Genomic DNA, 121,896 nt, shown 5'->3' with positions numbered 1-121,896 from the left:
GTAAGTTTTTGACTATAATCTCTTCAAATATTTTCTCTGGTCCTTTCTCTCTCTCTTCTCCTTCTGGGACCCCTATAATGCGAATGTTGTTGCGTTTAATGTTGTCCCAGAGGTCTCTTAGGCTGCTTGCATTTCTTTTCATTCTTTTTTCTTTAGTCTGTTCTGCAGCAGTGAGTTCCACCATTCTGTCTTCCAGGTCACTTATCCATTCTTCTGCCTCAGTTATTCTGCTATTGATTCCTTCTAGTGTAGTCTTCATTTCAGTTACTGTATTGTTCATCTCTGTTTGTTTGTTCTTTATTTATTTATTTTTTTAATTAGTTAATTTATTTATTTTTGGCTGTGTTGGGTCTTCGTTTCTGTGCGAGGGTTTTCTCTAGCTGTGGCAAGCGGGGGCCACTCTTCATCGCGGTGCGTGGGCCTCTCATTATCGCGGCCTCTCTTTTTGCGGAGCACAGGCTCCAGACGCACAGGCTCAGTAGTTGTGGCTCACGGGCCCAGTTGCTCCGCGGCATGTGGGATCTTCCCAGACCAGGGCTCGAACCCATGTCCCCTGCATTGGCAGGCAGATTCTCAACCACTGCACCACCAGGGAAGCCCCCTTGTTTGTTCTTTAATTCTTCTAGGTCTTTGTGAAACATTTCTTGCATCTTCTCAATCTTTGCCTCCATTCTTATTCCGAGGTCCTGGATCATCTTCACTATCATTATTCTGAATTCTTTTTCTGGAAGGTTGCCTATCGCCACTTCGTTTAGTTGTTTTTCTGGGGTTTTATCTTGTTCCTTCATCTGGTGTATAGCCCTCTGCCTTTTCATCTTGTCTATCTTTCTGTGAATGTGGTTTTTGTTCCACAGGCTGCAGGATTATCTCAAAGGTCAACTTTAAACATTTTGCATCTAAAGTGGCTTTGGATACATTTGGATAGAAAGTACAGTCTGAGCACTGTCCAGACACTTAGATACCTTTAAAAACTGTCAACACGTGAACAAATTCTTTTTGTTTTGCTATGTGTTAATGAATTTAAAAAAAGTGACCACATACCAACAAGTGGATTTTTTCTTATATCCAGAATGAGCAGAGTTCTGTTGGTTTCAAGGGCCTTTAGTAAAGCCTTTGCTCCTTCACTGGTGAGGCCGCACTGCTGCAGGTCAAGTGCTTTTGATGAAAGACAAAAGGTCACTTGCTAACTCTACAGATTTAATGTATAGACAACTCTCATTTTCTCACGTGTGGAAGAGTCCTGCACAAGACAAGTCGTGGCAGGTTTGTAATTTTGGGTATGGAAAAAAACAGAAACATATGCGCACACACATAATGCATATTCCAATTGAAAAACCTCTTCTTGGATGTGCAATGATAACCCTGGCTTTAGTACCAATAAATCATCCAACATATTTTACAATTACAGAACTGAAGAATAACTGTATATAACCTATGAGCAAAAAACATCAGAAAATGAATCTCAGTTCATTATTAGCAAGGGTGGCAGTGGCAGTGTAAACCTCACAAGCAAAAACTGGTGGAGCTCAGAAATGCACTGCATTCTTTTGATCACGATCTTGAGCTCCAAATCCCACTTGAAACTAGTTAAAAGGGGAAAACAAAATAGAAGAAATGTAATAACTGTTAGTTTTAGAGCAAAAAAGACAAGTCTAAGAGGATACAAATAATAACAAATTCAAACAATGTGTGAATAGAGAATACATACTAAAAACCTATCATGAAAGTATGATGGTTAAGAACTCTCTCCATGGGGCTTCCCTGGTGGCTCAGTGGTTGAGAGTCTGCCTGCCAATGCAGGGGACGTGGGTTCGCGCCTTGGTCTGGGAGGATCCCATATGCCGCGGAGCAACTGGGCCCGTGAGCCACAACTACTCAGCCTGCGCGTCTGGAGCCGGTGCCCCGCAGCAACAGAGGCCGCGACGGCGAAAGGCCCGCACACTGCGATGAAGAGTGGCCCCGCTTGCCGCAACTAGAGAAAGCCCTCACACAGAAATGAAGACCCCACACAGCCAAAAATAAATAAATAAATAAAATGCTGGCTTAACTCCTAGAGAGTTTCATTATTTAAAAAAAAAAAAAAAAGAACTCTCTCCATAAAAAGTCAGACAAAAACCAGAAAAACTGATCATGAATTCTAGGAGTTCTGGGGCTGAACAACCTACTCATTTAAACCAAAGGGATCATCACCAAAGCACAGGTATTAAAAAATATTACATGAAAGGAAACTATCATGAGTCGTTTTTTTAAGTGTTGTGTGGACCATCACATTGAAATAACTGGAGTCTTTCAACACCCCCATGACACACAGAAATAGCAAGTCAGACATACGGATCTGACAGGATATGATACAACCATTACAACCTCTCACTACAGAAGAATGGACACAGGGTATAATTAACCAAATAGCCAAATTAATACAAACAGCCAGTAAACCTCACCAGTAACTCAAATGAATACAAAATAAAACAAAATGCGGTTATTCTATCAGATTAAGCCAAGATTCTGTAAGAAAAGCCTTTAAAATGTGTATACCCTTTTGATCCAACAACTCTCTTTCTAAGAATTTAACCAAAAGAAATAGTCAGAGATATAGGTAAGGATATATATCAGAGTACTATTTGTAACTGAAAAACTGGACAAAGCTTACATACAAGAATGGATAAGCTATGTGCACTGTGGCATATTCATATAATGGAATACTGAACAATCACAAAAAATGATGCAGGAGATGCAAATTGACTGACTTGCTAAAATGCTCATACTAAATTAACTGAAAAAAGTTATAAAATTTGGAGTAATCCTACTTGCATAGAAAATGGAGAGGTACTCAGTTTTGTAGTTTTACAGTTTTTTACAAGTGCTACAAGCCAGTGTTTGTGAGAGGCAGGATTCACATCCACTGTTGGCGTGGACTACAAATTGGCATAGCATTTCTGGATGGTAATTTGGCAATGTGTATCAACAGTCTTAAAAATATGTCACACTCAGGTCATTCCACTTCTTAGTTCCTTATTCTACAGAAGTAATCCCGATGGACACAGAGATGTATACACAACGTATTCACAATGTTTCTGACAGGGAAAAGCAAACTGTGTAAATCTAATTGCAAAGAATTGATTAAACTATGGGACATCAATATGATGGAATACTACAGGATACATCATTAAGTGAAAAAAGCAGGAATATGAAATAGCAAGTATACTACAATTCTATTTTTGTAATCACTAAGTGTACAGATATATTTATAGAAAAATAGAAGACTGAAAGTGTATACACCAAAATGAACAGTGATTACGTCTGGGTATTAAGATTACAGGTAATTGTTCTCTTGTAACTCTGCATTTTCTATAAAGAATATATGCAACTCGTAGAGAAAGTTTACAAGCAAAATAAAACCTATCAGAAAAATGAGGCTTTAAAAAAAATCCTATCACAACAGTATCATGCCAAAAGCTAAGCATATATCATATTAAAAATTCAATATTTTCAATTTTAGAATTTACCTCTAAGCCATAAATCCTCACTAAGAGATTCTGCCAAAGCACTTGCACCCAGGTCACCAATGAGCGTGTTGCAGTTCAGAGAGATGCGCCTCAAACCAGCCATACAGTCAAGCTCAGGTCTCCTGGAACGAAGACTCTCAGCCCAGGTTTCTTCATGCCTTCTGGTAGTCTGATACTTCAAAGATTTAATGGGATGAAATTAAGATGCTTGAAGAAGGAAACAGGGTGTGCCCACTGAGTATGGCTTACTATGTCAGAGATTTACACACACACATATCAAGCATGTATGCCAGGAGAATCAACCTGAGAAATTAAACAGTCACTGCTGCTTTACGAGTCCAGTGACCCAGATTCTAGTTGGTCAGTGATTAGATTCCAGCCACTGGACGACCTGCTCTTGAACAGTTATGTCAAGTTGGACAACTCAATTACAGTCTATGAATTCTTTTCCTTATCTTCTAAGTCAGGGAATTGGTTCTAAATTCTATCATTGCTGAGGCTCTAAATGTCATCATTCTGTCCTCCAATGGTCTCCAAACACCTGACTGGGCAACCCATAAGAAAACTTTTTAATATGCATCTTGTTTTTTAACAAATTATATACACGAAGTTCTATACATATAATGTATGTACATTATACACTACACAGATAGTGTTTAAATGATACAAAGCTAAATAGGTTCTAATATGTTCTCTTCCTAACTCCTAAGGCATTATTTTATTTATTTTTAAAAAATATTTATTTATTTGTTTGTTTGTTTGTTTGGCTGTGCCGGGTCTTTAGTTGCAACAGGCCGGATATTTTAGTTGTGGCATGTGGGCTCTTAGTTACGACAGGCACGTGGGATCTAGTTCCTTGAGCAGGGATCGAACCCAGGCCCCCTGCATTGGGAGCACAGAGTCTCAACTGCTGGACCGCCAGGGAAGTCCCAGGCATTATTTTTAAAACTATATTTACAAAATGGATCTCACATGCTCCCTAGGGTATGCACACCAACTTTAGAGGCCTGGACTATGCACAGCCAGTCGGATGCGCCTTGGGAAAATAGTGGTTTGACATTTAACCACAAGTATTGTCTTAAAGACATTCAATTCTTTATATTCATAAAATAAAGTTTGGTAATAGGGAACACTGACTTTAAATGAAAAAAGTCTTATTACATTCGTGAAAAAATAAAAGACTCAAAGTGCCTTTGACACTCTAAAACGAAAATCATTAGGGTCATTTTTCTATTAACAATACCTTATAAAAGCTCCAAGCAGAAATAACAGCAATCGCTTACACAGTGCTTAGTATGCGCCAGGCACTATTTATACAAATGAGTTCATTTAAACCTCATAATGAGGCACAGAGGTTAAGTGATTTGTCCATGGTCACTTGCTATGAAATGGGAGAAAGGGAATTTGAACCTAGGCCATTTGGCTTAGGCACCCAAGTTCTTGACTGTTTTCAGCCCCAGGGGTCAATGGACTTGCCCTGTAGAGGCTCAAAGAATTTTTCAATTTTTAAAATCTAAACTTAAACATTTCCAGCTTTGTGGGCTATACAGTTTCTGTTGCAACGACTCAACCCCACTGGCGTAGGGTGAAAGTAGCCATAGCTATCATGTAAACAATGGGTGCGACTATGTTCCAAAGTAACTTTCTTTACCAGGCGACGGGCTGGATCTGGCCCACCAGCCATAGTTTACTACCCTTGATGTGCACCATCAAACTATTCAGAAGGCTTCATGTCGAATTAGTAAATAACTTTAGGCCTAAATACAGTAATTAGAACCACTGTAAAGTTAAGGCATTATTTTAAAAACTGTATTTACAAATTGCTGATGTAGTGATTTTTATTAGTTTATAAACTACAGCAGCTAGTAAACACTTGATTCAGTTAAGTCTTCAAGACTATAATGGCATAGTTTTTTCACAGTATCACAATCAATGTTTTCAGTAACTAAAAATACATTAAAATATTATTATATATTAAATCTCTTATTTCTAAAATTAAGTGGACTATCTTTACTACATGGCAGAATCCCAAACTGAAAACTGGTCATATTCTTTCAACAAAACGAAAGCTGCACTCACACGTATCAAAAGACAAAAATTAACTGCCATCTGTATCAATATATTAATGTGCTTCAATCACATATGTTTTCATGAAAGTTCAAACATAAAAAAATCACCTTTAAGATCTTGGCCATGTGATCTATCTGCTCCCTGCCATGTCAGATTACACCCCGTGAAGTTTACTGTCTTAAGAGTGGTAGAGTTCTTTACACCTTGACAAACAACTAAAAGAAAGAAAAAAACCCACACACACAATAAGATGAAGAGCCTATACATTTGTCAGTCTTGACTTATTTGCTTTTCTTGAGTCAATTGGAGGTTTATAGCCACATTCTTACAATCATTAACTACAATCTTCCCAAACAGGTAATTGACAAACAGATGCATTCGAAAACTGGTAACAAAGTGTTATTCCAGTTTACAGCAGCAGTTTAATTCTATTTAGATACTAAAACTGAATACACTGAATACTGCAAACTTTATTCCCAACCACTCAGTAAAATACTACATACGTTTTGAGACACAGGAAAAAAAAGAAAAACCTAAAAATCTTAAGACTCCTCCTATTTTCATTTCCAATGATACTTCCCAATCTTGATCAATCAGCGATTTAAATGTCAACTATAACCCAGTATTTTATTAGGTGCTACGCAGTATACTAGAGCAATAGAAGAGAGAGGACCTCAAACCCTCTGCTCCCTCAAATTGAAAGGCAGGCTTCCTTACCCCTCCAGACCACTACTGGACACAGGGAAGAAGTCGGCTGCGCTGTCGCAGCGCAGCTTCACCGGTCATCACGGCCCGAGCGCGGCCTCGGGGACGCTGCTTGTGGACACGATGCCCACACCCGCCTGGGGGCCCCGGCTCGCCTCCCGGCCCCTCAGGCGCCCACCGCCCGGCGGCTGCGGCCCCGCAGCGTGCGCAGGACCCGCGTCGCTGCCAGAAGACGCAGGGCCACGGGTCCCAGTTAGGCAGGCCCCTCCATGCCGCGCTCACTGCGGCGCCAGCCTGATCGTCCTCCGCGCCGTGGGGCTGCCGTTCCAACCGGAAGGCGGCCTCGTGGGGGCGGGGCTCGAGGACGTCAGTGCACCCGCCGTGCGTCAGCACGCAGCCCCGCCTCCCATGGGGACCCGGCCTGAGGAGCAGGGCGGCCGGAAAGGTAGGAGGTGTGGAGAATTAAGGGTTTCCAAAAAGCGTTTGCTGACTGATCCAAGCGAAAGTGAGACATGGTTGTATCAACGCATTTTTTTAAAATATTTAATTGCAGTGGTTGATATTTTTATTATTAATTAATTAATTTATTTTAAAATTGTATTTAATGTTATATACAAATTTATTTATATTTATATATTTTTATATATGAATATATATTTTTATATATTTATATTTAATTAATTTTATATAATTTAATTTTTATTAATTAATTAATTAATTAATTAATTTATGGCTGTGTTGGGTCTTCGTCTCTGTGTGAGGGCTTTCTCTTGTTGTGGCAAGTGGGGGGGGCCCCTCTTCATCGCGGTGCGCGGACCTCTCACCGTCGCGGCCTCTCTTGTTGCGGAGCACAGGCTCCAGACTCAACGCATTTTAAAAGTAGTTAAACTCCCGACAGATGTCTGTGCTCGCCCCGCCCAGGAGAGAGCGTGCCCTCCGTGAGAGACACGTGAAAGGCTGAGTGGACATCTGCCTGTGGTCTGTTACCTGGTGCACGGGTGTGTGAATTTCTGCGGAGAGCTCTCCATTTCTGTAGTTTCTGCTGACTTGACACGGTGGTTGGCAAATGGTGACGTGTTCCATGCATTCAGGACATGATCGTGGTTACTAATAATCACTTTGTTCTCTCTGTGCATGTCTGTGTCCTAATTTTTTCTTTTTATAAGGACCCCAGTCATATTGGACTAGAGCCCACCCATTTGACCTCATTTGACCTCAGTTACCTATTTAAGGGCCTTATCTCCAAATACAGTCATATTACGAGGTATTGGGGGTTAAGACTTCCACATATTAACTTGAGCAGGACACAATTCAGCTGATAATAGAAGGTAAGAGTAATTTAAGCAAGTAAGTAACTATTTTTTAAAGTGAGTTGCTTAAAGATATGAATTGACTCAAGAAGAACAAGAAGAAATTACATAACACTGTACGTTATACAAAGGTATTAAATTAATCATCATAACATCCTGTGAGATCCACATGAAATCAGACTAAGCAAGATTAAGCAACTTATCCAGAGTTGTATAGTTAGTACTTTCCAGAATTTAAACCAGGTTATTTTCCCAGTTCCATTCTACATTATATTTTCATTTCATTATTTGAAATGAATTTTGAGTCTTCATTTTGCTTAGTTTCTGAAGTTCTATGGGGATAGAATGGAGTTGGATATTTTCAGTGACATTCACACATGGGGAAGGAAATTGAATCCAGAAGCTTCCGTGATCTTTCCGTGGAGAACGCTAACAACAGAACCAGAAACACCATTATCCTTTTGGTTCAGTCATCTTTCGTAACACACTACAAGAATTAATTTTAAGAAGCCCGCTGTTTTCCAAACTTTCACCAATGGGCTCTGTAGGGTCCTCTAATAATATCTAAGAGACTCATTAGTTTCACATTCCAAGCCACTTAAGACCAGGAGTTCTGACTGTTCTTTGTGAGAAAATCAAGTGACAATCATAGCTCGTAATTTAGGATGGTTTCTTCAGGGCCCAGGCAAAACCTAATACACAGTAATAATCATTGTTAATTGCATCTTTGACAATGATTGATCGGGTATCAAAGAGGTGTATAAGTTGGGAGAAATTATGATCAAAGAGAAATATAGGCCACAGATGTTTAATTAATGCTCAATTATTTATGAGTTTAACTTTAGTTAAGCTAATTTTCCTTCTTCTAGACAATTTCCAATTCACCTCTACAAAGAGACCAGAATAATCACCTTTCAATACAAGATTTATTGTGTTCCTTTAATTAAGAGCCTACAGTGACTTCTACATTCACTCCACGAAGTTTTGCTATGAGAGAAAAGGAGCCGTTATATTTTGTCTTGAATTAGATATGCCACCATACTTGACTTAGCTCATCTTACTGGAAGCACTTTGAGGGCAGATCCTACAGTCTTGTCTTACATCCTCTACAGAATCAAGCCAAGGGAATCACACATAGTTACAGCTGGAAGAACACTTGTTCTGGGTTGATATTTTTAGCCTTTACCACCAAGACTTTATCACCAAGACCTATCTTTACAGTCTCTATACAGAAGACCTTCTTGCCTTCCGTTTTCATATTGACTAGGAATGTAAAGGGAAGAACTGAGAAGTAGCCATAGTCGGCTAGCAGCCAGCCCAGATAAACCATCTGTGGAGATATTGTTTCTTTCAAAAGATATAAACATAAGAGGAAGTCCTAGAGTTTGTAACAATTGTGCATAATAAAATTCCATGAAAACCTAGAAATCCAGATCAGATCAGTAACATATTGGTTAAATAAGCTGTTATATTCATGCAATGGACAAGTGTACAGACATTAAGAAGAACGAGATACTCTTTTCTATGAGATTCTCTTTTCACTGAACTCATCAGTGCTGCAAAGACAATGTTACATAATAGCTTTTCTTTAACATTATATCAGGCATCTTCATCTTGTCCTGTATTTATTGCCAGTGTTACTAAAGGTTATCATTTACCTCTTTCTCTTTTAGATATATAATTTCTTCTTACTGTGGAAGCATTCATCAATCCCTATTTTACTATTTCTTTTAAATTAGAAATGAATATTGAATTTTATAAAATATCTTTGGGGACTATTTCAACTGATTGTATAGTTTTGTTCTCTTTTGACCTTGTTATATGGTAAATTATATTTTGTTATTTTATATTATGCTATTTATTATATATGGTATTATGTTTACTAATTACATTTATTATATTAGAATTACATTATAATTAAGGTAGCATTTTGTTTCAGATAGACAAAACAACCAGTGGAATAGGAAGCATCTTAAAATTAGATGCAAGAGCGTAAGGGATTTGAGATTAAAATAAAATTGACATTTTGGATCAGTAGCCAAACATATTCAACAAAATTGGGAAACTATGGCTATCATTAATAAATTCTAGATATAGCCACTAGTTAAAAGTAAAAAAATCATGAAAGTGTAAAAGTATCAGAAACCTGGGAGACTTGAAATAAATTATTCATGAGGAACACCTTTCTAAGATACAAAGAAAAAAGGATACATTTAATTATATAAGAATTAAAATTTTCCTCATGGCAAAATGCACTCCAAAGGTCAGAAAACAAGCAAAAGGAATTGGGAAATGTATTTAGAAATAGATATGCTCTCTTTACAGCTTTTGAGAGAAGCACATGTTTCTTTTTCCTTTAACCTGTTATGTGGGTATTAACCTATAGTGTAAGTGCACGGTTCCTTTCCTTTCATCTGTAATGTGAGTGTCAACATGGGGCACTGTTTCCAAGCACAGACTTCGGATGTTCCTGTGCTGGTCCCATCACTGACCATCCACAAAAACTTGCAAATGTTGCTTTACTTTCCTGGGGGTTAGAGTCTTAGCTAAGAAATGGAAGCAAAATAGAACCTTCCCCCAGGGATAATAGAAGGTTTAAAGGAGTAAATATGTAAATGACTTAGGACAGTGCCTAGTACAAGAGAGATCAATAGAAGTACTTATCAATTTTTTAAAGAGACAGACGAAAGAAATAAAATGTGGTGATTTCAATCTATTGATATATATTCTTGACATTAAACTACCTTTTCATTCACTGGATGACCTAACTTGCTCATGCTTTTTCTTACTCTAGTGAACCTGAGTAGCTAATATCATAGCTTAAAATTTTTGCTTTTATATTTACAAGTAAATTTGACCTGTAAATTTCTTTTTCTTACAGTCCTAATATATTTTCAGTATTAGGGTTATATAGACTTCCTAAGATGAATAAAGGAGCATTCTTCCTTTGCTACTCTCTAGAAGTTTTTCTTTATTAATACTGACGTTACCTGTTTAATAGAAGTTTGATAGGATTCCCCACCCAAACGTTCTGGGTGGGTCTGGTATTTTCTTGGTGAAAGATTGTAAACTATTGACTTAATTCCTTTACTGGTGAAAGAACTCCAGCTATATATTTCCTCTTGTGTCAGTTTTGGTAAACTTTAGGAGCTAGGAAATTGTCCACTTTACATAAATGTTCAAATTTACTGGCATTTCATATATTCTCTTTGTCCTCTCTGCTATAACATTGTCCTGATTCTTTCTGTGTATTATTTACTTATGTTTTTGTTTTGCTTACTCAAAGTGTGTTTTTAAAATCTTTTCAAAGAATATTCTTTTGACTTACTAAATCACCTCAATTTTATACCTTTTTCTGTTTTATTAAGTTCTGCTCATATCTTTATTATCTATTTTTTCTATGTTCTCAGGGTTTATTGTTTTGCTCTTCTGATGTCAATTAAAACACTTGGTTATTAATTTTAATAAATCTTTTTAGTTATAAATAGTTGAACTTTTTGAAGATGCCAGCTTAGTTGTAAGTATCTAAGGGTCAGCACCTCCACATTGTTGCTGGCCTAAGCCTTAGTGCACCCTATAGCAATGTATATATATTGACATTTTTTCCCCTCGACTTTCTGTGTTTTGCTACTTCTAACTTTTCTTTGGAGAGAAGCCCTCTGAAATATCCTTGAGTTACTTTACAGCCAATAAGTCTTTAAAATATGTGTATTTTTTTAAGATAAATCTACTTATATAATTAGGCAGAAAATCTGATTTGCCATATTTTTGAAAACAGCATAATTTCACTCTTCTCCATGATTAATCTGCTGTTTTACACAACCTTTGAGTTTTTAGCTTTATCAATGACATGTACTTTAGAAATTTTTTAAAGAGCCTACCCACTCTTTTAAAACATCCTGTTCCTTGTTTCAGTTCTAGTTTTATGTCTATTTTCTGCCTTGCACCTGATAATTCCAACATTCAATGGATGGCCTTGGGAATCTAATTCTGGTATTGATTGTTTTTGCTGATTCTCTCCCATTGTAGCTGATTTCTTCATTATTGTGTACATTTAGATCATGAGCTCATGTTTAGCTAAACTTTATCTGTGGGAACGCTATAGGCCTGGGTTGAAGGTCTACCTCTCCAGAGAGTGTTTAGTTCTGTGTTTGGAATACCACCCATCTGGGAGCATTTTAAGGTAACTTCTTACCTTCTGTTTGCAAGACCGCAAATAAATTTGCAACCCAAACACTGTGAACACAGATCTGGGGTTCAGAATTCTCAAGATTTCCTACCTGTTTCCTACCCAGAGCAGAGGCCAAGAGAATTTGGTCTTAATCTCCCTTTGCCAGCAGATATTTTTTTTTACTAGCACACCCTTTCATTAAAGGTGAACCTAGGGATAGATAGGTTTAGTTCTAACTTCCCATCTAGGAGGGATGGAGTCTTATCTCCTGCCTCCCATGTGGTAATGGCCATTTTAACAACAAGTCTCTGTGTCAGGTCAGGTGTGTCATTAAACTATGGCCTGTATTCCAAATCCAGACAGCTGCCTATTTTTTATGGCCTATGGGCTATGAATAATGTTCACATTTTAACTGGTAATATTTTAAATGGTTGCTTAAGTACCTAAATAATAGCCGCAATTTTGCCTCTTTGGTCCACAAAGCCTAAAATATTTGCTATTTCGCTCCATAAAAACAGGATTACCAGCTTCTGTTCTAAGCGATCAAGGTCTTCAATCCACTCTTAATATAGCTATAACTCTCACACATGTACCCCCCTTCTTTCAGGGGTCCTGGAAATTTCTACTGCACACTTCAAAAATCAGACACGCACTTAAAAATAAGGTGTTTACATTTAACCTAGCATACCGAACTCCTTTCTTTTAGGAGAGTTTTTCAAGGAATCTTGCCCACCAGATTCTTCAGAGCTTCATTAATAATGGCAAAAAATTAAAACAACTTAACATTCAACAAATGGGAATTGTTCATAACAATTATAGAAGCACATACAGTAGAAAACTATAAACTGTTATTGAAACGGTGAGACATAACTCGTTTTATTCTTCGAGAACTATGTTTATTTAGGTCTCTTTTGTTTAAGTAAGTATATTTCTGTGTATGTATGTATATAATCGTGTATTTATATACACATACATTATATGATATATTTATACAAATATGTGAAATACATACCTATACACATACCTTTGATTTATATTTGTCTACATACACAGGAATATAATTATGTATATCGTATATTTATATACACTGAACTGAAAAGTGGTAGTATACATATATATTGTGTATAAATGTGTGTATATGTGCATGTGTAGAAAAACAGGTTGAGCGATATGTAAGCATGATTTAGACAGGGTTCAAGCTTTTAAAAGTAGTTATGTGTAGGCAGTGAGATTATGGCCCATTTGATTTTAAATATTGCATATTTTTACATCAATTGTTATGAACAGATTCTTATGTAAATAAAATTATAAATAGTTATACATACTTGTATGTGTAGTGTATAATTAAAATATATCTACTTTATATAAGTATTATATTTATATTATATAATATACTTGTCTTATAATAATACATTATGTATTGTGTTATATAGAATACATTAACTATAATGTATTATATCAGATAATAATAATGATACATTTCTATATTATGATATCATTGTTTTATAATCAATATTACATGATATATCATATTAATACTGTGAACATATTAAACGTATAAATACATTGCATTAGTCATATAGTTTGTGTACAATATATGCTATGCAAAAATACATGTTAATATAATACATAATTGTTATACATTCATATAAACAGTAATATATTACATTTATACACCAATATAATCTTTAATATTGGTATATGTATATTCTATTTAATATATACATAGCTAATGCTCTTTAAAGCCATCTGCTACAAGAAGTAGAATGAGACCAGGAGTATGGCCAAAGCAAATTCTAAAAATATTAGATTATTTATATTCACTTATATGTCATTTTCCTGGAATCTGCATCTGGCTGTTAGAGAGCACACACAGCACAATCCCGATAAAGTGCCCAGGAGGACATGGGATCCTTTATTTACTGGGACCTCAAAGGAAACATAGTGCTATTCAGTCCCCCATCAAAGAGCTAAGAGCAAATCTTGAAGCACCCAGTAAAAGCCAATTCAAACAAAAAAGCTTTTCCACTTCAACTTGAAAAAGTTAAGTTCCCAAGAGACCCCCTACATCAACCACCGAAGCTCATTTGGCAGTAAAAATAACATTCAGCGGACAACAAGAAATCGAAAACAATAGTTGTTTTAACAAAATAAAATCCAGCAGCTAATCAGTGTCTTTCCTGTTTGAAAGAAGGCAGTGGGAAGTGGACAGAAGACCTGATAGGAAAGATTAAAAGAAGAGGAAAAGGAAAATAAAAGTTTCCAGTCTGACAATCAAGCTGTCTTCTGCATCCATTTCATCCCAAGACCACCAAGCCAGTGTGGAGGCTTTTTCCTCCTTTCCTTTTCGTGAGACTGATCACAACCAGCACTGCAGAGTCCATTAAATGAAGAAATGCTGTTGCATACATGTGTGAATGAGCTGTGAGTGAAGTACTGGAGTAGAGGACACCTAACTTGAAACGTCCTCATGAATGTCCATGTGGCTGAGCAGGAAGTTAACCTGTCATAGATGTGCTAAATCAGAATAGTTGGGTTTTATTTTATTTACTTTTCCCGGGACTCTGTTGAATGACTGTCAGCTACAAGTTCAGGCTACTTTTTGCTGACGATTAATGCACTGGGAGAGCTGAGAGAAAACTGAATAGTAGAGCTGTCTTTTTCTTGACCAGTTCACCTTACTTTCCCAAACTCAAAGTCTTTCCCTATTTCTTTCTCCTTTTTATTGTAGTAAAATGAACATAACATAAAATGCACCGTTTTGATCATTTTACAATTCACTGTACAATTCAGTGGAATTTAGTACTGTCACAATGCTGTGCAACTGTCACCACTGCCTAGTTGCAAAACATTTTCATCACCCCAAAAGGAAACCTACACCCATTTTAAGCAGTCATTCCCTATTTCCCTCTCTTCCAAACCCCTGGCAACCACTACTGTATAATGTTTTCCGTGTGTATGGATTTGCCACTGCTGGACATTTCGTATAAATGGAACCATACAATCTGTGGCCTTTCGTGCCTGATTTCTTTCACTTAGTTGCATCCATGATGTAGCATGTATCAGTAATCCACTCACTTTTATGGCTGAATTCCCTGATCCTGTTTTCTTCATACTGTTTGAATACAAACTTTAAAATATGTTGAGGGTGAAGCTCTGTTTTAATGGCACATCTATTAGGCCAATTCATTTAAAGAAGGTGAAAATGGAGATATTGTTGTGAAATGATAATCGTTGAGCAGCCTCAGCTAATTTGATAATGAAAAGTTTGGGAAATATTGCAAAAAATTATTTGCTTTATATTAAAAGCCTTTTAAACAAGGATTCAGGAGATTGTCTTTTTCTTGCAGGTAACTTAAATGAGGCAGAAGAAACTAACTGCCCTTTAAAACAGATTTTGAAAGGATTTTATTTATTCTGAATAGACGAATGAGAGTACAGGTTGTTCATATCCAATATGGACTCCCTGTCCAAACACTGTTTATCATTCTAGCCACCACTATCGAATTATATTTCTTGAGACTAATGCAGCTTAACTCCTGCATATTACTTTTGAAAATTCATCTATCAAATCCATTAATACAGTATAAACAAGAGATGTTCATGTTTCAGTGCAGTTCAAATATCAGGTATAAAGAGCCCTCAGTAAGAAAAGGAATCCTATATCTCTTGCCAGAATGTGGTCAGCTCTGGGGTGCTTTGCTAGCTGAAAGACACTTTTATTGTTAAGAGGATAGAGGTTGCTTAAGAGAGATGAGAGGCAAAAAATTTTAAGTACTTGTTTGTGTTAAAAACAGCGCTAGGCTATCTCATACTCTATTATCAGTCAAGGCTCACCATTTTACATATGTGAAAAGCGAAGTTAAAAGTGTTTCAGTAACTTACAAAAAGGCACGCAACCACTAAATTCAAGCAAGAATTGAATCCCAAATCTGTCACACTGAAGTTTGAGCTAATATTGAGATTAATAAAAATAGCACTAAATTAAAAGTTCAGAGATATTTTTTATTTCGTACTCTTTCACTAACCCTCTTTGGAGATAAATCATTTCATTTATATGGGCCTTAGTTTTCACAACTATAATAGTTGGAAGTTTGACTAGGTGACCTCTATGTAGTCTTCCAATTCTAAAATGTTCCATTAATTTGGCTCCCTACAATAATTGCCATTGCAATATATGCGTGCTGCCACCAAGTAGCAGTAGAGAGTACTAGTTCCTTTTTTTAACCCTAGTGGGGAATGCATTTTGACATCAGACTTATCCGTCAATAGTACAGCCTGTTAATATAACTATAAAATAACAAAATAATCTGGTATTATTTCCTGTAAAGCAGAAGCTTTACATTGTGTCTATGAATCGTATCAGAATCACCTGTAGGTTTTTAAACATAGAGGAAATCCAGAACCCATTGGATGAGGACTTTCAGAGATGGGACTTGGGCATCTGGATTTTTGGGCTCCCATCATTTGTATATTTTATTTTATTTTATTTTTTGCCTATGTACAACATTTGTCACATCCTCTTGAATCTTTTGTAATTTCTGTTTGTTTTAAAAGTTTAGAATATTCCATAATCTTCACCTACTTTTCATAAGGCGTTATCTGTTATGTTTATTCACTCTTGTGCTTCTCCTGGTTAAAACTTCATTTTTTCTTTCTTTTGCGGGGGGGGGGGGCCTGCCTCATGGCTTGCAGGATCTTAGTTCCCTGACCAGGGATTGAACCCCAGGCCCCCAGCAGTGAAAGCGCCAAGTCCTAACCACTGGACCACCAGGGAATTCCCAAGACTTCTATTTTTTTTTTTTTTTTTAAGACTTCTTTTTTAAAAGACTTTTTTTCCCACTCTGATTCATTCCTGGGATCAGTTTCATGTGGGAACATTAAACCAACCTTGCATTACTAGAATAAAGCCACTTTGATTGTGATATATTACTGTTTTACATACCATGGATACAGTTTGTGCTTTTATTTACAAATTTTGCATGCATGTTCAAAAGAGAAACTGGCCTATGATTCTATTCTTGTAATATTCTTTTTACTTTTGAGCTGAAGCTTTCGTTGGCCTTATAAACATTTTGAGCAATATATTATTTTCTGTTTCCTGGAAGGGTTTTATGTAAGATTACCAATATTTCTTCCCTAAATATTCGGAGGAATTTACTTGGAAAGCCATTTATCCCTGGAAATCATTTTCTGTAAAGGTACTTAATTATACAAACAACTTTTTGAGTAGATATAGATTTTTTAGATATTTCTTTTCTTGGGTTAGTCTTGTTAGGTTGCATGTTTTAAGAATTTGTAATTTTGGATGAATTTTCAAATTTATAAATATAAAATTATAATTTTAACAGCTTTATCGGGATGTAATTTACATACCATAATTTAACCCTTTAATGTATACAATTCAGTGGTTCTTAGTGTAACCACTAAAAGACGTGTGTAACCATCACAACCATCCAATTTTAGATTTCTGTCCCCCCACAAAGAAACCCATTACACGTTAACAATGTTTTTTCATTCTCTCAACCCTCTCAGCTCTAGGCAACCCCTAATCTCCTTTCTGTCTCTACAGATTTGCTATTCCGGGCATTTCATATAAATGGGACCATACAATATGTGACCTTTTGAGAGTGGCTGCTTTTCTTTACAGAATGCTTTCATGGTTCATCCATGTTGTAACATGGATCAATATTTCATTCCTTTTTATAGCTGAATGCTATTCTATCGTACGGATATGCCACATTTTGTTTATTCATTTGTCAGATTGACATTTGAATTTTTTCCACCTTTTGTTTTTAGAAATATGCTTGTATGAACATCCACGTACAAGCTTTTGTGCAGACATAAGTTTCTATTTCTCTTAGGTATATATTTAGTAGTGGAACTGCTGGGTCATAGGGTAACTCTATGTTTAACACTTGCAGGAACTGTCAAGCTGTTTCGTAAAATGGCCGCACATTTTGTAAAATGGCTCAGACTGTACTTTCTATCCAAAGGTATCCAAAGTCACTTTAGATGCAAAATGTTTAAAGTTGACCTTTGCTGCTGCCCAAATCGTAGCCACTGTGGGCAGTCTGCCAGATGGCATCTTAGGTTTCTCAGGAAGAAATTAGAATACACGAAGGGGGAAATAAGTGTACAATTACATAACGTAGATTTCATATTTAATTTTTGGGAAAAGCAATAATTAGGTGGCTTTTGGTTTTAACTGTAAATAGCCACTCATTGGGAAATAATTACTCGCTAATGGCCTTAGCGAGTCACTCTGGAGCTTCTCCTAGAACTAGAAAACCTAAGCTCTGCTCCCAGCAGAACCTGGAGACGGTGCCCAGTGCTGGCGAGGCAGCACAGAACAGGGGAGTCGTCGCTGGAGGGAGCGGAAGACAGTGCAGCCACTCTGGAAAGGAGTTGGCCAGCTCCCTAGAAAGCGAAACTCCATTGCCCACTTTTCCCCAGTGTCACCTCTTGTGCAAGTCAAGTCAGCGTCCCAGCAGGATCCTGACGTTGACACGACTGCCCCTGTCACCCGTTGCCCTGGGAAGGCCCCCGGCGGCTTTCGGTCTGGGGCTCTTCCCAGTCAGGCGAGCGTTTGTGTACAGCTTCTGTGTGGACTTCAGTCTCCATTTCCCCGTGGTAAGTGCCCATGACTGCGGTTGCCGAGTTCTGCGATGACTGCTTTTGTAGGAAGTTTCGCAGTAGGGGAGCGCCTGGCCTGAGCCCCGCGTGCCGGCCTCTGCCCATCTCTCTGACGCCTCAACCCCAGGAGGGAAGGTCCACGTGGACCAGCGCTCCCTCTGCACCTGCTGTGCCCTCGGTCCTCAGGGTCACAGGGCTTCCCCAGAGCACGGGCGGCGTGGGCCCCTCCCTGCGTCCCGCCCCACCCCCGCCTCATCCGGGCCCCCCGCCGCCCGTGGCTTTGGTGGGAGGGTCTCAAGGAAGGACCCCCTCCTCCGAGCCTACTCCACCCTCAGCCCCCTTCCCCACAGAGCTTCCGTCCCAACGCCAGGCCCGTGGGGCTCCCGCAGCAGCAGCGCTGGGACTGCCGGGTTTCTGCAGCTCTTCAGTTCGGACTCCATCTACCCGGAGTCAGAGCCCGCAGGTCAGGGCTCGGCCCACGCCAGCCACAGGTCCACGTCGTCCTCTGCGCTTGTGGCCGACAGGCTGTGTCAGGAGTTCCCACGCCCCCAGCCTGAGTTCCGTTCGTTGGCTAGCGCGGGCCCCCAGAACACAAGCCCCCAGTCCACGGACTAGAGCACCGGGCTATTCGAAAGGAACAGCCAGGTGGAAGGAGGAGGTGGGGAGGCGTGGGGCGGGGCGCGGGGCTTCCAGGCCGCCTGCAGGCACCCACCCCACAGCTCTCTGAACCCCATGTTTACCGAGATTTTGTTCCACGAGCACAATTACAGCGGGGGCCATGGGCAACGGATTCACGTTGCAACCCCTGGCCCTCTCCCCTCGCAGGAGGTGGGCAGGCAGGGGGACTGTAACATGCAACCCGGCCTGTGGCTTTAGGTTTAGGAGCTGTGTGCCAGGACTGGGGGCCAAGACCCGACCCCTTTCTCCCGTAATTCACAGCGCGGCTCATTCTGGGCACGGAGGCTGGGGGACGACGGAAGGCTGAAGAGCATGGCGTCCGCCTTCACCCCCTCCCTCCTCTCTTGGCTGAGCCCTGCGGCCGCGCGGGTTCCCAGTGGCGGGGGGACCTGTCCCTTCAGGTCCTCCCAGCTGCCTGACACCCCTCTGCCCCCAGCGTGGACCCCCAGAGCCCCCAGCTCTTCCCACTCCTGGTCGAGCAGGACGGGGTCCCTGCGGCACCCTGGACAGGCGGGCGATGGGCAGCCCGGCCCCTCCCGGGAGGCAGCCCCGTGGGGTGGGGAGGGGGGCGGGCACTGCGAGCCACCCATGGTCGAGCGCGTCACCTCGGTGCGTGGCGTGGGGCACCGTGGCTACACGCATCTTGATGGCCGGGATCAGACCTAGCTCTGCCACCAACTGGCTGGGTCCCCGGAGGCCGGTCACTGGACCCCATTGTCCCTGTTCACCATCTGCAACGTGCGTGACCCGAGGACCCCCTCACAGGTGGTCGTGAGGGCTGACCGACTCGGTTTGTGTGGAGGACAGAGAACAGTGAGGCCAGCAGATGAGGAAAGAGCTTGTCACTCATGGTTCTGGGCAGGGGCACGCCTTGTCACCTAGGGCCTCCCAGGAGCACGAGAGTTCGGCAGGAATGAGGGGAGGGGTGGCTGGGGACTGGAGCCTGAGGTGTGGGTCCCCGGGAAGGAGCAGGCTCAGGATCGGCTAGAATGAGCCTGGGGCTCCGGGCCTCTCCGGGGTGATGAGGGCAGGGGGACGGTGGCCCCGAGTGTGGGAGCCCCGTACAGAAGGGCTGGGGTGCAGCCCTGCGCTGGCTGGTTTGCGTCAGAAAGTGACAGACGCGGTGAACGCGGGTACCAGGCCCGACCCAGGGCTCAGCGACAGCTCTTGTTCCTCAACACAAAAGCTGTCCCGCTTCAGCCGGTGCTGTGCCTTGCGGTGGAGGAAAGCGGGACTCAGAGGACTGTGGGACTCCGGCATCCAGGGTGGGGCCCGGGCACGTGGGCCCCGAAGTCCACCGGAGCGGCGGGCACATGGAGCTTCGAGGCTGGGGGAGGTGAGGGTGTGGACAGTGGGGCTGCGCAGACCGTCTTGACACTTGAGAACCACTGGCCCGAGGGACCACGGGGACGCCCGTGGAGGGGGGCGCCCAGGAGAGGCGGCCTGCTGGCGCGGGGCGGGGTCCTGAGTGCCGCCCCGCCCTGCCAGGGCGCCCTGTGCTCCTGCCCAGTCGTGGCCGGTGGGGCCGTGAGGCTGCAGGGAGGCCAGAGCCCGGCACAGCGCCTGCTGCCCGCAGAGGCCCGGCGTCCCTCGGGCTGCTTCTGAGCCAGGCGTGCCCGACGAGCCCGTGCGCCTGGCAGAGCCAGCGGGCACGCTCCCCCAGCGCCCCTCCTGTCCTCGGACAGGCACGTCTGCTCAGCCGGGGAGCGGGGCCGGGCGCGCTGAGTCCTGGGCCGGGCAGGGGGCGCAGCCTGGGCAGGTCCTTGAGGCGCCCTGCCTGCTGCTGGCCCGGCAGGGGCCCGTGGAACCGGCACCTTCCTCTGCGCCCCACGTCGCTCCCTCCCCCAGGGTGGTCCATTTCTACCTGTTTCTGCAAACCAGATAGACCCTGAAGGGACAGAAACTTAGCTCCGTTGAAACGGCTGAAGCTTAGGCTGTCACCTTGGGGTAACTCCTGAGGAGGGTCCTAACAGTTAGGACCCGAGGCCCTTTCTTTCCCATCTCCCTCCTCTGGTCCGCCTCATCCGCCTCGTCTCCTTGAACCCACCTCTGTGCCCCCACCCCCTGTTTTTACGGCCATCTTCTTCCTTCAGAAAATCAAGAGCATCAAGAAGAAGCTGAGGACTTCCCTGTTAGCACAGTGGTTAAGAATCCGCCAGCCAATGCAGGAGACATGGGTTCGAGGCCTGGTCCGGGAAGATCCCACATGCCACGGAGCAGCTAAGCTCGTGCACCACAACTATTGATCCAGCGCTCTAGAGCCCGTGAGCCGCAATTACTGAGCCTGTTTGCCACAACTGCTGAAGCCCATGCGCCTAGAGCCCATGCTCCGCAACAAGAGAAGCCACTACAATGAGAAACCTGCTCACCACAACTGGAGAAAACCCGTGTGCAGCAACGAAGACCCAATGCAGCCACAAATAAATTAATTAATTTTTTAATTTTTAAAAGATAATAGTAAACATCACACTTTAGCTGGGCAGGAGTCAGAGTTTTATTATCAGTCTAGGCAAGACCAAAAATTCAAAGCAAATTCAATTTTGCATAAGGGAACGTTGTAAGGTAACAATTCTTCATATCACATGCCTCATAGGACCCATTTCAAACCAGAGAGAATGACACCTTTATGTATCACTGTCCCAGGAGACAAACAAATGTGAACAGCTAAAACATTTAAAAAGTGCACCAAGCTTCGCAAGTCTCAAACAAAACTTGAATTTTCTGTACATACTCCTGTCAAATGAAGTTATTTCCTGTACACCACTCCTCTTGCAAAGTGGTCTTCTATTTCCTTTCATTTGGCCTAGATCGGCTAGGAGACGTAGAGAAAGATCGGGACGGCTTGTGATTTCTCTCCTGGGACGGTGATCTCTCTCTTCTCCTATATCTAGAAAGGGACCTGCTCTGGCTGAGGGAGAAGCTTCTCCGTCTTGGAGATGTGTGGCGAGGTGGAAGACTCCTCCTCCGGTAATCATCTCGAGGGCGACGACCCCAAGAAGGAGGCGGTCACGATTTCGACTTCTCTTTTCCCCATTCGACAGGTCCACTCTTACTCGGCAGCCACATAGCGTCCTCCCATCTAGTTCTCGGACAGCATCGGCTGCATCTCGGGGATCTTCACGTTCAACAAGAGCGAAGCCGGGAGGGTTTTTAGCAACCCACACACTTCAGAGTGGTCCATAATAGCCTAAAGCTCGTTCCAATTCAGTCTTGTTACCACTGTTTCCAAGATTCCCTACATAAACTTGACAGTCCGACGGACAGGAATCACGATGCAAGACCCTCGTGGCTCCTGGGTTTCACGGGCCACAGGGTGATCCCGGACCTCTAGAATCTGGCAGCTGAATCTGCTCGCACAAGCTGTCCTGTGGGGATGCTTTTCCTCCTATGTGTCCAGCCCCGGGCCCTACTGGCTTGGCCCGGCCTCCCGGGTGAGAGGGTGAACCCCAGCTCCCTGGAGCAGACACTCAGAGCCCTGTTGACCGGACTCATGGGACTGCAGCAGCGGCTGGACATGTGTGGCCAGCCTGGTGGTGTTTGGCCCCGTCTGCAGTTCCAGTTCCAGCTGAGAAAGAGCCTCGCTCTGTAATTTTCTCCTGGTTATGTAAGGATCCCCGGTGTCATTTGACAGAAATGTAGATGGTGTGTTCTTTCTCTGTTTTCTCCCTGCTTCCTCTCCTCTCTGTCTGTCTGTCTCTCTCTGTCCCTCTCCCTCTCTGCCTCTCCTTCCCTGCTGCTCCCACTCCTTCCTGAGAGAGGATAGACAGAGTGTGAGAGAGGGAGACTCAGAGGGAGAGGGAGGGAGGGAGAGGGAGAGAGGGAGAGGGAAGAGGGAGAGGAAAGAGGGAGAGGGAAGAGGGAGAAGGAAGAGGGAGAGGAAAGAGGAAGAGGAAAGAGGGAGAGGGAAGAGGGAGAGGGAAGAGGGAGAGGAAAGAGGGAGAAGAAAGAGGGAGAGGAAAGAGGGAGAGGGAAGAGGGAGAGGGAAGAGGGAGAGGGAAGAGGGAGAGGAAAGAGGGAGAAGAAAGAGGGAGAGGGGGAGAGGGAGAGGGAAGAGGGAGAGGGAGAGGGAAGAGGGAGAGGGAGAGAGGGAGAGGGAGAGAGGGAGAGGGAGGGAGGGAGGGGAGAGGGAGGGAGGGAGAGGAGAGGGAGAGAGGGAGATGGAGGGAGGTCTCTTCCTCCCTCCCTCTCCCTCTCTCCTCCTTCTCTCCCTCCCTCCCTCACCCTCTCTCCCTCTCCCTCCCTCCATCACCCTCCCTCCCTCTCCCCCTCTCCCTCTTTCCTCTCCCTCTTTCCTCTGCCTCTTTCCTCTCCCTCTAGAGACGGAGGGAGAGGGAGAGGGGGGAGAGGGAGAGAGGGAGGGAAACAGGGAGAGAGAGGGAAGGAGACTTTTCTCCTTCCCTCTCTCTCCCTGTTTCCCTCCCTCTCTCCCTCTCCCCTCTCTCCCCCCTCCCTCTCCCTCTCTGCCCCCTCCCTCTCCCTGTCTCCCTCTCCCTCGTCTGTGCCTCTCCCTCTGTGTCTCCCTCTCTGGGAGGGAGTGAGGAGATGGAGAGACGGAGGGAGAGGGAGAGTTGGAGGGCGAGGGAGAGGGAGGAGAGGGAGAGAGGGATAGAGGGAGGGAGAGACGTCTCTCTCTCCCTCCCTCTATCCCTCTTCCTATCCTTCTCCCACCTCCCTCTCCCTCTCCCACCTCCCCTCTCCCTCCCTCTCTCTCCCTCTCCCTCCACCTCCTTCCCTCTCCAGAGAGGGAAGGAGGTGGAGGGAGAGGGAGAGAGAGGGAGGGAGAGGGAAGGAGAGGGAGGGAGAGGGAGAGAGGGAGGGAGAGAGGGAGAGGGAAAGAGGTAGAGGGAGAGAGGGACAGGGAAAGTGGGACAGGAAAGTGGGAGGGAGAGAGGGAGAGAAGGAGAGGGAAAGGGGGAGAGGGGTAGGGGGAGAGGGAGAGAGGGACAGGGAAAGAGGGAGAGGGAGAGAGGGAGGGAGAGAGGGACAGGGAGAGAGGGAGGGAGAGGGGGAGAGGAAGGGACAGAGAGAGGCAGAGGAAGAGATGGAGGGAGAGGGAGAGTGAGAGGCAGGGAGGGAGAGGGACGGAGGAAGAGAGGGAGAAGGGCTGAGGAGGGGGGCTCCCTCCCCCTCCCATGCTCTCCCCACTGCTTTCTCTTTCTTCTGCTTCAACAGACATCAGGCGCCTTTTAGATCAGCTCTGAAGTCAACGTTGATGCTTGGACGGCCTGACCTCCCTGCTGACTTCCAGCCCTGGACCACAGCCAGGAGATGAAGTCTACGGGGCCCTGGGCGGCGGGCTGCACAGGCCCCTTCTCTGATGCCCAATCTCTCCTCGTTTTCGAGGCAGCCGCCAGCTCCCCTCACTGACTCCCCAAGATTTTGGGCCTTTTTAACATGTGTCCATAATGCCATGAGCTACTATTTAACTTTTCTACGAGGACCCATTTCCCAAAATGCAGTGGTTTTCGGCCTTGGCTACACTAGAGAACCCCCAGGGAAGGGAGAGAAGTCTCTCCCTCCCTCTCTCTCCCTCTCCCTCCGTATCTCCTTCTGCCTCTCTCCCTCTCCCTCTGGGGTGATGCCCGATGAGCTCAGATTCGCAGATGTTCCCCCCATCCCCTCTCTGTGCCTTGCGTGGGGTCTGGGCCTTCTCACTGTGGCCCGGGTACAGCCTTGACATTCAGACATCGGTTCCTGCAAGGACACTTGCGTTTGGTCCATACCGCGTGTGGCTGCAGCCTGTGCTTCTCCCGTTTAGCATCTTCAGTAGATGGGGTCTGTGCACGAGCCCTTCATCTTCCCCGCAGACACCATTGGTGCTTGCTCGGCCTCGCGGGTGATGCGGGGGGCACGGGGGACAGTCCTGTGTCCCCACTTTCTTGGGCTGCAGACAGGCCACGTTGGTCCTGTGGTGACTGGGGGCTCCCAGGAGAACCCCACCGCAGAACCGGAGAGGTGGCCCCAGAGAAGGTGGCGTACGCCTGGGGCCGGGCCTCACCAGCCAGCCACGGGCCACCTGCAGCAACAGGCGTCTCGCCGTCCAGGGGCTGGGTGTTCGGGCGCCGTGGGCATGAGCTGCTGTCTGCTCGGCAGCCGAGTTTGTAATGTTGAGCGCGGGGAGGCCCCTGGGTGGCTCCTGGAGAGCCTGGCCGCATTTCTTCCTGCCCTTGGCCTTAGAGCCCATCACGGTTCACACCGTTTCTGGTTCCAAAAGGACCTGTGTTAAGAAAGACCACGTGTTAGGACAGCACCAAAGTGTCTAGAAATCCGGGCCAGGAGGAGGAGGGAGGGGGATTGGCTGTGCCCGCCAGTGGCCTGAGAGCCCTGCCCGCCTGCAGAGACCTGGCCCGGGGCCCCACGGGGAGGGCATGGCCCACGGTCCCCAGCGCCAGCCGGCTCTGGGTTCCAGGAGAACTGCGCGATCCTCGGGGAGCTGGTGAGGCTGCAGGCCCAGAAGTCCTGCCTGCTGGGGTTCAGCACGCGTGCCGACTCCGTGCTGGAGATGAACATGGCCAAGACCAGCCAGGTGGTGGCCACTTTCCTAGGTAACCCCGCCTCCACCTGAGTCCCATTGGGGAGGGCGTCAGGCGGACCTTAACTGGACGTGGTGCTGCCTGAGACCCCACTGTGTCAGCCCTTGGGGGTCACCTTCCCGGACCCTTCATTCTGCCTCGAGGGGCGCAGGGTGGGGCGGCTGGGGGGCCGCCACAGGGACATAGCCGAGCCTCTCCCCTCCGCCCGCAGATGAGCTGGCCCAGAAGCTGAAGCCCCTCGGGGAGCAGGAGCGGCCGTGATCCTGCAGCTAAAGAAGGCCGAGTGCCAGAGGCAGGGCCTGCACTTTGCCGGGCCCATTAATGCCTGGGACCCGCGCTACTACATGAACCACGGGGAGGAGATGCGCTACCACGTGGACCAGCACCTGCTCAATGAGTCCTTCCCCATGCAGGTGGTCACGCGCGGGCTGCTGGGCATCTCCCAGGAGCTGTTGGGGCTGACCTTCGACCTGGAGGAGGGCGCCAACGTGTGTCACCAAGACGTGAGGCTCTACACGGTCCGGGACGTGGCCTCGGGCAAGGTCATCCATCGGCAAGTTCTACCTGGACCTCTACCCTCGGTGCGTGCGTGCGTGCGTGCGTGCGTGAACCTGTCGGCCGTGGGCCGGGGCTCCTCTGCGGAAGCTGGGCCTCACCCTGCGTCCCTCCCCAGGGAAGGGAAGTCCGGGCACGCGGTCTGCTTCGGCCTGCAGCTGGGCTGCCTGCAGCAGGATGGGAGCCGCCAGATCGCCATCGTGGCCATGGTGGCCAACTTCACCAAGCCTACGCCCGACCCGCCCTCCCTGCTGCAGCACCATGAGCTGGAGACCTACTTCCACGAGTTCTGGCAAGCGATGCACCAGCTCCGCTCCCAGGTGGGTGCGGGCGCGGGGCTGCGGGCAGGGGCCGGGGACGGCCCGGGCGCGCGTGGTCCTCAGGCAGACCCTCGCCACGGGATTCTTCCGCTGATGTCACCCCGCACGTGGCGACGCCCTCGGTGTCAGCTTCCATCATCAAAGCCCACGCACTGGGCGCGTAAACAACAGAAATGGATGTCCTCGAGACTCTGGAGGCTGGAAGCCCCAGATCAAGGAGTCAGGACTGGTTCCCTGCATGTTAAGTACATGTACTCAAGAGCTGCCTTTAAAAAAGACAAGAGAAAAGAAAGGCACGTTGCATACAAGTCTGGTGACAGGCGGCGCTGAGAACCACAGGGAAGGCTCTGGGGGCGGGAGCGCCGCGCCCTGTGAGGCCCTGGGGCTGCTGCCAGTCTCAGTGGAGGCTCAGCAAGTCCCAGTGGCTTCCCCACGGCGGGGGGGCGGGGGGGGCGGGGGGGGGCGAGCTGAGCGTCTGGGCTCAGGACCCACTGCTCGTTGTTCAGTCTTCCTGCGGTCAGCCCTTCGTCCTGAGAGCGATGCTCTCAGAGGCTGCACCGGAGCGCGTGGGGACACTTTACTGAGCTGTGCAGCCATCACTACTGCCCTGTTCTGGAACATTTCCATCACCCCAAAAATGTCCCTCACGTCCTTAGTTATCACTCCCTCCCCTCCCCAGCCCCTGACAACCAGGAACCCACTCTCTGACTCTGTGGATCTACCTGTTCTGGACGTTTCCCCTCAGTAGGGTCACACCCTGTGTGTCCTTCTGTGTCTGACTTCTCTCGCTGAGCACCGTGTTCTCAGCGTCCATGCACGTGGCAGCGAGTGTCAGGGCTTCACCCCTTTGCGTGGCTAAGGGCCAGAAAAAAGAAAAAAGAAAAGAAAGGCACGTTGCCTGCGAGTCTGGTGACAGCCGGTGATAAGAACCAGAGGGAAGGCTCTGGGGCCGGGGGCACCACACCCTGTGAGGCCCTGGCACTGCTGCCAGTCTCGGTGGGGCACGGGCAGCGCCGTCCCCCAGGGGCTGCGGGACAAGCTCATCAAGTCCCGGCAGGCCAACTCAGGTGCGGCCGGGCCGAGGGAAGGGGGCGCCCGGACCGCCTGGCTGGAAAGCGCGGCCTGGACACAGTGCCATCCCCCTGTCTCCTTCCTCCCGCCCCCCAGGCCTCTTCAACCTGGGCCAGATCGTCCTGGCCGAGGTGGACCAGGCCCTGCACATGCAGACGCCCGCGGACCCGGCCCAGGAGAATGCCCGCCTCTGCCAGGAGATCCTCGGGGGCCCAGCCATGCCAGGTAGCCAAGCGCACGCCGGTCCCACCTTAGCGGTCGGTTGGCGGCTACTGCCCAGGTCAAGAGGATCGTCTGGTGGTGTGTGAAAGGGGACCGACTGACAGGCTCTGGCCGAGGCCCGGTGACCTCTGGCCTCTTCCTGCCTCGGTTCCTTGGCTGGTCCCTCCAGCTGTGGCCCGTGGAGTCCGAGGGTGGGGTGGGCGTATCTGCACGTGCTTTCTGGAGAGCCTGGAAGAGGCAGGAGAGGGCTTCATAGCCCGGACGGAATGCGTCGACGAGGTTTGCCCATGCGTGTCGGTGCGGACACGCGGTTCACTCCCTCGTGAGTGCTTTAACCCGCGCTCTCCCCATGCTGGAGGGCGAGCCCTGACTCATCCCTCGGAGCCTCGGTGGCTGACTTTGTAAGAGGCTTAGGGGTGAACCCTCGTGAGCTTCAGCAGAAAGTCGGCAAAGATTGATTTGTGTCCCTCCACTGAGTTGCCCACAAGGTCCCCGTTTTCTACAAGTGTTGGGCCAATACTCCCTCTAGTGGCGGGGGACTCAGACAGGGCTGCTTGAGGCCCCAAGCTCTGGACTCTGGGGAAGGGGCACGGAGCGGCCAGGCGGCCGGGCAGGAGCTTCTCCGCGTGTGTCCCAGGGACCCACCTGCCTGTGACCTTCGGCCGCCTGGCAGGAAGCTACGACGCCCAGTCCTACGGCTACCTGTGCAGCGAGGTGTACTCCGCGGACACGTTCCACACACGCTTCAAGCAGGAGGGCGTCCTGAGTGGCAAGGTGAGAGGCCGTCCTGCCGCGCAGACCAACACGGAGGTCCTTGGCCTGGGCCTCGATGCTTGTGCCGCCCGCCTGGGCCAGCCAGGCTCTGAGAGCCCTGCCCTGGACCTCCTGCTCCCCTGCCCTTTGTTGAGTCACAGCAGAGGTGGCCACACCCATACCCTCAGTGAAGGCGGAGCTCCACCCTCCTGCAGCCCCGCCCCCTCTCGGCAGGTTGCCATGGACTACAGAAGCTGCATTCTGAGGCCAGGGGGCTCCAAGGATGCCAAGGGCATGGTGAAGCTCTTCCTGGCTTGCGACCCCACGCAGGATGCCTTCCTCCTGAGCAAAGGGCTGAAGGTTGAGGGCTGCAAGCCGCCGGCCTGCTGACGGCACGGGGTTCTGCCCACCCAGGCGGGCCCGGTGCCTTAGCGCCCCGCTGGGGCGGGGGAGGGGCCGCGTGTCCTCCCAGCCCCTGAGTCCCTGGCGGCCGGCCTCGGCCAAAAGTCTCCACCTGGACGTGTCTGGAGAGCCTGGCGTCAAGGCTCCCCCTTGTTGCACTAATGCAATCCCTTCCTGGGGAGCTTTCCTGCTTACAAAACGGTTCTTTGAAAACGCAGCCATTTATAAAAAGACTCCACTCCTGGTCTCTGCCTGCGGTCCCTTCCACCACAGGAGCGGCATGGGGGCCATCACACTGGGGGGAGTTCTGACCTTGGTCGGGGATCAGCCCTGCGGCCGTTGCAGGCTGCCCTCTGCTGGTGTAGCGTCTGGGTCACTGGGAGATGGCTGAGCTGTGGGGTGAGTTCAGACGGGGATGGCTCCCCCAACCCTGGCCGGCCCCGCTCTCCAGTGAGGGGGTGTCAGGTTCCTGCCGGCCTCTCGCCTGCCCGGCACTGTTTGGCATGGCGGGGGCTGTGATTGGCTGCAGCTGCTTCTGGCGGTGGGCACAGCTGCGGGAAGCCCGGCTGTGGCTGTCCCTGTGCCCGTGCCCTGTCCTCCTGCTCACGGCCGGCCGGCTGGCTCCCTCCGCTCATCGGCAGCTGGTGAAGTCCGGACCATAGCAAGGGGCCGCCTTCCTGGGTCCTAGCAATTCTGCCCAAAGGCCTTAGGGATGTGGTTTGGCGGCAGTAGGAATTCAGAGAGGGTGCTGCCCCACTGGAGCGCTAGGGTGGGTCTGGACAGTCCCGTGTGTCCTTCCCTGGCCTTTGAGCTCCTCGGGAGCCCTGCCTCCGGCCCTTCGCCCCCACAAAGGACGCCAGGCAGCGGAGCGAGGGCGCGGGCAGCGCCCCGACCTTCTCCCCGGGGCCCAGGCGGGCAGGCCGTGCCACGTTCTGTCCTCCCCTCAGCCTGCCCGCCCGTTCTCACCCACCCTGGGCCAGTCGGCTGTGGACCAGGCTGTGGTGTCTGCCCTTCTGCAGACCCGGCTCAGCTCCCTGCACCCACTTCTGTGCCTTCTGTGTTCAGGGCTGGTCGCAGGCCCAGAGCCGGTGGGCAGGCACCCCGTGGCCGGGAGGGCTGTTCCTGCGAATTCCCTGGGGCTTGAAAAGGAGCACAGCCGGCCTTCCATCCGGTGCTTCTCAATGGACGTGGAAGGGGCGTGTCGGGGCCTGGGGGCTGCTCCTCTTCCTGTGCACCGAGCCCCCCGATGGTCCCCGTGCAAAAACCAGGTGTGGCGTTGGCATCCCAGCCGTGTGCCGGGCAGTCTGTGGCGGGCGCCACAGGCCTCGGGCTGGTGGGCCACAGGGTTCCCAAGCGGCAGGTCAGGACTGAGAGGGTGAGGCCTTTCCCCGGGTCCAGGGCCCAGACTGACGCCGGCTGGAGGCCCCTCTGCTCACCGCCCGCACCCCCCAGCCCCTGCCCTCACGTGAGCCCCCAGGGCTGAGCTCAGGTGTTGCATGCCCAGGCTCTCCGGCAGCCCAGCCCGTTCCCACTCCTCCATGGTCACTGAAGGACTTGGAAGCAGGTTGCCCCACAGAGACTGCTGTTCCCCGAGCCCTGGGCAGGGGGCAGGGAGGACGGGCACAGGGCCCTGCAGGGGTGTGGGCGCCAGGGCAGCCGGAGCAGCTCCACACAGTAAGTAAGAGCATCTCACCAAAAACAGTGCGTTTCTCCAGCCGCCCCGGGACCTGGGCTCAGGTCCTGGGGCAGGAAGGGGCAGCAGTGCAGCTGTTAGCTGTCACTGGGGGTCGACTGTGGCCCGGTGCCACCTCTTAGATCCTCCCCCGTCCCCTTCCGGGGTTGCGACCGGACCCCTGCCAATCGGGTTCTCATTCCTCCCCATCCCATACGCCGGCTCCATGAAGGTGGAAGGAACACATTTTTTAAAAGGTTAGAGCTCGGGCTTCCCTGGTGGCGCAGTGGTTAAGAATCAGCCTCCCAATGCAGGGGACAAGGGTTCAAGCCCTGGTCTGGGAAGTTCTCACACGCTGCGGAGTAACGAAGCCCGTGCGCCACAACTACTGAGCCTGCACTCTAGAGCCCGCGAGCCACAACTACGGATGCTCGCGTGCCTAGAGCCCGTGCTCCGCAACAAGAGAAGCCACCGCAATGAGAAGCCTACGTACCGCAAGCAATGAGAAGCCCACGCACCGCAACCAAGAGTAGCCCCCGCTCTCCGCAACTGGAGAAAGCACGCACGCAGCAAGGAAGAGCCAACGCAGCCAAAAATAAATAAAATAAATAAAATAAATTTTAAAAAATCATATTAAAAACCTATTAATGAGATTTTAAAAAATAGTTAGTCAGTTAGCTACTTAGTTAATTGTGCCGGGTCTTAGTTGCCACAGGCCGGCTCCTTAGTTGTGGCAATCAGATATTTTATATTCTTTTTTGTTCCTGAACAAAGGCCTCAGAATCCAGTACCTATTTGATAACGCCCACAGCATAGCTCAGCACGGAATAGCCACATTGTTTTTCTTTGGCTGCTATGTACCAAACAGCCTTTTGTACTGTTTTACCAAATGCATGTATTTAATACCTGTTTTAAAAAACATAGTGAGATCTCAAAACTTTAAATTGACTAAAGTAAGATTCTCTCTGTAGTACTACTTATCTGACTAACAAACACCACCTGATGACACCGGTGTGGTGCACTGAGCCTTACTCTAGCATATCGGGATTAACCCTGTTGCGACAAGTGTTCATCCTCCAAGTCCCCAAGGCCTCTCACACACTGCCAGCGAAACTGCCTCCTGCTTGGGAAAGAGTGCCCCAGTTCGTTTCTTCAGAAGCTTGAAGGCTATGGAAGCCCTCCAAAAGGTTAGAGGGCAAAGAACAACTCTAAAACTGGCACATTTGTTTAAAAAAAAACACTTGTCAATATTACAAGAGCCAGCTTGCTTTCCCTTGTGACACGGTTTCTTAGGAGGCAAGGGGTGTGGCCATGGGACTTGGACAAGCTGTTTCCCTCTGTCTCAGTGTCCCACCTGTGAGTGGGTAGTCTGACTCAACTTAATTACAGACATCTGAATAAGGATCATGAACAGTGGCATCTAATTTCCAAAATAAAAACAGGAGAATGAGTATGTCTTTTACAACAGGACGTCAAGTCTACCTCAATGATATTGCTAGCCTTGAGTCCAGTGCTTCTCGCTCAGTGCAATTGTGTCCCCCAGGGGACACCTGGGAAAGTCTGAAGGTGATTTTGGTGGTCACAACTGGGAGGACAGAGAGGGAATGTTACGGGCCTCTAGTGAGTAGAGGTCGGGACCTTGCTAAAACACTCCACGATGCACAGGACTCACACCCACAGCAAAGGTTTATCTGGCCCCAAAAGTCAATGCCTTGCTTGAGAAACCCTGCCTTAGAGCAAAACACGGATACTCATCTTTAGCAGGTAACAGGGCATTTACTACCCACCTGTAAACCTACAGACTTCCCGACTTCCACAGCTAATCCTGTGGCAGGAATGAACTAGATAGCGTGTGACCATCTGGTAGTATCTAGGTTTGCCCCTCAAGTCACACGGGACAGTGCTAGAGACTGACATTTTCTATATTGGAGGCCTTTGGCAAGCCACCAGTTTTCTAACCTAAAAAGTCTAAGCAGCATTATTACAATACACATAATAACACGACAACTCTGCTTTTATAGAGAGATTAGATGTGGGAAAGGAGCTTATCTGACATCAGAAGGAAATGCTCTAAACGCATCACATCTGCTGGTTTGACTGGAAAATCTTGACAGCTGGAGAGGTAGGAAGGTAGACAGGAGAGAACACACCAAAGTTACGGGCCTGCTGAGTCCTCGGGTCTAACCATAATACACTACGTACTGCCCTGGGTCCAGGGATATGTTCTAACACCCTCTCAGTCACTTACGGTCCATAGACAGACCAAGTGTAAACTCACAATTACCAGCAAGTGTTCCAAAATAAGGCAGAGTTAAGAAACTGAAACGCGAGCCCTACCTGGTCTTTTTCTTCTTCATCGACAGAATCACCTGATTTTGCTTTTTCAGGGTCTTCCTCAGGTTTCTGTTTGGCAGGGCTGTCACACACAGTAAGGCCAACTGGTAGCTCAGCCAGACCCTACACTTGCAGTGGACACAAAACAACTTATATTCCTCCCTACCAAGAGTACCCTCTGTTTGGAAAGATTCAGGCCATGGACACCCTCTTCCCTCCAAGGAGAAGCCCTTTTTGCCAGGACACTAAAACAAGCTTCGAGCTTAATGTTTCTTTGGATGACAGGTTTAGAATACCACCGTTTTGCAAACCCTAAGAAATAATGGATCTAGACTTTGATCAACGGCTGCTAGAATCACCGAAGAGACATTACATGTCTCTGATGGACAGCCCCATACCGTCAATGAAGTCGCACAAAACAAAGCTGGAATCTGATCAGGACTCTAGACCTAACTACCAGTTGACAGAAAACTGGAGACAAGGGAACACATTCACCACCGAAACGATGCAGTCAGCCAGACCTAGAAGCTATTAGACAAAAGACCTCTTTTCTTTAAATAAATGGCAAGAAAATAAGGAATCTATCACTTGAAAGGATAAGGAACAAATCAACCAAATTCTGTTACACAAGGGGAGGTATGAACACTGCTATATATTTGTTAGTAAGGAACTGTTACACTTTGTAAGGCATGCTTTGTCTTCTTCAAAAGACTGTTTGCTAGATGTTAGCAATTATAGCAAAATATGAATAAAAAACTTGTCAGAGAAAGAGACCTTGTCATCTAGAAAGATCGTACTTGTGGATAAGATGACATGTCCGATTTGTCTCAAAGTAATCCAACTGGGGGGACATGGGTGTGTATGGAGTTGTAATTCATTTGGAATAGTTTTCACTTGGAGCATATGGGGGTATAGACGAAACAACAGCCAGGAGCTGTTAACTGTTGATACTGGGTGATAGGTACACAGGGGTTCATTTTACTATCCTTGGTATTTTGTGTATGTACATTTGAAGTTTCCTATGCTAAGAGTAAAAATGGATGAGGTCTTCAGAAATGCTGTTCATGAATGTCTAAAAACAGAATATCAAAAGGAAAACCTAAGCAATGTGGAAGTCAGAATTACTAAGTTACATCCTACTAATTCTATATGTGTTTTACCAAAAACAGTTGGCCCCTAAAATGGGGGCTGTCCATTCATTATATACTGACCCCCTTGTGAAATGAGATGTGATGGTGGTCTGCCTGGTAGTTTGCCTTGTAATCCTGGGGCTACATGAGACTTCAGCTGCTTACAGAAAAGAAACAAAAAAGCCACTATGAATAAAGAGTTCACAGCCAAGGTACAGTTCTTCAGCATTAGCAAGCTGGTGCACAGACCAGGTTCTGAGGATTAAGTACCCTTCTCTTCTTATTCTAAGCAACCACCGTCTTCATAAAGTCATCAAATTAGCACCTGCCAGTTTGCTAGGCCATTTTAACACAAGCTCTTGTATGAAGGGCCCAACCCTGAGGCGGACAAGGAAACAGAGCCTCTGCTTATTTCGTCAAACGATGAAGTGGCCAAGCACCTGACCTGAGCTCAAGTCCCAGGCTCTTATTTTTTTAAATTCCAGAAGAGTTACTCTGACTACAAGGGAGGAAGGAGTCTAAGAATAAATGTTTAGCTTCAACAGGCATGTCACTTACAAGTCATAAATATCAGCAGCTCCTGTTTTCTTATACCTCATCAATTCAACCACATTTGGGGATCTAATGCTCTATAACTTGGTCGAAGACAAAAATTTAAAGTATATATCTAAGCTAGTTAGACGTATACACAAGAGGGAATTCCACGGCGGTCCAGTGGTTAAGACTCGGCACTCTCACTGCCGAGGGCCCGGGTTCGATCCCCGGTTGGAGAACTAAGATCGTACAAGCCGAGCAACACAGCCACCCCCCACCCCCCACCCCCCACAAAATGAAAATAAAAAAAGATACACAAAAAACGAGTACTGCCGGTGGAGGGGTTGTGTGTGGGGGGAACAGACAGACCCTATGGCACCGAGTCTGTCCTCCCCTTAGGCGGTACCAGACTCCAACGAGGTCAAACGAGTCAAGTGCTCTTACATTTTGTTTCTCCATCGGACTTGCTTCTCCTGGGCATGCAAAGTTTGCAAACAGGTTTGGGGGACTTCTTTTTCTCTGCTATTTCCACTCTGTGCTCCTCACCACTTGTCTGGCTCCCGTTTTCTAGACATCCATTCACTTCCCGACTGAAAGCATGAGCTCCGTTCTCCAAGGACAAATCTGTATTTAAAAGGGATTTGACTTTAGCCAGGTAGCCCTCCTACAGCAGGAAAGGATAATTTAAGTAGCAGTGAATGTCAACAAGTGGCCATGAGAGAATAAGGAAACACATGCGCTTCCTTTATAACTATCAGGTAACAGGGAGAGGTGGGATGATCCTGCCTCCCTGGTCACAGACAAGTTACATGGGAGGAAACGTTTTCTAGCCGCCGGGATGCTGACGACTGAACCTCTGATAATTCTTCTTCATGTCATTTGGTTTCCAAGTCACATAACTGATTCTTTATTTCTGTCTGCAGAAATTCAAGCAAGAGATTCCATTTCTCCTTCACGCATTCCTAAGGGAAGGATATAGGTTTACAAGTCTCCACATTCCCAAGCTATGAACCAATGGACTAATACACAAATAGTTACACTGCCTGGTCACATAACAATGACTGAATGGCAGGCAATGCTGAGTCGGCCAAAAAGGAAACTAAATATTCACAAGACATGTTCCTGTTGTTTTCGTTAAGATCATATCACACCATCTCCAGAGTGGTGAAAAATGGAAAGATTAAAGGTGAAACAGACACATAATAGCATACTAGAACAAACCTGATTTGGAAAAACAGTGTGACCAGGACAAATTATAATCCAGACTCGATGGTACGGAACCCAGACTGGGCAACTCGATGAGTTACCAAAAGCTAACCAATAATAGCCTATTAGTCCAGCACGTTAGACAAAAACATCCACGTTATCCTCAACTTCAGGGAAAAGAGAGCCAATTCCACTTCAATTTGTTTTTAGGAACTACATAGTGTCTGTCAAATGGTCACATTTGATCATACATTTTGTTAAGGTGGAGATTACCTTACCTTTTCTGTTAAACTCTCTCTTTCCAAATCTTTGAGCCTGGGGGAAGAAAAAGGGAAGAAACAAACACTTGTTCAGCAACATTGTCTATCTGTAAGAATACCACAGTTTAAAGAACTTTGGAAAGAAGTTTAACATGAATGTTAGAAAAAAAAGCAAGGGCTTTTCCCTCCCCCAGTGTCTAGAATGCCCTAAGGTAATGCCTACACGGTAAGAAGTTATTTTCAATATGAATGAGGTCCCCCTTTTGGGGGGTGGTTTTCTAATGGTGGTAAGAGATGGTATAGGAGCTCTAGAACAACATTTTTTCTTTTTTTGTTTTTAACGTTATTTTAAAGACACTGGGAAAGGGGAAGCAGGTCACACAGTTGGGTTCCTTCCCAAGCTAACTGACCTATAGGTGGTCTTCCTCCAGTTGGACCTGACAAGATTTCATAGAAGGGCATACAGAGGTTAGAAAGAGTGGACCAGGGTGACAGGATGCTGTGGGGAACAGCCAGCTAACATTCCCAAAGGCCAGGATGGGGTGGTAGCAGCATTCGGAGAAGGAATATACGAAAATGGAGGAGTCAAGGCATCTGGGGCAGCAGGGGGTGCCCACACCCAAGCAAGAGAGATGAAGCTAGAAAAGTTGGCTGGCGCCTCACCCAAGAGCTCATCCTTGCAAACGTTTGTACCCAGTCATTCAGAAGTGCAGAACTGTCATGAGTTTAGCTGGAAAATCATGGCCTGATTTGGTTCTTGAAGATTAGTATCTTGCCTCTTTGGGGAGGAAGGCAGCGAAAAGAAGAAAGGAACAAAACCAGAAGACACCGAGGAAATGGGGAGGCTGCTGTTCCCGGCCTGGGCGCTGACTGTGGGCAGTTGGGTGCGAACAGGGCTAACCAGCTGGGCGAGCGTCCCTCAGCAGAGGGGCAGCACCCTGGGCAGGCGCTGGGCCTCCACCATCGATGGATCCTCCCCTCCAGCACCCAGGCTAGGTACTCAGTTACCAGCAGCCCAAAGGGCAGGAACAGAGCTCTGCCAGGCTGGCCTTCCCAGAGGGCACGTGTAAGCAGCACAGCCAGGAAGGTGAGCGACAGGCTTTGCTGGCTTGTCGGGAAGGAGGGCGATGTCTGGCTCGGCACGGCTGGAGTCAGCGCTAGCCTCCCCTCGGACACGGGCACTGGGCCCCCGGTCTCAGGCGCACACAGGCCTCCAAAGCCCTTCCCTCAGGATGGCGCTCAGACCCTCCACCCAGCCCACCCTCCCGCCCCAAACACCAGCAGGTCAAGCACCACTCAGAGAAGGGGGCCTTTAAAGGGCTTTAGAAAATCTTAGAATCCGGATATGGAAGCTACTATGTTTCACTTGTAGCTGAGAGCTCTGCTCCCAGAGCACAGGATGGCCGAGGGGGGCGAGATGGGAGGGTCTCGCTGTGACCCCCAGGCACCGCTGACCTTTTCAGCCACATGCCTGCCTTCCTTGGAAATACATTTCATTAACAGCCAAACGGAACACCCTGAGAAACAGGAGGAATTCTTGGTTCGTTTCAACCCTTAGCAACAGTGAATTTTCACCACCGGGTATTTCGTCTGCTCTCTGCAATGCGCTGGAACTTGCCTTTGGGCTAAACGTGCCTCAGCTGTCCACGGCACCCGACACACTTGGCGACTCCTAATATAGGCCTCCTAATGTGCATGTGGTTAATACTGGCTGTTTTAATTTTAGCACATCGGAAAACATAAGGGGTATAAGTTCTAGTAGCATTAAAAACAAGAAAGAGTTAACCAATTCTAATAGTAGCTTTTCCTTTTCGACCACTTCCCAAAATTATAGTTCCCTTTTTCTGTCTAGCAGTTGTGGATGGTTCCTTCACCAATGGAGAAGTTATCCACTGGTACTGAGACAGAAATGATAAATATGCCATTTAAGTTACAGGTAATTTAGGAGGGTTTGATCTTCATTGGAAATTAAGATACTTTAAGTTAATCAAAGGTTTTCAATCTGCATTTCTGGGAACCTAAATTAAGGCATCACACAACATTTTCAAAAACAGAAAAGCCATTTCATTGGACTAAAAACTTAGTTTTAAGGTGGCAGAAAGTACCTTGATAATTTTCTTTTAAGAAAGAAAGAAAAACAAGCCATTAAAGAGAAATTCTTCCGAGAGAACTAAAACATGTTATATACCTCTGACTTGGCACTCCTTCCATCTGGAGAACATTTTGGATAACTGCTTTCATCACAGAATGATCTAAAGTAAAATAAATTGAAATTAGAGTAATTATTTCCCAGTGAGTGGCTATTTCCATTTAAAACCAAAAGCCAACTAATTATTGCTTTTCCCATAAAATTAAATATGAAATCTACATTATGGAATTATACACTTATTTCCCCCTTTGTGTATTCTAATTTCTTCCTCAAAAACCTACGATGCCACCTTGCAGACTGCCCCCAATGGCTACTATTTTGGCAGCAGCAAAGGTCAACTTTAAACATTTTGCATCTAAAGTGGCTTTGGATACCTTTGGATAGAAAGTACAGTCTGAGCACTGTCCAGACACTTAGATACCTAAAGCGCATCTAAGATAACAAACCAAAGTCCTGATATTCCCTCAAAAGCTGCTCCTCCCATCAGCCCCCTCTAAGTGATACCACCCAGTTGCACACATAATCATAAACGACTTGTCTCTTTGTTACTATTTCCTTCATACCCCACATCTAATCTATCGGCAAGCCCTGTTAGCTACACCCTCAAAACACAACCTGAATTCAACCACTTTTCACTTGCTCCAAACTTCCAACCTAAGCTAAGCCATAAACATCTCTTATTTGGACCACTGTGATAGTCTCCTAACTGGTCTCCCTGTTTCTCTTCTTTATCCCCCCAAGTCTATTCTCTATACCAGGTCATCTTATTGAGATACTATTTGGATCATGCCTTTTTCCAGTTCAAAACCCTCTACTCATTTAGAATAATCCACACCTTTACTCTGGCCTTCAAGACTTTACAAGATCAGACCCCTGGCTAGCTCCTTGACCTCACGTCATACCACACTCTTCTTCACTCACTACTCTGACCATGTTGGCCTCCTTGCTTTTCCTTAAATACTCCACCCACCTACATGCCTGCATACTCATTGCCTCCTTGTCCTGGAATGTGCTTACCCCAGATCTTCCATGGCTTGCTCCTCTCTTCATTCAGGTCTCCGTTCAAATGCCACTTCTCCAGTGAAGCTGTTCCCTAACAAACCTATCCAATGGAGTCCTACCTGCTCCCCCCCACTTTCCTTACATTAAGATATTTTTGCACTTCCTACTGTCTAAAATTATATTACTTATCTGTTTACTCATTTCTGTCTGAACCCCTTCACTAGAATGTAAGCTCCACAAGGGTAAGACTTTTGTCTGTCTGGTTCACTGCTTTATCCCTAGTGCCTGACCTGTATCTGGCACACAGAAGCTATTAAATAAATTACTTGTGAAACTGACAAATGAATAAAGTACTCCTTGCAAGAATTCAGAGGTTGCACAACAAGGAAATAATGCTCTTGGTGGAAGCAGGCTTAGTATCTAGGGTCACCTCTATTCAGAGTAGAGATAAGAACAATTTAAAGGTATAACTCACTTTAATTAGTACATTATCTGCTAAAAACATAAGGGAAGTGCAACATTACAAAAGTACAGTTGACACTTGAACAACATGGTTTGAACCTCACGGGTCCACTGACACACGGATATTTTTCAATAAATATGTACTATCGTCCTACACGAGCCAAGGTTGGTTGAATCCACAGATGCGGAACCACTGACTATAAACTTATACCCAGATTTTCAACTGCGTGGGGGGCGGCACCCCTAACCCCCAACCTGTTCAAGGGACAACTGTATACGATGAGGAAAGTGAAACACATTAAGTTTTAAAAACTGTCAATACGTGAACAAACTCTTTTTGTTTTGCTATGTGTTAATCAATTAAAAAAAAAAAGTGACCACATACCAACAAGTGGATTTTTTTCTTATATCCAAAACGACCAGAGTTCTGTTGCTTTCAAGGGCCTTTAGTAAAGCCTTTGCTCCTTCACTGGTGAGGCCACACTGCTGCAGGTCAAGTGCTTTCGATGAAAGACAAAAGGTCACTTGTGAAGTCTATACAGATTTAACATATAGACAACTCTCATTTTCTCACGTGTGGAAGAGTCCTGCATAAGACCAGCCATGGCAGCTTTGTAATTTTGGGTATGGAAAAAAACAGAAACGTATACACACACACATACTGCATAATCCAATTTAAAAACCTCTTCTTGGAATGTTCATTGCAGCTCTATTTACGATAGCCAGGACATGGAAGCAAGCTAAGTGTCCATCGACAGATGAATGGATAAAGAAGATGTGGCACATATATACAATGGAATATTACTCAGCTATAAAAAGAAACGAAATTGAGTTATTTGTAGTCAGGTGGATGGACCTAGAGTCTGTCATACAGAGTGAAGTAAGTCAGAAAGAGAAATACCATATGCTAACAGATATATACGGAATTAAAAAAAAAATGGTTATGAAGAACCTAGGGGCAGGACAGGAAGAAAGAAGCAGGTGTAGAGAATGGACTTGAGGACACGGGGAGGGGGAAGGGTAAGCTGGGACGAAGTGAGAGACTGGCATGGACATATATACACTACCAAATGTAAAACAGCTAGTGAGAAGCAGCAGCACAGCACAGGGAGATCAGCTTGGTGCTTTGTGACCACCTAGAGGGGTGGGATAGGGAGGCTGGGAGGGAAACGCAAGAGGGAGGAGATATGGGGATATATGAAAATGTATAGCTGATTCACTATGTTACAAAGCAGAAACTAACACACCATTGTAAAGCAATTATACTCCAATAAAGCAAAAAACAAAAACAAAAAAGAGCACTTTTTGGATGTGCAATGATAACCCTGCCTTTAGTACCAATAAATCGTCCAACATATTCTACAATTACAGAACTGAAGAATAACTGTATATAACCTATGAGAAAAAAAATCACAAAATGAATCTCCGTTCATAATTAGCAAGGGCAGCAGTGGCATGTAAAACCTCAGAAGCAAAAACTGGTGGAGCTGAGAAAGGCACTGCATTCTTTTGATCATGAACTTGAGCTTCAAATCACACTTCAAACTAGTTACAAGGGGAAAATGAAAGAGAAGAAATGTACTAACTGTTAGTTTTAGAGCAAAAAAGACAAGTCTAGGAGGATACAAATAATAACAAATTCAAAGAAGGTGTGAAGATACAGTACATACTAAAAACCTATCATGAAAGTATGATGGTCAAGAACTCTCTCAGTAAAAGGTCAGACAAAAACTAGAACAAATGATCATGAATTCTAGTAGTTCTGGGGCTGAACAACCTACTCACTTAAACAAAAGGGATCATCACAAAAGCACAGGTATTAAAAAATACTACATGAAAGGCAACTATCATGAGTCATTTTTTTAAGTCTTGTGTGGAGCATCACATTTAAACAACTGGAGTCTTTCAACACCCCATGGCACACAGAAACAGAAAGTCAGACATAAGGATCTGACAGGATAGGATACAACCGTTACAACCTCTCACTACAGAAGAATGGACACAGGGTATAATTAACCAACTAGCCAAATTAATACAAACAGCCAGTAAACCCATCAGTAAATCAAAGGAATACAAAATAAAACAACATGTGGTTATTCTCCTATCAGATTGAGCCAAGCCTTTAAAATGTGTATACCCTTTTGATCCAACAACTCTCTTTCTAAGTATTTAACCAAAAGAAATAGTCAGAGATATAGGCAAGGATACATATCAGAGTACTATTTGGAACTGAAAAACTGGACATAGCTTATATACAAGAACGGAGAAGCTATGTGTACAGAGGCATAGTCATATAATGGAACACTGAACAGTCACAAAAAATGATGCAGTAGATGCAAATTTACTGACTTGCTAAATTAACTGAAAAAAGTTATGAAATTTGGAGTAATCCCACTTGCATGAAAAAGGGAGAGGTACTCATTTTTGTAGTTTTACACTTTTTAAAAAGTGCTACAAGCCACTGTTTGTGTGAGGCAGGCTTCACATCCACTGTTGGCGTGGACTACAAATTGGCATAGCGTTTCTGGATGGTAATTTGGCAATGTGTATCAACAGTCTTAAAAAGGCGGAAGCAAGAAGAACTACAATCCTGCAGCCTGTGGAACAAAAACCACATTCACAGAAAGACAGACAAGATGAAAAGGCAGAGGGCTATGTACCAGATGAAGGAACAAGCTAAAACCCCAGAAAAACAACTCAATGAAGTGGAGATAGGCAACCTTCCAGAAAAAGAATTCAGAATAATGACAGTGAAGATGATCCAGGACCTCGGAAAACCAATGGAGGCAAAGATCAAGAAGATGCAAGAAATGTTTAACAAAGACCTAGAAGAATTAAAGAACAAACAAACAGAGATGAACAATACAATAACTGAAATGAAAACTACACTAGAAGGAATCAATAGCAGAATAACTAAGGCAGAAGAACGGATAAGTGACCTGGAAGACAGAATGGTGGAATTCACTGCTGCAGAACAGGATAAAGAAAAAAGAATGAAAAGAAATGAAGACAGCCTAAGAGACCTCTGGCACAACATTACATGCAACAACATTCGCATTATAGGGGTCCCAGAAGGAGAAGAGGGAGAGAAAGGACCAGAGAAAATATTTGAAGAGATTACAGTCGAAAACTTCCCTAACGTGGGAAAGGAAATAGCCACCCAAGTCCAGCAAGCGCAGTGAGTCCCATACAGGATAAACCCAAGGAGAAACACGCCGAGACACATAGTAATCAAACTGGCAAAAATTAAAGACAAGGAAAAATTACGGAAAGCAGCCAGGGAAAAACAACAAAAAACATACAAGGGAACTCCCATAAGGTTAACAGCTGATTTCTCAGCAGAAACTCTACAAGCCAGAAGGGAGTGGCATGATATACTTAAAGTGATGAAAGGGAGGAACCTACAACCAAGATTATTCTACCCGGCAAGGATCTGATTCAGATTCGATGGAGAAATCAAAAGCTTTATAGACAAGCAAAAGCTAAGAGAATTCAGCAACCCCAAACCAGCTCTACAACAAATGCTAAAGGAACTTCTCTAAGTGGGAAACACAGGAGAAGAAAAGGATCTACAAAAATAAACCCAAAACAATTAAGAAAACGGTCATAGGAACATACATATCGATAATTACCTTAAACGTGAATGGATTAAATGCTACAACCAAAAGATACAGGCTGGCTGAATGGATACAAAAACAAGACACACAAATATGCTGTCTAGAAGAGACCCACTTCAGACCTAGGGACACATACAGACTGAGAGTGAGGGGACGGAAAAAGATATTCCATGCAAATGGAAATCAAAAGAAAGCTGGAGTAGCTATATCCATATCACATAAAATAGACTTTAAAATAAAGAATGGGGCTTCCCTGGTGGCGCAGTGGTTGAGAATCTGCCTGCTAATGCAGGGGACACGGGTTCGAGCCCTGGTCTGGGAAGATTCCACATGCCGCGGAGCAACTAGGCCCGTGAGCCACAACTACTGAGCCTGGGCGCCTGGAGCCTGTGCTCCGCAACAAGAGAGGCCACAATAGTGAGAGGTCCGCGCACCGCAATGAAGAGTTGCCCCCGCTTGCCGCAACTAGAGGAAGCCCTCGCACAGAAACGAAGACCCAACACAGCCAAATAAATAAATAAATAAATAAATAATAACTAAAGGTGCTAATAATTAAAAAAATTAAAAAATAAAAAAATTTAAAAAATAAAGAATGTTACAAGAGACAAGGAAGGACACTACATAATGATCAAGGGATCAATCCAAGGAGAAGATATAACAATTATAAATATATATGCACCCAACATAGGAGCACCTCAATACATAAGGCAACTGCTAACAGCTATAACATAGGAAATCGACAGTAACACAATAATAGCGGGGGACTTGAACACCTCACTTACACCAATGGACACATCATCCAAAATGAAAATAAATAAGGAAACAGAAGCTCTAAATGAAGCAATAGACCAGATAGATGTAATTGATATTTATAGGAGATTCCATCCAAAAACTGCAGACTACACTTTCTTCTCAAGTGCGCATGGAACACTCTCCAGGATAGATCACATCTTGGGTCACAAATCAAGCCTCAGTAAAGTTAAGAAAATTGAAATCATATCAAGCATCTTTTCTGACCACAACGCTATGAGATTAGAAATCAATTACCGGGAAAAAAACGTAAAAAACACAAATACATGGAGGCTAAACAATACGTTACTAAATAACCAAGAGATCACTGAAGAAATCAAAGAGGAAATCAAAAAATACCTAGAGACAAATGACAATGAAAACACGACGATCCAAAACCTACGGGATGCAGCAAAAGCAGTTCTAAGAGGGAAGTTTATACCTATACAAGCCTACCTCAAGAAACAAGAAACATCTCAAGTAAACAATCTAACCTTACACCTAAAGGAACTAGAGAAAGAAGAACAAACAAAACCCAAAGTTAGCAGAAGGAAAGAAATCATAAAGATCAGAGCAGACATTAGTGAAATAGAAACAAAGAAAACAATAGCAAAGATCAATAAAACTAAAAGCTGGTTCTTTGAGAAGATAAACAAAATTGATAAACCATTAGCCAGACTCATCAAGAAAAAGAGGGAGAGGACTCAAATCAATAAAATTAGAAATGAAAAAGGAGAAGTTACTACAGACACTGCAGAAATACAAAGCATCGTAAGAGACTACTACAAGCAACTCTATGCCAAGAAAATGGACAACCTGGAAGAAATGGACAAATTCTTAGAAAGGTATAACTTTCCAAGACTGAACCAGGAAGAAACAGAAAATATGAAGAGACCAATCACAAGGAATGAAATTGAAACTGTGATGAAAAATCTTCCAACAAACAAAAGTCCAGGACCAGATGGCTTCACAGGTGAATTCTATCAAACATTTAGAGAAGAGCTAACACCCATCCTTCTCAAACTCTTCCAAAAAACGGCAGAGGAAGGAACACTCCCAAACTCATTCTATGAGGCCACCATCACCCTGATCCCCAAGCCAGACAAAGATACTACAAAAAAAGAAAATTACAGACCAATATCACTGATGAATATAGATGCAAAAATCCTCAACAAAATACTAGCAAACAGAATCCAACAACACATTAAAAGGACCATACACCACGATCAAGTGGGATGTATCCCAGGGATGCAAGGATTCTTCAATATACGCAAATCAATCAATGGGATACACCATATTAACAAATTGAAGAATAAAAACCATATGATCATCTCAATAGAGGCAGAAAAAGACTTCACGAAATTCAACACCCATTCATGATAAAAACTCTCCAGAAAGTGGGCACAGAGGGAACCTACCTCAACATAATAAAGGCCATATACGACAAACCCACAGCAAACATTATTCTCCATGGTGAAAAACTGAAAGCATTTCCTCTAAGATCAGGAACGGGATGTCCACTCTCACCACTATTATTCAACATAGTTTTAGAAGTCCTAGCCATGGCAATCAGAGAAGAAAAAGAAATAAAAGGAATAAAAGTTGGAAAAAAAGAAGTAAAACTGTCACTGTTTGCAGACGACATGATACTATACATAGAGAATCCTAAAAATGCCACCAGAAAACTCCTAGAGCTAATCAATGAATTTGGTAAAGTTGCAGGATACAAAATTAATGCACAGAAATCTCTTGCATTCCTATACACTAATGATGAAAAATCTGAAAGAGAAATTATGGAAACACTCCCATTTACCACTGCAACAAAATGAATAAAATACCTAGGAATAAACCTACCTAGGGAGACAAAAGACCTGTATGCAGAAAACTATAAGACACTGATGAAAGAAATTAAAGATGATACCAACAGATGGAGAGACATACCATGTTCTTGGATTGGAAGAATCAATATTGTGAAAATGACTATACTACCCAAAGCAATCTACAGATTCAATGCAATCCCCATCAAATTACCAATGGCATTTTTTACGGAACTAGAACAAATCATCTTAAAATGTGTATGGAGACACAAAAGACCCCGAAGAGCCAAAGCAGTCTTGACGGAAAAAAACGGAGCTGGAGGAATCAGACTCCCTGACTTCAGACTATACTACAAAGCTACAGTAATCAAGACAATATGGTACTGGCAAAAAAACAGAAACATCGATCAATGGAACAAGATAGAAAGCCCAGAGATAAACCCACACACCTACGGTCAACTAATCTATGACAAAGGAGGCAAAGATAGACAATGGAGAAAAGACAGACTCTTCAATAAGTGGTGCTGGGAAAACTGGACAGCTACATGTAAAAGAATGAAATTAGAACACTCCCTAACACCAGACACAAAAATAAACTCAAAATGGATTTGAGACCTAAATGTAAGACCGGACACTATAAAACTCTTAGAGGAAAACGTAGGAAGAACACTTTTTGACATAAATCACAGCAAGACCTTTTTGGATCCACCTCCTAGAGTAACGGAAATAAAAACAAAAATACACAAATGGGACCTAATGAAACGTCAAAGCTTTTGCACGGCAAAGGAAACCATAAACAAGACGAAAAGACAACCCTCAGAATGGGAGAAAATATTCACAAATGAATCAACGGACAAAGGATTAATCTCCAAAATATATAAAGAGCTCATGCAGCTCAATATTAAAGAAACAAACAACCCAATCCAAAAATGGGCAGAAGACCTAAACAAACATTTCTCCAAAGAAGACATACAGATGGCCAAGAAGCACATGAAAAGCTGCTCAACATCACTAATTATTAGAGAACTGCAAATCAAAACTACAATGAGCTATCACCTCACACCAGTTAGAATGGGCATCATCAGAAAATCTACAAACAACAAATGCTGGAAAGGGTGTGGAGAAAAGGGAACGCTCTTGCACTGTTGGTGGGAATGCAAATTGATACAGCCAATACGGAGAACAGTATGGAGGTTCCTTAAAAAACTAAAAATAGAATTACCATATGACCCAGCAATCCCACTACTGGGCATATACCCAGAGAAAACCATAATTCAAAAAGACACATGCACCCCAATGTTCACTGCAGCTCTATTTACAAGAGCCAGGGCATGGAAGCAACCTAAATGCCCATCGACAGACGAATGGATAAAGAAGTTGTGGTACATATATACAATGGAGTATTATTCAGCCATAAAAAGGAACGAAATTCAGTCATTTGTTGAGACGTGGATGGATCTAGAGACTGTCATACAGAGTGAAGTAAGTCAGAAAGAGAAAAACAAATATCGTATATTCACGCATGTATGTGGAACCTAGAAAAATGGTACAGATGAACCGGTTTGCAGGGCAGAAGTTGAGACACAGATGTAGAGAACAAACGTATGGACACCAAGGGGGGAAAACCACGGTGGCGTGGGGATGGTGGTGTGCTGAATTGGGCGATTGGGATTGACATGTATACACTCATGTGTATAAAACTGATGACTAATAAGAACCTGCAGTATAAAAAAAAAAAAAAGTCTTAAAAATATGTCACACTTAGTCATTCCACTTCTAGGACCTTATTCTACAGAAGTAATCCCAGTGAACACAGAGACGTACATACAACGTATTCACATTGTTTCTGACAGGGTAAAGCAAACTGTGTAAATCTAATTGCAAAGAATTGATTAAACTATAGGACATCAATACGATGGAATACTACATGATACATCATTAAGTGAAAAAAGCAGGAATATGAAATAGCAAGTATACTACAATTCTATTTTTGTAATCACTAAGTGTACAAATGTATTTATAGAAAAATAAAAAACTGAAAGTGTATGCACCAAAATGAACAGTGATTAAGTCTGGGTATTAAGATTATAGGTAACTGTTCTCTTGTTACTCTGTATTTGCTATAAAGAATATATGCAACTCTTAGAGACAGATTAAAAGCAAAATAAAAGTTATCAGTAAAATGAGGGTTTAAAAAAAATCCTATCACAACAGTGTCATGCCAAAAGCTAAGCATATATCATATTAAAAATTCAATATTTTCAATTTTAGAATTTACCTCTAAGCCACAAATCCTCACTAAGAGATTCTGCCAAAGCACTTGCACCCAGGTCACCAATGAGCGTGTTGCAGTTCAGAGAGATGCGCCTCAAACCAGCCATACAGTCAAGCTCAGGTCTCCTGGAACGAAGACTCTCAGCCCAGGTTTCTTCATGCCTTCCGGTAGTCTGATACTTCAAAGATTTAAAGGGATGAAATTAAGATGCTTGAAGAAGGAAACAGGGTGTGCCTACTGAGTATGGCTTACTATGTCAGAGATTTACACACACACATATCAAGCATATATGCCAGGAGAATCAACCTGAGAAATTAAACAGTCACTGCTGCTTTACGAGTCCAGTGACCCAGATTCTAGTTGGTCAGTGATTAGATTCCAGCCACTGGATGACCTGCTCTTGAACAGTTATGTAAAGTTGGACAACTCAATTACAGTCTATGAATTATTTTCCTTATCTTCTAAGTCAGGGAATTGGTTCTAAATTCTATCATTGCTGAGGCTCTAAATGTCATCATTCTGTCCTCCAATGGTCTCCAAACACCTGACTGGGCAACCCATAAGAAAACTTTTTAATATGCATCTTATTTTTTAACAAATTATATACATGAAGTTCTATACATATAATGTATGTACATTATAAACTACACAGATAGTGTTTAAATGATACAAAGCTAAACAGGTTCTAATATGTTCTTTTCCTAACTCCTATGGCATTATTTTATTTATTTTTAAAAAATATTTATTTATTTGTTTGTTTGTTTGGCTGTGCCGGGTCTTTAGTTGCAGCATGCCGGATATTTTACTTGTGGCATGTGGGCTCTTAGTTACGACAGGCACGTGGGATCTAGTTCCTTGAGCAGGGATCGAACCCAGGCCCCCTGCATTGGGAGCACAGAGTCTCAACTGCTGGACCGCCAGGGAAGTCCCAGGCATTATTTTTAAAACTATATTTACAAAATGGATCTCACATGCTCCCTAGGGTATGCACACCAACTTTAGAGGCCTGGACTATGCACAGCCAGTCGGATGCGCCTTGGGAAAATAGTGGTTTGACATTTAACCACAAGTATTGTCTTAAAGACATTCAATTCTTTATATTCATAAAATAAAGTTTGGTAATAGGGAACACGGACTTTAAATGAAAAAAGTCTTATTACATTCGTGAAAAAATAAAAGACTCTAAGTGCCTTTGACACTCTAAAACGAAAATCATTAGGGTCATTTTTCTATTAACAATACCTTACAAAAGCTCCAAGCAGAAATAACAGCAATCGCTTACACAGTGCTTAGTATGTGCCAGGCACTATTTATACAAATTAGTTCATTTAAACCTCATCATGAGGCACAGAGGTTAAGTGATTTGTCCATGGTCACTTGCTATGAAATGGGAGAAAGGGAATTTGAACCTAGGCCATTTGGCTTAGGCACCCAAGTTCTTGACTGTTTTCAACCCCAGGGGTCAATGGACTTGCCCTGTAGAGGCTCAAAAAAATTTTCAATTTTTAAAATCTAAACTTAAACATTTCCAGCTTTGTGGGCTATACAGTTTCTGTTGCAACGACTCAACCCCACTGGCGTAGGGTGAAAGTAGCCATAGCTATCATGTAAACAATGGGTGCGACTATGTTCCAAAGTAACTTTCTTTACCAGGCGACGGGCTGGATCTGGCCCACCAGCCATAGTTTACCTACCCTTGATGTGCACCATCAAACTATTCAGAAGGCTTCATGTCGAATTAGTAAATAACTTTAGGCCTAAATACAGTAATTATAACCACTGTAAAGTTGTTAAGGCATTATTTTAAAAACTGTATTTACAAATTGCTGATGTAGTGATTTTTATTAGTTTATAAACTACAGCAGCTAGTAAACACTTGATTCAGTTAAGTCTTGAAGACCGTAATGGCATAGTTGTTTCACAGTATCACAATCAATGTTTTCAGTAACTAAAAATACATTAAAATATTATTATATATTAAATCTCTTATTTCTAAAATTAAGTGGACTATCTTTACTACATGGCAGAATCCCAAACTGAAAACTGGTCATATTCTTTCAACAAAACGAAAGCTGCACTCACACGTATCAAAAGACAAAAATTAACTGCCATCTGTATCAATATATTAATGTGCTTCAATCACATATGTTTTCATGAAAGTTCAAACATAAAAAAATCACCTTTAAGATCTTGGCCATGTGATCTGCTCCCTGCCATGTCAGATTACACCCCGTGAAGTTTACTGTCTTAAGAGTGGTAGAGTTCCTAACACCTTGACAAACAACTAAAAGAAAGAAAAAAAACCACACACACAATAAGATGAAGACCCTATACATTTGTCAATCTTGACTTATTTGCTTTTCTTGAGTCAATTGGAGGTTTATAGCCACATTCTTACAATCATTAACTACAATCTTCCCAAACAGGTAATTGACGAACAGATGCATTCGAAAACTTGTCAGTAACAAAGCGTTATTCAAGTTTACAGCAGCAGTTTAATTCTATTTAGATACTAAAACTGAATACACTGAATACTGCAAACTTTATTCCCAACCACTCAGTAAAATACTACATACCTTTTGAGACATAGGAAAAAACTAAAAATCTTAAGACTCTTCCTATTTTCATTTCCAATGATACTTCCCAATCTTGATGATCAATCAGCGATTTAAATGTCAACTATAACCCAGTATTTTATTAGGTGCCACGCAGTATACTAGAGCAATAGAAGAGAGAGGACCTCAAACCCTCTGCTCCCTCAAATTGAAAGGCAGGCTTCCTTACCCCTCCAGACCACTACTGGACACAGGGAAGAAGTCGGCCGCGCTGTCGCAGCGCAGCTTCACCGGTCATCATGGCTCGAGCGCGGCCTCGGGGACGCTGGCTGTGGACACGGTGCCCACACCCGCCTGGGGGCCCCGGCTCGCCTCCCGGCCCCTCGGGCGCCCACCGCCCGGCGGCTGCGGCCCCGCAGCGTGCGCAGGACCCGCGTCGCAGCCAGAAGACGCAGGGCCACGGGTCCCAGTTAGGCAGGCCCCTCCATGCCGCGCTCACCTTGGCGCCGGCCTCATCGCCCTGCGCGCCGGGGGGCTGCCGTTCCAACCGGCGGGCGGCCCCGTGGGGGCGGGGCTCGAGGACGTCCGTGCACTCGCCGTGCGTCCGCACGCAGCCCCGCCTCCCATGGGGACCCGGCCTGAGGAGCAGGGCGGCCGGAAAGGTAGGAGGTGTGGAGAATTAAGGGTTTCCAAAAAGCGTTTGCTGACTGATCCAAGCAAAAGTGAGACATGGTTGTATCAACGCATTTTTTAAAAAAATATTTAATTGCAGTGGTTGATTTTTTTTATTATTAATTAATTAATTTTTAAAATTTAATTTAATGTTATATATTTATATATAAATTTATTTATATTTATATATATTTATATTTATATATAAATATATTTTTATATATTTATATTTAATTAATTTTATATAATTTAATTTTTTATTAATTAATTAATTATTTAATTAATTTTTGGCTGTGTTGGGTCTTCGTTTCTGTGTGAGGGCTTTCTCTTGTTGTGGCAAGTGGGGGGGTCACTCTTCATCGCGGTGCGCGGACCTCTCACCGTCGCGGCCTCTCTTGTTGTGGAGCACAGGCTCCAGACTCAACGCATTTTAAAAGTAGTAAAACTCCAGGTAAGTGTCTGTGCTCGCCCTGCCTAGGAGAGATCGTGCCCTCCGTGAGGGACACGTGAAAGGCTGAGTGAACGTCTGCCTGTGGTCCATTACCTGGTGCATTTCTGTAGTTGCTGCTGACTTGACACGGTGGTTGGCAAATGGTGACGTGTTCCATGCATTCAGGACATGATCGTGGTGACAGCACCACAGTTGCAGCCCTTCCTCCAGGGAACTTGTCACAGCCCTGCAAAGCCACTGACTGGCAGAAGTGACAGCGCAGCAGATAGGAGGACCTTAAACCAGAGGGGGCCAGGTCAGCTGGCACATATTTTCAAGTGATTCCAAAACCTTCCATCTGCATCAAACCATTAGACAACTAGACTCGTTTTAGGCTTCGAGTTATTTAAATGTATCGACTCAGGGAGAGTAAAGCTTCTTGTTTTCCCTCTGGGCTAGTCTGCTCATTTCAAAGAGCAAGTCCGATCAATAAAGATATTATTCAAGAAGGTGCCGGGGAAGCTGACCCCAGAAAAGTCTGCCAAAGAGTGTGGCACTTTGCATCACTTCTGCTCTCAATACGTTCTGAAAAGTGTGGTGAAATTCTTCATTCGAGGTCTTGTCATGTGTTTCCTGGCCTTTGGAGAAAGGTACCACTGTGTTTTGGGAAAGGGGCCAAAAAGCAGATTAAAATCTAGTATTATGACTGGAACTTTTTTAACAATGTAAAATTTCATAGAAAAAAATGTTTATAAAAATATGCCTCTTTATGAATATAGAAGGTTACATTTTCTGTTTTTGGTGAGTTCAAGTCGGCACTCCCTGTAAAATGAATTCTCTGTTTTCTGCCTCAAATCCTTTTGAGAATGAGTGTAGAATACATAAATTACATGTTTCTCTTTGCAAATTGGCCTTCAATATTTCATGTGCCAAGAAAATGTTACAAAATTAGGGCAGCATTAATATCTTTATGCTAATAATGCTCTCGAAACACAGTTTTGTGTATTTCACTTCATCTGCATAAACTGTTTGGTGGCTGGCAAAACTGGGAGTAGACTAATATGCTACAGACAAAACCCAAGATGCATTTAGTGCTCAGATGTAAATTATTCCCATTTTGGCATCCTTGCCACTATGAGGGATCTTCACACCATGTTATAGGAAACCTGAATTACAAACATGATGTCCTGCCTTCGGGTCAGTTACACTGTTTTCGATGAACAGAGCCTTCCTCTACCCATGGCATTCTGCTCAGGGACACAAAGCGCCTGTACGTTCCACCTCTTCCCCACCCCGCCTCCCTCAGTCCCCCAACCCAGACCATCTACTTGTCATGGCAAAGGTCTTATTGGCTGTTTTGCTTTGAAACCAACCACAAAAGGATTGCAAACGTTTTGGTGACCATCCAGAAATTGCTCTCCATGGATTATAGACTTCAGGGATAATGAAAAGTACTGATTTCCTCAGAAACTTTGTCCGGCTATACTGAGGGAAAACCAATTTTAAATGGGCAAAAAACACCTAAATCCTGGTAAATTTCATGCCAGTTATAAATGTATGAGATTTCTCAGCTTTTAGTTTATAGTCAGAACAGAAATGGATACAGTGACCTATGAAGGTCAAGTAATCGTACATCTTTTATCATCACAAGGAACTACTTGACGTCTAAAATTTGGAGGGGGTAGGAAAAAGAATGACAGATTTTTTAGTACACAAAATACTGTAAATAGGCATCTCAAGCAGTCATTTGCTCCACATCTGCAATATCATCGGGACTACTTAGGCTAAGAGTGATTAATAGCAGTGATTGTAAGAAGGTTTTTTTTTTTTTTTAATTTCTATTTATTTATTTATTTATGGCTGTGTTGGGTCTTCGTTTCTGTGCGAGGGCTTTCTCCAGTTGTGGCAAGCGGGGGCCACTCTTCATCGCGGTGCGCGGGCCTCTCACTATCGCGGCCTCTCTTGTTGCAGAGCACAGGCTCCAGACGCGCAGGCTCAGTAATTGTGGCTCACGGGCCCAGTTGCTCCGCGGCATGCGGGATCTTCCCAGACCAGGGCTCGAAACCGTGTGCCCTGCATTGGCAGGCAGACTCTCAACCACTGCGCCACCAGGGAAGCCCAAGAAGGTATTTTTTAAAGTGCATTATCATCTGTTATTTTCAATTTTGGTTTCATGAGGTTCCACTGCCAATACGACTTTGTCAGAGTTTTCCAGCTGAGTCTTCCTTTTTCTGAGGTTTCTTTGTATCCTAGTGTCTAGGTACTTGAAACTAAAAATAACTTGTTAAATCTTTGTACTCTCAGAGGACATTAATCTTATTTCTTAAGCATTTGTTCTTCAGCTGTGTCTGTGTTGGAGAGGAGTCCTGCTTTTTGTTCAGCTGTTTTTCTAGCCCTGATGGGTAGATGAAAAACCTAAATGAGCCCAAAGGAGTCTCATGTAATTAACAATTATACCTATTAAATGTCTCAGAAAAGACCACTGCCTTTGCTGGGGAAGCTTTTCTCAGGCTTAGGGAGAAGTTGTCACTGGGCCAGATCCATTCTGTATCTTATCAGCGCCTCATTTACAGCCCTTATGGCTTTCAAAAGTGAGGAGTAGGCCTTCCAAGGGGAAGCTGAGCTCTGAGTCAAGGGTGATGGCAAGGACTGGGCTTGAAAGAGAAGACTGACAGACAGGCAGAGGTGGAGCCATAGCATAAAGAAACAGTGACAGAAAAAGTGGAGGAAGACAGCTGTGTCAGGGGTGGGTGGAGTGAATCACAGCACACACCAATAGTAAGTTCACAATAAATGTGTGATTGACTGGATCAGATAAAAGGCAGGGAAGGGGGGATTATGTTACTGATTGTTTCTAAAGAAGATTAACTTTTTCTTTCATTTCCTTTCTGCTTATCACCTAAAATTCCATAGCTACACTGACTTAGATATGTGGCTATTAGTTCCTATTTACATCTTGTATTCTTTTCATTCTTCTTATAATGTGTTCCTTGGTTTTTTTTTTTTAAATAACTGCTTTATCATTTCAATAAAATATTTGGGGAAACTATTGTACACATTTCATTATGTTACAATACTTGTTAGTGATTTCTAAGGAGATGATGAATTAAAAATAAAACAAAACCAAGTATGTACAGGCAGGAAGCTGTAGATCCTAATTTTTAGAAACTAGATGGATCTGTCATTTTACAGTTGAGTCGATTATACGCCTTCAGAAATGTTTGAGTTCATAAAGGTACATATTGTCCTATTTTCTTCTAAGTGGCGTTCATTTGGGGGTAGATTCAGGATGTTGGTGTGTTTTGTGGATGTAATTAGTAATTTGGTCTTGAGAATGTGTTAGAAAGTACTCTGGACTGCAGTCAGAGACAGGAGTTGAGATTCTCCTAGAGTGATGCGTAAAGAGAAACACCACAAAAATTACGTCATGCCATCCCCCTGCTTAAAGCCTTTCAGTGACTTTCTTAATAAAATCCAGCTTCTTCAGAAGCCTCCTGTGAGCTCTGGTCCCGCTCTCTGAGTCTTTTCCTATGTCACTTTCTCCCCTTTGGCTGGGCCCCAGTCGCTCACACATTCTTTCCAAGTTCCTAGAAAACGCAAGCTCCTTCCTGCCTCAGGGCTTCTGTGCCTGATGTTCCTTCCCCTGAAATTCTCTGCCCCCCCTCCTTGCCCAGCTGGCTCCCTTAAAAACCAGCTCCTTGGAGAGGTCTTCTCTGACCACCCATCTCAATCAGGCCTCCTGCCTGTTCTCCCAAAGCATGCGAGTGATTTTCTTTGTAACACATGGCAACACCTCTGAATATTTTATATATTTAGACTTTACTGTCTCCCCTTCTGGAATATAAGCCAGTTACCTTATCTTGTTGAACGATGAACCCCCCCGGTGCCTGGCCCTATTCCTGGCTTATGTAGGTGCTCAGTAAAAAGGTTTGGATAAAGGGAAGCTTGAGTTCTGAACTAAAGCATTAAACTTGCGAATCTGTACAAGTGAAAGGAATCTGCAAATAAGAAAACCCGGAGACTTGACAACTGAAGTTTAGTGCTCATTTGAAGCATATAGAATGAGAAGGAGCCATTGAAAAACAGAAAGGCAAAAAAAAAAAAAAAAAGAAAAGGCAAAAAAAAAAACTTTCATATTTAAAGCAAGTCAAGAATAGCAAAAGTTTAAACTATCAAAATCTTACGATGACAGAGCACAAACAAAAATCAATGTATTTTAGTGCCTTTAAAAAATATATATTTAGAAAGAAATATAAAATGTTCAAATCACCTTCAAATTATGAGAAGAACATGAAAACATTGGACAAATGCTAAGATATCACTTCATGGGCAGTTTTAAGAGAAGGAAAATGGGAAGAAGAGTAAGAAGGTAAATAGGAAAAGGGGGATGGGAAGAAGAAAAACAAAGGAAGGAGAGAAATACTCTGAAGACTCTGGTCACTTGGGGGTTGGAGAGCACTTTGCTTTCCCTGCCCTGTGAAGTACTAATCAGTTGAGTAACCAGGGCTGAGGGCTCTGGACCTGCCCCGCTGGAGGGAATCTGCCTTCAGAGCTGCAGAGCTTCTATCCAGAGCGATAGCCAATGATAGCCGTGGACCAGGTGAAATCAAGCCAGCCGTCAGACTCGGCCAAGAGGACAGAAGTTCCAACAGTGTTTCGTGAAATGGAAAATGGCATGACCCACAGGGAACTGTCTTGCTTTTGTTAGAATGGTTGGTAGCAGTGCCCGAGACCCTGGGGTTGATCTGGCAACCATGACGATGGAGTTTGGGAATGGGTGAAAATTGCTTTGTTAAGCCTAATGCAGGTTCTAACCTTGGTGGAGGAAGTGGTATTTAATGTCACATAAAACCAAAATGAATTTCCTCTAGAGAGTCATCTGGTTGGCATTTCTTTCCTATTTTTCTTCCTTCCTAGGCCAGCTCAAGTCCATTAGAATTCTGTTAGCTAAATGTGAATGGGTTCAGCATGCCTCCTCTCTGTGGCACATGTTGAAATTTTCCTATAAAATACTATTTTAATGTATTAAACAGAATTTTATTAATGTCAGCCCCATAGATTTCCATACAACCCAGTACCCTGTCTGGAGTAACATTTACCGGCGTCGGTTTATTTTTATTATTCTCAATTCATGATGACAAAATACTTAGTGGGAACAAGAAAAGGGAAAGTAGCTTTGCTGCTTGAGCTAAATTACTGGAGGACTAAGATTTGCATTTAGCATTCTGGCTGTTGGGCTTAATTAGGCCAATAGTTTCCTAAAAGAATTGAAGCTAGAGTTTTCTCTTGGTTGTCTAAAAAGAATTAGCCAGGCTTGGCTGTGCCAGGCTGGAAAATTTACCGGTTTATTAAGAAGGGGCATTTTGCAGGCACGACATTAAAAGATTTTGAGCTGCGCTGGCACTTTGGTTTCCCCAATGAGGAATTTTTGACATTAATCCTGTGTTTGCTCTGAGGAGCTTCCGGGGCCATTAGCACCCTGTGGGCTGACATTATCCAGGGGCAGTGTTAAGATCAGCTCCGTGCTTTGTGACCACCTAGAGGGGTGGGATAGGGAGGGGGGCAGGGAGATGCAAGAGGGAGGGGATATGGGGATATATGTATATGTATAGCTGATTCACTTTGTTATAAAGCAGAAACTAACACACCGTTGTAAAGCAATTATACTCCAATAAAGATGTTTATAAAAAAAGAAGTGAACTCATTTTGGAAAGCTGGAAGGTTTCAGAGTAAAGTGTCCTTATCTTTTTTAGTACCCATGTTACCGAACAAATTTCGAGTACCTGACACACAGTGAGGCCAAACAAACCAAAACATCAGAGTTTGGAGCAGAGAAAGGTTATTGCAGGGCCATGCCAGGAGACAGATGGCTTCTGCCCAAAAAACTCCGAACTTCTCAAAGGGTTTCAGCAAAACACTTTTATTAAAGGCAAGGTGAGGGAGAGCGTGGTTAGTTGTGCAAACTTCTTAGTGGTGGAATCCTTTGTTCTTGCAGATATCTACATAGGTCAGGGCAGGATGTTCCTGTAAACCTCCAATAAAACAAATGTTATTTTCTGTTCTGCAACTTTTTATCTCTATATGAATGGACTCTTAAAGGTCAGAGTCCTGAGAACAGGCTATCCTGTATATTTCAGGCTATAGGCAACATTCTTTTATAAAAGGTTCAGAGCACAGGCAACAGAACAGATCTAGTTTGTCACATACAAGCTTATCTTTCTTCTCGACCTTGGATTCAGAGTTATACTGCAAGGAAAAGAGAAACATTGACTTTTTTCTGTTGAGAAATGCTAAAGACATATTTCCCTCTCTCTTCTCACAAATAAAAAGACTTTAATGATCGTTCCATTAATACAAGGTACCAAGGATTATCACTCAGGCTGTTGAGCCGCAAATGCAGGATACTTACAAGAAACTTGCCTACAGCAACTCGTGCTTTACTTAATCACAACTGGAAACTCGTTATTTTTTTTAATGAATCTAAGTAATAAAATTTAATTCATACAAAGATGGTCACAAGAATGCAGCATCATTCCACCCCAGTTAGGGATTAGACTGCTGGGATGAATCATACATCCAGGGGAAAAAAACTGGGCTGCTTTGAAAAATTATTTGATGGGTGTAAGTTTTCTCCTTAAATGCTTACATTTTCCCATATTTCAGGCTGTTCCTCAAAATGTACCAGGTTCATAAAAGTTAAATCTGCAGTTGTAAGAGCAGCTAAAAGAAAATACAAGCACATGACAGAAAAAAAAACACTTCTCTCTAAAATGGTGAAAGGACTATGCTAGTAGGGAGGGCAGTTTCCCAGAACATTCCCAAAAGGCATTCTCAGTTTGGGCTAAGTCTGAGGCATCCAACTGGAATTCAAAGTTTTATATGCATTGCTTTTTTTTTTTTTTTTTTTAAAGTTTGCTATTGGGGGTGCACGTGTGAGAGCTATAGTTTTTTTTTTTTTTTTTAATTTATGGCTGTGTTGGGTCTTCGTTTCTGTGCAAGGGCCTTCTCTAGTTGCGGCAAGCAGGGGCCACTCTTCATCGCGGTGCGCGGGCCTCTCACTATCGCGGCCTCTCTTGTTGAGGAGCACAGGCTCCAGTCGCGCAGGCTCAGCAATTGTGGCTCACGGGCCCAGTTGCTCTGCGGCATGTGGGATCCTCCCAGACCAGGGCCCGAACCCGTGTCCCCTGCATTAGCAGGCAGATTCTCAACCACTGCGCCACCAGGGAAGCCCTATGCATTGCTTTTTAACCATTGGAATTGCTGAGAAAGCAAGAGGCCAGCCCCACCCCATCACTACATCCCATTCTGATGGATTGGATTTTCATTTTGTGGATGAAAATGTCATGCGAATTATGTGGCTGTTTCAGGGGAACCCAGTGCACCTAAGCTCGAAGGGCAGATGGGAGAGGATGGAAACTCTATTAAGGTGAACCTGATCAAGCAGGATGACGGCGGCTCCCCGATCCGACACTACCTGGTCAAGTACCGAGCGGTGAGTGGCCTCCTTCCCGGGCTTCACACCACCCCGCAACCCTGACACCTGCCTTCTTGGAGCAGCAGCGTGCAAAGCCCAGGGGGGCAGGGGCGGCCTCTGTGCCTGGCAGGTGGCTCCTGGGTCCAGGTTAGGGTTTTACATTCCAGGATTGACTTGCAGCCTTTAGGTCATGTCTACACTGAGACCACTTTTTTTTCAGTCCCCTATTTTATATTTTTTAATTGAAATACAGTTGATTTACAGTGTTGTGTTAATTACTTCTGTACAGCAAAGTGACTCCATTATACATATATATATACACACATTCTTTTTCTAATACTCTTTTCCATTATGGTTTATCATAGGATATTGAATATGGTCCTCTGTGCTACATATAGCATGGATAAACACACTGAGACCATTTTAAAACCTCTAAAATGATTTTGGTGACGACAAATCCATACCATGATTGATTTTTCTGCTTCCTAAATTATTCTACGAAGTTATCTTGCCATCACCCAGTACTTTTTGCAAATAACATACTGATATCTGATAATCACACTTGGATAAAGTGTGTATCATAGGCCAGGCATGCAGGCCCATGATCACATGCATTTTCTTCTCCCCAGGAACCCTACGAAGTTGGTCTTAATGATTATCCCCACTTTACAGAGGAAGTAAGTGAGGCTTATGCAGTCAGTGACTGTGTGACTCATACAGCCAGGCAGCCAGGGTTTGAATCCAGGTCTGTGTGCCTGAAGAGACGGGGTCCTTAGCCCCCGGCCTGGACTGCCTCAGGTCCTAAATCAGCTCCTTCCCTCGCCCCACCCCCAGTGCTTGTGCAGCCCACCTGAGCTGTTGTCACCCTGCTGTCCGGCTACCAGTGAGCCTGGCCTTAAGCCTTTTCTTCTGGGTTTGCCCACCACCCATCTAAGATTTCTGACATTCCACCTGTCATCCCCGACCCCCAAACTGAAAATCATCCCATTGTGGTTTTTTGGTTTTTTTTTTTTTTTTTTGGTTTTTGAATGACCCTTGGCCATTGCCTTCCACAACCAATTGCTGAGAGGTTTAGAGGCAGCCTCTGAGCATTGGAAATAGCCTCTTGCTAGGATTTCTTGCCCGTAGAAAATAAAGAACTTGAGAGGAGTTTTCTTTCTTCAGATAGCCCCCAAAATTGGCTTTTCCCAGGAAGTTTGACTTACTCCCTCTCTGCCTTTTGATCAGCCCTGCTTGAAGTGCCGTGGGAGCCCTAACCCGGTTAGGTTTACGGAGAGTCCGTACAGCACAGAGCACTCCCGGGTACACGTCTCAGCCGCTGGGCAGCCTGTCAGTTCACTCAGCCCTCTCCTACTTAACTGTGAAGTCCAGTGTGAGCCTGATGTTGGAGGAGGAGCCTCAGTTGACTTTCCTAAGGCCCAGCCCAGAGGCACCACCATCTGAGAGGTCCCTGTGGTTTCCTTGCCGTGGAGTAGGATGCAGGGACTGGGCAGGTGGTCCCATGGAGCCCACTGGAAGTGGGCAGTGCGGGGGGAGGATGTTATTATGTGTTGTTATGCTGATGTGGCCCAACAGACATGGGACCCAATTCCAGCTTTGGGACCTGAATAGGTCACCCAGTCTTCCATAATCTCCATTTCTCCATCAATAAAATGGGGAGAGCTTATCGAGCTGTTGTAAAGATTAGTTATAACATAAGCAAAGAACCTGAAATGTGCTTGACACTTGGAAAGCTCTGTACATGGTAACTGTGATAATCACTGCTATGATGCAGGCTGGGGCTGGAAATATCTCCCTTATGAGGCCACATCAGGTGTCGGTGTTCCAGAAGAGCCGTCCCAGCTGTGCCAGGCAGGCCTGCCTCAAAAGGACAATTGGGGCAAAACACTGGGATATGTTAGACTTCGACAACCTTAGCTGTCCTCTCTCTTCCACCTCAAAATCCTAATATTTGCTGAACATTACTATTATTATATATTATTAATATGTATTACGTAACGTAATGTTTGCCTTATATTCTGGCTCTCTCTTTTGTAATGATGTTTGCCAAGGAAAGAAGCCTTTCAGAGAACGAGAACAAAAACAGCTGAATTTCTTCATTTTAACTTAAAATGGGGCACATGCTGACACTCTCAGGAGCCAACTTAGAGCCGTAGCCCGGCTTCCTGTTAGACTCTGAGGACACGAGCGCCCCCTTCCAGCATTTCCCCACACTGGTCATGGCCATGACACGAGTGCTATCCCATTCCTAAAGGCATCTCTTTGGCTGGTACAAAGCATTTTTCTGGGAAGACAGCTGGCTCTCCTGGAATGTAACTCTTCCTCCAGCCTCAGCCACGGGCTAGACCACCTTCCAGGTGACACTGCTAGCATGTTCTGCTCTTCCGGGGAGCAGCCCAATATCCAGTAGACATGGGTCAACGGCTCCCACCCAGAACAAACTCACTGGCAAACGTGTAGGATAGAACTGGAAAGAACATTCGAGAAAAGAAGGGCACCTATAACTCCAGTTTCGTGCCTGAAATCATGCCCTGGGCAGTGCTCTGCTGAGCTGAGTGTACCTTGTAGGCACTCTGGGCACCTCAGCCTTGGACGTGACAGAAGAATTCACACCTGTGACACCTCCAGCTCCAGTCTCAGAGACCAGGTCACACTGCATGGAATAGGACCATCCAGTTCAGTGCAGCAGATGTGTGTTGAGCTCCCTTCTACGAAAGGCTTTGGGCCCAGAGGCTCTTGGCCACAGCTCGACTGCCCATGTGGCTTGGGGAAGTCACCTGACCTCTCCCTCCCTTCCCAGTCATCAGCTTTAGTAAGGGCCTGGCAAAAGCGCTGGCAGGCTTGTTGTAGGGATGCAGTGAGAAGATGTGCAGAAAGCCTTTAATCCAATGCCTGGCACGTAGTGGGTGCTCCATAAATGATAGTTTTTATTTTTAATAAAAGTGGAATCTGTGCAGTGTTCCCATGTCAGGGAGGTGAGTCACACACCTGAGTGTGACCAACATTCTGAAACAGGACAAGGAACACAGTTGTTGGATTACTCTTCTAGGTCATCCTTAGGCCATGGGCCAGCATTCCAGAGTGTAGCTTGGGTCCCTGCATGCTCTCAAAGTGATGCACAGGACATTGAAGAGTTGGCCCCATGCCACACTGGCAGTCTGCCGCTGTTTGTATTTGCAGGCACGCACGGTTGACCTCCTGACCTGCGTGATCATTTACCTTTGGGTTTTTCAGGCTGGTTATGAATAAAGACCATGTCCTATCTTTGGTTTTTATTTCTGCTTTGCACCAATTATTACTGACTCCCTTATGTTCCTCCTGTTAGCTGGTCTTAGCAGCTATTTCATCTAAAGCTTTCTGGCGTCTTGTATCTTTCTTGCCGGTTTCTCCCAGAAGCTCTCCTCTGAATGGAAACCAGAGATCAGGCTCCCATCTGGCAGTGACCACGTCATGCTCAAGTCCCTGGACTGGAATGCCGAGTACGAGGTCTATGTAGTGGCTGAGAGCCAGCAGGGAAAGTCCAAAGCAGCTCACTTTGTGTTCAGGACCTCGGCCCAGCCCACAGCCATCCCAGGTATGACGGCTTTGCTTTCTGTGAGTTTCCCGCTTTGAATTAATGCACAAGTGCCGCACCTCCTAATGTGCCTGAACAGCCCCTGACAACTCGCTTGCTTACAGCCATCCTCACGATCGGTTGCCCATGCAAAGCTTAGTTTTGCTTTGTACCTAGCTGTGCAGTAGGTTGAGATGGACTGGACCCCCAGGAAGGCTTGGCCAAGCCTCCTGAGTGAAGGTCCTGTGTCATTCAGCCTTGGAGGACTGATGATAAGCCAGTCCGTGGGACCCCTCAGATGGGAAAGACCCCAGCTCCAGCCAAGCTTTGGATGCTGGTTGAGGAAGGATCCTTTTTCGAGACCTTATCTGCTATCTACCATTTCATACAAGGACCACGTAACTATTTTTTTTTTTTTTAATTTATTTATTTGTGGCTGTGTTGGGTCTTCGTTTCTGTGCGAGGGCTTTCTCTAGCTGCGGTGAGCGGGGGCCACTCTTCATCGCGGTGCGCGGGCCTCTTATTATCGTGGCCTCTCTTGTTGCGGAGCACAGGCTCCAGACGCGCAGGCTCAGTAATTGTGGCTCACGGGCCTAGTTGCTCCGCGGCATGTGGGATCTTCCCAGACCAGGGCTCGAACCCGTGTCCCCTGCATTAGCAGGCAGAGTGTCAACCACTGTGCCACCAGGGAAGCCCCACGTAACTATTTTTAAGCGCTTTCTATCTGATGCTTGCTTACCTGCACAACTGTGGTCCAAATCTCTTCTCTGTGGGAACCCCGAGAGAAGGAACATATGGTGCCCAGTTAGTTAGTTAAAAATCCTCTCTGCCAAGGGCCTCTCAATTGAAACAAAGATTAAATTGAGCCACTTGAAACAGAACAAGTGGAGAAAGTAGACGCTGGAAACCCCCATCCATGAAAGGCAGTCCAGTCTGCTAGAGGCCGGGATGGGAGCAGCTCTCCCAGGAGATGCAGATCTGTCTCTAGGGATCCAGGACCAACTCAAGTGTAGGAATAAAGTGAGAGTTCTGCTTTCCGGCTCAGCTGGCTTGCTGCTGATGGCCAGTCTCCTCAATGACCTAATTCCTCGGAGCAGAAGGAGATCTTCATCGTCCCTCTCTGCTTTTCCAGAGCAGCCAGATGCCAACCACAGGCAGGAGAGGTGGGCATAGAACATACAGCTGCAGCCTAGTGGAGGGGTCCCCAGAAACGCTCTGCAGTGTCCAAGTGTGGTAGGAAGATGCTCCAACCTCCCGGTGGCCTTCGTCTGGCCTCCATTACGCCTGTCCCGTCTAGAGTGCTTGCCCCCAGCTCTCAGCTCAGTGATCACGATTGCTCTTTCCAGAGGGAGAGAGGCCAGAAAGGACATGGGCTACTATGACACAGGGCTGTGTGTGTGGAAGTGGGTTAGCCGAGCAGCAACAAAGTAAGATCAGTGTGTGCTTCCCGATGGTTGGTTGTGCATGAGTGTGTGTGTCTGATAGATGTATGCGGGCCCCCAGGGAGTTGGCGGCCATAGCTGAGAAGTGTCCGTGGTCCTCCCCACTGCAGTGACAGGGAGGCCCCTTAGCATAGGCTAGGGTGGGTGTCTCTCTGCAGGCACCAGTCACGTGGTCAGTGATGAAGCCAAGGCATCTGGTTGTGACTGTAAACAATGTTCTCCTGACTGCTTCATAGGCTGTCCAAATAGAGGTGGCCCTCTCTATTCTCTGCCCCTTCTTTCTCTGCATTCCTGGGTCAGTTTTTCCCTGAAATTGACAGTCTGTTGGGAGTGTCCAGATCTGCTCGGCTTTTATGGGGCACTTAGGAGATGGGGGAGTGAGAAGCCTTGAGTGATTCCTTTGCAGTGAGACAGATTTCTCCTGGCATCTATTTCCTCGGGTAAGACTTTGTAGGTGGTGATTCCGACATGCTGCGTTCCCAGGCTGGGTACTGCCAGCGGCATCAGCTTTTGGGGTTGGAGAAGTTGGGGCCACTGTGTGTCAGATACAGAAATTCTGGGAAGACCAGTCCCCCGGGTCCTGCCCACCGGAGCTGTCAGAGTCCTTCTGGCTAATCTCCCAGGCTCCCAGTTAAAGGGGAGGGTTGGAGGGGCTACTCACCTCCCCAAGAGGGCTTCGGGCTCTACTGCATAGGTTTTAGAAGGAGGTTGCTTGGTTGGACTTCTCTGGGACCTGCTAATAAAACCTCTGAATTACGAGATGTACGTTCACGGTGGAATTCTGTGGTCAGTGGGTGGTGGAGGTGAGAGGTGCAGAACTAGATTCTCTTTAAGAGCGCTATGGGTGGGGGGATTGTACAATAGGAAGAAGAGTCCGATTTATTGCTGAAAAGGTGGCCCCCGTCCTTGCATACAGTTTGCTGCACATACTACAGTGATCAGATGCATCTCTACCCCAATGTGTAAAAAGCTCTAGAGACTAGAAGGCCGTGGGGAGACTCCTGACTGCATCTTAGAGACCTCCCCTTATCAAAGGTAACACTTTCTTAATCAGACTCCTGTATTTGCCTGTGGAGGCTTCTGTTCTCTCACTTTAATTTCATTTGCTCCCTGACCCCTAACCCCTGAATTCACCCTGCTGTGCTGCTTCTGGCCTTGCTGAGCTTCGGAACTGGCCTTATGGTGATAATACCACACTGAACTCTTCTCTAACCTTTGTCAGTTTAATTTACAAAGTTGAATTAACCTTTGATTCGTGCATTTTCTATATTTGACCTTTTTTTTTTCTTTTTATCTATTTTTTTTCCTCTGTTTCTATCTCTTCCTTCTCTTTCCTCCTCCCCCCTCCCCTTCCTGTGTCTGTCGTCACACATATCACCTTGGGCGTCACTGGGACATCCCCACTGCCACATTTGTTTTTAAACAACCACATTCTCTCTGGGGACCCATTGCTTGGCACCTGCAGCAACCTTGGGAGGCTCCTCCGCGTCCTACACCTTTGTCTCATTGCTTTTCTCTGCAGTGACTCTTCTCTTGCTCTGTTAGGGACTTGAATGCCAAAAAACTAAATTTGCCTAAAAGCCCAGTTCCTATGACAATGATCAGTGCCCCCTTTGGAAGAATCTGTCAGGACTGCCATGGCCACACCACCAAGCTCTCTGTGGAAGAGGAAGGTTTGGCAATTCGAAAAAGCTGGACCTCCAGACTTACTACCCTTCACAGATACGCTTGTGCCACTTCATAAGGAGTTTGCCCCCTTTTTCATAGCAGTATAAAAATGTTTGGGAGCTCTTCTCTTTAAACTCTCTCTCTCTATATATATATATTTAAAAAACAACAAAAAACCATTACACTAGGTTTACAGAAAAGTTTCTGCACATCTGCTACTGGTTGCATTTTTGGTTCTTACCTGAAAATGATGTAGCAGAGAAGGATTTCTAAGTACTCTCTAAAGCTTGCATCAGATTGTTAAAGTCACCCCATGTCCCCATTGTAACCCTGTGCTCCTCTGCTGCCTTTCAATAAGTAGTTGGCTTCGCTTGCATTTAAGTGCCCCTGGTAAGCCCGCTGCGATTCACCGGAGCATTTTGCTGGCATGATGGGCAAAGTAAGTCGCCCTGTTGCCCATGCAGCGGAAGAACTCGGATTTGTTGAGTATTTTCTGGGGCTGATCCAACATCCTGGGAGGCGCTTTGGTCCTGGTAGTATAACCAGCACCCGACGCTGGCTCTGTGAACAGGGCCACCCTAGGACGTGCCCAGCACCTGTGGGCTCTGGAAGGTGCATGTCTCCCAGTCAGGGTGATACCTGCTGCATGGCTACAGATCAGCCACAGACCTCGTGTCTTGGCGGATGTGGCCCAACTGTGACCCACATTATCGCGTAAGCATCAGTCCCCCAGGTTGGAAGCATCCACTGTGAGCCTGGCGCGAGTCGCGCCCCCCTTCCCACACGTGCTCAGTAGAGCGCAAGGCAGGGCCAGCCCGGAGTGCCCATAAATTGGAACCCAGCCAGCCTGTCATACTGCCCGAGTGCCCCGACCCCCTGTCAGTCAGTGGCTTCAGTGACATTTTAAAAATTCTGGTGGAAGCCAGCTGCCCTTCTGCTGTTGGGGGTACCCCCCGACATGCCCAGGAGAGGAGGTGAGGTGCGTTTGTTGAAGTTCCCCGTAGAGACTCGGGTGAATCCTGCTCAGGGGCGTCAGTGTCTGAGCTCGGGGGTACCTTCTCCTGAATAAAAACTGCCCCCTCCGTTGTGGTCACATATCATTCCACATATCTCATCTCTGAGCATCTCCACAGAAGTTTGATCTTTGTTCTTTTTGGTTTCTTTACTTTTTGGTTCTGTTGTTATTTTTTAATGTTCAAAGACGAGCCTTTCTCTTTGGGAATCCAAATGATCCTATGGTCTGCAGGGCAGAGCTGCCCGTGTCAGTGGGCACAGGCCCGTGTCCCCAGTGCTGGCAGTTTAGAGGGTCAGGTACACACACCGGAGGCCAAGGGCTACCCAACAGCTCAGCCAGGCAGCGCCTGTCGCCCCAGCCCCATTGGCCTCCAGCCCCGCCATGAACCTCTCCCCCGGGATCCCCGATCTCCCGTCCCACCACGGCAGCAGGAGCAGACACGGTTCTTAGGCACAAGGCAGAGTATCAAGAAGAGGCCCATGGTGCCTCCGGGCCCGGCGTAGAATCCCAGGGCCATTAGGAGGGCAAAGGAGGGAGAGGTGGTCCTCACGCAGGTCACCCGTCACCGTCGCCTGACTCTCGGTAGGCTCTTGGTATCATCTTCGGCAGAAGTTGCATATTCACCCAGGAGGGCCCATCTCAGAGGTCTGCCCCACCCTGGTCCCAGTCCCATAGGCAAGGGCCTATGTCTGTGTTTCTGAAGATCTGGCCCAAAGTGTGGGGAGGCCTGACATCCATGACCCTGTCCCCTCAGCTCATTCTGGGCCAAGCAGGCCTCAGCTGAAGCAACTTTGGGGTCATTGCATTGGCCCCATTCAGACAGGCCCATGGTTTGTAAGGGATGCCCTTCGGGAGACAGCATTCAGGCACGCCCGCTCCCACCGGACACTGAGTTCTCTCATGGCGGCTGCAGCCCTCAGCCCTGCCGGGAACCCCTAAGACAGGCCCTGAAGGAGGGAACGCTCGCTGCCCCGCTCAGCCGCCCTGCCCCTGCGCCCTGTCTCAGTGCTGCCCACTCTCGACACGCCACAGGGCTTCTCTGCTCGTTTTTTGGAATATTTATACGGCAGGTGCGGATCACGTTTTTCTACTAATAAGAATGCTAACATTGTTGTGTAGATAATCAGCGAGGCCTTGATGAAGTTTACACCTTCGCATTATTAAAGGAAATAACAGTTCATGTGAACTCACCAGCGTGTTTGGATTTTATTTGATAGTTGTGTATCCTACAAAGTGCCAAAATCCCTTTGCCTCCACCTCACAGGTACCTGGATTACTTTGATTGCCCCAGAGAGCCCTTTAAATTGGACCCCAAACTCGTAGCTTGCTGAGTGGAGTTCTAGCCAAAGGAATCGCTTTCCCTTCCTCATGAGGAGTGATGCAGTTTTCTCAGCTCTCCTAAGAGCTGCTGTGGGTCACCGCCTCCTTGGACTTTCCCCAGCAGACAGGGCGAGGGGAAAGTGCCTTTGCAGAGGCAGAAGGTGGTCACCTTGGGATCAGGGGCACACTCTGGGCCACCAGAACCACAACTCTGTTGCAAGTTCTCCCGATTGCACGGCTCCCTTCATGACTTCATATCAGAGGCTTCACAGAGTGACGTGGTAACAGAGAGAATCTAAGAGAAGGGTCTCATTGGCAAGCCCTATTCTGTTTATAATCACACTTAGTTGGATGCCTCCTGAAAGCCCCAAGACCAGCCGTCTATTCAGCAGATTCCAGGAAGGAACAAGCAGACAAGTGAACCAGAACCTCAGCTTAATGGTTCCGAGAGTCGGAGGCAGGAGGGGGCACTTCTGCACCGGTGTCCCGTGACACAGTGACTCGGGCCTCCTCAACTGCAATGTGGGACATGTCTTCCCATTTTGAGGCATTTATGAGCATAGGCACTTGTAGGTCTCAGTCGGGCAAGCCAGGTGTTCAGTGCCAACACCTCCCAGACCAGGAACCACAGAGGATGGGCAGCCCCAGCTTCATAACCCCACTGTTCAGCGCAGCTCTAAGCCCAGAGGTTGTGGAGGAGCTGCTCCCAAGAAGCACTCTAGGTATGCAGGTGTGCAGATGGGGTAGCCAGGAAAGGTCAGGGGAAGGTCATGCAAAGATAGACCCCAAAGTTGTTTTCTTTACCTTTTGTAAAATGTTAAGCAGGATGCAGGAGATAACCTTTGTCCTTCTAGTTTCCTGCACTAAACAATTCTGTAACAGCCACCAAGAGGTAATGAATGCTGGCTTGACTTGGATACCCTTTCATTTGCATCCGGTGTTTCCTTTATTTACAGATTTTTGTAAAAGCTCCGCACATCCTTTCTCCAGCTTGAGGGGTACCTCACTTCCTGTGGAAGTCTAGACTCTTAATGGTGAACTGGGTGGTCCCTTGGGGATAAGTCTTTGCTCTCTCTCCATCCATCCAGTACATCAGTTAGGTCAGGGCCACCAGGTAAGACTGCACAACTCATCCTTGGGTGGGGAGTCATAGGAACAGCTGTTATTCATTGTAATGCAGGCAGAAAACTTAGAAACAGTGGTCCTCAAAGTCTGGGGTGCTCCATCAAATCCTGAGCCTGAGCCTCACCCCCAGAGATTCTGACTTGGTGGAATGGGGGAACCCCAGAATCTGAATTCTTAACAGAGCACCCCAGGAATTCTGCTGCAGGTGGAGAAACATTATGCTGAAAGGTATTTATTTTTCAACTAAAGATAAAATCGTAAGAATCAATGAATAAAGATGGGACCTACCGATTGTCTTGCAGGAAAAAGTCCTGCTCAGTACACACTGTGGAGGACATGGACATTAGGGAATCTGTACCCTGCGCTGGGGACTGTAGGACATCTCACATGCAATGACAGGCTCTTAGAGTTGAAGAGGATCTGAAGACATCCTCTATCCTAGGCTCTTCCCAGTGCAGGAAACTCATCCAGAGCATTACGGTATCCCGGCCAAGGGATTTTCCAGCCTCTGCTTGAATGCCTCTGGCAACAGGGAGCTCTTCCAAGGCAGCTCACACCACACTTAAATAGCTCTTGTGTGTTAGTTCTGTCTCATGTGAGTTCAAGTTTGCCTCCTACCCCCATAGTTGCCATCCATTAGGGACACTGAATAAGACTACTTCCTTCTCGTGACACACCTTTAAATATTTGGAGACAGTGTTCTTATCTCCAAGGCTAAACACTGTCCCTTTGTTCAACAAATATTCTTTGAACGTTTTGTATAAGTTGGGTTGTCCTAGATGCTGGGGAGACAAGAGACAGACAGGGTACCTGCCAGGATATTCTAGAGGGCGGGGCAGCCAGATAAAAAGCATGTCAATGAACAGAAAATGGCAGATAGTGGTAAGAAGAGAATAAAACAGAGTAATGTGGTAGGTACTGGCTAGAGGTGCCTGAGTAGATAAGAGATCGGGGCAGGGGAGGGGGGAACCTCTGCCAGAAGGTGACATTTGAGCTGAACCTGCAGGATAACAAAGAGCCACCACAAGGTGACGGGGCTGGAGGGTTCCAGGCAAGGCGTCAGCCAGGCACTCTGACAGGAACGGGCTGGGCGTGGTGAGCAGAGAGAATGGAGGCGCTCCCGGCTGGAGCACAGGGATGGGAGGCAGGGCTCAGTGCCCTGAGTTACGATGCTCAGAGGAGTGGGAGAGTCCACAGCACGTGTAGCACCTTTTAGACTAAGGGAAAGAATTTGAATTTTCTATCAAATGAGAGAGAAGACCATTGCCCTACCTTCTGTTTTCTATCAGTCTTGTTGCCCTCCTGGCCCTTGGAGGCGTTGGCCTTGGCCTTCAGAGCAGTGCGGCCCTCTGATGGGTCTGCTGCGCCCAGAGCACAGGTGGATAATGGCTGCTTCTCCCACACGGAGCAGCTTTGCAGTGGTTTATTTTTCTTCCTTAGAGACATGACTAGTTCCCTAAAACCATATTTATGTATAAACCTCAGAACATGGTGTTAGTGCCTTTGAGTCCAAAAATACAGACATTCTTTCCCCACAGAAATACCTTAGGCTCCTTCTGCAGGAAGTAGACACTTAACACCTATGGGGTACGGGTGTCAGGTGGCCTCCAGCTCTGAGTCATGGGATGGGGAGGAAGCCCAAGGCCGTATTTCTTCCCTGTTCAGGGAAGCAGCTTTGGTATTCTGAAGACCAGGAAGGCCTGTATGTCTTTCTTTGCTTTTGTGTGTGGGTGTGTGAGCACCATGGGGAAGCAGAGTGGACGGTGTGCTACTGGGGAGAAGACCAGCTCTAGCTGACCGCAGGGACCCGTGGCCGGTTTCCTGCCGCCAAAGGCCAGAGACAGAGTGGCCAGAGCTGTGTCCTCTGAGCATGGAGCCCGTTGCCAGACTGGGGCCTTCCTGGGGAACAGGCTGTGTCTTCAGTGTGGGGTTGAAAGGGACCAGTGGGGGAGCCTGAGGAGGGGCTGGGAAGCAAGAACAAGGTCCCAAGGAGCCAAAAATATTCAAGATCCTAGGAGGCTCCTGTGGCGCAGGCCCAGCTGAGCCCTGGGTGCCAGGAATTAGGTTGTGAGTGGTCGTCTCTTATGTGCTGGCCGGTGGCCTATACCATGAATTGAAGTTAGAAATAAGGGCCATCAGAATAGGACAGCAGTTGAAGGAGCCCCGCCATGCCTGAGCAGGGCCCCTGGGACACACAGAGGGCCTCCCAGGAGCACAAACCACAGGGAGACAGAGTGTGTGGCCCATCTCTGTCACCTTGGGTTACCTGTTCTTTCCATTATTTGGCACGTGATGTGGCCAGAGGCCCCTGGGCCTGGCCCAGATTCAGCAAAGGCCCAGTGAGACCCAGGTTGTGTTGGCCACAGTTCCTGCCTCCAGTCAACAGGCCTGGGTGACCCCAGTGGGTCCGGAGGACACAGGAAGCTTCAGACAAGGTCTGGTGGTACGATGGGGCTGCCCCTTCTGGAACCCTGTCCTTCCAGAAGAAGAAAAATGAAGCAGCGTACCCACTTTTCAGCCTGGGGTCATGGTTTCCACACTGGCTTCCACAGAGCTCCGCATGGGTCCTTGCTTCCCCCAGCACAGCCTTCCGCCTCCCAGATGCTGGTGGGAATCACCAAGTGGTCAGGGGTCCACCACAGGTACCTAGCACCCATCACAAGGGGACCCGATGGAGCCGAGCCTGGGGTCCTTCTGTGATACCATCAATAGCCCAGGGCCCCCAGGGGATTCTAGATGGACACCAGAGAGTAAGACACAGAGGTTGAGTCATTCAAGTGAGTCCAGCTAGAGCGGGGATGCTGGGTGCTGCTCAGAGGTGAGAATGTGTGTCCGTCTGTGGTAGGCACGTGTCCTGTGTGAGTGAGCCTGTCGTGCGTGCGTGCGTGCATCTCTGGGTGAGTCGGCTGGGTTTCCTGAAATCGGATCCAAGCGTGCCTGGCTCCCAGATGGTGAGTATTCCCAGACCTTCCACCTTGCCCTCTGGGCCTGGCGAGGCCCCCATATCTCCAGAGTAAGTGAGCTTCATTCGTCTTCCTGGTGCAATGAAGAAGGATGTGGTCCAAAGTCGGGATCCTCTGGAGCGGCTCCTAAAGAGGGGGAAGGAAGCGCGGAGGTGCGCGGGGCATCTTGTTGTGCCTGACGTCACCACAAGCCCAAAGGAAGCCCTGGGAACCCTCTGTCGCCCCATCTGGGACCCTGTCCCTGGCAGCTCCCAGGGATCACGGGGAGACCAGCTGAGTGTGGGTTGAGAGCAGGGATGGAGACACAGTGCCCAGTCTCCTCCTGACTTGTGGGTGCCTTGTGCCCTTGTCCCCTGGTCTATGAAAGGAGGCTGCCATCCCTCCCTCTTGAAGATAGAAAGAGACCCTGTTGTCTCAACACCTGGGGGTAGAAAGGCCCCAGGGAAAGTGTCACTCTGAACACAGATGCCACAGCCGTCCTGTGGGCCCTACCCCACCCCCAGGGCTGTTGCTCGGCAGGTCCAGGTCTGCATCTCAGTGTACTAACCAACACCATCCCTCTCTCCCTCCCCACCAAGACAACGGCAGCCCCACCTCAGGCCTGAGCACGGGCGCCATCGTGGGCATCCTCGTCGTCACCTTCGTCCTACTCCTGGTGGCCGTGGACGTCACCTGCTACTTCCTGAACAAGTGTGGCCTGCTCATGTGCATCGCCGTCAACCTGTGCGGAAAAGCCGGGCCTGGAGCCAAGGGCAAGGACATGGAGGAGGGCAAAGCCGCCTTCTCGTGAGTGCAGACCCGCCCGCTGCTGTGGAGTGCTAGACTCTGCCCCGGCCTGGGGCCCAGCAAGGGAGCCACCTCAGCTTCCCCATTGGAAACCCCGAGGGGAGCAGAGCATTAGAGAACTGTCTCTCAAAGCAGGGTCTTCAGGGGTACCTGTTTAAAAAGCAGACACCTGGACCCAACCCCACAACTAGAATCGCATAGACGTTTGAAATCCCTACGTAGGTCAAAATGAGGGGAATTGTCAGAGCTAAGCCTGGAGGGGAGCTACCAGGGAGGGGTCAGCATTTGAGAGACACACTTGCCTTGCTGCCGTTCATGCATCCATCATTCAACAAATATTTATGGCGCAGCTGCTACGGGCATGGCACCATCCCCAGGCGTTAGGGGACAGCAGTGAACAAAGCAGATGAAAATACCTGTCCTCCTGGAGGACGATCCAGCATCCTCCTGGAGGATGTGCTCCAGCATCTCTGGAGAAACAGAGCCTGAGCCAAGTAGCAGGAACCTTCACAGACTGTCACTGGGTGCGGCTGAGGTGGAGCAAGGCGAGAAGGGACGGAGCAAGGAAATAAGTTGTTAGCACCACCCCATGCCAGGCACTGTATATACATATACATACATCATATACTTATACATGTATGTACATGAATATACACATACGTATACATGTTTTATTTACATATACGTATAGCTGTACTTACATATACGTATACACTTATATGTATACATACATTATATACTTACACGTATACATACGTACATATATGTACACGTATACTTATATATACATCATATACTTATCCATGTTCGTACTTACGTATACACATACACATACGCGTACATACTTACGTGTATACGAATCTAGATGACTTGAGCACTGAACTGTGCCAGGCACTGTGCTAAGCACTTTATATCCATTATCTCAGTTAATGTTCATAACGTCTAGGCAAGGTAGAGACTGTTATTTGCCCCATTTTCTAGATGAGGAAAAGGAGGTATGGGCGAGCAGGTCACACAGCTAGCAAGAGCGGGGGCTGAGATGCCGCACTTGACTCTGGTTCTGGATCCCACCGCGCCCCCCCCACCCCAGCCTCGGGCCAGGCACAGGTGCCTGAGCTGTAGCTGGCTTCCCCGGGAGCCCCCTGCATCCCCCAGCTCCCTGGGATGGAACCAGCAGAGCTGTCTCCACAGGAAAGATGAGTCCAAGGAACCCATCGTGCAGGTGCGAACTGAGAGGAGCGGACCCCAAACCACGACGGAAGGAAACACACAGAGCCCAACGAGACCACGCCGCTGACGGAGCCCGAGTACGTGGGCGGGTTGGGCTGCCACCTCCTCGGCAGAGCCTCACACCCACTGCGTCACCCTACGCACAGCTCCATGCTTCCCACCCACGGCTCCCCGCCGAGCATGGCAGGCCAGAATTCTGGAGTGCTGGGCCAGGAGCGCCTGACCCCACTCTCTCCCTAGACACGAGGCATTCTTGATGCTACCTGGGTGGCTGTGGATTCCTTAAAGCCTCCGTGCATACGTGGGATCCCTAGACCCGTGTCCAGGTCACGTACACATTCTGGAAATGACTTAAGGAGACAAAACTTCATTGAGAGAGGCTGAGCTTAGCAGATTCTGTTTAGGATTTCCAAGAATTCTAGGGTTTTCTGCATTCTTCCTAAAAGGGCAAGGGAAGCTGGGGCCCTGGTAAAAGCTCCCTGGTTCTCCTGGTCTCGGAAGCCTTGGGGACCCTTGGTCAGAAGCCACATCCAGCTGTGATGGTAATGACCACGTGGGTATCGTGGGTCCTGTGGGTTTGAAGGGAATGGAGTTTCATGGAAGCACAAAATCTCTGGCTGGACTACCCACAGCCCTGAGGGACCACGTGGAGCCCTCTTCGTCTCCGGGGCAGGTGGGCCCAATTCCCCAGGGACCTATGACGCCTGCGGTGGTGGACGCTGAGCTCCAGCTGGCCTCTCCCTGAGTCGAGATGCAGGCAGGGGTCCAAAAGGGCCACCAGGGCCGTAGGGAAGGGAGCCCCGTGCAGATCGGGAGGGGAGTCAGCAGGGAGGAAGGTGACAGGCCCTGTTAGACTGCCGAGTTCTCTGTTGTCTCCTGTGTCCTCTTCTGCCCGCCTGGGCGTGTGCTTCCTCTCGCGTCCTCCTCTCTCTGTGGGCCTGTGTCCATGCCTGTGCGTCCCCCGCATGCCAGCCCCCGGCCCCCGCCTTGGCCTCCGCCCTTCCTGGCTTCTCTGTCCGTCTCAGCTTCATCGTCTATCTCTTCTACTTCCTGTCCTCCCCACAGGCTGCCTGCTGACACCACAGCCACTGTTGAGGACATGCTGCCTTCTGTCACCACCGTCACCGCTAACTCTGACACTATCACCGAAACCTTTGCCACTGCTCAGAACAGCCCCACCAGTGAGACCACCACCCTCACCTCCAGTATCGCCCCCGTGGCCACGGCCACCCCTGATTCAAACTCTGTGCCCGCCGGCCAGGCCACCCCTTCCAAGGGGCCTGGCGCCGCCGCCACCTCCCCGCCCCCAGCCTCAGCCCCCAAGGTCACCCCCCTCGTTGACCTGAGCGAACCCCCGACCTCAGCCCCCGCCGCCAGCAACCTGTCCTCTAGCGTCCTGGCAAACCAGGGGGCCGTGCTCAGCCCCAGCGCCCCTGCCAGTGCGGGCGAGGCCCCTAAGGCCCCTCCAGCCGGCAAGCCGGTCGCCCCCACCCCGGCCGGGGCAGCCAGTCCCCTAGCAGTGGCACCGACAACCCCCACCCCAGAAGCCCCCCAGGCCAAGCAAGAGGCTCCCGGCACCAAAGGTCCGGACCCTGAGCCCACCCAGCCCGGCGCCATGAAGAGCCCAGCCAAGGCAGCCAGGGCCCTCGCCAGCCCGAAGAGCGAGGCGGCCTCCATCAGCACCACAAACCCTGCCCAGGGCGAGGACTTTAAGATGGATGAAGGGAACTTCAAGACCCCAGATATTGACCTTGCAAAGGATGTTTTTGCAGCCCTGGGCTCTCCTGCTCCTGCGGCCGGGGCCAGTGGACAAGCCCCTGAGCTTGCTCCTTCCACAGCCAACGGCACCGTTCCTCCTGCGCCAGCCAAGACCGAGTACGGCCTCTCTCTGTCCACTGTCGTCGAGGGGTGTCCCGTGGTGGTGTGCGTTTGTGCTGTGTCCTCCCTGTTAGATGTGTCTTCAGCCTACTCCAGAGCTGCTCCGAGGCGACTGTCAGCCAGGGGCTGGGCCGAGGCAGAGCGTGGGCACAGGCAGCAGGCCCGGCAGGCAGCCGCCTGCTGACTAATTAGGCCACGTTAATTAGGTTGTATCCTTATCGTCCTAGCAGTGGCGTCTGTCGTCCCTGCAGGAGCCTTTGCATTCGGGCCACGGATGAGCGTAGCTTGGGAAGTGAGCTAAAGGAGGTCAAGGTGCCCTGATCGGCCACCCTGGGGCCCGCAGGCAGTGTGTCATCCAGGGCAAGGCCGAGTCCCCAGCAGAATGGCACGGGTATTCGGGAAGTAAGGAGGCAGACCCTGAGGCTCGTGTGGGGAGAGGCTCTGTGTGGTCCAGAAGGCCCCGTCACACTCCAACTGACACACCCACCCTTGCTTCTCCTGCCCTTGAGTGACTGGGAAGACGCAGAGTTCCCAAGCACTGAGTGACCGCTGGGTCTTCCAAGTTCGAGGCCAGGTCCTTCAGCTTACAGGTTTCTTCAGTGTGAGACCAGGATGCAGGGGCACCAGCTGGGGCTGGGGTCTGAGTCTGCTCTGGTGCGTCCTTAAACCAGATTCTCACTCTTGGGACTGATAGAGGCAGAGTCAGACAGAGGCTTTTATAGAGGCTCCTGTGGCTGCTCCCAGATAAGCGGAGGTGCTGCCACCAAGAGCGGCAAGGGGACCCTCACCAGGAGCCCCGAATCTGTCAGAAAATAAAAGGACAGCCCCGCCCACTCCACCCCACTCAGCTTCCCTGCAGCCCGGCAGCCCACTCTGGCCTCTCACCCGACTCCCATGGAAAGCTGCCTCGGTAACAAAAAGCATTTTCTTACCCTGCCCGGGCAAGCCATAGAGGCATCACCAGGAAAGGCAGAGCACAGAGGTGGGGGGGCGAGGACAGGCAAGAACAGGTGGTTTGCAGAGGGCCCCCCGGAATCAGTACCAGGGAGGCCAACATAACATGATTCATACCAAGCTGGGCCGCTGCAGCCATGCAGCGTGAGGAAAAGGCTGCACCTGCTGCACTTGCACCACCCCAGGTAAAGCTGGAGTCCCTGGCATCAGATTAGGGCCGGAACGGCTCCTTCCGCTGATTCAGAGGTTCTCCACTTTGGCTGCAAGTTAGAACCACTTGGGTGCTTTTAAAAGTCACCACGTTCAGACCGATTAAATCAGGATTTCTGGGGACACGGCCCAGGCATCAGTGATTTTTAGAGACGCCAGGTGATCCTGACGTGCAGCTGAGTTTGGAGACCAGTGCTCTAACTGGAGCCCCCTTTGAGGAACTGGCCAGAGGGTGCGTTACTGCAGACCGTGGTCTCAGTGCTGTTTTCCTGATTCTCCGCAGGAAGGGTCCTGTAGAAGCAAAGCCGGAGTGCCAGGAGACAGAAACGAAGCCAGCGCCAGCCGAAGTCAAGACGGTCCCCAACGATGCCACACAAACAAAGGAGAACGAGAGCAAAGCATGATGGGTGACGAGATACCAGCAAAGATCAAAATAAAAAGTGACACAACAGCTTCACCAGAGCATCTCCAATATCTCATACACACACACACAGACACACACACACACACACACATCTCATTCCTCTAGTGTCTTTTGCCTTTAAAACAAACAAACAAAAAAAACTAAGCAGATCAACGTGGGATCTCCTTTTTGTAGATTTGTAGAAAGGGTTCCTTTGTTGCGCACTCACTTGTAAGAAAATGAGACAAAAAGGTGAAACCCACAGCCAAACTAGGACTCTCCGTTCCCTGAAACCATTTAAAAATCAAACAAAAGGACCCCAAATTAAGAATCTAGGAAGCTCAGAAAAAAAAAAAATCTAGGTTCAGGAAGACCGCACTTGGTGTTGCCCAACTGGCACAGACCAGGTTCAGAGAAATACTTCCAGACACTAAGACTAACCGAATGAACAAAGTCCAAGTTTATTTTTATACTTTCAGTCGAGTTTGAACTCTGTAAAACCTCATAAATAAGTTATAATTTCTGTTCACTTTGTATTTGTTCAGTGTGCAAAGTGTGTCACCCTTTCTAGCTGAATTCAATTCCCACATAGACTCTTGTTTTGTAGGAAGAATGCCAAATTGCAGCTTCTGGGGGTAGATCTCAATTTGCAGTATTCGGATTTCTTTTCCTTTTCTTTTTCCTTCTTTTTTTACCTTTCTGCCAACTTTGCTTTCCAGTGTTTACAAGTTGACAAATGTTTGACTTCAGTTGTGTTTCAATGTCCATGTAAAATAGCTGCCTTTTCTTTAAGTTACAAGTACTGCCTAGGGGTGTAGGATCATCACAGGACAGCTTCACGAAATCTGATTGTTTACAGTGGCTCTTCCCCCCTTTCTGATTTGAAATTTTTGCCTGTGTGTGACTCAGGTGAAAATCCATCTCTTTCTGGAATGGTTTTGCTTTCGGGTTTTCTGTTCTTTTTTGTTTCCTAGGGGGTTAGACCACTTCTGATTAGCTACCACCTGCCTGTATCTGTGAAAAGGATCTGCTCCCCAGGCATCTCTGTCCTTCCTTTTGAAGGACTCTTAGGCTTTGTTGAATGAAGCAGAGAAGATTGTATAGTTGGGGCTGGTCTTGGTGAACACACATTTTTACCCCAAACATCCCCTTTTTTGTAGAAAGCCAAATAAAATATATACGTACAATTTCCTTTTGAGCCCAGAATCTAGATTTGAGCGGAAGAGCATGTGTGCTTCAGGGAATTAGTGTCTTTTTTTGGAAGTCTGTTGAAGTAAAATAACATCGGCCTTCTGTTCACTTAGGCAGCATTTGTAGAAACAAAAGAGAAAAAAAAAAAAAAAAAACCAACCTGCTGTCTGGAGTCATAACACAAGTTTCCTGGATTGGAAACCAAGTGGGGGAACAAAAAATACAGAAACTTTAAGGGGGATGGGAGGGGGGAGAAGGGAAAAGCCAGCCCTTTGTATAGAAATTTTGCTTTTTTTTCCTCATTCTACTTTAGAACTGCAAGCTTGCGCACTGTGGATGCGTGAATATTTTAGTGTGAAACGTGTTTTTGTCATAGTATTGAAATAAAACTTCAACATAGTTTGGTTGTGGAAGGTATAGCAGATAGTTCAGAAAAAAATATTCAGGAAACAAAAATAAATCTTAAAAGGAACTGAAGCCTTTAAACAAAGAAAATGAAGTAAAAGCGATTGTGATAATGAAGATGATGCTAAGTCAACAGAAATCAGCACTCTGCAGGTACCTTTCGCAAGGTACAAAACAGCAGGAGGTTAGGGTAGCAAGGCTTCCCCTGAGTCTGTTCTGTGGGCCACACTCCCCAGTGTTCTGACACTTCTGCAGACTAATCAGTGGCGCTATGCTAGATAATCATATCAAACTGTGAAAAATAATGGTCTTGTCATTTGCTCAATGTGGGGTTATTTCGCATTTTCTCAGCTCCTGGGGATGGAAATGGAGGATCCCGGTCTACACAGCTCTGGCCCTTTGATGTTAGGGCTTGCACAAATCTATGGTTCGAATGCACAGGCCCTCAGGAACAAGTCAGGTGAAGACAGTTGTTAGAGCACACAGAGCACACAGCAGATGGGAGCTCCTGGGCGTCTGAGACAGACGGAGAGGACCCAGCGGGGAGTGGTAGGCTCTTCCGGTTCCCCAGGTTGTCAGTGGAATCAATTCCTCATCTTGTGACGTTAATGGCTTTGACTACCTAGGCCAAGCCCACACTATACCTCGTCAAGACTGTGCATCTCACTCCAAGGGGTTGTGGTCAAGTAAACTGATTTTGGTTCCGGTGGTTAGGAAGAGAAAGAGGTATGGTCAACCCTCAGATAACCTGGCCCAGGGCAGCTGACTCCCCTGCCCCCTCCCTAAACCCTGGCTCTGCCATTGGCTGGAACCCAAAGCTCTGCCAACCTTTTGTTTTGCCTCTCTCCCATCATACATAGATTTGTCTCTGCATGTGTGAGCTTTCTTTTCTCTAAAAAAAAAAAAAAGAGAGCAATGCTTTCTTTAAAATCAAAGAGGGAGTCACTTTATTTTCAAGACGTTCTATCTTTTATGTTAAAGGATAAAAGCTTATAGTTTTCCTTTTTTTAATTTTTTGAAGGAGGGATCACTCTACCGGTTTCCAGTGTCTATGTGTCTACATGTGTATGTGCCATACATATGTATTCACATAAATACCGTCATGGCCAGGTTCTGCTGGAGGGGCACTCAAGTGCCATGCACGGAGCCTCGGAACCCTGAAGGGCCGTAGTATATATAGTGCAGCTTTGAAGTGGAACGCTATTTTCACACTTTTCTATGGAGCCTTCCAAGTCCCAGGTTTTCACTGTAGGCTGTCTGTCTGGATGGTGGTTATCAGATCTCCATGAACATCTCTACCCAGCATTCCCGACTTCGGGGGCCTTCTCTCTTGTTACAGACTTTTTACCAAGTGAAACATCGATACCACCTTTGTTTCCATTCTCACTGGTGTAAATACTGAGTACTAACTGAGAATTTTGACTTTGCATTCTGTCAGAATACTTGTGTTCAATAAAAATTGAAAGAAAAAGAAGCTATTATGGTCCAACTGGGATTTATTTCAAATCCGAGGAAGTCTGGCATGTGAATCAAATGTGGAAATGCCTCTGGTATTTTTTTTTACCTCACTTAAACCCGGGGTCTTGAGTTCGTGTTGCCTGAATGATAGTTTTTAGTCTTTTCTCTCAGGTTGATAGAGGAGTCCTCGTCGAGAAGAGCCAGATGTCAGATTCAGAAAGACTGCATTCAAATCCTCGTTCTGCCACTTCCCTGTTGACCTTGGAAGAGTTACCTAATCTCCTCGAGACCCAGTTTCCTCTTTTGACAAACAGGAAATACCAGGCTATTAGAGTTGGGGTGCTGGGTAATGAATGAAGCAGCGTATAGGAAAGCCTTGGCACATAGTAGGTGCTCAACGAATGGGAGTAGAGCTGTTGCCTCCCTGGTGTGTGATATAACATCAAACCCACCTGAAATAACAGTGTACACCTGAGCTCCAAGGTGCCAACGCCGAGGTAGATGCATGAGGCTATTCGAGAATACGTGATCCCTCTCCTTATTACTTTGTCATCCTGCTCAGCACGTGGAGCCTTAATTCAACCCCTGGGATTTACTGAAACCTCTGATCTAGACAGAGAGTGAAGAAAACTTTGCCTCAGCTCAGAATTCTCTTGCATACGCTGCTGTCTGGCTGTGTTGGGAAGAAGCAGCCAGTAGAGTTGGGATCATCTATTAAACTATGGAATCAGGAGTTCCTGGGGAAGAGGCCAGGACGAGGGTGAGGCAAGCAAGGAGCCCAGGGAGCAAAATGTAACTCCTTCTCAGGGCCAACCCTGCACCTGCACGAATCTGAGTGACACCATCTTTCGGGTCTATGACCCTCACCCTGGTTTCAGCCTGGGTCAGTGGAGCCTTCTCCTGGGGTGGTGTCTGCAGCCACTCCCAGAGTTTGTCCCTTCACTGGCCCTAGGGCCTGTTTAAACGGCACAGAACCACATGCATCTATGTGACTTCCTGTGCCACGGATTTCCAGCTGCATATGGCGGGGTGAGGGGCTCTAAGAGCACATTGCTTTTCAAGATCTGGATAACCCTCTCCATTGATCCATGAGGGCTTGCTTCCAGAGCCTTCCTCCTTCAGGCTAGTCTCTTCTCTGATTCACTAAGTATTTTTTGAGTGTCTCAAGGTGCTCCAAGAGACAGCAGTGAACCAAACACTCTCCAATCTAATGTTTGTTCAGTGTGGGGCTGAGGATTCTAGACAAGAACCTAGTACGTTGTGGAGTCATTGGGCTGTTCACCTGCATTCCAGTTCTCCCCCCTCCTTCCCAGCACGTGACAGGATTACACTTCTCTGTTCACTTACAGTAGATGTGGCCATGTGGCTTGCTTCCCACAATGAAATAGGAGCAGGGGAGTGCATGTCCCTTCTAGGTGGAGCCTTTGAAAGCCAGTGGGTCTCTTCCCCTGCCACAGCAGTCAGCAACACCGCACGTGGTAGAAGTGCCATCACCTGGGCCCAGAGTGAGGGGTGTGAACAGAGGACCCATGATGGGCATGGCGTGTGCATGTGGGATCAACCCAGTGAATGTTTAACAACCAGCTCTCCAAAGAAGGAGGGGAGGGGTGGGTATATATGTATGAGGTGTGTGTGGTGTGTGTATATGTTTATTAGAAACTTTGCTGATATAAAGAATGCAGTTTACAAATAGTAAAACAAACTACTCTACACTGAAATGCCATGTACCCAATAGATACAGATGCTTTGGTTCATTTTTGCTGAAGTCTTGTATCCATAATCAACCTATGGCTGCAATTGATGGATGAGTGTACTTCCAACATGAATGTTGCCTGATATATTCATTTATGTTAATAAGTAAGACGAAAGTGACACGATGAAGACCTATGGGTCAGAACTTCACTCATTCATCAGTGGTGAGCAACCTCTGTGCCGAATCAGGTGTAAGTTTTTGCATACTACCTCAGTTTTTGCTATTCACGGTGTAATGGCTGCAGACGTGACACACTTTGAAGTTTAATCTGCATCATAAATATTTTCCCCATCACTTTTTAAAGTCTAGACAAACACACACAGAGAGACACAAAAACAATCAAACCCTGATTTGTAGCTTTACTGATTTCAGGGGTATGTAAATATTCCCAATATGGCTGATTTCTACATGTAATCACTGCATGAGGAGTTAGGTAGAAATGCACAGTAGCACATATTATATATTAGTATTTCCACAATACAAATAAAAAAGACATAGATAACCTCAAGCACAGAGGTCATAATAATATGGAGTAATAATAATAAACTTCATATACATTAATAATAATAGTAAAATGTTGTAAAACAATGAAGATCTGATGTGTTTTGAGTACACACTGCCCTCATTTTTAATGTTTGTTAATTGGAAGTTTATGTAATTTAACTTTTAATAATGACCATGCTTAACACTGACTTAAATTTCCTGAAAATTTAACAATTGGCTCTTCTGACCCAGTACAAGCTGGCTTCAGCATACCACTGGATAACCCTTTATGTTATGAGCCACTTCACCTTGGGATCTGTTACCATAACGTTATTTAGCCTATCATGGCTAAATCAGGGAGTGGTCAGTCCTATGGGCAACAATAAGTCCAGGTGAGGGGGGAGGTCAGAGTAGTCTTCTCTGAAATGATGACACTGGGCAGTGACCTGGAAGAAGTGAGCTACTGAACTATGCAAGTATCTGAACGAAGATATCTCAGGCAGCGAGAACAGCAAGTGCAAAGGTCCTGAGGTAAGGACTTGCCTGGTGTGTTTGATAAAGAGCAAGGAGGGCAGTGTGGCCGGAGCAGAGAGCAAGGATGGTGTAGGACAGAGGCTGAAGAGGTAGGAGATAAGTCAGAGGTATCCACAGCTAGATCACATAGGGTCTGTAGACTATGGTTAGAATTTTGGCTTTTTCTTCAAATAAGATGGAAAGCCAAAGGAAAATTTTTAGCAGAAGACTGACATGACTTTTAAGTTTTAAAATTGTCACTCCAGCTGCTGGGTAGAGAATAGACCAGAGCAGGGCAAAAGAGGAAGTAAGGGTACCAGTTAGGAGGCAATAATGTAGATGAGACAAGATGGAGTGCATGGAGCAAGCTGGATCCAGTGGAAGCAGACAGTGGCCAGATTCTGGTTCGGCTGAAGGTCAAACCGTCAAAAATGGATAATAGATTGGATGTGGCTTTGAGAGTGGCGTCAAGGATGACTTCCAGATTTGGGGGCCGAAACAATTGAAAAGATGGAATTGCCATTTACTCTCTAAAAGGAGTAAAGAAGAAGCAGAGTTTGGGGATGCAGACTCTGGTTCTGGACACTTTAAGTCTGAGATCCATGTGAACATCCTAGCGAAGATTTTGAATAGACTGAAGCTCGAGAGTCCGGAGACACAGGTAGCAGCTGGCAGCACAGAGCTTGGGTTTAAAACCCTGGCACTTGGTGAGGTCACCCAGGAACGAATATAGAGGAAGAAGAGGAGAGAACCAAGCATGGAACCCAGAAAAGAAAATTCACAGGCAGCTCTATGTCAGGGAAGAAACTGAATGACTCTTTATCCGGCACTTAGAACAATGGCATTTACTCAGGGGATCGGGGGAGGAACAAGCTTGCACCGACAAGATGAAAGACCATCTGATTCCATCTGATTCCAGGCTGTCCCTGCCATGTGCAGTCTCCTGACTATGCCTCTCATCTGTCAAAGCCTTGACTTTTGCTCATGATCTTCCGCTCTCCTGAAGTCCTCCATCACCCTAGATGACTTCAGTGCTTTATGCAGACAACCCTTCCAACACACAGCTTGACCTCCTCATCTCCAGCGACCTTGAACCACCTAATCCCTTGACCAAATCCCAGACCCGATCATCACCTCAGCCATCCAGCCTGAATCAGACATTCAGACGCACATTCCCTGCCCTCCAACACTGTCGTGGCCCACCCAGCTCTCTCACTCAGCTACTCCCAATAAACCAGCGCTTTGTCCTTGCTGAATCTGCTACTCACTGACTCCCAGATTTTTCCCTACTTGCTACATTCTCCCTCCCCCTCCCTCCGTATCCAGCTTCCATTCCCTGGTCCAGCACGTCACCCACTCATTCCCAAAAATCCAACACTCCTTTGCCTCGATGTTCTCACTTTGCGTCTCTCTTGTAAAACTCCAGCCCTGGAAAATCATTTGTCTGCCCGTTCTTTGCTCACCCCTGGACAGCTGGCTGCCTTTGGAGAGAAACCAGGCAATCAGTCACAATAGTACCAATAGATAAGTCCCTCTCAACTAGACTCTGACACTAGCACTGCTTGACGATCTTACGGATATTTCTCAACAACTCGTTCATAGGCTACACAACGTCTTCACTTTCCCCAAACCAACCCCTCCCTCAGCCACGCCTTCCATCTCAGCTTATGGTCTTGCTTCCTTCTTCTAAAGGAAAAGTACAGTTGGCAGGAAGGAACAACCTCAAGCGCCCACACAAAACCTACAACCCCTCTGTCCCCTTCCCCTCCCCCCCACCATCTCTTGGCTCCCGTATAAGGAAGCAGCATTTCCCCTTCCTAAAGGCTATCTCCATCCCTGGGTGCTGGCCCTTCTCTCCGCCTCTCATGGGGTCTTTCTTCATCCATTCAAGATCCATTCAACAAACAGGTCCAGGTGTCGGTGTGTTGGCCTGCCGGGGACAGCACCGTGCGGTTGCCTCTTCCTGAGCAGGTGAGCCCAGGCGCGTGGCTGTCAAGCCCAGCCCAGAACAAGGAAACCCACAGGGTCTGTCTGTCTAGAGTGCTTCTTGTCATGATGGCCAGCAGCAGCCTGCTGGAAACACGACAGTGAACATGAAGAAGAAGCTTTGACGAGCTCTCGGGCTGAGAGAGGGTGAAACTTCTCAGGGATCCACACTTTGGAGCCCAGGGATCCAGCCCACAAGTCCTGCCATACTCCGTGTCCTAATGCTGAAGGAGGAAAGAAAGCGGGTCCTTAGAGACAAGGAGAGGGTCTCCCACGGGCAGCCACATCCGCCCCACCCCGCCCAGGCTGGGAGGTCAGTGGCGGCACTCGTCCGCAGCCACATTTGGTCGAGCTCCTCCATCATCCCCTCGGCCAGCCTTCTGGGTCTCCTGAGACACCGTATAAACTGCACATTCCTGGATCCCAGATCCTGAGGCTGCAGGTCTGGGGTGGCGGGATTCCATTGTAGCTGGCCCTGAGACCGCAGGTGGAGGAAGGCTGGAAGGCGGGTGTCTGGGGACCACCTCGCTTCAACATCAGGCGCCTGGCCTGAGGGCCCAGCCCGTCCAGCTAAGGGCAGGGAAAGGCTTCTTCAGGAGGCTCTGCGGTATCGCAGGGACAGGCAGGAAGGGCTGCAGACACAGTCGGGGGTCTGGAGTCAGCAAGACACTGCCCACGGCTCAGCACACTTCACCACACAAGCTGGAAGGAAGAGCTAGCGTCCCAACGAGCCAGCCGTTTGAGACAAGGAGCAACCAAGATGATGTTGTGTCCGAGGAAGAGATGTGAACTCCTGCACACTCCCTGAAGTCCAACTGCCGAAGCATGTGCTGACAGGATGGGGCTTAGCAGCAGAGCCTGTTTTTTGAAAAAGAAAGAAAAAGAAAAAAAAGACAATGGATTTTTAATTGGCTATAAAGTCAGCATGAGAGGTGATGCAGTGTAGACATTCAATAATACTTGTGATATTGACACTGACTGTTGTATTTATTTTTGCTTCACACTTCTCGAATACTATGTCAGCCGCTGTTCTAATTAACTTAAATATTTACTCTGTTAGTCTTTATGATAATTCTATGAAGTAGATATTATTGTTATAAACCTATTTCACAAACGGAGAAACTGAGGCACAGAGAGGTTTCCTAACTTGCCCAAAGTCACACAGCCAGTAAAAAGCAGAGCCAGAATTTGAACCCAGTCATAAGGTACCCAGAGCAAGGAACACGTGAGCCAACACTCCACCCGGCCCTGGGCAGACCACACTTGTGGTACAGCTTTCATACCACAAGATCCCGCATCACATCCAAGAAGCACAGGCCAGTGGGGTGTGTCTAGGGCAGAACCACTGGAGGCAGAAGGAACGCAAATCCACGTCTGAGGAGGAGCGTGGGGAGGAGGTATATATGTTTCACTTGAGGAAGAAAACCTGGGAGCAAGTGGGAGGGCGTGGGACTGAATACAGGAGACTTCAAGTGGCTGCCTTCACACATCTGAAGGCTTATCAATTAAAAAAGAGAATGGGTCCTGGGCATATATCCACAGAGAACTCTAATTTGAAAAGATACATGCACCCCAATGTTCACTGCAGCACTATTTACAATAGCCAGGACATGGAAGCAACCTATATGCCCATCAACAGATGAATGGATAAAGAAGATGTGGTATATATATATATATATATATATATATATATATATATATATATATAATGGAATATTACTAACCCATAAAAAAGAATGGAATAATGCCATTTGTAACAAAATGGATGGATCTAGAGCTTATCATACTGAGTGAAGTAAGTCAGACAGAGAAAGACAAATATCATAAGATATCTCTTATATGTGGAATCTAAAAAAGTGATACAAATGAACTTATTTACAAAACAGAAATAGACTCACAGATATAGAAAACAAACTTATGGTTACCAAAGGGGATATCGGCCGTGGGGAGAGATAAATTAGGAGTTTGGGATTAACATATGCATACTATTATATACAAAATAGGTAAACAAGTACCTACTGTATAGCATAGGGAACTATACTCAATATCTTGTAATAAACTGTAATGGAAAAGAATCTGAAAAAGAATATACGTGTGTGTGTACGTGTGTGAGTGTATAACTGAATCACTTTGCTATACACTTGACACTAACACCACATTGGAAATTAGCTATACCTGAATTAAAATTTTTTAATTAAATTGTTTAAAAAATCTAACAAGTAAAAGAAAGGGGGGTGGAGTGGGCGTCCCATGTGATACTCTTGTGGGCTCAAGCAGAACCAGCATTATAGGGAACCTGGCCTTACAAACCAGAGGAACACTACTGTCTCAGAGCAGCCCTAGAAGTGGACAGTCAGGTCCTTAATAGAGGCTGGGCAGCCACTCCTCAGGCACGAGGAGAGGAGATTGATGCATCAGATGCACAGATGATTCTGTTCAAATTCTTGGTTCCTTTGATAGCAGTGACTCTGCGCTCCTGCCACCACTGAATGTGGAGGAAGCAAATTGTCAACGTGATCACAGCCATCGTTCGAATTCACCTTTGGGGATAGACAGTTAAGTTCCAGATGGAGCAGAGGGGCTGAAGCCAGGAGGAGACAGGGCTCTCAGGAGGGTTGAGACTTTCCAAGACAAGTTTCACCTGACATTTTACCGGGACTTGTCTCCACCCCAAAGACGCTCCAAGCTCGACCACACTCCAAGAAAAAAGACTGTGGCATTTTCATTTACTTATTTGTTCAGTATTTATTAAGGTCGGATATTTATTGAGCACCTACTATGTGTCAGGCACTGAGCTGGGTACTGGAGGTACTGATAATGTCCCTGACCTGATGGCAAAGAGCCTGGCACAGTGGAAAGATCATGGACTCCAGAGACCAACATACCTTACATTGGACTTGAGGCTCTGGTATGTCCATGCTGTGTGACCATGGGCAAAGCACTTAACCTCTCTGAGTATGTTTTGCTTATATCTATAAAATGAGAATTCCTACCTCATAGAACTATTTGAAATTTAAAAGAGGCCTTGCAGTTGGCATGTGATAAATCAGTGTTAGCACTTACATTAGTCTGGGTTCTTAGCTACAAGCAACTAAAGCTGATTCTGGTGGATTAACCCCAAACAGGATTTTACAAAAGGAGACTGAATGGCTCACACCACTGTGGGAGGCCTGGAGAACAGGGCTTTAGACGAAGCTTCCAAAAGCAATGTCCGTAACAAAACTGCAGAGCTGGCCTGATGAGAAATCTGCCACTACCCACTCTCCTCTACGCAATGCCACATCCAGGTCAGGCACCTGGCCTTCGGCTACTACCATCTGCCCCCACCTCACCCCCACCTCCAAGAGAAAGCTGACGCCTCTGTACTCTCTGCTAGAAAAATGGCAGAACTTCTCTCCTCATGCTGTTCTCATCTCCAGGCTGGGTCTCACGTCCGTGAGTCTGGTCACAGGGCTCTGGGTCTCACCTAGGACCAGTTGGTAGCGACAAAGAAGCCTGGGGGATGAGTTCTCAGGCTTCAACTTTTGGGGGTGGGGGTTAGGACTCAGAAGGCTAGACCTTCCTCCAATAGAGCAAGGATGCTCGACAAGTGCTTGGCAACCTGAACATGATAAATGTCCACTGGAGTCCCTTACCCAGGCTATTCACCAAATACACACCCAGCCTCTTGGCAGTCCTGCAAACTCCTGGTGGAGATGCCCCCAACTCCCAAAGCTTCCCTGCCCTCACACTGCAACCCCGACACACCAAGGAACTGTGGAGATCCTTTGTGTGCATCGCATCTGTGTACACGTGGCCCCCATCTCCAGCACAAGGGAGAGTCTCAAGCAGGAGGTCTGAGAAGGGCTGGGGACCCTGAGGTTCCCGGGAAAGTCCAGATGAGCAGGCTAGTCAAACTGGGAAGGTGCTGGGACGGGAGCAGTATTGGCTAAGGCTGCCACCTAGTGGCCATCCTGAGAACCACAGGAGGACCAGCCTTCCCTCCAGCCCCGCTGCCCAGACAGAAAACCCCACCTCCCCTGGGGCATGGGAAAGGAGTCCTTCTCCTCTCCTCCGCTCCTGAACTGTCTAAACCCACGAACTCCGAAGGAGATAATGACATCCAACATTGGTTTGGTACCCTGAAGTGTACAACATGCTTTCACGCAGCAATAATAATTACATGACAATATTATTGTTGTAGTAGCCATCATAACTGAGGGCTTACTGTATGTCATAAACTTTAAAATATCATCTCTTGACCCTCACAACCAATCTGTAGCGAACAAATGTATCTGCCCAGCTGGCTTTCATTTTCCTTCCTTCTCTCAACGGCACCTTTTTTGGGATGGGGGCAGGGGTCAGAGGGAGGATTCCCCTTCTGCTCTCAGAACTTTCATTGAAACTACTGGCAACAAGAAACTCTATTCTCACTGAGCCCATGAGAAAAGGTGCCACCTGAGGGGAAAGCTTGCCCGAGGTGGAAACCAAAGCACAAGAAGCAGAGCAAATCTCAGTGACATGGGAGCACCCTGGATCCAGCCGTACCTGAAAAAGTCCTGGACTTTTCCATTCCACGAACCAATATATTCCCCTTTATTTAAGTCTAAGTAAACATTCTTTTTACTCTAAACCAAAAGAATTCTATTAATTCCTATTTAATAAAAGAAATCAGAAGTTGTTGCCATTGTGAACATTTTCTGGAAAATACATTTTTTAAAAAGTCAAAAAAAAAAAAAAAAAGAAATCAGCATGTGGAAGTAAGGTGTTGTAACAGATCCAAAAATAAGGAATTGTCAAAGGCAAGGTAGTGAGGGACATTTATTCAACTCCATGTGCTACTCTGTTCTAGGCCCTGGATATCAAGTAGGCAGCAGGACAGATAAGATCCATGCTCTCCTGAGCTAATTTTCTAGTGGGGAACTCCACAATCAACAAATTAGACAACAGCAGCTGGCAATACATGCCACCCAGAGAATTATAATGGGGTGATGTGACAGAGTAGGACCAGGTGAGAACTTTAGATTGGATGGTCAGAGAATGTCGTGATGGAAATGCTTTCTGTCCACTTGGCTACTGTTTCCCAGAACTCCCTTCTATGTATAGTTCCAATTAGAGTTGGCCAAAAGAAGAACTTGTATAAGATTTGAAGGCAGAAGTGATGCAGTGCTCATTGCTTTATTGAGGACTTTTTGCCGTCAGCTGCAGGGATGGACAGACAAATGCAGAGAGGCTGGGCGAGTTCATCACGTCTTTGCTCTCCTGCACTCAAGTCCAGCTGACCGTCGGTGTCCTTCTGATCAACCACAGCCTCAAGCCCATTGCCAGACACTTGGCTGTAGAATACACAAAGGTAATAGCCTCCCATTGACCTCTCTTGAACACCTCCTTCACAGACCCACAGACGTGGTGGCTTGTATTAGAGAGGTGGTAGTAGTAATGGAAAGTGCACGGGTTTAACATCTGCTCCGGAGGTGGACTTGCTAGGACTTGCTGGTGGAGAGAAAGAGAAGAATCAGGATGACTCCTAGGCTTTTGCCTTAAGCAAGAGGGTGGATGTTTGGGGCCATTTTCTGAGCTAGGAGGGAGCATATCTAAGGAAATAAGAGTTCTATTTTGGACATTGTGGTACACTGAAAAAAAAAAACAGCCATGATATTTTATTTGATTGAAAAAAATGGCCACAAAAAAATGGCTGCAGATTCTCCCAATCATAATCACAAACTTACATAGACGTTACAAAGAACTTTCTTTTTACTGTACCATTTGAAGATAAGTTTCTGACCCATGCCCCATTATCTGCACATATTTTACTATTTCCTACAATCAAGGACTTTCCCTCCCTTACCTTACCACAATCAAAATAGAAATCAAGAAACGAATGTTTATACAATACTACTATTTAATCTGCAGTCCTTGTTCAAATTTCCCCAGTTGTTTCAATAATGATCTTTATAGCAAAAAATAATAATTTTGGTGTGTCTACCATTCACTCCAGAAACACACATTTCATTTAGTTTCCTGCTTCTCTAGCTCCTTCAATCTGGAATATTAAACCTTTATTGTTTGCCATGATCTTGACTTTTTTTTAATATAAATTTATTTATTTATTTATGGCTGTGTTGGGTCTTTGTTGCTGCGCGCGGGCTTTCTCTAGTTGCAGTGAGCAGGGGCTACTCTTTATTGCGGTGCATGGGCTTCTCATTGCGGTGGCTTCTCTTGTTGCGGAGCACAGGCTCTGGGCACACGGGCTTCAGTAGTTGCAGCACGCAGGCTCAGTAGTTGTGGCGTGCGGGCTCTAGAGCACAGGCTCAGTAGTTGTGGCACATGGGCTTAATTGCTCTGCGGCATGTGGGATCTTCCCGGACCAGGGCTCGAACCCGTGTCCCCTGCATTGGCAGGCAGATTCTCAACCACTGCACCACCAGGGAAGCCCTTATCATCTATTAGATTGGAAAAAATTAACACTCAGTGCTGGTGGGGATGTTGCAAAACTGGCACTCTCCTACATTACCGACGGTAGGGCTAATGTGTACAAATTTGCCCAACCCCACTGAGAAGCAATTTGGAAATACCAACAACCATAAAAAGATTCAAAATCTTGATTGAGAAACCCACTTCTGAGAAGCTACCCTAAGAAATTCATCCTAGCTATGTAAAAAGATGATTTAGAGACGCATGTTGCAGCAAAGTTTACATCAGCAAACAATATTAGCAGCAAGTAAAGATCTAAAATGATGGCAAGTAGATAGGTGAAGTGCAGTGCATGGATAAGTGGAATGCACTGCAGAGGTTAAATGATCGTTACTAAAACAACGCATAACATGGGACAGCCTTATGAGAGGCAAGAGCTATATGGATCCCCTCTGAGCCTCAGTTGTCTTTTCTATTAAAAGGGGGATAATAATACCGTCTCTTAAGATTGTTATATGGGTTCATGAGATGACATTTAAAGCCCCTAATAAAGGGCTTAGGACAGCATGGGTGATCAGAATGTATCAGCTATTATTATGATGATGATATTGTGCTATATCAATAAAGTGAAATACGTAATCATATGCAAGCATGATTACATCGATGCCAAAAAATGCAGAAAAAAATTAAAAAGGGAATATATCAAAAATGTTAATAGTGATGGTGTCAGGATAAAGAGATCATGAATGATTTTCTGTTTTTCTCTGCTTTCTGTTTCTATGGTATGCTTTTAATATGATATTAAACTGTTAAGACAAAAAGAAGCAAATGTGTTTGCTAGAAATACATATTCGCCTTTCATAACAATCAAGATAGAGTAAGTCACTCTGGAGCCCTATATTTCTCTGCATCCTCTTGTCTCCAAAACCTTGGAGGCAAAGAAAATCGCCCTGCACAAATCGGGTGTATCTATAATTTCTGAGTGGTGCAAATCAGCCCTAGATGAAAGTGCCCCAAATAAATGATGAATAAATGTTAAACATTCACTACAGCCTAAATCGTTGACATCATTTAATTTCCTACCCAGAGAAGGAACCTCCCCACGGCAGGAGCGGTAGCAGCAATAGAAGGAGCTTAGCTGAGTACGTGGCAATATTAGGTGCTCAACAAACATCAGATAAATGCCTGAACAGGGGCTGACTGCTCAGGAGTTCCCCTGCTCTCTACCACCGTGTTTGTCCAGGCGCAGCCAGTCTGTCCACACGGTGGCAGTGCCTCTCCACACTAGGTAGAGACGGGCGGACACTCTTTCCACAGGGCACTCAACTCCTCTTCCCTTTTCAGGCAGAGACGTCCCACGAGCCACAGAAAAGGCTCCAAAGAAGGACACTGTTGGAGTCACCCTCTCTTTCTTAGTGGAGTGGGAGACACGGCCCTCTGGCTACAGAGAAAATGCATCCATCACCTGTGGAGGGTTGGACCAGCCTGTGAAGCACCTGGAGCAACCTGTACTGAGGTTTATACATCCATGAGACAGAGCTAGGGCCTGAGGCTTCCGGGGTGATCCTTGATGATACAAGTTTAAAACAGCTCTCCAGGGACTTCCCTGGCGGTCCAGTGGTTAGGACTCTGTGCTTCCACTGCTGGGGGTATGGGTTCGGTCCCTGGTCAGGGAACTAAGATCCTGCAAGCAGCATAGCGCCGCCAAAAACAACCCAAAGAAACAGCTCTCCAGGGAAGGCTGATACCTGGGAGTGTAGTGAGACGGGATAGTATGAGTTAGGGGGCCACTCAGACCAGGTTTCACATCTTGGCTCAGACTCTGGCAAACCACACAACCTCCCCGGCTGCATTTCTTGTCTGTGAAATGGAAATAGGAACTGTATGGCTATTGAGAGATTGAAGATCGATAACGCCTACAGAGGATTGAGTGAGATGCCTGGCACATTGCAGCTCAGTGAGTGTTAGTTACTATCGTCACTGTTGTAATTGATGTTGTTAGTAACTGTGATGTCATTAATTGTGCATAGAAATCCCAAGGAAGACTCTTGCCCCCTATGGGCACACAGACTAAATCTGTGACTAGATCCTGAAATGATTTCTTCATCTATAATAAGGTGGGAAGTGAGAGAGCAAAGGGTGTCCAAGAGGCAAGAATTTTAGCTGTTTTCCAAATAAAGGACATAAGTTTGGGGGGAAAAAAATCAAATGTGATTTTTGAATTCTCTTTAGGGAGGGAAGAGACTACTGAATTCCTCCAGTTTCCCTCCCCTTCAAATCTTTTATTTATTTATTTATTTATTTATTTTTGGCTGTGTTGGGTCTTCGTTTCTGTGCGAGAGCTTTCTCTAGTTGCGGCAAGCGGGGGCCACTCTTCATCGCGGTGCGCGGGCCTCTCACTATCGCGGCCTCTCTTGTTGCGGAGCACAGACGCGCAGGCTCAGCAACTGTGGCTCACGGGCCTAGTCGCTCCGCGGCATGTGGGGTCTTCCCAGACCAGGGCTCGAACCTGTGTCCCCTGCATTGGCAGGCGGATTCTCAACCACTGCGCCACCAGGGAAGCCCTCCCCTTCAAATCTTGAAGCCAAAGTAACCAAGTGAATTGTAGTCCCAGCACCCACGGTGATGGGGTTGCCCAACAGACATCTTTGTGGTCTGTCTGGCTCCTGGCTCCAGGCTGACCTTGTCTGCAACTTTTCCATCCAGCGGGCAAATGTACGATTCCTTTTATTCCTCATGCAGTTGTCCTCAGGAAAAAAAAAATTTTTTTTTCTTCCTTATTTCTCCTAAGTTTATAAAGTATGATTGATGAGAAAAGGCAAACAGCTAGAATTGTTTACACAAAAGGAGAGCAGAGTAAAAGAGAGGAGAAACAGCTTAAATGATCTCCAAGTCCAGGTTTATTATACAGTGGAAAGTGACCAAATGTTCTCCAACTTTTTACTGAGGACATAAAGAAAAAGTCAAATTTAAGTACCACACAAGGGATTTAGGTAGGATGAAAATAGCGGGTTCTCTAGGGGGAATATATTTGAAATGTGTCACACCCATTTTAAGTCTGTTTTCCTGAATATTGGCAGACACTGACACTTAAAATATAAATCACAGTGATCATAATCTATGTACGTTCGTGCACAAGGTCCCTAGATTTTGTCATTGTAGCAAGTGAAGAACAATGGTCTGAGTGGGCATATTAGACATGAAGGGCTATGCTATGCTGTGTAACAAACAGGTCCAAAATGTTTGCTAATCACAAGAAAAGTCTATTGCTCACTTGATCTGCATGTCCATCAAAGGTAGATGGGCAACTCTGGTCCATGTCCTTTCACTCAGGGACTCAGGCAGACACAGACTCCACCCTCTAGTTGCAGGGCAGGGGGAAGGGCTGGCTATGTATGGTGAGTCAGACTCTGGCCCCTAAAGGCTTCTGCGCATTTCATTTCTTCCCACCGTGGCACTGAACAAAGCAAGTCACCTGGCCACAGGGAGGTGAGATCCTACTGTGTGCCTGAAAGGAGGAAAACTGGCATCTTTGTGGACAGTTTACCACCACCCAGGCTTACTAGGACTTCTGACTTTAAAGTGATCAATCTGTCAAGTATGAAATTTACCCTAAGATGTATTTTGTGACTGCCACAATGTTTGTCCTCTGGATGGACTTCTCTGGGAAGCCTGGGGTAGGGAAACTATAAGCACTCGTAATCCTTTTCCACCTAGAGTGACTTAGATTTGAACCTTCCTCCATGCAGGGCAAGAGATTAACTCACTTCCACAACACATCTTTTCTTTTAGGCTCCAACTAAGTGCCAGGTGCTGGGGAAATTAAGACAAGATAAAACAAAATCCCTTCTCTCAAGAGATTCATAGTCTATAGTTGTCCTGTTGGATTTATCAGGATGGAGCTTAGAGTGAAGTGTGGGCTTGACAGACATCCAAGTAGGAGTCATCAGGATGGAAGTGACTTCGAAGATGCCACAAGTGTCTGTGCCTGTTGAGTCCTGTTATTCCAGCCTGACCTTAGAGCACACACACCTGCCCCCTCTCTTGTATCCCTCCTGCTCAGGTATTTCGCCCTGAGCCTGGGCTCTTCCCTTGTCTCTTCCCTGCTTCACACTCTTCCTGTGGCTTCCCTCCTTGATACCCTGTGGCTTTCCTCCTGGATACCCTGTGCCCTGCCCACATCTCTGGGCTCATCTCTTACCACTCCCGCCTTGAACTTTTCTGTTTTCTCACACACAGCACAATGTTTCCTGACTCTAAACTTCTGCTCAATCTGTTCCCTGTGCCCGGAGCACTCCGCACACTCTCAGCTTCCACATTAACTGTGTCAATTCCTATTTCTAAGGGAACTTGCCTGACACCGTTTCCTCCTCCTTCTTTCTTCCTTAAGCGCTAGACTGTCACTGTCCTTATCACATGGTTCTATAAGAATTTGTTTACGGATAAACAACAAGGTCCTACTGCATATCACAGAGAACTACATTCAATATCCTATGATAAACCATAATGGAAAAGAGTATATAAAAAAAGAATGTATATATGTGTAACTGAATCACTTTGCTGTGCGGCAGAAATTAACACAACATGGTAAATCAACTACACTTCAATTAAAAAAATATTGAAAAAAAAAGAATTTGTTTATGCATCTGTCTTCCTCATTGGGCTGTGTGAGGACTGGGGCTGGGCCCCTGACTTATAGTATGGTATCTTGTTAAAGCAAATACTCCAACAATATTTGTTGATATTACTGTGGCAGAGAATTATGATGAGATGATCAGCGAAAGACATTAAGGCATAAAAATATCCTATATTAGGACAGTATTCTGAGTGTGGGTGTGTGTGTGTGGGGGGGGCTATAAAATGGAAGTATGACTGAAGAGAAAAAAATAACTTCTAACTACAAAGATAACTTCTAACATAAAACATTATTCATGTGCTTTTTAATTGTGTAATCTCAGTGTCAAATTTCTCTGGTGTTTAGAGTCCTTCGGACAAAAGTTATTTACAATAGACATGTTTTTAAAAAAATATCAATATTTCTATTTTTATGCATAACATCATTTGGACTATTTGGAAGGACTTATCACCAAAAAAATTGATATCAACTTTAAAACAGTTAGTTGAATAAATGAATAGCGTCTTTCATATCAGCTAACGTTAGGTTTGGCTGGGAGTGACCGAAAACCCAACATAACAGTGACTCTAACAAGATAGAAGTCTTTAGATTCCCAGAACCTGATGTATTGTTGGGGTTAAACAGCTTTCCTATACAGAAATATGGAGTTAGATAGTCCAAAACCCAGTATGGTAACTCCATGATCATTAGAACACAGGTTCCTTCTACCTGTGGCTTTCCATCCTCAATATACTGCTTCTACATCATGGTCCAAAATGGCTGAGCCAGCTCCAGCCATTGTGTCCACATTCCAACCAACAAGAAGAAAAGGTAAGAAGAAGGGAATCCTTTTTTAGGACACTTCCTAGATGTAGCACCCACCACTTCTGCTTATATTTAATTGGACTGTCATGTGTAAGGAAATAGTCATATGTAAGGAAAGTTGGGAAATACAGTCTATTCCAGGTGCCTGTGCTTTGCTAAAAATTGGAAAATCTGAAGAAGAGAAGAGTAACTATTAAAGAACAATTAATTTATTCAACATCTCCACTTGAATAACTCACAGGCATCTTGAACTGAATATAAATCTGAACTCATCATCTTTCTCCACACCTGATTCTCCTTGAATATTCTCCATCTCAGCCAACGGAGAGCCCTATTCTTGCTCAAGCCAGAAACCTAATGTCATTGTTAATATTTCCCTGCTGTCAATTCCCCCTCCAAAATACATGGCAAATTCATCTAATCCTCTCTATTCCCTCTACCAATACATGCTGTCGACAACCTCTAACTTGTCTCCCAGTGTCCCTCTGGCCTCGTTCCAGATCATTCTCCACATTGCAGCCAGAATGATTTTCTAAAAAGAAAAATCTGAGCATGTCACTCCTCTCCTAAAACCCCTCAAAAGCTGCCTGTGGCACTTAGGAGAGAGACCCAGAACTTTTCAAAGGCCCTGTGTGATTTGGGCCTGGCTTCATCTTGCACTGCTTACTTTTGCTCTCTAGGCCGCAGCCAAGCTTGGCCTCCTGTTGGTTCCTTGTCCTTGCCAGGCTCCTTCCTGACTGCCCATCCTGCCCCCTCTGCGTCCACCTCCCTCTCCAGCTGATCAGTGCCCACTCATCCCTTAAGTCTCAGTGTAAACGTCACGTCCTCAGGGAATCTCTCCAAGGTTTGAGACTCAGCTTTCATGGTACCCTTTGCTACTTTTGTTTTTCACCCTTTACTTCTTACAGCACTTACCACAGTGAGAATTTAAGTGATTATTTGTTTATTGACCTTTAACCCCCTTACGTGACAAGCTCTTTGGGTCTGGTGACTGGATACTCGTGATGGTTAATTTTATGGATCACTGGCCCAAAGGGTGCTCAGATATTTGTTTAAATATTATTCTGGGTTTGTCTGTGAAGGTGTTTCTGGATGAGATTAACATTTGAATCCGTAGGCTGAGTAAAGCAGATCTCTCTCCCCACTGTGGGTGGGCCTCATCCAATCAGTTGAAGGTCTGAATAGAATTCTTTTTCTCTGCCTGACTGTAGTAGCTGGAACATTGGTCTTCTCCTGCTTTTGCACTCAGACTTGGACTGGACCTTACACCATCATCAGATCTCCTGGTTCTCAGGCCCTTGGACTTGCACTGGAACTCACACTATTGGCTCCGTGGGTCTCCAGCTTGCCAACTGCAGATGGTGCACTTCTCAGCCTCCATAATCATGTGAGCCAACTCCTTACAATAAATCTCTCTCTCTCTTTCTGTGAATGTGTCCATTGTCTCCTTCTGCTCTAAATACTATGATTCCCTGGATAATAACCATCACTTATCCCTACTGACCATGTGCCTGGCACCTTAACTGTAAATCTTAGGAGAAAGTGCCATTTCTCCATTTTTTTAAAAAAATTTTTTTGTACTTTTTTAAAAAAATATAAATTTATTTATTTATTTATTTTTGGCTGTGTTGGGTCTTCATTTCTGTGCGAGGGCTTTCTCTAGTTGCGGCAAGCGGGGGCCACTCTTCATCGCGGTGCGCGGGCCTCTCACTATCGCGGCCTCTCTCGTTGTGGAGCACAGGCTCCAGACGCGCAGGCTCAGTAGTTGTGGCTCACGGGCCTAGTTGCTCCGCGGCATGTGGGAATCTTCCCAGACCAGGGCTCGAACCCGTGTCCCCTGCATTGGCAGGCAGATTCTCAACCACTGCGCCACCAGGGAAGCCCCATTTTTTATATAAAGGAGAACTCTGAAGATCAGAGAGATCACATAACTCTCCTCTCTGAAGGTCTCGCGTATACTAATAAGTAAAATCGGATTCACACCCAAGCCTGCCTCTCCCAAGTACGCTGCAGACCTTCCCTCTTTGGGGCCAGGGATATTAAGCTAACGCAAGTGACACACCCTCCCACCCCAGAAAACAAAGAAGCCAAAACCTGGCGCTGATTTAGGCATCAGCGCAGGTCACTCGGGCTTCTTTTGCTCCCCCCAGCTTCCCCGGTCCCCAGCGGGCTTCCCACGCCCCAGATCGGCCTTGAACTTGGCTGCGCGCTCCGGAACTAAAACGCAGGGCGCGTCAGACCACGGGGCCACGTCCGCCCCTGGCCCTTTGGCGCCGCCCCGCCTCAGCCTAGGTCGGTCACCGCCCGCCCACAGCCGCCATTTCCTGTCCAGCTCTGGGCGCGTCAGGTCAGTGCAACGGGATGGCCCGGGGTCTGCCCTGGTCCTGGTCCTAATCTGGCCGTCAGAACCAAGCAGAGGACGCTGGTTTGGACCCCGGCGGATGGGACGGTATCAGCTGAGGGCCGCCGGGACGTCCACGGCCGGCACTGGGCCGGTGGACGCTCTGGAGCGGTTGCCGGGCAACGGTGCCGCCGGCCCCGCCCCTCTGCGCCGGCCGGGGAGGGGCATGTGGGGCGAGCCGGTCTCCTGGCTCCAGGCGGGGCGCAGGCTCCTTCGCAGTGAAGTGGATACCGTCGGACGCCCTGGACATCACCGTGCCCTGGCCTTCTCGTCCCGTCGTGGGTTCGCTGCCCAGGCATGGCGCGCCCTTAGACCCTGGCCTGGGCGCAGAGGGCTTGGCGCCTGCCCGCGGGAGTTCTGAGCCTGCCTTCTGCCTCTCCTAACCTTGGGCAAGTCAACTGACTTGACTAGGCCTCAGTTCCACGGGAGCCTGAATTGTTAAGAGCTGGAAAGAAACCTAGCGATCATTTAGTTAAGCCAGAGGTCCCCAGCCCTGTTTTATAGATAAGGATGTCTTGCAGTAACCACTCATTGCCTACCTGGTGCTTTAAATTAATCCCCAGATAGCCCTCTGTTTGTATTATAGTTTCCAGAGAATGAATGAGGCCTCTGAGGGTCAGAGAGGTTGTGACTTTAGCTGAGGTAGCACAGCTTATAACTGGTGGAGTCTCAGATCAAATAACTCACGGCTTGTTCCTGGCAGATTTCAAATTTCCAGTTAAAGGTGCCTTATTTGGCTACACTGTTATTAAACCTTGCTGTAAATCAGAATCACCTGGAGAGTGTTTATACATTCCTGGGTACTCTCTCAGGCTTACTAACTGAGGGGCTCTGGGCTAAGGCTGAACCAGTTTTTGGATGATTCTTATGGTCTGTGGGTGGACCTTTGAGAACCACTGGCTATAGCGTGAGGCCTTTCACTCAAAAACAACTGACAGATGGTCCAACTAAAGTACCTGGAGAGGAGAAGAGAGGCTGGCGTGCAGGGCTGTCAAGTTCTAATCCCTCCATGCAATTTGTAGCTTCTCTTCACTCCTCAGAAATAAGCCAGAGGCTTACATTTTAAATAGTTGGGACATTTAGATGCAAATTGTCCCATTTTTTGGTTACCTGTCACACAGCCAGGTCCAAAGCTTCTGGCTGGGCCAGCCTGTCATGATCAAAGTCAAGCGTTAGCGTGTCCTCCTCCATCTCTGGTGGCCTGTCAACTGCTCTCCACCTGGCCGCCTTCAAGCCAGGTCCCTGAATCACAGCAGCTGATGTTGGCTTTGTAGGGACATTTCACAGAGCACTTTCCCCATTGGAGGAAGGCTGGCAGCTTTCCAGAAATATTGCCACACATAATGAGGGTCCCTTGGCCTTAACAGCAGTCAGAGTGAAGTAGATCACCCTGCTTGTTATTCATGACTTTTCTAAACACAAATCCATCTTAAAAATAATTACCTGGCTCTTAGTTTTAGAAGGCTAATCAGCCTGACAAATTCTGTTTAGAGTTTTATTTTTATTAATTTTCATCATTTATGCTGCCTCCCTCAGGGATTCTGGTTCACAATGGCTGACTATCAAGAGGAAGACTTGCAGAAATTTCTTAAAAATGTAGATGAAATCAGTAAGTACGAGTAAATCATATACAAATTAAATTTTACTTTAGGGAGGTGGAGTGATTAAAGAGAGATGATTACTCTAAGTTAGTTCCTGGGTTGCCTGACAGGTTTACGACTCTTAAGGAAAAAAACGTTCTTGAGGTTAAACAGAAGGGGTATTGAGAAGCAAGTAATATTGGAGCCTGGGGGTAATATTTTTTGGCTGTTAATTGGTATCAGAGAAGCTGCTAACATTCTGATTGAATTCAGGCTGACAGCTCTTCCTTGTATTTTCTCCCCTTCTGTGTAGAATCAGGTCAAAAGGAGCTTCTATTTCCCCATCACCAATGAGCCCACTGTTCCCTAGGAGAAGATCACTCAGGAACCTCACTGATGAATCTGAAATCCCTCTTGTTTTAGGGGAGAGCAGTTTCTGGTTTTGAGCTGCAGAGGCAAAGTCAAAAGGCTTTCCCTCAGGGTCCATCACATTACATAGACGGCTCCTGGGTCCATCACATTACATAGATGGCTCCTTGTCATACTCCTGTCTCTCCTCCTCTAGGCAGGAAGACCCTTCCCCACCTTAGACAGGTGGGATCTCAAAGGCCATACTCTGACCACACAGATCACATACAGGAGATTCCAGAGCACTCAGTCCCTGCTCAGACTTCAGGGAGCTTGTTTGAGGATAGAGACAAGAAAGCCAACAGTGAAACAAACCTTACATATCAAATAGAAATATATTGAAGTTGCTGCTTCTCACAGGCCGTATGAGTCCAAAGAATAAAATGGTTTTAAAAATAGTTCAGGCAACTTCATAGATGGTACATGCTTAGGGTGTTCTTTGGGTTTGTCATGGGCCTCTTCTCCTCGGCCCATCCCCAAAATGTTGTTCTGGCCTGGCCCACTGCTCACCTTTCTCTTCAGGTGATCTAGCCCAAGCACGTGGTTTTAGCTACCTCCCTTGTGATGACCCCACATCTCAATTGCTACCAGCCACCTTTTTTGAGGCTCAGCATCTATGCCAACTGTCACACCCATTGTATCCCTCAAGCACCATGAACTTAATGTGTCCAAAGTTTAGTTGATCGTCTCTTTCTCTGTCCCCCCCACTGCCAAATAAAACCTGCTTCTCCTACCCTCCCATTTGTTCTAGTCTCACTTGGTGGCACTGCTGTCCCCATATTTACAAGTCACATTGGCCTCCTCTCACCTCTCAGCCCTTAATTTAATCAGCCCTCAGGTTTGCCTTCTCCCTCCAGCTCCAACCTCTCCAACCTCCCTTTGTTCTCATTCTCTTATCCAGATGATTTCAACAACCCCCTGATTGTTTTTCCCACCCCCAGGCTTACACTCCCCACAGGGTAATGTATCTAAAATGCAAATCTGACCCAGCCACTTCTCTGCTTGCATTCTCCCCGCAGTCCCAATAAATTTCATGCTCTCATCAGGACCTAAGTCCTCCCGTGACCTTGGTCTTACCTCTCGCCTCCCCCTACCTCACACTTGAGCTACAGACTGCTTCCGGTTCCCCACACACCCCCTGACCGTTCATCCTCTGCTTGCTGCCTTTGTCCTTCCCTCTGCCTCCCAGTCTTTCTTTACCTGGCTAACATTCATTCGTACCCCAAGTTCATTTCCATATCATTTGTATCAGTGCTGTCCGATAGAACTTTCTGTGATGATAGAAATGTTCTATAATTTGCACTGTCCACTGTGGTAACCAGTGACCACAAGTGGCTATCGAGGGTTTGAAATGTGGCTAGTGCTACTAAAGAAGTGAATTTCTCTATTTCATTTATAAGTAATTTAAATTTATATAGCCACATGTGTATAGATTCCATACATTCATTTCTTGGGCTCTTGCTGTGTACTGAGCATTGCTAGACCCTGGAGAGTACAGTAACAATGAATAAGAATTACTTTCCTTCATGGTACCTACAATCTGGTGGGAAAAACAGATATTAAACAAGTAATTTCAAGGGTGATGTATGCTACAAAGAGAGATTGGTAAAATGCAAGAGACTCTAACTCAGATTAGGGAGTTGTCTGATGGGCTGCTGTAACAAAATATCACAGACTGGGGGGCTTAGGCAACAGAAATTAATTTTTGTCACAGTTCTGGAGATCAGAAGTCCAAGATCAAGGTGTTAGGTTTAGTTTCTCCTGAGCCCTCTCTCCCTGGCTTGCAGACAACCCCCTTCTTATTGTGTCCTCACATGGTCTTTTCTCTGTGTGTGCACATCCCTGGTATCTCTTCCTCCTCTTATACGGACACCAATCCAATTGGTTTAGGGCCCCACCCTTACGACCTTATTTATCCTTCATGACCTCTTTAAAATCCCTGTCTCCAAATACAGTCACACTGAGGGGATTAGGGCTCCAACATATGAATTGGGGCAGAGGGGCACAATTCAGCCCACAAATAAAGGCTTCCCTAAAGGATGAGATTTAAGCACAAATCTGAAGTCTGAGTAGGAGTTGGCCACTGGGGAGAGGGTAGGGGAGTATTCTAAATGGAGAGAAAGTACGTAGGAAAGATGGAAGTTAAGAGCAAGTGTGGTACTTTTGAGAAACTGAAAGATTAAAAAGCTCAGTATAGCTGGAGAGAATAGATCAAAGAGAGAAGGGTCCCATCTGAGTCCAGAAAGGCCAGATCAGGAACGACCTTGGAAGCCACAGAAGGAATTCATGTTTATCCTGAGAGCAATGGGAATCCTTTGGAGGGTATACTCGGAGCAGAAACGTGGTCAGATTTACACCTTAGAAAAGTCACTCTGGCAGTGGTAGGCTGGAGGGGAGAAGCAAACAGGTGCTGAGAGCCAGCTAGGAGGCTGTTACAGTGCTCCAGGGAGAAGAGACTGTGGCTGGAATGGACACAAGTAGACAGATTGGAGAGATAATTCAGAGCTTACTTGACAGGCTTTAGTGTTGATGGCTGCGAAGGTGGAGGGAGAACAAAGGCTTAAGGATGAGCCTGAGAGTCTTGATTGAATGACAAGTGGATGGTTGGACCATCTGCTGAGATAGGGGCATTTGAAGGAGGAACAGTCTGGGGAGAAAGAGGGTAGACAGATGAGTAAGGCATCCCAGTGAAGATGTTCAGAAAGCAGTTGGCTTTGTGAGTCTGAGCCTAAGAGAGAGAGTAGCTGGGGAGGTCAACTTAGGAGACACTGGCATCTGCATGGTATTTGGAGCCATAGGAGGGAACAGGAATTCCTGGGAAAGGTGTAGAAAAAGAGAAGAGGGCTCGGGCAGAGAGTCTACAGAGAAAAATTCAAAAAAAATCTATAAATAAATTATTAAAGTAAAGAAGGAAATCGAGCAAGGTTTTTGAATACAAGGTTAATGTATAAAATTCAGTTACATTCTTATATACTTCCTATATACCAGCAGCACTTCATTTACAATACCAAAATAAATCCATCAAAGTATATGCAAGACCTTTATGGGGAAGGTTATAAAATTTAATTGAAAGAGCTCCCAGTGTTCAAAACTAGAACAATTTGAGCAAGAAAGCAAACACAGTATTGGATTATAGCCCGAAGTATAAAATAAATATCCATGAGTCTATATGGATATAAATAAACGATGAATAATAAACAAGTAAATAAATATGTAAGGCAAATCTCCCATACAGAAGAATTTCAAACAATTTATGTAGATATTCCCGCCTCTAGAAGGTAGAGCATAACTCTTCACCCCTGAAAGTGAGATAACATTTACTGACTTGCTTCCAAAGAGTACAGTACAGGAAAAGAGGGGAAAAAGTAACTTTAAGATGGAAAAAGCTGGCAAACTCTACCTTAGGTGGTCAAAGTTAACATCATGATAAATCATATTGATAACATGTACCCTTAATATGTGCTATGGTCTTCCTCCCAAAATCTTGATAACCTCAGTCTAACTGTGACAATAACATCAGGTAAACCTAAACTGAAAACTATTCTACAAAAAATACCTGACCAGTAGTTCTCAAAACTGTCGAGGAAAACAAGGAAGGTCTGAGAAATTGTCATAGCCCAGAGAATTATAAGGAGACATGATTAAATGTAATGTGATATCCTAGATGGTATCCTGGAATGGAAAAAGGATATTACGGAGAGATTAATGAAATTATAATAAAGTTCAGAGTTTAGTGAATAAAAATTTTAATTAAAAGACATAAAATATCTAAATAAGTGGAGACATATTTTATCATGGATGGGAAGACACATTTGGTAAGGAAATCTGTTCTTCTCAAATTATTCTCTACATTCAACACAATTTAGATCAAAATCCCAAAAATGTTTTGTTTAGAATTCAACAAGCTGATTCCAGAGTTCACATAGAAGAGCAAAGGGCCAAGAATTAATCCAGAAAATTTTGCAGAAAAATAAGAAGGTGGGATCTCCCTATCAGATGTTCAAGACTCATTATAAAGCTGTAGTAATTATGCATGGAAGTTTTGGTGCTGAAGAAGATGTCATCCAGTAGAATGGAATAAAGAGCCTAGAGCAGGTTCACGCATGTAACAGGGATGGCACAACACATCGGTGGGAAGTCAGGGACTCTTCAACAAATGGTGCTCGTGCCCTATGCAAAGTCAGCTCCAGGGGACTTCCCTGGTGGTCCAGTGGTTAAGACTCTGCACTTCCACTGCAGGGGGCACGGTTGCAATCCCTGGTCTGGGAATTAAGATCCCGCATGCCAAGCGGTGCGGTAAAAGAAAAAAAAAAAGTCAGCTCAAGGTGGATTAAATACCCTAATGAGAAAAACAGAACGTTAAAACATGTAGAAGACATGCAAGAGTATATTTGTAAACCTAATATACACAAAAGGCATAAAGCATAACGGGAAATATTGGTACATTTAACACATAGAAAAATCTCTTCAACAAAAGCTTCCATAAAAACAGATAAAAAGACAAACCATACTCAAGGAGATGTTCACAAACACATATCAGTCCGGAATATATAAAGAAATCATAATAAGAAAAAGACAAACAACCCAATAGAAAATCGGCCAAGGATAGGAGCAGGCAGTTGACAGAAAAGGAAATCCAAATGGCCTACAAACCAATGAAAAGATGCTCGATCCCAATCATGTTCAGGAAAATGCAAATGAAAACATTAAGGAGATAAATGCATTATAGTGGCAACAACTTGAAAGTTTGACAACAAACATTAACTAGGGTGTGGAGGCATGGGAACTCTTGTACACAGCTTATAGGAATAAAACTTGATACAGCCGTAACCTGAGGAATATGTCACATGTGTGCATGGGGAAATATGTACACAGATATTCGATTCGTCATTTATTCACTAGCGAAAAATTTAAAAACACCTGGGTGTCCATCAATAAGAGAATGGATTACCTATGGTATATACAGTGATTAAAATAACTGCAACTATTAGTATCAAGAACAAATCTCTAAAGCATATTAGGAGAAAAAACTAGGTTGCAAAAGAATGCACGTTTTGTAAAAACCATTTATTTAAGATGTTTAAATACACACATATACACAAATTCTCTAGTAGGTGAATAGGTTCTGGGGATCTGATATACAGCATGGTGACTATTGTTAACAATACTGTACTATACACTTCAAAGTTGCTGAGAGAGTAGATCTTAAATGTTCTCACCACACACACAGAAAATGAAGTTATATGAGGATATGGGTGTGTTAACTAACCTTGGTGTGGGAATCATTTCTCAGTGTATACGTGTATCAAATCACCATGTTGTACACCTTAAACTTACACAATGTCATGTGTCAATTATATCTCAATAAAGCTGGAAAAATAAAAGCCCTTCCCCATGAAATTTTCTACACCATCTTTTTTTTTTTTTTTTTTTTTAATATATTTATTTATTTATTTATTTATTTTTGGCTGTGTTGGGTCTTTGTTTCTGTGCGAGGGCTTTCTCCAGTTGTGGTGAGCGGGGGCCACTCTTCATCGCGGTGCGCGGGCCTCTCACTATCGCGGCCTCTCTTGTTGCGGAGCACAGGCTCCAGACGCGCAGGCTCAGTAATTGTGGCTCACGGGCCCAGTTGCTCCGCGGCATGTGGGATCTTCCCAGACCAGGGCTTGAACCCGTGTCCCCTGCATTGGCAGGCAGATTCTCAACCACTGCACCACCAGGGAAGCCCTACACCATCTTTTTAGTGAATGGAGTCTTTCTTTTTGAAGACCTTGCTTGAATGATTCACCTCTGATTTCTCCTCTAGCCAATTTAATTCAGGAGATGAATTCTGATGACCCAGTCGTACGAGAGAAAGCTGTCCTCGAGACAGAAAAGAGACTGCAGTTTACAGAGGAAGACCAAGAGGAGGACGAGTGCAGGACCACCGTGGACAAGACCATGATCAGTCCTCCACAAGCTCCCACAAAGGTGCCCTTTCCCTATGGTGGAGTTATCTAAGTAGACAGAGTGAGGAGGTCTGCATAAAGCAGGGGAAGTAGTGGTTTAATCTCAACCGCCTGGTGAGGCTGAAATAGCCTTTTGTTTTGTAGATTCACTAGATTTATTTTCCACAAGGAAGTATAAACTCTGATTTCTTTTCTTGATCTTTCTGGGTCATCCTTAAACAGCCCTTTGGGTTTGTTTTAATGAAAATTTGGCCTCTCTACGCACTGAGCTTGTGACCATTTTTAAGCTGTTTGTTTTTTTTTTTAACATCTTTATTGGAGTATAATTGCTTTACAATGGTGTGTTAGTTTCTGCTTTATAACAAAGTGAATCAGTTATACATATACATATGTTCCCATATCTCTTCCCTCTTGCATCTCCCTCCCTCCCACCCTCCCCATCCCACCCCTCTAGGTGGTCACAAAGCACAGAGCTGATCTCCCTTTGCTATGCGATTGCTTCCCACTGACTATCTATTTTACGTTTGGTAGTGTATATATGTCCATGCCATTCTCTCACTTTGTCACATCTTGCCCTTCCCCCTCCCCATATCCTCAACTCCATTCTCTAGTAGGTCTGTGTCTTTATTCCCGTCTTGCCACTAGGTTCTTCATGACCTTTTTTTTTTTTTCCCTTAGATTCCATATATATGTGTTAGCATACTGTATTTGTTTTTCTCTTTCTGACTTACTTCACTCTGTATGACAGACTCTAACTCCATCCACCTCACTACAAATAACTCCATTTCGTTTCTTTTTATGGCTGAGTAATATTCCATTGTATATATGTGCCACATCTTCTTTATCCATTCATCCGATGATGGACACTTAGGTTGCTTCCATGTCCTGGCTATTGTAAATAGAGCTGCAATGAACATTTTGGTACATGACTCTTTTTGAATTATGGTTTTCTCAGGGTATATGCCGGGTAGTGGGATTGCTGGGTCATATGGTAGTTCTGTTTTTAGTTTTTTAAGGAACCTCCAAGCTGTTAAGGTAATATATTCTACTAACTCATATTTCCAACTCATACAGCCACAGCAGCGGTCCCTTGACCTGCTTGCCCTTGTTTCTGCAGATGTAGCCCCATAATAATTGTGCCCATAACTCGATCTCCTGATTTACAGCAAGCCCCCTGAATTTTGAGCCTTTCAGTATCGATGGTTAAAGGAAATGACCCTACTCCCCACTTGTAATTGATCTGCCTTCTTGCTTTGCATATGTATAAATGAGGGAGTGGTTTTTGAAATTTGTGTCTTTGTTTTTATGATAACCTGTGCCCTGCAGAACACAGATGAAATAAACACAGGTAAGGACAGCATCTCTCTTTCCAATGTGTATTATTCCTTTAGGATCAGTGTTTATTGATTGTAGCTTCCAGACCCTTAAACTATAGCCTCTGGGCTTACAAACAACCCATGAACGAAAACCTACTGATGACTCAGTTCTGTTACTAGTAGTCAGAGGGGACGGTACTCAGAGGGTTTTTCCTATGTTCTCCTGGCCAGTCTTTTGTAAACTGAATTCAGTTATTCTGTTTCATCCAATTTACTCTTAGCTGCTTAAAGGGATCCAGAGAGTTTCTCAGTTGCTCAGCTCAGAAGCTCATTATGCTAAGTGGAACAAAAAAGTCTGTCTTCAAAGAAAAACTCTTTTAAAAGGCATAATTCAAATTTGAAGCACAGACATAGTCACCGTGTATAATAATACATCACACAGATTACCATTTAATGTCAAATTAAGAAAATGTCATTTTAGTTGTCTCCGAATCTGTGTGTCTGTGTGTGTGTGTGTGTGTGTGTGTGTGTGTGTGTGTGTGCGCGCTTACATGTGCCTACATGTGAATGCATGAAAGATGTGGCTCTAAAACTCTAAAGTAGCTTTTTTCTGAATTTGAGCTAAAGAACTGATTATAGTATTTGGATTTTTCTTTTTAATATTTGAAATTACGCTGTTGTCAGAGGCCTTCTTGGCATCTATGGAGAAGGATGCAAAAGAACGTGCCAAAAGAAGAAGGGAAAACAAAGTCTTAGCAGATGGTAATTGTCAGTCTTTTCACTTTTCAAGAGCCAGGGTGATTTGTGCTAGAAAGAGCAAGGAAGTCTCTATGCTAATGTTTGAGGATATCAAGATTCCCAGTGGGTGGGTTCATGATGGGCCTGAGGCAGTGGGACCTGGCCAGACAGAAACTAGTCTGTTTCCTGTTCCCACAGCAACAATCAGGGAGTCAAGACACAGCCCTGAGTCAGCCTCCACAGTCAGACCTTTCTAAAGCACATGGATGGATTTAGCAGCACTAAGTGATGCTTGGAAAGTAGGGAGGGATGGGAGTGAGGTACTACTGTCCAGCCTGAGGCACAGATGAAGAAATGAAAAAGAAAAATGAAACAAGCAAACACAGCTGGGAGAAGGGAGAGGGGAAATAAAGGAAAAGAAAGAACTAGGGTTGTGTGTGTGGTGAGGAAGATACACATGACAGAAGAATGCTTTCAGCACTTATTTTATACCACTCAGTGGTATGTGTGCTGCAGATCTGAACGATTCCATATTTGCTAGAAAATTAGTTGTTTGAATCTCTTTATGAGACGTTTGAATGTGTAGACTTGCTCTTTGTGGCAAGTTTGGGGTGTTCTGAGCCTTAGAGGCAGAAACATTTACTTTTTCTGAGAAGCTGCTTAGAGGACTTGGGGTAGATTGAGAGAACAGAAACCTACCTGGAATTATCTGCAGAGAGAAGTAAGTGACAGGCCCCCTTTGGATGCATGGAAGCTCTGACCTTCAAAGTAGAGTTGGAAAATCAGGGCAATGAAGTCTGAAAGAATTTTCCAGTGTGTGGGGAGAGCTCACCCGTATAACTTCTATTCTCACAGCCCTAAAAGAAAAGGGGAATGAAGCATTTGTCAAAGGTGATTATGAAACAGCCATCCTATGCTACAGTGAGGGTTTGGAGAAGCTGAAGGACATGAAAGTACTGTACACCAACCGAGCCCAGGTGAGTGATCCAAGAATGTGTCCACGGGCTTTCCTCAGGGAACAGTAGCCACTAACCTTGTGAAAGCAGAGAAAGATGAGACCAGATGGCGCCAGTGTTGTGCTCGTAACTGTGTAACAGCTGGCTCTGGTCCGGTTGGGGGTGGGGGCTGATTTGTAGGGAGCATTGGCCAATTTCTTGGTGTAAATACTTTCACTGTGGTTCAATTTCAAGCTACCAACTTGGAATCATTGAAGGAGAACTTGGGAACAGCTACACATAATCGGTTCCCTCCATAGTAGAAGTCCGCTCCAGCACGTCACTGATGGTACCCAGGCACTTTCCCTCGTGTATAGACAAGAAAGCTAGTGGAATGAGACAGTCTATGAGACCTTGGAATTCTGCCACCACTGAAGTTGTTCAGCTTCTTTTTTTGATGCCAGTCTACACTCCTAAGCGTTACTCTCCTGTTAATTTCTTACCCATCGTATCAATCCCTCCTTGATTAAGCTTCTGTGACTGGGGTATACTGGAGAGCTAATGGGCCTAGAGCCAATTTCTCAGAAATTTTGAGTTTCTGAAATCCCTCGTACCTCCGTTTTATATCACAGACGAGCTCAGATTCCTGGAACACCAGGTAAAAACCATCACCCAGATGTTTATTATCTACTACTTAATGAAGGGCAAAATTAATAGTTCTCAGTTGAAACAAAAATGTCACCTGTGACCTTATCTTTGAAAAGTACTTGAGTTTGTGTATGGAAGAACTCTCTGCTACTCAGGCCTGAAAAATTGGCAGATTCGTGGACATGATTATCCAGTGATCAGGATATGTCAGCAGGACCTGGGTGAGATGAACTTGACACCATGTCACTTACAAGAGGGAGAGATTCATCAGCTCCAATTTCTGTAACTCAAGATTAAGAAGGTCCTGCTGTGGTATGTTGAGGAAGAGTGCAAGAAACAGGACGTTAGCAGTCCAGAAAGTCTGGGCAGTGACAGTGATTTAATGATGAAAAAATCCAAGCACAACATAAGCTCATTAGTTCAGCAGTTTGGATAAATCAGACTCGAGTTGAGGTGTCATTTACCTAGCCCCATTTGTGGAGAAAAATTGTAATAAAGAAGAGAATCAGTAAATAAAATGGCCAGAGGTTGATTTTGCCATGTACTTCTTATCCCCCTAACAAGATTATAAACTTTTTGAAGGTAAAAACTGCCATATACTTTTCCCCCTAATGCTTTACTTACAACAGATGTTCAATAAATCCTTGTTAAGTTACATAACACTGGGTGGAGGCGTAATAAGTCCATTTAAGGGAATGGCGTTTCTGTTGACACATCAAAAGAAACATTTAAATGCATACGATTAATAGAATAATCATAGTTCCTTTTTATTTATCACCAAGTTTGGTCTCCAGAACATTTACCTACTGATGGTTATTCAGTCTTGTTACTCTGAAGTTATTTGAAAGCTGTAAAATTGAATTGCCTTTAAAATGTTATGTAATTCAGACTTATACTAATTCAGATGGTCTATACCCTGATTCATCTAAATTAGTTACATTTTTACTGTACTCAAGTTTAAGCAGCACTTTGATTAGTTCTGGAGAATCACATTAAGAATGACTGTGGATAAAAATAAGTAAATGCAATGAAAAGCTTTGGGAAGGCAATTCCTCCCACTTTTCCCAAAGAGAAAGCTTATTCAGAGACAAATAAATGCAAAATGTGCTGCCTGGTGTTAAGAATCATTTGAACCGTTGACTATTTTTAAAATGCCTCCCTGTTTGCACGCAGTGTTAGAAAACACTTAATAAGGACCCTGTGAATTGAGAGTCGCTGCTTGCTGGAGAGAAAACCTACCCTTTCATCGCCGTGTTTTTCTCCTGGAGCTAATGTTATGATCAATAAATTGCTGGCGTAATTTAGATAAATCAGGAGTTTAATTGCCATTTGGAAAAGTCGTTCTTTTTAAAATGTGGAAAAACAAAAGAGAACAGGGAATTTATAGGGTGTTGGGTCCAAACTTTAAAAAAAGAAAAAGAAAGAAAAGTGAAAGGCTGTGTAGAGAAATTGTTGAAGCCCACATAGACTTTTTCAGAGTCTGTATCCTGAATAAGTGTCGTGAAATTATGACTATGGTTGTCTAGAAGGATGTTAGTTTCTTCCTCACATCCTCTGACTTGCTAATGAAACCCCACACCCGGAGGAAAGGATGGTGCTTTATAAACAGAGGGCTCAAAGAGTCGTCGTCTTCAATTAGTACTGAAGCCCTGCTAATGAAAGCACTGCATAGCAGCTTCCTATCTATTGGTGCGAAGAGCTGCCCGGCAGAAATCCCATTAGCTGGCTATTGCCTGCTCACTCGTCACTTTGGTTGAATGCTTAGATTTCTCATGAATTATAACACTAACCTCATATTTGGCCTGTCCATGTAAATATCTCATCAGATTTATTGTTCAGAATGTCACAGTGCCCTGGTACAGTTTTGATCATGGGCAAACCTCCATGGAGTATTGGGTCTATTATTGGTGACTGATGGGACCTTGGTGCCTGGTTTTCCTTTCTTCCAACAGGGTGATCACTGCTGCTTCTTAGGGAACTTTCCAAAAGAAGAGCCCTTAAAGTCTACTTTGTGCAACTTGATAAGAATTTATTAAGCACCTTTCATGTCCAGTAATTAAATACAGAGGGTATAGTAGCCATGGTGCTTGCTGTTAAATGACTTTCATTTGCTTATATATCACACCTCTTGGAAACTATAAATGAACTAAATTCTTAGTTCGGTTTAGTTTGAATGGATCACAGAATTCTGAGTTAATTCTTGATTTTCAAGATTTTCCCCAATTCTAGGAGATCCCAGAAGAGAGCCCCAAGGCATTTGAAATCGAGGGCTCCTGGTGATGGTCTGACCCTTAAATGTCAGCTCATTTCCTGTATCTCTTCCTTCTTGCTGCACTCATGAGGAAAGAAGGGGAACTTTTTCTTAAGCATATTTCCATAACAGCTTTATTGAGATACAATTGATATAACCTACAATCACCCATTGAAAATGTACAATTCAGTGGTTTTTAGCGTATTCACAGGGTTGTGCAACCCTCGCCACAGCCAACTTTAGAACAGTTTCATTATCCCCCAAAGAACCCCGTACCCTTTAAGCAGTCACTCCCCAGTCCTCCTCCTCTCCCCCACCCCAGCCCTAGGCCACCACTAATCTACTTTCTGTCTCTATACATCTGCCTTTTCAGGACTTTTCATATAAATGACATCATATAATATTTATCCTTATGTGTCTGGCTTCTTCCACTTACCAGTGTTTTCAAGGTCCATCCATGTTGTATGTAGTATGCATCAGTACTTCATTCCTGTTTATTGCCAAATAATATTTCATTGCCTCGATCTACCACATTGTGTCTATCCATTCAAAAATTGCTGGACATCTGAGTCATTTCTGCTTTTTTGGCTCTTATAAATAATTCTGCTATGAACACTGGTGTGCACCTTTTTGCGTGGACACATGTTTATAGTCCTCTTGGCTATATACCCAGGAGTGAAATTGCTGGATCATATGGTACCTCTGGGTTTTACCTTTTCAGGAAATGTCAGACTGTCTTTCAAAATCACTGCACCATTTTACCTTCCCACCAGCAGTGTATGAGTGTTCTGATTTCCTACCTTCTCACCAACACTTGTTATTATCTGTCTTTTTGATTCCCTTTCTCATTTGGTTTCCTTCTGGAACATTCACAGCAGGGTAGACTCCAGAAGCTAGCTCTTCCTTTGTAGGGGTGGTCAGTGTGCTAGGTATTTTCTGTTTGCCCCTCCAGATCCTTCTCTGCCCTGCTCTGTGCCCTGGGGGATTGACCTCTGTGGACTGCCCTCTTGGCTTCCCAGCTTTCTAACTTCCATTTGGGTTCAGCCAACGAGATGACAAGGAAGGAGGAAAGTGAGCTGCGGCTTTATTCTCCCAGCTTCTGCTCTACTAAAGGCCTCAGCTCCCTGTTAAGCAGCGCTCTTCACAAAGAGACCCTCTCCCGTTTTGTTCATTGCTTCTCCTTCTGCCTCTTCAGGTCTGGCAGCGGTGATGGCTGTCCACTGTTGGTCTCCCTCCACCCTGCCCTCACCCTGTAAATAGTCCCTTTATTAAACTCTCCCCGGTTACCCTGTGTGAGTGGCATCTGCTTCCTGCTGGGACCCTGACTGGTACAGGTAGGGACGAGTTGCTTCTCATCACCACTCTCCTGCCCGACTGCTCTTTCTGTGTTGACGGAAGACTGCCGGCTACAGAGCTGTGTGTGAATAGCAGCTGTTTGTGTCCTTACAGGCTTATATCAAACTTGGGGACTACCGGAAGGCACTGGTGGATTGTGAGTGGGCTCTGAAGGTAAGAAGACTGTTTCCTCTTCCATATGCTGGAGCTGGGCTTGCTGGGGCCAGATGTCTCAGTCCTGAAGTGAATAGAGGGGAGCTGCCAGTGTATCATGGCAGGAAAGGGTGTAGGCTCTGCAGTCAGAGTCTCAGTTTCCTCATCTGTAAAATGGGAACGAATAGAATTGTCGTGAGGGTTATGATAATGCACGCGGTGGCCTTGCCCGTGGGAAGTACTCTGGAGGAGCTGCTGTTAGTATCGGTTTTTCAGGGTTTTATCGCAATGGCTCACCCTTCACTGTTGTGTTATCAGGTGCTTTGCTCCACGTGGTGGAAACGCCGCCTTCTCTTTCCAGAGCTGACCTCGGGGGCTTGTTTCCACAGTGTTGCCATTCTTCCTCATCAGTTCGTGCTTTTCCTCTCCGGCTCTGATAATTTGGAAGTGTATCATAGCACCCCCTCTTTGTAGAGGAATAATCAGAAGAAAGAATTCCTGTCGTTCAGCTTGGATACTAGTCAGGCCTCAGGCTGATAGCCTAATACTGTGCATGGTATTTCCTCTGAAACCTGACAGAATAGATAATCAAAGGTGGAGAGAAGGAAGGACTGTTGGTAGAAATATTAGAAGGGTTTTAAAAGAGAAATGTCATGATCACTTCATAGGAACATTATTTCAGATGACTAAATATTTAAATAACCCTTAATCCACATTCCCCCAAGTTACTCTGTCACAGGGGCTTAACTAAATAACCAAAACCAGCGCTTCTCAGCCTTCCTTGCTGAAGTGCTAACAGAACAAACATGAGCCCCTGGAGGGTCTAGAAGCAGAGAACATGAAATTTCTTTTTAGACACGTGTTTTATCTTAAAAATCCTTGCAAATTTTGCATTGCATGCCATAAAATGTATCTATTTGTCCTAATATAGCCATGTTATTTTAAATAATTTATAATCAAGTAAAATTGAAGTGCCGGGAGAACGTGCCAGGTTTATCCTATGGCATAGATTCCCCTGGTCCAGCACTGCCTACCCCAGCTTAATGAGCGTGGCCCCCAGACAAGAGCACATCTCAACAGGAGCACATTGGCCACACCTACTTCCTTACTTTTTATTGAAAGGGTGAGCAAGAAAACAGGTGAATTTGAAACTCACCTTTACTAACAACGGTTTATAAAACACAAGCATCCCACCAAAATGGGTATCTGGAGTGCCTGCTTTCTTTACCCCCTAGAAGATACGGTGTGGGGGACACCTTGTCCCATTGCATCGTGACGGTCTTTAAGTGATGAGAACTGCCCCAAACTGGTGCCATTAGGTTCTTCACAGCTCCGGTGGAGATCCATTAGCCTGCTTTGTCACCTTATATGATCATGACTTTTTTCTTCTATCATCTGTAAGAGAAGAAAGAGGCAAGGGCGTTTTCCTCTGGTGTTTCAACAATAACAGCAAAAGTTGCCATTTGCTGCACGCTGGCCGTGAGCTGTCTCATTGGAGCCTCACAGCCTTCTTTTCTGGTCAGTACCACAGTTATCCTCATCTTTCTGACAAGGAAACAGAGCCTCAGAGATTAACTAAGTAAACTGTGTGGGATCACATAGCTAACATTGGCCTAACTGTAGGCTGGTGCCCTGAACTGTTGACTATAAACAGCTTCTCCACAGAATCCAGGAAACCCCATCCTCCCTGGGTGTGGCTTTCATTCCTTCTGTGGCAGAAACAAGATCTCCTTGTGGGGCTTCCAGGAGCATCTTTTCCGATATGAAAAGGACCAAAGAGGTAGTCACAGCCTCGTGCTGATTCAGGACGACACACTGGCCCATTCCCAAATGTTCACTGAAGCACCATGTTATTAATGGTGAAACTGAGGCAAAGCAGGCCCAGCACAGCTGACATTAAAAAATGCTGACCCCCAGCAGCCAGCCTTGTTAAATGCCCAGCGAGGCTCCCATTGAAGACGATTGGGTAAACACTTGGAGGGATGAGAAAAAAATGTATAAGGAATTCTAAAAACTAACAATCATTGGCTCTACGTGGAAGCTGTGAATTAAAAAGTTTCACTCTTTTTAAATATCAGCAGTGAATGTCAGCGGCACTCCATTATTCGTAGTATTAGTACTTTCATGCCAGTTTAATATTTTTGACACATGTGAATTGGCAGAGACAAGCCCATGTGATGACATTTCAAAACTGATGTTCCTGGTCAGGGAAGATAAGGCAGCGAAGCTGGTTTTAATTAGGATCAGAATCATTTCTTTCTTGGCGTAACTCTTCCTGCACAATAAACTGCATCTTCCTCTGAAGGCAGGATTCCTTTTGAGGGGACCTGGGATTCAACTGAGAGAATCCTGGTGAGGGTTGATACCTCATCAAAGGAGAAAGGGCCTATTAGTGAGAAAATCCATTAGTGGCCCTTTGTGTTAGTGTCTGAGGAAGTATGGTCACGATGCACCCCTTGCGATGGCACAGTGGGACGTGGACGCGATCTGGGGCTCCTTTTCCCCTGTTGCAACCCTGACGCCCTGCCGGTGAAGGTGCTGTGAACAGGTGGCTTCTGTGAGCTGCGGTGCCGGAGTTTCCGTTCCCTTTGACGGTTCCCTTCCCGCTTCCTCAGTTCCATCCTCTGTGAGTTCTCCAGGGTTCACTCCACAGCTCCCTGCCTGTCTTCCTCCTACAGTTTCTCCCTCCAAGCTCTCGTCTCCTCTGGTGGGTTCAACTGTCACTCTTGCCAATGGCTCTCGCATCTGTATTTCAGCTGCCCCCCCCACCCCGCAGGTTTCCGTGTGTTTGTCTTTGCATCCTCTGAAACACAGTATGTCTTTGTTAGACTATATGTCTTTGGAGTGGATTTCCTTCTACTCAACTGCTATAGCACTTTTCTGAAGGAGATCTGGTGTAATTTTTAAGCCTTTGGGTCCTGTAGCAAATGGCTAGATTTTAATCCCAGCTCTTCCACTTAGTATCTATGTGACCTTGAACCTCTCCAACCCCTAGCTTCCTCATATGTGAAATGGGGTTAATAATTATCTCTACTTCATAGAGTTGTTATAAGGTTTACATGAGATAATTCATATGAACCATATGGTCAGGACTGAACAATAATGCCCTAATATTATTACTGTCATTCACTTAGCAACGAATCAGGAAACGATATTCATGAAAATGCATCTATAAAGCCCTCTCCAAATATAACAATTATTGTTACCCCATCTATTATTCTTTAGCTTTTCTTTAAATTTTCCTTTTTGCCCTGAAATGGAGTGCTTTTGCTGTAACTGCAACAACAGCAGCTAATCCTCTATTACCTGGTACCACAGTGTTTTACACACGTTCCCTCCTCACAATAGCCCAAGAGAGACACTATTATGATCTCCACTTTGCAGATGAGGAAAATGAGCCTCAGAAAAGCTGGGTGGCCTGGCCAGCGTGCCACTTCTGGTGAGAGGCAGACAGGGCTTCACCCAGGACTTTCTAGACGCCTGAGCTTGGACCCTTAACCTCTTTACATCTGCACCCCTGATGGCATCCAACCAGGCACAATGCCTGGCACATAAAAGGGATTCAATGAATTAACTGGATGCTTTAAATTATAGTTTATGTCTTTGTACCACATCATTCCCTCTGGAGTTATAATAATTAGAAGCAGGCAGGGGCAGGACCTCCCGTGCAAGTGGTATCGTTTCAGCTATAAGTTTCATAAATTTTGAAGGGGGCATCCCTCCTGATCGTAAGTGATAGGAACGCAAGTTCTTAGTATATATGTTGTGGTTTATTTCAAGGAAGGCACTTAAATATATAATAGTAACCTCAGCTGTTTACCCAGAGTAAATTTTCCTACCTTTTAATAAACCAGTGGTTCTCAAACTTGGTTGCACATTTGTATCACCTGGAGAGTTTAAAAAATTATTGATGCCTCGGTCCTACCCACTAGTATAATTTAATTGGTGTGAGTTTCAGCTGGGCCATCAGGATTTTTACAAGCACCCTGGGTGATTCTAATGTTCAGCCAAGGTCAAGAGCTCTTCTAAACTAAGGGTTTCTGGTTTGTTTCCTGGTTGTCTCATTAAATGGAAATGAAAACTGGCAAGTATCATGAATTAATTTAATAGAGAGCTTACTTGTGCATCCAGGCTCCTTGCAGGCATCAATTAGTTTGGTTACAGATGCACAGAAAAGTCTTAATTGTCAACTCTGGTGGCTGTCCTGAGAATCAAAGCACTGCCCTAACCCTATTAGCTGGGCAGTTGGGAGAGGGGCTGATGACTTCAAATCTTCCAGAACATCTGATCAGTGATTCTCTTTTATGCAGTGTGATGAAAAATGCACAAAAGCATATTTCCACATGGGAAAAGCCCACCTGGCCCTAAAGAACTACAGTGTGGTAAGTGCTAGAAGAACCTTAAGTGGCATGTTTGATCTCGGAGCAGTGCTTCAGATTGTCTCAGAGGAGAACCACATTCCTCCAAGTTGATGAGAAATTAATCCACTTCTTAGTATTTTCCAGGGTAAATCTTAAGATCTTAGAGCTGGGAAGGATGTTGAGTGTCATCTGATAACAGCCCCACCTACTGTAGGAATCTCTTCTACAGTATCTTCTACCAGTGTCCATTCAGTCCTGGGAGGAGCATCTCTGGAGAGAAAAGACATAAGCAAAAAGATGAAAAAACAAAATTCACTTGTAATCTCATCACCTGAAAGTAACCATGCAGATAGATATACACACTAAGATATTGTATATTGTTAATAGCAGCTTTATTGAGATATAGTTCATGTATCAAACAGTTCCCCTATGGAAAGTATACAATTCCGTGGTTTTTAGCGTATTCACAGAGTTGCACAACCATCACCACAATCAACTTTAGAACATTTTTGTCACTTCCTCAAAAACACCTATACCCGTTAGCAGTCACTCCCCTCCCCTCCACCCCCCCCCAACCCTAGACAACTACTGATCTACTTCTGTCTCTATACATTCACCTATTCTATACCATTCATATAAATAGAATTATACAATATGTGGTCTTTAGTGACTGGCTTCATTCACTTAGCATAGTGTTTGCAAGTTTCATCCATGTTGTAATATGTACAGTACTTCATTTTTTTTTATTGCTGAACAATATTCTATTGTATGGATATACCACATTTTATTTATCCACTTGTCAGTTGATGAATTCAAGTTGTTTCCACTTTTGGTTATTATGAACAGCCACGTACAAGTTTTTGTGTGGACACATGTTTACAGTCCACTGGGCTATACACCTAGGAGTGGAACTGCTGAGTCGTGATAACTCTATGTTTAACCTTTGGAAGAACTGCCATCTTGTTTTCCAAAGTGGCTGCTCCATTTGACATTCCTGCCAGTAGTGTATGGTTCCAATTTCTCCACATCGTGAACAATACTGGTTATTTATTTTTCTTTTCTATTATACCCATCCTGATGAGTATAAAGTGGTATTTCATAATTTTGACTTGCATTTCTCTGATGGCTAATAATGTTGAGCATCTTTTCATGTGCTTATTGGCCATTTGTGTATCTTCTTTGGAGAAATGTCTCTTCAGATCCTTTGTCCATTTGTTCATTAGGTTATTTGTCTTTTTATATTGAGTATAAATATATTCAATATAATATAAATTGAATATTTATATAAATATTCAATATAAAGTAATATAAATATTATATATAGTCATATAATATTCAATATAAATTCTGGATACAAGTCCCTTATCAAATAAATGATTTGAAAATATTTTCTCCCATTCTCTGTTGTCTTTTCACATCATAGCACAAAAGTTTTTAATTTTGATGAAGTCTAAATTACCTATTTTTTTCTTTGGTCGCTTATGCTTTTGATATCAAATCTAAGAAACCATTGCCTAATCCAAGATTTAAGAGTTTTATGGCTTTAGCTCTTTGATTTAGATCTCTGATCCACTTTGAGTTAATTTTTGTATATAGTGTGAGGAAGGGATCCAGCTTCATTCTTTTGCATGTAGATATCCAGTTGTCCCAGCACCATTTGTTGAGAAGACTGTCTTGTCTCCCATTGAATGATTTTGGCACCCTTGTCAAAGATCAATTGATCATAAATGCATAGGTTTATTTCTGGACTCTCAATTTTATTCCATTTGTTTATGTCTACTCTTATACCTATGCCACGTTGTCTTGATTCTTACAGCTTTGTAGTAAATTTTGAAATTGGGAAGTGTGAGTCTTCTCACTTTGTTCTGCTTTTTCAAGATTGTTTTGGCTATTCAGGGTTACTGGAATTACCATACAGATTTCAGGATCTGCTTTGTCAATTTCTGTAAAGAAGCCAGATGGAATTTTTTTTAATTGAAGTATAGTCGATTTACAATGTTGTGTTAGTTTCAGGTGTACAGCTAAGTGATTCAGTTATACATATATATACCTATTTTTTCAGATTCTTTTCCCTTATAGGTTGTTACAAAATATTGAGTAGTTCCCTGTGCTATACAGTAGGTCCTTGTTGGTTATCCATTTTATATATAGTAGTGAGTATATGTTAATCCCAAACTCCTAATGTATCCCTCTTCCCCCTTTCCCCTTTGGTAACCATAAGTTTGTTTTCTGTGTCTTTGGATCTATTTCTGTTTTGTATATAAGTTCATTTGTATCATTTTTTTTAGATTCTACATATAAGCAACATCATATGATATTTGTCTTTCTCTGTCTGGCTTACTT

General features: G+C 45.6%; 5 protein-coding genes and 1 long non-coding RNA gene across 8 annotated transcripts in view; all 6 read left to right on the top strand.

Annotated features, from left to right (window-relative positions):
• Positions 1–6,294: 6,294 nt before the first annotated feature.
• Positions 6,295–23,184, top strand: LOC309637089 (uncharacterized protein). The gene is made up of 3 exons (XM_082411195.1): positions 6,295–6,726; positions 20,277–20,412; positions 21,170–23,184. Exons 1-3 carry the CDS (start codon positions 6,405–6,407, stop codon positions 21,195–21,197), a joined length of 486 nt encoding a protein of 161 aa, XP_082267321.1. The 5' UTR covers positions 6,295–6,404; the 3' UTR covers positions 21,198–23,184.
• On the top strand, positions 7,183–15,086 carry LOC309637109. The gene is made up of 2 exons (XR_014250397.1): positions 7,183–7,609; positions 8,461–15,086. It is a non-coding gene; the product is annotated as an uncharacterized lncRNA (long non-coding RNA).
• Positions 16,579–19,451, top strand: LOC309637088 (uncharacterized protein). The gene is made up of 3 exons (XM_082411194.1): positions 16,579–18,395; positions 18,749–18,861; positions 19,338–19,451. Exons 1-3 carry the CDS (start codon positions 18,009–18,011, stop codon positions 19,381–19,383), a joined length of 546 nt encoding a protein of 181 aa, XP_082267320.1. The 5' UTR covers positions 16,579–18,008; the 3' UTR covers positions 19,384–19,451.
• A 2,217-nt stretch (positions 23,185–25,401) lies between the features above and the next one.
• On the top strand, positions 25,402–31,222 carry LOC309636460 (thimet oligopeptidase-like; the record flags this gene model as incomplete). The annotated part of the gene is given in 9 exon segments (XM_082409606.1): positions 25,402–25,621; positions 25,821–25,862; positions 25,865–26,157; positions 26,159–26,190; positions 26,283–26,797; positions 27,396–27,551; positions 27,652–27,780; positions 28,415–28,551; positions 28,765–31,222. Coding segments are annotated over 9 exon segments (1,680 nt in total), but the record flags the coding sequence as incomplete, so codon positions are not given.
• Positions 31,223–36,283: 5,061 nt separating this feature from the next.
• LOC309636459 (neural cell adhesion molecule 1-like) lies at positions 36,284–77,911 on the top strand (the record flags this gene model as incomplete). Its single annotated transcript, XM_082409605.1, is given in 10 exon segments — positions 36,284–36,294; positions 36,832–37,064; positions 50,950–51,396; positions 59,204–59,328; positions 62,704–62,884; positions 72,975–73,182; positions 74,374–74,411; positions 74,414–74,489; positions 75,478–76,287; positions 77,738–77,911. Coding segments are annotated over 10 exon segments (2,250 nt in total). The 3' UTR covers positions 77,859–77,911.
• Positions 77,912–99,844: 21,933 nt separating this feature from the next.
• Positions 99,845–121,896, top strand: part of TTC12 (tetratricopeptide repeat domain 12) — a 50,878-nt gene continuing 28,826 nt past the window's right edge. The window contains exons 1-8 of one of the 3 annotated variants that reach the window (XM_082411066.1): positions 99,845–100,175; positions 101,417–101,489; positions 107,675–107,838; positions 109,143–109,164; positions 109,817–109,894; positions 110,726–110,847; positions 115,154–115,213; positions 119,503–119,574. In XM_082411066.1, the coding sequence (XP_082267192.1) occupies positions 99,921–100,175; positions 101,417–101,489; positions 107,675–107,838; positions 109,143–109,164; positions 109,817–109,894; positions 110,726–110,847; positions 115,154–115,213; positions 119,503–119,574 (846 nt within the window). In that variant the 5' untranslated portion in view covers positions 99,845–99,920. The remainder of the gene's footprint in view (positions 100,176–101,416; positions 101,490–107,674; positions 107,839–109,142; positions 109,165–109,816; positions 109,895–110,725; positions 110,848–115,153; positions 115,214–119,502; positions 119,575–121,896) is intronic. The other 2 variants (XM_082411065.1, XM_082411067.1) reach the window with 2 other exon arrangements.

Source organism: Balaenoptera physalus, assembly GCF_965194825.1.
Source record: "Balaenoptera physalus genome assembly, chromosome: 10".
Taxonomy (NCBI): domain Eukaryota; kingdom Metazoa; phylum Chordata; class Mammalia; order Artiodactyla; family Balaenopteridae; genus Balaenoptera; species Balaenoptera physalus.
The sequence above is the reverse complement of the archived record's forward strand: the minus strand, read 5'-3'. Positions and strand labels throughout refer to the sequence as shown.

Bases quoted from the DNA above. Each gene is read 5' to 3' on its own strand.
- LOC309637089 (XM_082411195.1), top strand. From the start codon at position 6,405: ATGCCCACACCCGCCTGGGGGCCCCGGCTCGCCTCCCGGCCCCTCAGG. The intron at 6,727-20,276 runs GTAGGAGGTGTG...GTCCCGCTTCAG, and splicing joins GGAGCAGGGCGGCCGGAAAG to CCGGTGCTGTGCCTTGCGGT. The intron at 20,413-21,169 runs GTGAGGGTGTGG...TTCTTCCTTCAG, and splicing joins GAGCTTCGAGGCTGGGGGAG to AAAATCAAGAGCATCAAGAA.
- LOC309637088 (XM_082411194.1), top strand. From the start codon at position 18,009: ATGGCCTTAGCGAGTCACTCTGGAGCTTCTCCTAGAACTAGAAAACCT. The intron at 18,396-18,748 runs GTAAGTGCCCAT...CCTTCCCCACAG, and splicing joins TCAGTCTCCATTTCCCCGTG to AGCTTCCGTCCCAACGCCAG. The intron at 18,862-19,337 runs GTCAGGGCTCGG...CGTAATTCACAG, and splicing joins CCCGGAGTCAGAGCCCGCAG to CGCGGCTCATTCTGGGCACG.